Source organism: Tachypleus tridentatus, chromosome 12 (genome assembly GCF_004210375.1).
Source record: "Tachypleus tridentatus isolate NWPU-2018 chromosome 12, ASM421037v1, whole genome shotgun sequence".
NCBI lineage: Eukaryota > Metazoa > Arthropoda > Merostomata > Xiphosura > Limulidae > Tachypleus > Tachypleus tridentatus.
In genome coordinates this window covers 117,859,874-117,997,931 of record NC_134836.1, presented here as the reverse complement: position 1 = coordinate 117,997,931, position 138,058 = coordinate 117,859,874, and the positions used below count along the sequence as shown (strand labels likewise).

Genomic DNA, 138,058 nt, shown 5'->3' with positions numbered 1-138,058 from the left:
GCAGGTTAGCTGATGCATAACAATTGAAAATCTGATTGGAATAATTATTGACGTTGTTGTATATGTACATAAAACTCTATTATCGTAACGAAAAGCCTAGATTATTCTATGGAATTCGACTTTATTCTATAAGTTTTCTTGGTGATAACATATCTCCTTATCCAGGTACGTATGTAAGTGAACGTAACCATGATAAATATTTATTCTTGCGTTACGTTTTTTTTTGTTTTTTTTTATAATTCCCGGAGTAAAAATAAGATAAAAAACTTACTTTATTACATTAGTTCACTGTTCATTTAGATAAATAACACAAATGGGTGGGTAACGCGAAGAGGTCCGCGTTCCGCTGTGAACGTAACCAATCATGTGTGAATGCTCTGTGTGAAATTTCAGCAGTTAAAATCGAGGTAACTTCAATTTTCAGCGCTTAAATTTTAAAACCCCAAAGAACGCCTCGGTTTAGCTGCTTGGAATGTGTTTCTTGATTTGTTCATTTCAGAGCTTTCGCCCAAACCTACGTAAGAGAATAACTGTGCATCGTACTTCTTAATTTTGGGCTAATAGATTAGACAGACGGCAGGTTGTCAACAGCACCCATCGTCAACCCTTTGGCTGTCATAACCTAATCAACTAGTGACACCTGACGGTATCGCGTAGAACTTTGTTTTGTTTTTGAATTTCGCGCAAAGCTACACGAGGGCTATGTACGCTAGCCGTCCCTAATTTAGCAGTGTAAGATTAGAAGGAAGGCAGCTAGTCATCACAACCCACCGCCAACTCTTGGGCTACTCTTTTACCAACGAATAGTGGGATTGACTGTGACTTTATAACGCCCCCACGGCTGAAAGAGCGACTATGTTTGATGCGACCTGGATTCGAACTCGTGACCCTCAGATTACGAGTAGAACACATTAGCCCACCTGGCCAGGCCGGGGCCCGTAGAACTTTACTGTAGGAACGAGAATAATAACCATAAGATTTGACACGCCCTTTAGTTGGTCATGCTTGGCCCACTATGTATTTGTAAATAATCTGCCACACAACAATGACGTGATAAGTGTTTGAAACAGAAATGGACACAGATATGTACAAATAGATATTAGTTTTTAAACAAGAACAGTCGCTTTGTCGTTATGAGAATATACAGATAATATAGGCTTCTAGGCGGAAGCATTTTGTTCGATTTAGATGACCTTTCCTTTACTGACCACTACGTCTAATCCCAATAGGTTTCATTACTGTTATGCAATGTATAATGCTGAATATGTATATAAAAAAAACCCGAATGGTTTGAAGGTCACACAAAATATGCTGTAACTGTTTTATCCTTGAGAGAGGGAAATACTCAGTCAGTGATGCAACTAAACAGAAAAAACAGTTCTACATCGATACAGTTCATTCACGTTTGTTTTTTCTGAGAAAATCATGGATATGTGTTGAGTTTCTTAAGACGAAAATTAAATGTTAATATTAAATTATGTCAGCTTCAAGCGGTTGATTCAATCATTTTTCACGTGACCAGTTGTTTGTTTTATAATTCCACTATTGTTCGTTTCTAACTTTGTTTTAGAACCCTACTTATGAACCTTGTTGCCTCGTACAGTCAGACTCTAATCAGTTTCTGTTAACACAGAATTTGAACAATACTTTATGGAATCGAGTTTCCTGGAAACAAAAACTGCGAAAACAATTAAACGTGGATTTTCTCATTATATCAATTTCTAAGTTGACCAACGTTTAAAGAATAACTAGTAATAACATAATTCGAAGTTTTTGAAAGAGGTATACGCCCTAAAATGAGTAGTTTATGAAAACTAGAATAGTTGAAAAAGTGGTGAAAATCAAGAGACAAAATAAACGACTCTCAAAAACTCTTTAAGGTATAACTATATTTTATCTATTATTTTCGGTTTCAAAATTAAGCTTCGGGTACTAGAGACATTTTCAAATCTTGAAGTGATACATTACAAATTATAAGGAATAAATATTTGGTCCGTTTGTTTTATCGCCCCCTCTGGGACAGTGATAAGTTTGCGGATTTACAACGCTAAAATCAGAAGTTCGATTACCCTCGGTGGACAGAGCAGATAGTCCGATGTGGCTTTGCTATAAGAAAAACACAAACACACACATGTTGGACACATTGGACTATTTACTTGTTTGTTTTTGAATTGCGCGTAAAGCTACACGAAGGCTGTTTTCGCTAACCGTCCCTAATTTAGCAGTGTAATTAAAGAGGAAACGCACCAAGTCATCATCACCCACCGCCAACTCTTTGACTATTCTTTTACCAACGAATAGTGGGACTGACCGTCACTATATAACGCCCTTTCAGGGTACACTGAACTATCTACAGAGAATCTAACTCTGATTTTAGCGTTGTAAGTCTACAGACTTACCGTTGTCCCACCAAGAGGAGTATTTGCTTCAGTTAAACTAAGTAAACATCCACTAACTGTACACTCCCAAAATATACTCCAGCAACAACTTATATACTGGTTAAAACATCCAGAGTCTAGCTGGGTAGTAACAACGTGTACTTCAACTACATCTTATATCAGGTAATACATCGAGTGTATGTTTAACTGGACACTAATAAAACAAGAACAACTTATATACTGGTTAAAACATCCAGAGTCTAGCTGGGTAGTAACAACGTGTACTTTAACTACATCTTATATCAGGTAATACATCGAGTGTATGTTTAACTGGACACTAATAAAACAACAACAACTTATACCAGTTAAAACATCCAGTAACTGGACACAAACTGTTGTGTACATTAACTACACTTTATACTATGTAAAGAATATATGTGAAACACTTGAATCACTACAGCTTAGAGTAACCGATCAACATAGTTAGTTGAAATAACTTAATAAAAGCTAATCAGATAACCGAACTTTAGACACGAGTTTATTGAGTGGTTATTTGATACTAAACACAAAGCTATATACACATTGGACTATCTGTATTGTGCCCACCACGAATATGTAAGTCTAGTTTTTAGGGTAGTAAGCCTTCAGACTTACTTCTGAGCCACACGAGCAGGGATTAAAATAATTAAATTATCCGTGAGTTCACTGTAGATAAATAAGCCCCATATGAAGCATGGGTAATGTCAGGTGAATTCCAAATATTTATTTTGTTATACACGACTCGGCATGTCCAGGTAGTTAAGGTACTCGACACGTAATCTGAGGGTTGCGGGTTCGAATCCCCGTCGCATCAAACATGCCCGCTCTTTCAACCATGGGAGCGTTATAATGTGACTATCAATCCCACTATTCGTTGGTAAAAGAATAGCCCAAGAGTTGGCGGTGGGTGGTGATGACTAGCTGCCTTCTCTTTTGTCTTCCACTGCTAAATTAGGGACGGCTAGCGCAAATAGCCGTCGTGTAGCTTTTCACGAAATTCAAAACAAACCAAACGCAGATAGCCGTCATGTAGCTTTGTGCGAAATAAAAACAAACAAACAAACAAACACATTTTGTGATACTTTATCTTATTACTTGTTTGACTCAAGATATTGAATATAATATAATAATATAATGCATGGTTTTTGAAACTGCGCTCTGCGGAAGCCCTTGAGCTCCGCCATAGTTATCTGGGGCTCCGCTAGGAAATTTTAAAATGTTAACATTTTTTTCTTAATACTATAAAATTAAGTCAGAACACGCTGTACAAAAAAAAAAGTAAAATATATCTTTAATATAAAACGTTTATCACGAACTGGACCTTTTAATTTCTTATTCTGCCTCACGCCAGACGATTTTATTTAGGTCAGTGGAAGTTCTCGCGGTGAAAGTGTTAATACAATCTCAATTAACTTCGACTGGTTGCTTCCAGATATGGGACCATCTCAAAATCGCATGCGTCATTGGAGATGCAAGATAGCCTTGTAATTTTCGTATAAAACATCGGTAGTGATGCCAATTGTCTTTTAAAAGCCAGATCTAGATTAGCGACTAAATCTCGAACGAAATGAAACATGACGTCATAGCTGAAATTTGTTCCAATTTCAAAGTATATTTATATGAACTATAATTAAATTTATGACAATTATAATTGGTAATTGTTAGGTTAGGTTAGATTCGTTGTAGTTTAGTCAGACAAACTTGGTACCAATGAGCTATATGACGTCATGTCTCATTTTGTTTCATTTCGTTGGAGATTTAGACGCACGTCAGATCTGGCTTAATATTATGTTATTTGGCTTAAAAATTTCTGTTAAAGAATTTAAAAATAATAGTTTACCCTTTTCCTTTAGAAAGTATGTTATTCTAGTGGCCTAGCCTTTTTTACACAAATCTTTATTTCTGGCTTTGTTACGACAAACACTGAACTTAAGTCAGCATGTCGTTGTATGATGATAAAACTCTACTGCTTAAACGAGTTTTCATTAAGAAGCTATTTTGTGTTTGTAAAAATCCTTTTGAATTGTCAAAGGTATAAGAATACGTTTTTAGACAAATTAATAATTAGTTGTCACCCTTATAATGGATAACACTGGAGAACACTTTTTCAGTAATTTTGAGTTGCATTGGATATTTTAACTGATTCTGAAGGAGTTTTAGGCGCTGATTTCAAATCTGAAATTAGTTTTTCTCTACAAGCTCTAGTTTGTATGCAATTTGAGGTTAATGAAATTGTACAAATGTGAACTTGCGTAAACCATGTATAAGCATTTTCACGTCCATATATATAGATAGCTTCTAATATTTTGATCATTCTTCTTTTGTTCCAGATCAAACATGGCTACCAAAAATATATATCATTGCAGAAACAAGCCTGATGCCTTCTGCTACATATGTGGATGCTACACACTCGATCGTCAGAGACGTAACATATCCTCGTTCGTCAAGCGTGCCTACAAGGCATATTTTGAAGTTCATCTTGGTGATCAAGACAAGCAATGGGCTCCTCATGTTGTGTGCCACAATTGTGAGGAAATGCTTCGAGACTGGACCAAAGGAAAACGCAATGGTCTGCCTTTTGGTGTTCCAATGATTTGGCGCGAACCCACCAACCATGCAACTGACTGTTATTTCTGCATGGTAAACACAACGGGTATTGGGAAGAAAAACCGACATAAGATTACGTATCCGAACATTCCCTCAGCTATTCGGCCTGCTCCGCACTCTGAAGAAGTTCCTGTTCCAGTTTTCAAAGGCTTGCCTTCATTGGACGATAAAGACATTGGACATGATACAAGCGAACAAGACAGTTGTGACAGTGAATTGTCAGAAAAGTGTACACAATCGGAGAACTGTTCTTCAGACACTGAACCTTTCCCCGTCCCCAAGCCTCTTCCCCAGGCTGAACTGAATGATTTAGTGCGGGATTTAGGTCTTTCAAAGAAAGCAGCAGAGCTTTTGACATCAAGATTACAAGGCAGAAATCTTGTTGATCACTCTGTTAAAGTATCATATTTCAGAAAGCGTGACCAGCTTTTTGTGACCTTCTTTCAGAAGACAGACAGTTTGTTTACTGCCATGACATCCAAGGGCTTCTCAAAGAACTGGGTGTACCTTACTATAGTCCTGCTGAATGGAGACTCTTTTAGACAGTTCAAAACGCAGTCTAAAGTGTGTTCTTTTACATAATGGGAATGTTTATTGAGCAGTACCTGTCGGTCACTCAGTGCATTTGCGGGAAGACTATGATGATATGAGAATGGTCATGGACTTATTAAAATATCATGAGCACAATTGGATCATTTGTGTAGACTTAAAGATGGTCAACTTTCTTCTTGGACAACAGAAAGGTTTCACCAAGTTTCCATGTTTCCTCTGTATGTGGGACAGCCGAGCACGAGACACACATTGGGTCCAGAAGGACTGGCCTATTCGTGACACCCTTGAAGCAGGCATGCCAAATATCATGCAAGACCCAATTGTAAGCAGAGATAAGATCATCTTTCCTCCTCTTCACATCAAATTAGGTTTGATGAAGCAATTTGTCAAGGCACTGAAAACCGAAGGTGAATGTTTCCAACACATCATCACAGCTTTACCAGGGTTATCATTTGAGAAGATCAAAGCAGGCGTGTTTGATGGCCCACAGATTCGAACCCTAATTCGTAATGATCAGTTTGTTGCTAAGATGACCGCTTTAGAAAAGGCAGCATGGTTATCCTTTGTGGCAGTCGTTCAGAACTTCCTTGGAAACAATAAGGCGGAGAACTACAGTGAACTTGTGAACAGAATGCTCCTCGCTTTTCGTGATCTCGGGTGCAACATGAGCATCAAGCTTCATTTTTTGAACAGCCACCTTGATAAGTTCCCTGACAACCTGGGAGCTGTGAGTGACGAACAAGGAGAACGATTCCACCAAGACCTAAAGGTCATGGAAAAACGCTACCAAGGGCGCTGGGACAAAAGTATGATGGCTGACTACTGCTGGAGCATTAAACGAGATTGTCCAGATGAAGTGTACAAACGCAAAAGTTACAAACGCAAATTCCTACCTGAATAAAATACGCAAACAAATTGATAAGCTATTCCTATAATTTCCTATAATAACGAAAAATTAAAAAATAAATAAAAATGTCAAATTGCATAAAATCTGTAGCTTGCAGACAAAAACCGACTTCAGATTTGAAATCAACACACTCAAATTGACTATAGAAAGGTCTTTTTTTAAATGCAACAACATGAGTGTTCCCCAGTGTAAGTTGCTGAATATCAGTAATAAATCTGATACGAGTTAAAAACTTCCTAGGCCTAATACGAATTCATCAGCGTTACCGTCGTGTGCTAGCACTTCAACACAGGATGATGCAAGAAGTATCGAAACAAGATATAAAACAAAGTTTGATTGAAGTTTTATTGTTTACATGGACAGATAATGAAGATGGACCTAGTGGGTTGTGGGTTGAATGTGGAACAGTGTTGAGTAGCAGTAGTTTGCATCCAGCAAAGCTAAACCTACATCTAGAAACCAAACACTTCCAATTAAAAATCCAACTTCCGAGTATTTCAAAAGAAAGTGTTCACAATTAAATATAAGTAAAGCTACATTTCGTTCGTTTGTCCATCAGGACAACAAAGGTGCTCTTATGGCTTCAAATCGTGTTAGTTACCGTATTACAAAAGCAGGTGGAGGTCATACAGTCGCAGAAAATTAGATAAAATCATGCGCACAATAATTGGTAGAGTGCACGATTGACGAGAAATTCCTTAAAAACATTAACTCTGTACCTCTTTCTAACAACTCGGATTCTCGAAGAATCAAGTACATGTCAGCAAATTGCTTAACGGAGTTAATAAGGCGAGTAAAAGCGAAATTTAATTTTTTCGCATCAAATGGATGAATCAACAGATGTCGCAGGTTATGCGATGTTGCTTGTGTTTGTTCGCTATATTCACGAAGTTAGTTTTAAAGAAGATATGCTAATTTCCAAACCTTTGCCTACTCAAACAACAGACGAAGAAATATTTAAACTGATCGATTTTCTTATGGAAGAACATAAGGTCCAGTGGCAGCTTTGTTCAAGTATTTGCACTGATGTGGCTGCAGCTATGACTGAAAAATCTTCAGGCACAGTGGCATAAAAAAGAAAAACCCGGACATTGAGAGTATCCACTGCTGTCTTCATCGTCATGCACTTGTAATGAAACGAATTCTAGAAGACTTAAAAGAGATATTGAATGATGTCATAAAAATAGTTAATTTTATAAAATCAAGACCACTTCATGCGAGAATCTTCAGTTACTCTGTGAGGATATGGAAAGTTTGCATAGAAATTTTCTGCTTCATACTGAAGTCCGATGACTTTCTCGGGGAAACGTGTTTGCTCGGTTTTACCAACTGCGTGAGGAGATAGGTTTCTTTTTATCTAAATGCTATTTTAAACTTACATACGAATTAAGGTAGAAATGCTGGATACAGAAAATGGCTTACTTTTCGGACGTATCTACCTATCTAAATAAAGTGAATGCTACAATGCAGGGTAACGTATTTCCAAGCTCAGAGTAAAATGGAAGTTCTTCAACGTAAACTAAAACTTTGGGGTGAATGTATACTTGTGGAAGAACTTGACTATTTTAAAAATCGCAGTGGTTCTTTACTTATGAATGAAATTTCCTTAAGTGAAGATACCAAAGTTTCAGTCTTGCAGCACATATACTGATTTGTGTACAACTACTGGGAAGTACTTCCCTCCTCATTTAGAAAAACTACTGTGGATTTAAAATCCCTTTGTTGACTCTACAAATACCAACGATTTGCCTTTGAAATAGATACAACAGCTTACAGAAATTTCAACTGCTTACACCGTAAAAGCAAAATTCCAGCAGAAAGAAATTACACAAATTTGGATTCAAATGGCCATGAAATATCCTGAAATAAATAACAGAACTTTTAAAATTTTGATGTGTTTTTCAACAACATATCTTTGTGAGCAAACACTTTCACTGTATAGAGTTACAACAATCAAATTTAGAAACAGGCTAAATATTGAAAATGATTTGCGTTTACAGGTAACAACCATAACTCCAAATATTGAACTACTTTGTGAACAAAAGCAAGTTCATTCGAGCCACTAATAAATAAATAAGTACACTGTACTTTTACTGATATAAACTTTTCAAGGAGAAATGTTTGAACCAGCAACTAGAAGTAAATATTTTTCTTTAAATATTGTTAATAAATTTATATTCTAAAAGCTTGAAGTAAACTTCATCTGGTGCTAGTGATCGATTGTTTTAATTTTTAATGTTTTTTTTTTTCAATAAGGCTCCGGAATTTTTTTTTTTTTTTTATGTTAAGCTCCGCAGGTCTAATGCATCACGTCACCAAAACATGCTACTATTTACTACACGTTGCAACACTAACCCAGATATACACCGTTATGTGCTGCCCTCTAGTGTTACGTTTGTGAGAATTATTTTGTTCTCTTTGCTATACTCAGCTATAGCCCAATAGGCTATAATTTATACCTACCGGAAGGATCGAATCCTAATTATTATTGCCACAATCTTCAAACTTATCCGTCAACGTTTTGTTTTGGGTTTTGAAAAGGAGAAACAAAGAGAGACAGAGAGATAAACATATAATAACGTGTTTGGTTTGGAAAATAAAATAGTTCTACATTAGAAGAGAAACGTCTCATTTGTTTATTTCACTTCTGGTACATAGTTTCCTTTTCACTTATAAATACACATTTAGTATTAATTTTCAAGCCCTTTACTGCGTTGTGGTTTGGTTTGAATTTCTCGCAAACCTACACGAAGGCTATCTGCGTTAGCCGTCCCTAATTTAACAGTGTAAGACTAGAAGGAAGGCAGCTAGTCATCACCAACGACCGCCAACTCTTGAGCTACTCTCTTACTAACGAATAGTGGGATTGACCGTCACACTATAACGCTCCCACGGCTTAAAGGGCGAGCATGTTTGGTGTGACAGGAATTCATATCCGAGACTTTCGGATTACGAGTCATGCGCCTTAACCACCCGGCCATGCTGGGCCTGTTGCGTCGTGAGATTCCTTTGCACTAAATTAAAGCGTAACTTGTTCTCAGAAATTGGTACATTGACTTGCTGGGAGAAATGGCTGCCCGGAGAGCTGTTCGAAAGATTTGATGTTACAAAGTAACGAGGGATTTTCCCTCACAGTGGTAATGACATCTGAGTAGGAATCTCGTGCTACTAACAAGAGTATAACAACACGCGCTCCATAATGATAAATGTGCGTTACTCTATGTTAACACGTGTCTCGTATTGAAAGACTCAGTCTAATATTTATATATAAAACTAGATTATATAAAGCATTCATATTAGTATGCATATAGTGAAAGTTGTAAAAACTCATGCGTGACGTTTCGTATGAAACGGAATAGTGTTGTTCTTCCCTTTTACATTGGTAAACGTTTAAAACGTTACTTCCTTTGGAATGTTCCCAGGAGGCTAAGCGCTAAGTCTGACCAATTGCAACGCCAGAACCCAAGTTTAGGTTTCTTTCGGTAAACATAATACCGACAATATATTACGGTGTGTCGCCCTAAGACAACACCACTAAGAGCAGGTCCTTTTGAAGTAGTAGGTATGGTGCCTTGGATCAATACGTAATAATAATGCGTACAGATATTTAACACAATAGAACATAGAAGGTGAAACTCTTTTTTTTGACAAATAAAGTAAAAAAGAAAATCAAAACCGATATATCCAGCCATATATGAGATATCCTCGTCGTACGCAAACATATTTAAAGAGCACATTTTGTTTGGGATATTTAGGCCCAACTGGCAACTTTCGTAACAACAGTGATAATAATACGTGCGTAAAGATTTATCTCGAATACTTCCATAAAAACTACGTAAAGCCGTCGCTAATGTTAAACTGGTAGGTCAGAGAGAAGACATCAACCGAACCCAGCTAACCAAATCATTAGGACATGACTGTTACTCTTATGGTACCCGGCCTCATTGTTTAGCGCGCTTTTTCAGGAACGGACCACAAACCTTGAACTCTTGTATTTACACTGTGAGCATACCAGCCACAATGTTAATAATATTGATAAAAGTAATGAGGTTTGGTTTGGTTTTGAATTTCGCGCAAAGCTACACAAGGGCTATCTGCACTAGCCGTCCCTAATTTAGCATTGTAAGACCAGAGGGAAGGCAGCTAGTCATCACCACCCACTGCCAATTCTTGGGCTACTCTTTTACCGACGAATAGTGGGATTGACAGTCACGTTATAACGCCCCCACGGCTGAAAGGGCGAGCGTATTTGATGTGACGGAAGTAATTAGGGGAACAACAACAGCAACAATAGGAAGATAAACAACAGTATCAGTGTTAACAATTGTAACACAAATATTAACAACTAAAATCGTAAAGACATTAGTAACATGGTAACAACAATTGTAAGACCCATGGTAAAAACAATGACATTTATATTTAATCCAATCATAAGTTTCAAATCATAATAAAATAAAATATACTAATTTAATTACAAAATAATAACCTATAATACATGTAGGTTCTAACCAAGTTACAAAATTTCAAAAATATTTTTTATATATGCTAGGAACCACGAAAACACAATACATCCATAAGCCTAAACTTCGTCAAAACGAACATTTCCATTCGCTACCATTAATATCATGACCAGCGTATAGAAACTTGCGTCGACTTGTCCCAGTAACAAGTGCTTTCTACAGTCTAACCTTAGCACGGTTTTCCCTCATGATTGATATATATATATATCTTTAAAAAACAACTAAATATATAACTTGAAGAACCTTAGTTTCAGACACCCCGATAAAAGTTCCAACTGGTTTGTACAGGAATTTAACTATCACAAAAGTTCCCCTTATCACAGCGGTACGTTTGAAGACTTCTTTGATATCATAATGCACACAGCAGCTTACCACAAACACAATATGTCACGATAAGTATCATTCATAAAAACAACTTGCCTTTGAAGTACAGGACCTAGTAAAATGTCCAGCTTAAGCAGGTTTTTCTGGCTTAATCAGGTGAACATGCATTTCCTATACTTTTGAGCGGAACGTTACACTTCCTTGACTCCAGGGAAGTAAGACGTTTGTGAATGAAGCTATACTGTTTCTGCTATATTTATTAGAATAAGAACAAAAACAGACATTCAAAATATACATAAGTACATAAACTCTTAATCAAGTTTATTTTAAAAAAGTGTCCAGTTTCAACTGTTTCATTTTTTAATGGACTTTCTCATGTGGTTAAAAGAGAACATCAATTCTACGGCCTTTTCATGAAGTTCATTTTCCACTTCATTTTTGCATACAATTTGATAGTATTAATATAACTTAATACTGGTGATGAAGTAGGAATTTCTATTTCCTCACTATCTTTTCCATTTTGTTCATCTTCTGAATCTCTCACACTGTTACCATCTTGAGATTCTATTATAGATTTTAAATCAGTTTGATCAGTTTCTGTTAAAACATTCTTGTCAACGTTCACAGAACATCTGCATCAATCTTCTCAGTCAGAGTTTGGATTTCACTAGAATCGTCATAACAAACAACTTATCCACAATCTCCGCCATTATCAAGAATAAATCCACAGTTTTGAAAGCACTTTATTATGTATTTAATTAAATAACTTAAAAATGCAATTGTATCTAACACGTCAATTTTCATGGTCATTTCAGATGCTCTCTTACAGTCGTCCATGTTTACAATAATATACTGAAGCATCAGTTTTCTTTATTTCAATTCTATACATTGTATAATTCCATTATCTAGTGGCTGTAGAACTGATGTTGTACATGGAGGTAGAAATACTAAACGAACATTTGAAAGTTAAACTTTTGGGTGACAAGTTACATTATCTGGAAAAAGTAGAATATTCCTATTTTCTTATTCCATTCTTTTGTTTAATTTATTCAAAAATTCCTCGAATATAACACTTGTCATCCACGCTTTATTATTCGCTTTCCATTCCACAGGAAGTTGATTCTTAAATTTATGAAACAGCGTAGATTTTCACTTTTATCCATAACTCATGGTTTCTCTAGTATTCCATCAGCAAATGCGACCACAAGTACAGTAAATAGATCTTTCAAACAGCGACCTCTGGAATAATGACGGCAGAAAAAATAATAGAATATATTTAGCCAATAGTTACCGTAACAAAATGTCTGAGAATTTATTAATATTTAAACAAATTATTAATTAAATAAGAAATTAATATTTAATCAAAAACATTTCCTCAGCCTTACTCAGGTTCTAATCCTACTTGTTGATAGATGAGGCAGGTGAAAGATAGTTTTCCGTCCGCGTTACGCAGCTTCCGCCATATAGAGGGCGTTTCATAAGAGAAATCTTAAGATAATGCTATATAATTTTGATATTTCCAGCTTGTACAGGTTTCCGCGCTGTACAGTTTCCGGCTTAGACAGGTTTCACTGTATTTAATAAAATGAATTCATTAGTCCTTACTTCTACATCGTTAACTTTGGATTGTAGATTTTGTAATTTATTTACAATTCCTAACTTTGAAATAGATGATCCACTAAATAACGTTGGAGTTTAATGAGTTGTTGTGGACCATACAGAACTCTGAGGTTTGAGGTACGTGTACCATGGATTTAATCAGCAGTCCCAGACCATCTAGGCCATCGGATTTTATAGTACATGTAACAACGATTCAATGAGTTGTCCCCTATAATATTGATCATTAACATTTGTAAAATGTAAAACACAAATTTAATATGTTTTTGGAAATCCTCTTTTGAAGGAAATTTGATTTTCCTTCTCTATTTTATTAATGTTTTTAACATGAACTGGTTTTTGGTATGTACTGTTTTTTAACATGAACTGGTTTTTGATATGTACTGTTTCTTAACATGAACTGGCTTTTGGTATTACTGTTTTTTAACATGAACTGGTTTTTGGTATGTACTGTTTTTTAACATGACTGGTTTTTGGTATTACTGTTTTTTAACATGAACTGGTTTTTGATATGTACTGTTTTTTAACATGAGCTGGTTTTTGGTATTACTGTTTTTTAACATGAACTGGTTTTTGGTATGTACTGTTTTTTAACATGAACTGGTTTTTGGTATTACTGTTTTTTAACATGAACTGGTTTTTGATATGTACTGTTTTTTAACATGAGCTGGTTTTTGGTATGTACTGTTTTTTAACATGAACTGGTTTTTGATATGTACTGTTTTTTAACATGAGCTGGTTTTTGGTATGTACTGTTTTTTAACATGAGCTGGTTTTTGGTATTACTGTTTTTAACATGAACTGGTTTTTGGTATGTACCGTTTTTTAACATGAACTGGTTTTTGGTATTACTGTTTCTTAACATGAACTGGTTTTTGATATGTACTGTTTTTTAACATGAACTGGTTTTTGATATGTACTTTTGTAACGATATTTACTAGACAGAGATCGTGTAATATGTGTATTCACATCTTCATTAAGGAATATGAACTGTTTTGTTTTTGCTGGTCAAATTTTGCACTAATCGTCAGTAATTTCGAAGACAAAACCGATGGTCAACACCAATCACCGCCAACTTTGGATTTGTCTTTTATCAACGAAACGAGTTTGTTATGAATTTCGCGCAAAGCTGCACGAGGACTATCTATGCTAGTTGTTCCCAGTTTAGCAGTTAAAGACTAGAAGGAAGGCAGCTATTCATCACCACCTACCGTTAACTCTTGAGCTGCTCTTTTACCAACGAATAGTGGGATTGACGGAATCGTTATAGCGTGCCCACGGCTGAGGGGGGCGAGAAAGTTTGGTGTGACGGGGATTCGAACCCGCGACCCTCAGAATACGATTCGAGCGCCTTACCCATCTGGCCATGCCAGGTTCCAGGACTGACCAAAGAAAGCATGTTTGATGACAGGATTCGAACCTACGATCTACAAATTGCAAGTATGGGCCTAACCAGTAGATCATTCCAGCCCTTAAAGGTCACATGATATAACAATGTTAAAATACGATACATTCATAAGCTTAAGAATCGTCGTTTACCCAAGATGAACATTTCATCTCTCATCAGTTATACCTTGCTCTTACTTCTATTAGCTAAAATAATTCTCTCTGTGTCACTGTTGTCTCTTCCGGCCCCAAATACCTTCCACTTCCCTCTAGGTAAAAAATAAATCCATTTTACTGTCGTGTTCTGAACATTTATTCTGAATCTAGTTTAGCTCCCAAATCGCCCTGTAGTGGCACAACGGGATGCCTGTGGACTTAAGATGCTAGAAACCGGGTTTCGATACCCGTGGTAGGCAGAGCACGAATAGCCCATTGTGAAGCTTTGTGCTTGACTACAAACAAACAAAACAAGTTCCTAGATCTTGTATGTTGATTTTCACGCTAAGCTACGGAAGGGTTATCTGCACTAGCTGTCCCTAAATTTGAAATGATAGACTAGAGGGAAGGTAGCTTGTCATTACCACCCTCCGCCAACTCTTGGGCTACTCTTTACTAGCTAGTAGTGACCACAGTATAACGTTTTTATGAGTGAAAGGGTGAACGTAACTGGTGACCAGATTCGAACCCTAGCTTATGGATTACGATTCAAGCGCCCTCTAACCATTAGGCCATGTCAGATCTAACACAACCATTGTTGGATTGGCTTCTTACAAAAATGAGTCTATTCGTGTTAAAATAAGGTCGGACTACCACGTAGGCGTGGCCCAAAACATTAACTATTGAACAGTTACATTTAACCTGATTATGTAAGATAACCAAGTTAATCCAAGCGGCTTGTGTTAGAAACTAAACTGTTATCCGAGACGAACACAATGATGTTCTAATTTGAACAACTACATCTACACATTATAGTAGACCAAACAAGAAGAAACACAATATTAGGACAGACAGTTTGTTCTGTTCGTTTTTGAATTTTTGTGCAAAGCTACACAAGGACTATCTGCACTAGCCGTCCCTAATTTAGCAGTGTAGGACTAGAGGGAAAGCAGCTAGTCATCACCACCCACCGCCAACTCTTAGGCTACTATTTTACCAACGAATAGTGGGATTGACAGTCACGTTATAACGCCTTCACGGCTGAAAGAGCGAGCATGTTTAGCGTGACGAGGATTCGAACCCCCGACCGTCGAATTACGAGTCGTGTGTTCTAACCACGTGGCCATGTCGGGCCAAAGGAAAAACGGATTAGTTACTTCTAGTGCAAATGATCCAAACAGAAACTTTGATGCAGACGGGTAAACTGCACGAGAACAAAAACAACTCTCCGACGACTAGATTAACTAGACATTCGTCGTTGGAGCTAAAGAAAATAAACTAAAATCTGGACATAACATACTAACTGATATAAAAAAGTATAACAGGTGTTAATTGTCAGCACAACTGTTTAGCAAAAGGTTTTCAAATGTTTTATATCCTACACACGTTGTAAAGTACACTTTTCGTGACTTGCATTACGCTAAACGTGGTCGATTCATTTCAAAATGGTGTCAATGACAGTTTTACATTAAGGGGTGTTAAAATTTAAAATTTATTACATTACTCTTCTGTTAACTTTAAAACCCATAATCCCCCTCGTCTTGAACTTTCTAAGCCTAGCTTGATTGACAGATATATATATAATATATAGGTACACAAGGAAAACCGTTACTGCCAAGAAGAAAGATGTAAAATAACATGCTCAATGCCCTCGTTCCACTTTATCAAGTTCGACTACTTATGTGACAACTAGATATTCATGATTTTCTCTGAGATTATGTAGTTTAAGATAAGAATAAATACTTTTGAAATTCAATAAACGATCCCAAAATTTATGTCACAAAAATCTCGAGATTCTTTGAAAATTACAGAGTACATCATATCTTTAACAGTAACATTTTATTACAGAGTACATCATATCTTTAACAGTAACATTTTATTACAGAATACATCTTATCTTTAACAGTAACATTTTATTACAGAGTACATCTTATTTTAACAGTAACATTTTATTACAGAGTACATCATATCTTTAACAGTAACATTCTATTACAGAGTACATCTTATTTTAACAGTAACATTTTATTACAGAGTACATCATATCTTTAACAGTAACATTCTATTACAGAGTACATCTTATTTTAACAGTAACATTTTATTACAGAGTACATCTTATTTTAACAGTAACATTTTATTACAGAATACATCTTATTTTAACAATAACATTTTATTACAGAGTACATCTTATCTTTAACAGTAACATTCTATTACAGAGTACATCTTATTTTAACAGTAACAATTTATTACAGAGTACATCTTATTTTAACAGTAACATTTTATTACAGAGTACATCTTATTTCAACAGTAACATTTTATTACAGAGTACATCATATCTTTAACAGTAACATTCTATTACAGAGTACATCTTATTTTAACAGTAACATTTTATTACAGAGTACATCTTATTTTAACAGTAACATTTTATTACAGAATACATCTTATCTTTAACAGTAACATTTTATTACAGAGTACATCATATCTTTAACAGTAACATTTTATTACAGAGTACATCATATCTTTAACAGTAACATTTTATTACAGAATACATCTTATTTTAACAATAACATTTTATTACAGAGTACATCTTATCTTTAACAGTAACATTTTATTACAGAGTACATCATATCTTTAACAGTAACATTCTATTACAGAGTACATCTTATTTTAATAGTAACATTTTATTACAGAGTACATCTTATTTTAACAGTAACATTTTATTACAGAATACATCTTATCTTTAACAGTAACATTTTATTACAGAGTACATCATATCTTTAACAGTAACATTTTATTACAGAGTACATCATATCTTTAACCATAACATTTTATTACAGAGTACGTCATATCTTTAACAGTAACATTTTATTACAGAGTACATCATATCTTTAACAGTAACATTTTATTACAGAGTACATCTTATCTTTAAGAGTAACATTTTATTACAGAGTACATCTTATCTTTAACAGTAACATTTTATTACAGAGTACATCATATCTTTAACAGTAACATTTTATTACAGAGTACATCATATCTTTAACCATAACATTTTATTACAGAGTACGTCATATCTTTAACAGTAACATTTTATTAGAGTACATCATATCTTTAACAGTAACATTTTATTACAGAGTACATCTTATCTTTAAGAGTAACATTTTATTACAGAGTACATCTTATCTTTAACAGTAACATTTTATTACAGAGTACATCATATCTTTAACAGTAACATTTTATTACAGAGTACATCATATCTTTAACAGTAACATTTTATTTGTGATCTTGATTTATATTATTAAAACTACGGAGGAACACAGTTGTAATTTTATGGACTAGGATTTATTCTGGAAAGACACCTGAGTAACTGAAATATATGTATGTATGTGCCTCCCAGTGGTATAGCAGTAAGTCTGAAGGTTTATAATGCCAGAAACCACATTTCAATACTCGTGGTAGACATTGCGCATGTCGTACATAGCGTAACTTTAGGCTTAACAGCAAACAAAACGTATTACATTCATAAAAACAAACTGTCTATGAAGTAGGGCCCGGCATGGCCAGGTGGGTTAAGGCGTTCGACTCATAATCCGAGGGTCGCGGTTTCGAATCCCGGTCGCACCAAACATGCTTGCTCTTTCAGCCGTGGGGGTGTTATATTGTCACGGTCAATCCCACTATTAGTTGGTAAAAGAGTAGCCCAAGAGTTGGCGGTGTGTGGTGATGACTGGCTTCCTTCCCTCTAGTTTTACACTGCAAAATTAGGGACGGCTAGCGCAGATAGCCCTCGTGTAGCTTTGTGTGAAATTCAGAACAAACAAACAAGTCTGTGAAGTAAACGTATTTTTTTATAATATTTAATAAGATGAATTCATCACTTCTTCCTCTCATTGCTTTCGAATTGTAGATTTTGTAATTTATCTACGAGTCCTAACTTTGAAATTGCCTAAGCTTAACTACAAACAAACAAAGCGCATTTTTCTTCTTCAAACGTCACAATTAATAGTTCCTCTTCAAGTTAACCTATTAGAAAATCTAATTTCATTCACATAATTCTGCTATGCATACTAAGAATAAGATTAACCAAAACCAGAACCACAACTTAAGCCTAATCTATATCGTCAGCTGGTAAGTCAAGACGTAAGTTTCGAATTTATTCCATCAGCCATTTCTAGAATACACTGCAGCTCTTATAATTATATAATAAAGATGTATTTATAACAGTTGAAACTGTTTCTTTATTTAGGTCAGTCTCCTCCCATCACATTTTAGGTCTTACTGCTGCTACTTACAAGCCAACAATCCACAAAACCTCTACTACAAATATCACCTGCTATCCTTCAAACTCCTGTATAACAAGACTGTGTGATTTTGGTATATGTTGTAAGCATTCCCAGCTGTGATGAAGCACGGTGATATGGGTTATTTCGTTCATAAAACAAACGATGACGAAATACGGTTTGATTTCGAGCAAGGTCAAAGGTCAGTTCTCTGTAATTTCCACCGTGGTCACAATTTAAGAAACACTTTGATTAATCTTTCCTCATTTACATATTAATAACATTAAGGGTGTCAGAAACGCCGAAACGTTTCGTAAAATGTGTGGAATATCTTAACAAATTTAAGCCTCTTAGTTTCATTCTAGGTTTAAGTATTGTGTTTAAAATTTCAGGAAGTCTTTGTAAGACATATCAACTCCATCTTGTGTAATATTCGGAAAACTCTGGTTTCACATTCGTGTACCCTAAACTTCAAAAAGTCTAAGCCTAACGTTTCGTACGTATATTAGTTTGTGATACGTGCGGAAAAGTAAAAGAAATACGGATAAAACGTTCATGATCCATTTTGATTTAACTTAACAAAACGAACTTATAATAAACTATATATATAACTAAATAAACTATAAACTTATTTATAGTAAATAATGAAAAGATTTGTTTCTCGTTTATTACTAAAAACTGCACGTACAGACAGTAATAGTTCTGAACAGAAAACACCTAGCACACGTATCAGATAATACGTGGTTACTAACAGTTCTGAACAGAAGACACGTAGCACACGTATCAGATAATATGTGGTTACTAACAGTTCTGAACAGAAAACACCTAGCACACGTATCAGATAATATGTGGTTACTAACAGTTCTGAACAGAAGACACGTAGCACACGTATCAGATAATATGTGGTTACTAACAGTTCTGAACAGAAGACACGTAGCACACGTATCAGATAATATGTGGTTACTAACAGTTCTGAACAGAAAACACCTGGCACACGTTTCAGATAAAACGTGATTACTAACAGTTCTGAGCAGAAGACACCTAGCACACTTCTCAGATAATACGTGGTTACTAATAGTTCTAAGCAGAAGACACCTAGCACACGTCTCCGATAAAATGAGGTTAATAACAGTTCTGAACAGAAGACACCTGGCACACATTTCAGATAAAACGTGATTACTATCAGTTCTGAGCAGAAGACACCTAGCACACTTCTCAGATAATACGTGGTTACTAACAGTTCTGAGCAGAATACACCTAGCACACGTCTCCGATAACACGAGGTTAATAACAGTTCTGAACAGAAGACACCTGGCACACGTTTCAGATAAAACGTGATTACTATCAGTTCTGAACAGAGGACACCTGGCACACGTATCAGATAATACGTGGTTACTAACAGTTCTGAGCAGAAGACACCTGGCACACGTCTCCGATAACACGAGGTTAATAACAGTTCTAAACAGAAGACACCTGGCACACGTTTCAGTTAATACGTGGTTACTAACAGTTCTGAACAGAAGACACCTGGCACACGTTTCAGATAAAACGTGATTACTAACAGTTCTGAACAGAGGACACCTGGCACACGTTTCAGATAAAACGTGATTACTAACAGTTCTGAGCAGAAGACACCTGGCACACGTCTCCGATAACACGAGGTTAATAACAGTTCTAAACAGAAGACACCTGGCACACGTTTCAGGTAATACGTGGTTACTAACAGTTCTGAACAGAAGACACCTGGCACACGTTTCAGATAAAACGAGGTTAATAACAGTTCTAAACAGAAGACACCTGGCACACGTTTCAGGGAATACGTGGTTACTAACAGTTCTGAGCAGAAGACACCTGGCACACGTTTCAGGTAATACGTGGTTACTAACAGTTCTGAACAGAAGACACCTGGCACACGTTTCAGGTAATACGTGGTTACTAACAGTTCTGAGCAGAAGACACCTAGCACATTGGTAGTGTCTGAGGTAGTAGTAAATAGCATAAGTAAAGATCAGAGGCTCCGAGTGTCGTCTGACAGGACTCAGACATCAGAGAACTGACACAGAGAACCATGGCGTTGAAAATGGAGAATACATACAAGAAATAATAAAGATAATTTAAAACTTGACAACCAGACGTGATTGAAATTAAGTTTATTTCGGCCTTAGCTTATCTACGTATAAACACAACGTACAAGTGATATTTTTGTTTCTACATACCAGCTCTAAAAAACAAAACAGTAAAACCTATTCATAAAATTCATAATTTATACCTTAGTATGATACGGATGTCGCCAAGTCATTCACTATTTAAATTAGATGAAACTTTCAAACCCATGTGACTGTACTAATCAGATTCTTGTTGAACTGATACAAGATACCAAACGGTGTCACTCTGAACCGTGTTGGATTTTAAATAAGAAGAAAAACCGAAACCTGAAAAGGCGTTGCATGTGCTATCAGTGCTTTATTGTTTAGTTAAGAAGTTACTGATGTGTGCAAATGAAATTCACTACATGTGTAATGTTGATAATACCCCATCAACGAACCATCTCGCCATTTCAGCCTTGGAAACGTTATAATGATACGGTCTATCCCACTATTCATTTGTTAAGAGCAGCCCAAGAGTTGGTCGTAACCTTTGAACAGCGAGTTCAGATGCGCGTTTAGGAGCTAGTAACATAGGGGTTTCCGTATATTGACATTTTGTCAAACTCTAGAACGGCCTAGTATGTCCTAGTATTTAGGACGCTCGACTCACAATCGGCGGGTCGCAAGTTCGAGTCCCTTTCAATCGTGGGGGCGTTACAATGTGACGATGAATCCTCCAATTCGTTAATAAACATTAGTCCAAGTGTGGCGATAAGTTTTGGTGACTAGCTGCCTTCCCTCTTGTCTATGACTTCTGAATGAGAAACAGCTAGCGCAAACATTCTACCAACAGGTTTGCAGGAAATTCAACAAACTACCACATTCAGAGGTATTCACTACCATAACTAGTAATATTAATATTCACTTGCCTCTCACTGGCCAGAAAAAAAAATCGAAAAAACTTATAAAAACGTGCGTCACCTGAAGTTAATTAGACTGTTTCCAGTAACAAGTTTCCTAGAACCTAACCTTGGCACAGTTTTCCCTTAGGACAGATATATATATCTTTAAAAAAATGTTAATAAAATAATAAATACAGCAGGACGCCTGAAGACTTGTTTTATTTTTACCTATGGTGCACACAGCGGATATAGCCCATTGTGTAGCTTTAGGCTTAACAAAAAAAAAAATGTATCACAGAAAGTACCATTCATAAAAACAAACTATCTCTGAAGTAAACATATTTTTTATAATATTTAATAAGATGAATTCATTACTGTTGTTTCCACATCATTATCTTCGAATTGTGGATTTTTGTAATTTATCTACAAGTCCTAGCTCTAAAATAAATAATCCAGCAAATAATGTTGTCCCGACCCAAACCAACGAATAGTGGGACTGATCGTAACACCGTAAGAGCTAGGTCATTGCAGGCATCAAAGGTCACATGATAAAAAACATTTCTTCAACTGATTAAAATATTTAATGCGTGCAGGAATGTTTCAGATTATCTTCGGTGGGAAATTTCAGAACCTCTTTAGACATGTTCTCAAAATACCTGTGCCCCCCGCTAGTACAGCGGAAAGCCTACGGATTTACAACGCTAAAATCAGTGGTTCGATTCCCCTCAGTGGGCACAGCAGATATCCCGACTTAGCTTTGCTTAACAAAACACACACACAATTCCTGTAGTTTTATAAGACGCACATTCCCCTGTAGCAGTGGTTTTTTTGTTTGTCTGCTTTTGAATTTCGCGCAAAGCTACATGAGGGCTATCTGCACTAGCCGTCCCTAATTTAGCAGTGTTAAATTACGCGGAAACCAGTTAATCAGCACCACTCACCACCAACTCTTGGGCTACTCTTTTTGCCAACAAATAGTGGGATTGACTGACATATTATAACGCTCCCACGGCTGAAAGGGCGAGCATGTTTGGTGTGACGGGGATTCCAACCCGTGACCCTCAGATTACGAGTCAAGTGCCCTAATCACTTGGTCATGCAAGTAATGACCTTATGTAGCAATGTTCGTGGCGCCACCTCACAATGTTCTGAGGTATTTAAATAAAAACAACTGTAATGACGTGTTTCGATACTTATCAAGACACACCTAGCTAGGACAAACAAGGTCTTCACCAAACAAACACTGCAGTAACACCTTAGCCAGCACAAACAACAAACGCGGCCTTCACCACAAAAACACTGTAATAACACATGTAGCCGGGACAAACGTGGCCTTCACCAAACAAACACTGGAATAACACATCTAGCTGGGACAAACATGACCTTCACCAAACAAACATTGTAATGACACATCTAGCCGGGACAAACACGGCCTTCACCAAACAAACACTGTAATAACATCTAGCCGGGACAAACATGACCTTCACCAAACAAACACTGTAATAACATCTTAGCCAGGACAAACATGACCTTCACCAAACAAACACTGTAATAACATATCTAGCCAGGACAAACATGACCTTCACCAAACAAACACCGGAATAACATCTTAGCCAGGACAAACGCGACCTTCACCAAACAAACACTGTAATAACATATCTAGCCAGGACAAACATGACCTTCACCATACAAACACCGGAATAACACCCTCGCCAGGACAAACATGGCCTTCACCAAACAAACATTAGAATAACACAGCTAGCCTGGACAATTGAAGCAAAACTTGTAAATAGAAATTATCGACAAGTAAACTAAATCAGGCATTAGATATCCTATTACACTCAACAAAACTGTTGAGGCATCTGACACCTCTGCAGAGACCATAATCAATGTCTTACATTTCAACTTTCGGTACCTCACTGAAAACCACGTGTTTCATACTGTTGTTGCTTTTACTTCTAAAATAGACTAAATTAAGGTTAATTAACCCCTGCTCAACTGTTTCTAATCTAACATTCGCGTCAGCAAACAAGTGAAAACCTGTTTCTTTGAACGCAGTATGTTCCCATGTTCATTTTACCCCTGTCAGCTACGGCTGGGGGTCGTTGCCCTATATCGAGATACTGAAATTATATGTCCATCTCCTCGCTTTACGCCTACTTGAAGTGATGGTTATATCAGGGTAAAAAAACACTATGTTCACTGTGTGGAAAACTTGGCAGACGTAACTGCTACGGTTGTTATTCAGATAAGTGCTATTTATTGTTTCTATTTGAACTTCTGCCAGAAGATGCTGTCATATTGTTTAAAGTATTTTTACTGGTGTCAAGTGTGTCACTGGTACTTCTTCCCCGATCTAAAACGTTATCTTTTTAGTTATGTCAATAATAAAGTGAAAAATTAACTTGAATAAAATTTATACTAAGTTCACTTTACTTATATAACATACAATCGATTGTGACTCCTAATGGTATCAAACGAAAGGCTTCTTCGGTAGTCACTAAATGATTTCAAAACGAATATATACGGAGACTAAAATTCGTATAAAGCTGACTTGTTTATGTCTGTTTCGTTTTGTTTGTTGTAAAACATAAAGCTATGAAACGCACTGTCATTGTTCTGCCAACCGCTGGTATCGAAACCTAATTTTTATCATTATAAATCCTGACACTTTCCACTGCGCCACCTCTGGGGAAATAGATTTGTACTCGCAGCACGTAATTTATTGCAAAGGATCTGTAACAAAATGCTTATGCTGACAAAGACAAGAGCATTTACTCAAGACGTCAGTTAGGTTTATTGTTACACTAAAGTTTTAACTTATCTAATTAAGTATTCAAAGCTAGGTGGTTAAGACGCTCGAATCCTAATATGAGGGTCGCTGGTTCGAGTCCCCGTCACACCAAACATGCTCGCCCTTTCAGTTGTGGGGCGTTACAATGTGACAGTCAATCCCACTATCCGTTGGTAACAAGAATTGGACGTGGGTGGTGAAGACTAGCTGCCTTCCATCTAGTCTTACACTGCTAAATTAGGAACGGCAGATAGCCCTCGTGTAGCTTCTTACGAAATTAAAAAACAAACAAACAAACAGTTAGATGTGTTGTTATCTTAACATTTTAAATTTATTTAACAAAGTCGTCGGATAGATTTATTACTAACAGAAAATTTTTAATTGATTCAACAAATTCGACAGCTTCTAGTAACAGAAATCTCTCACATATTTACTCATTTCTTTGGATAAAAATTAATTAAATATTTTGTTTTCTTTTGTTTTTGAATTTCGCACAAAGCTACTCGAGGGCTATCTGTGCTAGCCGTCCCTAATTTAGCAGTGTAAGACTAGAGGGAAGGCAGCTTGTCATCACCACCCACCGCCAACTCTTGGGCTACTCTTTTAGCAACGAATGGTGGGACTGATCGTCACATTACAACGCCCCCATGACTGAAAGGGTGAGCATGTTTGGTGTAACGGGGATTCAAACCCGTGACCCTCGGATTACGAGTTGAGTGCCTTAACCACCTGGCCATGCCGGGCCTCAACATTTTTAAAAGATACTTCATGATCTTGTGTTTACTTTAAAATAACTAGTTAACATCTAGTTTATCAATGTAAAACAACAGATGTAGCTTGATGTTATCATGATAACGGAACAAATGAGTTCGATGGTTGTGTCTAACAGGACCAACAGATGCACATAACCTGAACCTCATGGTTTTTGGTGTCATCAAAGCACTACTTAATGTCCTGGTGTTTTAGTCTGTTAACATGTTTAAACGGTAGGTAGACACAATTGAAGTTTTACACAAATCAAATGAGGAATCTTTATAGATATACAACTAATGTGTGCTAATAACTGAAATAATTTGATTATTACACATTCACTTTATATCTAACAGCACAACTTTCTGGACATAGACTTCAGAACGTCTGGAACCTCTGTGTTGAATCAGATATCTCTATGTCAAATTAAGAATCCAATCAGAAATCTCTATCTTAATATATATATATACATATGAGACGATAAACAGATAGAGAGATTTAATGTTTCTCTTCAAAATTTGGGCCAAAGTACATAATGTATATAAAAAATGTAATTATATATAATTTGTTTCTTGTTTTCATTTCAACTTTAGTGTCATGTCAAAGTGAGCTATGAAACATTTAGAAAGATCACATATTAAAACAATTACGGGCGCGTGATAACTGGGTTTTTAAATGACAACACTAACGGTGATTAGTTTTTTATATCCCTTATCGGGACATACAGTTCAGAGAAACAATCAAAGATATAATAACCTGTTAATTGTATTGCCAGTGTGCTTAAAATGATATCCCATATTTAGGACTGTACATGTTATCAGTGAAACCTGATGTACACAAGTCTGTGAACCGGGACACTGTGGTTTATTTATTGTTTCGTAAATAGTACAGTGGAACAAATAAAACATTTTACGAGTAACTTGATGTATAAACGAGATTACTGTTGTAGAACATTAACTTTTTCAAGCCTTTGTCGTATATTAGAACATCAGTAATTTCATAAAAAAAACTACTGTTAAACAGTTGTAATATGATTTGTTTTCGATTTTGCGTAAAGCTACACGAGGGCTATCTGCGCTAGCCGTCCCTAATTTAGCATCATCGCCACTCACCGCTAACTCTTGGACTACACTTTTGCCAACAGAAAGTGGGATTGACCATCACTTATAACACCCCTTACGGCTGAAAGGGCGAGCATGTTTGGTGCAACGAGGATTCGAATCTGTGACACTCAGATTACGATTCAAACGCCTTAACCCACCTAGCTATGCCGGGCCGTAACAGAAGTTACGGATAAATCCCACCTAGAGTAGACGGTGGTCACTGTTCATTAGCGAAAATTATAAAGACAAACAAACCAACTTATTAACATATAACACTTATTCTGCGATGGCATTATTTCAAGACATCAACTTCATTAGTTGGCGAACAACCACCTATCTAATATTGATAGATATTTAGGGTTAATAACCCAGGGGTTGACAGAAATTAAAACTACTTATCTTCGTCCGTATCCAGATTTGTTGATAATTTTAGTATTGATATGATAACAACCATAGTCCTCGTAAAATTTTAATTATGCTTAGATGATTGCCAAGAGTAGAAGATGACACAACACTTACCATAGGAACTATTATATTTAAAGGATAATCTGAGGGTCGCAGGTTCGCATCCCGGTCGCGCTAAACATGCTCGCCCTTTGAGCCGTGGGGGCGTTATAATATAACGGTTAATCCTATCATTCGTTGGTAAAAGAGTAGCCCAAGAGTTGGCGGTGGGTGGTGATGACAAGCTGCCTTCCCTCTAGTCATACACTGCTAAATTAGGGACGGCTAGCACATATAGCCCTCGAGTAGCTTTGTGCGAAATTCAAAACCAAAAAAAAAACAATATTTAAAAGTTTTCAGTGATGTTGAGAAAACCCACTAGTAGAGAAATATGTATGCAAAAATGTAGAACCTACGTAAAATATTTTCTCAACCCAAACGAGCCGTTTTTGCATACATATATTCAAAAGTTTTGTTTTTCATTCTTCGAAACTCCTGAGTATACAAATCTAAAAACGCAACCGTTTTTTATACTATTATTCGGGCTTAAAGAGTTCAAAATATTCTAAAAAGGAAAATTACCTTGTTTCAAACCTTTGAATTTAGAATGGAACCTCTGTCGTCAACATACGTAATAACAAGCTACTAGGCTGATTTGTTACGTCATCAGATACGAACAACTCGTTTTACACAAGGACATTTATTGCGTCAAACGATATTCCAAGCAAGTCGTTTCAGGTCGCTGTACTTGTTTTAACCACCTGAAATTAAAGAGGAAAAATCCTTAAAAATAGAGTCACGTAAAATTAAGGAAAGTGTTTGGCATTAAGTTTCGATACCCGTGATGAGCACAGCACGGACGTTTCGTCGTGTAGCTTTGTGTTTACCTGCAAACAAACAAACGTTTCATTTCGTTCATGCAACGCATAGAAGTGGGCGAAAATTCTTATTTTCGATATATCGAGATAATAGCTTATGTTAATTTACCCACGTAGCGTGTGTGTTTGTGTGTTTTCTTATAGCAAAGCCACATCTGCTCAGCCCACCGAGGGGAATCGAACCCGTGATTTTAGCGTTGTAAATACGGAGATATACCGCTGTACTAGCGGAGGGCGCCAACGTAGCGAAGAAAGAAAATATACAAATATAGCATCGTTAATGTAGAAAGTAAACGTAAAAAAAAACAACACTCAAAGTGTTAATGTAAAATCGTAACCATAAAACATTTAAGTGTAAAAAATACGATGCAGAAAAACATTCAATGTTATAAAAACACGAAGATAATACTTAACTTATAACGCTAAAATATAAACCAGTAGTTTAAAGATTTAGTTGGAAATGTTAAACCTATAGAATGAAAACTTAACCCTCAGATAAGTTTGTCATTATCGTCATAAAAATATGTTTTTCCATAAGTACAATGTAAACCTCACTGATGTAGCATTAGGCCTTATTTGCGTAACAATGTAATTCAGATGTATAACAACAAAAGAGAGATATAGCTGGTGTTTTCAGTAGCACTGTGATAATTTAAGTAATACTGAAAATGACCAAACAGTGAAAAACAAGTTAGCTAATTAAAGTAAAATAATAATTACTACAAGCTGATCAGAAAGAGTCCTCAAAGAAACCAGCAGTTCATTTGGATTAAATATATTCAGGCACGTGCGTTAAAAATAAATCCTAATAATGTTGTATTACATCATTTTCCTAATATGACCAGTACAACTTAGTTTTCGTTTGTAAATGTTTGACTTCTCATGAAAAAATTAAGTTATCTTCCACGAGCTGATGAAAAATGTTTCCATATTTAGTAATTACACTCTGAAGCTGGAGACAGCCAGAAAGTTTATTTTGATTGGCCAAACATCTTTACGTGAAGTTTTTTGATTGGACAAAATAAAACGAAGACGTTTGGTAATATTTCGTGCTATATATAAGAGACATAAGTTAATGTGAAGTAAAACGATGTAGCGTAGACATATTTGGAATGTTCTAGACGTGGTCGTGAATATGATAGCTTAAGTGTGGCGATTAAAGTGTTCCACGTGTCTAGGTCGGATGATGAAACAACTTATTCGAAGATATCCTAATTAATTTGACATATCAACTAAATCGGAGATTCGTCAATCTATTATTGCTTTGACAGAAAAAATAAAAACACACAAAAAATTGGCACAATAGAAATAGATGTGGGACTGGAACCACATATAGAAAATTATTATTATTATTGTTTTTTACATTAACGACATAACAAAACCCAAAAAATGTAGTGTTGAAGTAGCTGCACAGTGCTTTACAAGATGTTTACCGCAGCGATTGTCAAATTTAAAATACCATTTCTCGATTGAAGAGAGAGTACAAGAAAGATGGTATAATATCCTGTATGGTACCACCATAGTATAATCCATGTGCATTTTATTGCATCATATTTACATTAATGCTCAGTGATGTTTTACAAGTTGTGCCTAATGTATCTCAAAACAGCTGGTAAGGGTATTAATACTTTTATTGATAAGGAGAGAACAACGTTTCGACCTTCCTAGGTCATCTTCAGGTTAAGAAAGAGAGAGTTTGAATATGACCGTTAACCGACACATGTCTTAGGTACGAGAGTATAAACGGGCACGGGATTGTAGGGGGGCGTTGCAGGTGGATGTAGGTTATTAATTAGTATAGATATAAAGGTGTTCCTTTATATTGATTTAATTTTGGTTTTAGTTGTTGTATAAGTAGGGCTTCTTTGATTTTCTGCTTGTTTATATTTGTTTCCCTACTTAGTATCTGATTGTTTTCTATGGTTATGTTATGTTTATTTGATTTGCAGGGTTCAAAAACGTGTGAAGGTGTTTTTGTGTAATTTCCCTCTTCACAGAAGTCCCAACAACTGAAGCTTACAAGATAGTTTAGAACTTTATATCCAAGACCCCAACCCATTGATACACATCCACAGCAACCAATTAGCAATCCTTATAGAATTTACCACGATGAAGGCAAACTTCATGTTCAACAATCACAACTATATACAAACAAATGGCCTAAGTATGGGAAATCCCATGTCATCTGTTGTAACCAACATTTGTATGACGCAGATTAAATCACAAGCGATTAAGTCAGCTTCACACCCACCACTATACTGGTACAGGTATGTTGATGATACAACTGCCTGATTCACATCTACAGAACACACACTTAGTTTATTCAATCACGTTAGCTTGATACACCCCAACATCAAGTTTACCTGTGTACAGGAAAAAAAACTAACCAAGCAGCATTTCTTAACCTCAAGATCATTAGAACTGATACACAATTCAAAACAGAAAAATCACCCATATCGGACTGTACATTCCCTGGGACTCAGCACGTGAAACAAAACAAAAACTCAACATATTAAGAAACCAAATAAACACAACCACAAAACTATGTTCACCTGATAAAGTTAACAATGAAATCAACAAAATAAAACAACACTTCATCAAGATTAACAAATTTCCTCAAAAACGCGTGGAAAAAATTATACACACACACCTAGACAAACAACAATAAATCCCAAGATACAACAAACTACAAAACTTTATACTGCTGTATACCGTATGTTCCCGACATCAGCGAGAAAAAACCAACATTTGGAAAAAAACTTATAACAAAACACAACATTCCAGTAAACACCTAATTTATTCAAAAACCAGGTACAAAACTAAAGTCCACACTATGTAAAAACTACAGTGACAAACACAACACCAACATAATTTATAAAATACAATGTGATAACTGTCACAACTTCTATATTGAAGAAACAAGCAGAAAAATGGAAACTAGATTCAAAGAAAAAAACACCTTCACATGTTTTTTAACACTGCAAATCAAATAAACACAAAATAACCATAGAAAACACCTAGATGACCTAGGAAGGTCAAAACGTTGTTCACTCCTTATCAATAAAAGTGATAATATCCATGCCAGCCGTTCTGAGATACATTTTTACTTCGATGGGGTTTCTCGTCATCAAGAAGTTGTGCCTAGCTTCATTCATCTACATCAATCGAAATAACCCGAAATCACCGGTTTTCAGAATGACCCCCTGTTGACCATTCTAGGGCCAGTATTAAACTGTGCTGGACTGGCTCGTGTGCCAAGTGTTAATATTTCTTAGTTTGCCGATAACTACGTCACTTGATGGCGTCACAACTAGCCTTCTTGCTTGCGTTTCCTAAATTTCGAGGTGTAATCCAGGCTTAACAGGAGGAAGTTATATAATAAGGTCAAATAAAAAAACAGTTGACAGTTCCACGAACAGCTGTTAATTGTTGAAGGTAAACAATAAAGTGAACGCGGTCGTCTAAGAACAATAGAAGATTAAAATCACTTGACGAAACTGTTTGAAGGTAATCATTTGATTTTTGCAATCCGAGTCTAAGAGTCAAGCTGACCAGACATGTCCTTTGATACCTGCTACTATGTCTCCCGAAACAACCATTTCTTCGCCAAAAAGCTCACTGTTCCACCAGTAACCCTTGAATGATTAACGCTGGCCTTTAAACCAGAAGTCTTCAGTAATCCAACCAAGAATAGACTCCTCCGACGAGGCGGAGTTTTTCTACAATCTTCCAGACTCGCCGGCTTAACCTTTTTATGAAACCTTGAAACATCAACATTAACGTCCAGTGTTCCGCCACCAAAAGCTCAACTAATCGATTTTATGTCTTTTTAGGAACGTCCATCATTCTATCTCTTCAGCAGAAATCTATCATTCACTTGAAGCAGCCACTAAATCTTCACTTCACGCCGCCCACAGCTACAGGCCTGGATACCAATTACCTCACGATGTAACTACCTCAAAAACGGTAAAAGACATATCTAATGGTTGGTCCTTCCATTTCAGAGCCGAACGTCCCTGCCGACGAACTAGGTAGGATCCAGTTTACCAAGACAAACAAGCCACAACCACAGAGACCCATGGCTCCTCTCATACCCTCACAGAGACCCATGGCTCCTCTCATACCCTCACAGGTCTAGAATATTTCCACTCAGACAAACACACATTATGACCAACAAATGAAAACAGCAATCACGTGCACCAAGTTTACGCAGACACCACAAAACGACCAATAACCACAGCCCAAACTGAAACCACATGTACCACTACAGCCACTTCTCCATCTTCTACTGAAAACCAGCAGACCCAAACCCGGATCCAGTTGCTCCACCCTTCAGGACCGTTCCAGAAAACTTTGGCTCAGCATGGCTAGCTGGTTAGGGTGCTCGGATCATCATCTGTGAGTCGTGGGTTTGAATCCCCGTCCTACGAAACATGCTCACCCTTTCAGCTGTGAGGGCGTTATCATTTTCGATCAATCCCACTATGCGTTGTTAAAAGAGTATCCCAAAAGTTGGCAGTAGGTGGTGATGACTAGCTGTCTTCCCTCTAGTCTTACACTGCTAAACTAGGAACAGCTAGCGCAGATAGCCCTCGTGTAACTTTGCAAAATTAACAAAACACAACACGCTTGAGAACCCAACGACGGCTGCAATGTTTTCTTCTTGGCCATGTAGTCACTCCTGTCGTCTTTTAGTTCCATAAGCGTTTCTCATGTTTTATTGTACAATATCTGTTTTCTCTCCTTTCAGCTACCCTCAGTGTCATGTTTTATTGTACAATATCTCTGTTTTCCCTCCTTTCAGCTACCCTCAGTGTCATGTTTTATTTACAACATCTCTGTTTTCCCTCCTTTCAGCTACCCTCAGTGTCATGTTTTATTGTACAACATCTCTGTTTTCCCTCCTTTCAGCTACCCTCAGTGGACACAGCAGATAGTCTGATGTGGGTCTGCTATAAAAAACACACACACACACACACACCCTATCAACTACAGCCGGGCAAGATAAGGGTATTTTATTCAGTGACCTGGCCGTCAAAGTGGGTTTTCTCGGGGTACCCCCTCCCTCATAGCAAACGTATTAGCCTTGAACTGCTGGATCCTGTGACCCCTGCCATTAAAAGGTGCCATGTCATGTAAAGTTAAATATATATATATAGCGTAAAGTTAGAACTAATGTTTAAGTCAATAGTTTAATCTACAGTCATGCTATAGTTGATCACTACATACTGCAGTTTAACACCTCTAAACCTGTAATCTCATAACCCTGGAACTCACTACTTTAACACAGTCTGTCACCAGCCAGTACCCAAGCTGCCACCATCATCTGCCTTTTTCTCCTACTTACAGCCTTTAAACTATTGTAAAGGATCCGGTATGTACCACATCTGTCAAATAGAACTCAGTACTCATCCTCAATAGAACTAACCCCCGATTTCGCGAGCGGGGCTGTTTTTGAGCGCCCCTGTTTGTCACCCAATAAACTGCCAAGTTTTTTTTATCGTACTTAGCCTTCTACAACACAAATTTTCTTGACGTTTGTAATATGATATTCTAGTCCGAATACCACGACCACTTCTTGTACAGACCTATCACACCGTTAAGGTGAAGCACTAACCTTAACTCCTATAAGACCTAATCTGAATTCCGAGAGCTGGACTGACGGGAAACGAAAGTTTTCCTGGTTGTCTCTCAAGACTTGAAAGGGTTGCGAAATATAAAAACAAAACCAAAGTTGATACGACATTAGCAAAATCTCGTTATTGAGTTGCCCTTGCCCTCGGCTATTGGTGGCGACAGGTAAAACTGGTTGTAGCCACAGACGGATGAGCGAACCAAAGAACATATTTCGACTCGCGTTTCTTTTCTTTACAAATCTAGAATTTGGTGATAAAAAATAAACGAATATTTCTTTAAGCCCTAGACTTTTCATGAGATTGAAAAATAACTTGTTACTATATTAACATACCGAAACGTTTTTGTATTAACAATATAACAGAATTCTCGTTGTAACAAAATAGTTCATCAAAATGTTATTTATTAACAACATAAAAGAGCGAAACGTTCTTGTGTTAATAACGTACTTCCTCGAAACATTATTGATTTAACAATATTAAAACATTGAAGCGTTATGGTATTTACAAAACGTTTCACCGAAACGTTTTTCTATTGACAATATAAAATAGTCGAACGTTCTTCTATTAACAGGCCCGGCATGACCAGGTGGTTAAGACACTTGACTCATAATCTGAGGGTCGCGGGTTCGAATCCCCGTCACACTAAGCATGCTCGCCCCTTACGCTGTAGGGACGTTATAATGTAACGATCAATCCTAATGTTCGTTGGTAAAAGAGTAGCCCAAGAATTAGCGGTGGGTGGTGATAACTAGCTGTCGTCCCTCTGGTCTTACACTGCTAAATTAGGGGCGGCTAGCACAGAGAACCCTCGTGTAGTTTTGCGCGAAATTCAAAAAGAAACAAACAGGTCTTCTATCAACAATATGACACATATAACACTGGCCTTGATGTCCTTATATAAGAATATAATACTATTAACATAAGAAAACTCCGTACTTCACGCAGCTGAATAAATCTGTTGAATATTTTAAAGTAACACGTGGATAACAAGTAACATTTATGATCGTACAATAATAAACCGAAACCATTTCGTCTTTAATATAACATCAATACTGGCGTGTAACACGGACGTTGTCTGTGTTTTGTTTCGGTCAATGTAAGAAAATCACAGAAGTTTATAAGTCATCAGTTATTTTAATAAAAGATAAAGTAAAACGGACGTCACGTTGTTTGTCTTCTAGCTAGACAAAAATAATTTTTCTTATCTGCTTTTTTGGTATTTTAACCATCATGGAAGTTCGCTTCGACGACTGTTACGCACCGCTGGTTTGTTCGTTCTAAGCTTTCCTTCCTTTGTTGAGGATATTGTATAGTTCGAAATCATCTTCCACTGGAGTTTATCTAGTCCCTAGAGTAAATGAGGTGAAGAGAAAGTGGTTTTTCCAGACATGTAAGCTTAACATGGAAAATGGTTTAAAAAAACGGAGACCACAACTAGTCTTCCATTATATCTCAGAAGGGTTAGTATGGATATTAACACTTTTATTGATAAGCAGAGAACAACGTTTCGACCTTCTTAGGTCATCTTCAGGTTAAGAAAGAGAAAGTTTGAATGGTACCTTTGACGGACATGTGTCTTAGGGACGAGAGTATAGACGGGTACGGGAGTGTAGGGGCGATGCAGGTGAAGGTTAGGTTATTAAAGAGCCCTATTTATACATCATCTAAACCCAAAATTAAACCAATATGAAGGAACATCTCTATACCTATACTAATTAATAACTTAACATATAACTGCAACGTTCCCTATAATCCCGCAACGGTTTATACTCTCGTCCCCAAGACGAAAATTATACTTGTCTAGCATGGTAATTATTGTTACGTGATCTCTATTGTCAGAAAAAAAACCCGTAAAAGTTACCAAATTTAATCATGTAACTGTCGCTCCTGTGTGCTTGTTAAAAATTAAATGTTTGCAATGTTTTTATTTGTTAAACCCGTACTGCTCACTATCGGTATTTCTTTTAAGTTAGTAAACTAAAAACAACACTAATTGACGCATTAAGAAATGTGATCCTCTAACATGATAGTAAGTTAATATACTAGAGCCCTCTGACGGAAAGCTAGTTAAGATGAACGCTGTATCAGCGCCATTTGACAGAAAACCAGTTATAGTAAACCAGGGTATTAGAGCCATCTCACATAAAGCCAGTTAAAGCAAATCGGAGTATTGATGCCCTCTCACGGGTAAACAGTTAAGTAAAGAATACTCTAGCGCCATCTGATGGAAATCCATTTAAAGTACAACAAGATATTAGAAACATCTGACAGAAAGTCACTTAAAGTAAATCAAGGTATTAGAGCCGTCTCACAAAGAAATAATTAACGTAAACACTATACTTGCGCCATCTAACGAAAGTCTTTTTTAAAGCAAACGACGATACTAAAGCCCTCTGATTAAAACCTAGATAAAGTAAACTAGAAAACTTGAGCCATCTGACCGAAAGCTAGTTAAGGTTATAATGTCTACGAGAGCCATCTGACGGAAAACACATGAAACCCAAACATGAATCTTACCGGTCCAAATTCACATAGAAACAAAAATGTGTTGTTTGCTGTGTCAGGTTCGTGCACGGAAACATAAAGGTGTAGCTTATGAACCTAGGTCTATATAAGAACAAATGCATAGGTCTAATGCTTCGCGGCTTGAGATAATGATTCACGAATAAACATTTTATCGGCCCAAACGTAAGATAAAACGTGAACAAACGTGCATTATATAAACAGCTTGTTGCATATTAATGTAGTTACAATAAAAGTTCCTCATCCTCGTTCAACACAAGCACCTTTAACACTTTTCCCACGTAACGTTTAGTAAAGTATCTTCAGTTGTGAACATAACGACAGTAAAAATTGTAATTGCTTGATACGCAACTGACCAGAAAGTTAACAACGAGAGCACTAAATAAATTTTATCTCTTTTATGTTAAACACAAAGTTACGGGCTACCTATGCCCACATTAACTATCGAGATTTTAATATTATAAGCTCGAAGACTTAACGTTGAGCCACTGGGGAGGCCGAATATCACGAAAAATAAGAGTACACAGCTTTATGACACGTTATTTAGTTTACAGCTTTATGACACGTTATTTAGTACACAGCTTTATGACACGTTATTTAGTTCACAGCTTTATGACACGTTATTTAGTACAAAGCTTTATGACACGTTATTTAGTTCACAGCTTTATGACACGTTATTTAGTACACAGCTTTATGACACGTTATTTAGTTTACAGCTTTATGACACTTTATTTAGTTTACAGCTTTATGACACGTTATTTAGTACACAGCTTTATGACACGTTATTTAGTACACAGCTTTATGACACGTTATTTAGTACAAAGCTTTATGACACGTTATTTAGTTCACAGCTTTATGACACGTTATTTAGTACACAGCTTTATGACACGTTATTTAGTTTACAGCTTTATGACACTTTATTTAGTTTACAGCTTTATGACACGTTATTTAGTACACAGCTTTATGACACGTTATTTAGTACACAGCTTTATGACACTTTATTTAGTTTACAGCTTTATGACACTTTATTTAGTTCACAGCTTTATGACACGTTATTTAGTACACAGCTTTATGACACGTTATTTAGTACACAGCTTTATGACACTTTATTTAGTTTACAGCTTTATGACACGTTACTTAGTACACAGCTTTATGACACGTTATTTAGTTTACAGCTTTATGACACTTTATTTAGTTTACAGCTTTATGACACGTTATTTAGTTTACAGCTTTGTGACATGTTATTTAGTACACAGCTTTATGACACGTTATTTAGCTCACAGCTTTATGACACGTTATTTAGTTTACAGCTTTATGACACGTTATTTAGTTTACAGCTGTATGACACGTTATTTAGTTTACAGCTTTATGACACTTTATTTAGTTTACAGCTTTATGACACGTTATTTAGTACACAGCTTTATGACACGTTATTTAGTTTACAGCTTTATGACACTTTATTTAGTTTACAGCTTTATGACACGTTATTTAGTTTACAGCTTTATGACACGTTATTTAGTTTACAGCTGTATGACACGTTATTTAGTACACAGCTTTATGACACGTTATTTAGCTCATGACTCTTATCACTAAGAACACATTTTACAAAGAAGGGTTTAAGCGTTAAAAAAAGATAAAATAGCTAATGCTTTATATAATACGATCTGGAGTTTTCTAATAACTAAAACCAAAACAATTAAATCGTTTCAAGATGTTTTAAAATTAACATAAATTAGACTTGAAACGATCTTGGCACCTGTTCTGAAACCTCACCATGGATCTTTTAACAATTTAAGAACCCAATCACGCACATTCAAACTGCACGAGGAAAGTTATGCGCAACTTTCTCGTGTGAATAAAAAAATGTTACACAGATAAACCATTTTCAAAATAAGTCGTCGTTCTGTTTCATTTTTTATTTTGTGTGTTTTTTTTTAGTCATACAAACATGCTAACCTTGTGAAAACCGGTTCCAATCCGTAAAGGGTTGGGAGAGACGTGACTTTAATATACACGTCAAGAAAAGGCTAGAAGGTTTTTACTGGGATCGTGTAGGAAACGTTGTATATGGAATGATGATGCCGTGGAAGGAAGAAGAGAGATACTTACTTGTCTTGATGACATTGTAAATGTACTGAAGATGATGAACTTATACCAACATCTTCACTTCAAACAGCGAAGAATAGAAAATAATAGAGAACCGTATTCGTCGATTTTTAAAAATGGGGAGGAAGCCCATGATTGATTGATAGCCTAAATTGTATTTGTTTGTTGCTATGCAGAAAACGGGCTGTCCGCAGGGATCGAACCTTCATTTGTTGTGGTATTAACAAGCCCTAAGGCTTACTGCTGAGCTACCCGGGTGACAGTTGCTCCTAGATTAAGATTTTATTCACTTTTACACTATCAACTGTCATTAACAGGATGTTAAATTATTTGTATTAATTTAAAATTTAGAATTGTGTGTGTTTTCTTATAGCAAAGCCACGTCTGGCTATCTGCTGAGCCCACCGAAGGGAATTGAACCCCTGATTTTGCGTTGTAAGTCCGAAGATATACCGCTGTACTAGCGGGGGGCCTAGAACGTTTGGAGGGACCGGGATTCGATCTCGTGACCCTCAGATTACGAGTCGAACGTCTTAACTATCTGGCCATGCCGGGCCTAAATTTAGAATTAATTCAAAATTTCCGTGTATACTCACTCATATAGCCTAGACTAAACTTATAATTTTATAACAACATTTCACTTCATCTCTGTCACAACAGCAAAATATTTCACCTTATCTCTATCGTAACATTAAGAAACATTTCACTTCATCTCTATCACAACAACAAAACATTTCACCTTATCTCTATCGTAACATTAAGAAACATTTCACTTCATCTCTATCACAACAGCAAAATATTTCACCTTATCTCTATCGTAACATTAAGAAACATTTCACTTCATCTCTATCACAACAGCAAAATATTTCACCTTATCTCTATCGTAACATTAAGAAACATTTCGCTTCATCTCTATCTCAACAGCAAAATATTTCACCTCATCTCTATCGTAACATTAAGAAACATTTCGCTTCATCTCTATCACAACAGCAAAATATTTCACCTTATCTCTATCGTAACGTTAAGAAACATTTCACTTCATCTCTATCACAACAGCAAAACATTTCACCTTATCTCTATCGTAACGTTAAGAAACATTTCGCTTCATCTCTATCTCAACAGCAGAAATATTTCACTTCATCTCTATCGTAACATTAAGAAACATTTCACCTTATCTCTATCGTAACATTAAGAAACATTTCGCTTCATCTCTATCGTAACGTTAAGAAACATTTCACTACATCTCTATCGTAACATTAAGAAACATTTCACTTCATCTCTATCACAACAGCAAAATATTTCACCTTATCTCTATCGTAACATTAAGAAACATTTCACTTCATCTCTATCACAACAGCAAAACATTTCACTTCATCTCTATCGTAACATTAAGAAACATTTCACTTCATCTCTATCGTAACAAAAACATTTCACCTTATCTCTATCGTAACGTTAAGAAACATTTCACTTCATCTCTATCTCAACAGCAAAATATTTCACCTTATCTCTATCGTAACATTAAGAAACATTTCACTTCATCTCTATCACAACAGCAAAACATTTCACCTTATCTCTATCGTAACGTTAAGAAACATTTCACTTCATCTCTATCTCAACAGCAAAATATTTCACCTTATCTCTATCGTAACATTAAGAAACATTTCACTTCATCTCTATCACAACAGCAAAATATTTCACCTTATCTCTATCGTAACGTTAAGAAACATTTCACTTCATCTCTATCTCAACAGCAAAATATTTCACCTTATCTCTATCGTAACATTAAGAAACATTTCATTTCATCTCTATCTCAACAGCAAAACATTTCACCTTATCTCTATCGTAACGTTAAGAAACATTTCATTTCATCTCTATCTCAACAGCAAAACATTTCACCTTATCTCTATCGTAACATTAAGAAACATTTCATTTCATCTCTATCTCAACAGCAAAATATTTCACCTTATCTCTATCGTAACGTTAAGAAACATTTCACTACATCTCTATCGTAACATTAAGAAACATTTCACTTCATCTCTATCACAACAGCAAAACATTTCACCTTATCTCTATCGTAACGTTAAGAAACATTTCACTACATCTCTATCGTAACATTAAGAAACATTTCACTTCATCTCTATCTCAACAGCAAAATATTTCACCTTATCTCTATCGTAACATTAAGAAACATTTCACTTCATCTCTATCACAACAGCAAAATATTTCACCTTATCTCTATCGTAACGTTAAGAAACATTTCACTTCATCTCTATCTCAACAGCAAAACATTTCACCTTATCTCTATCGTAACATTAAGAAACATTTCACTTCATCTCTATCACAACAGCAAAATATTTCACCTTATCTCTATCGTAACGTTAAGAAACATTTCGCTTCATCTCTATCTCAACAGCAAAACATTTCACCTTATCTCTATCGTAACATTAAGAAACATTTCATTTCATCTCTATCTCAACAGCAAAACATTTCACCTTATCTCTATCGTAACATTAAGAAACATTTCATTTCATCTCTATCTCAACAGCAAAATATTTCACCTTATCTCTATCGTAACGTTAAGAAACATTTCACTACATCTCTATCTCAACAGCAAAATATTTCACCTTATCTCTATCGTAACGTTAAGAAACATTTCACTACATCTCTATCGTAACATTAAGAAACATTTCACTTCATCTCTATCACAACAGCAAAACATTTCACCTTATCTCTATCGTAACGTTAAGAAACATTTCACTACATCTCTATCGTAACATTAAGAAACATTTCACTTCATCTCTATCACAACAGCAAAACATTTCACCTTATCTCTATCGTAACGTTAAGAAACATTTCACTACATCTCTATCGTAACATTAAGAAACATTTCACTTCATCTCTATCTCAACAGCAAAATATTTCACCTTATCTCTATCGTAACATTAAGAAACATTTCACTTCATCTCTATCGTAACATTAAGAAACATTTCACTTCATCTCTATCACAACAGCAAAACATTTCACCTTATCTCTATCGTAACATTAAGAAACATTTCGCTTCATCTCTATCACAACAGCAAAACATTTCACCTTATCTCTATCGTAACATTAAGAAACATTTCACTTCATCTCTATCACAACAGCAAAATATTTCACCTTATCTCTATCGTAACATTAAGAAACATTTCACTTCATCTCTATCGTAACATTAAGAAACATTTCACTACATCTCTATCGTAACATTAAGAAACATTTCACTTCATCTCTATCACAACAGCAAAACATTTCACCTTATCTCTATCGTAACATTAAGAAACATTTCGCTTCATCTCTATCACAACAGCAAAACATTTCACCTTATCTCTATCGTAACATTAAGAAACATTTCACTTCATCTCTATCACAACAGCAAAATATTTCACCTTATCTCTATCGTAACATTAAGAAACATTTCACTTCATCTCTATCACAACAGCAAAATATTTCACCTTATCTCTATCGTAACATTAAGAAACATTTCACTTCATCTCTATCACAACAGCAAAATATTTCACCTTATCTCTATCGTAACATTAAGAAACATTTCGCTTCATCTCTATCACAACAACAAAATATTTCACCTTATCTCTATCGTAACATTAAGAAACATTTCACTTCATCTCTATCACAACAGCAAAACATTTCACCTTATCTCTATCGTAACATTAAGAAACATTTCGCTTCATCTCTATCGTAACGTTAAGAAACATTTCACTTCATCTTAATAATGAAAAGCTTTCATCTAATTTTCGTCTCAGTTTCTCCTGCATATTGTTTGAAGAGTCTCCACTTTACCCTAAATAGATAGATTACGTTCCCTCCTAATATTTGCCCATCCCTCAGTGATTCAACAGGTCATCACACTTGCGACGCCTTTCCCCAAACTAAAATACATTCACTGCCTTGCGACGTTCAGCTAATGTCTTATTACTTTTACTTCATACATTATTACAATATTTAACTTGTATTTTATTTAACATCATTTATTCATTTGTCCTCAACCATAACAAACGGACATCTTTATTTTATAAGCCTAAATTTTATTTTCGTAAAACTGTGCGCATGTTAAAAAAACGAAACTGCTGCTCTTGCTTAACCTAGTAATATATTCGCATGTAGAGAGTGGATTTTAAAATTTCCATCGTCAAATCTCTGAACTGGGATGTCCTAATTTCTAGATCAAACTATCAGATGTCTGTCTGTGAACAACAAACAAACATTACACAGGCTTGTGATGATTTAATTGTCTGGATCCGAAAATGATGTTCATTATTCTCCACTAGGTTTTTCATACAACGTCATGTGTGCTTTCTTCATAAATAAATCATTTTTATTGAAATCGGGTGACGTTATGCTTAAGATTTTGACAACTACTGGCTATCGATTTCTTTAGACCAATCGCGACGTAAGAATCTTAATGATCATTCTAGAACGCACGAGATACACATCGCTGGTAAATAAACAATTAACAGATCGCATGACGCGTCAAAAATCCGGTTGTACAAAGTATTCATTTTTGTTTGTGTGAATGGGACAACAGAACATGAGATCATCACTGGGTACGCTTGGAATCACTCTGATATCATGATCGATAAAAAGTTTGATTGACACAAAGAATATTCTATTACCGCCACTGGACTTGAGGAAGCAGTTCGTAAAGGTCTTAGACAAAGTTTCGAGTATCTATGGGGTCAATTCCTCGCTCTTTCAGAAGTGAAACTTAAAACAGATATTTTTGTTGGACCATGGATTAAAAAAACTGACTTCGAATGAATTGTTCGAAAGGACAAAAAGAGGCATCGATTGCCTTTAAATACGTCATGAAAAAAATTTTAGGAAAGAACAAGGACCCAAATTATGAAAACATTGTCATAACGTGCTCAGCAAATTCAAAGAGTTGGGTTTTAATATGAACTTCAAAGTTCATTTCTTACACTCACATATTGTCTATTTCCCTGAAAATATCGAAGCTGTCAGCAAAGAACAAGGAGAAAGGTTTCATCAACTTATCAGAGAAATTGTGAGGAGATATCAGAGAAGGTGAAACATCAGCATGATTACTGTTGGTCATTGAGACGAGGTGTTACAGATGCAATACTTAAAATAAAGATGATAATACGTAGTTTTGAGACTAAAATACTAGATTTCATAAAAACATCAGGATGAATGGTGATATATATTTGTTTTATATCAAAGTTCTTCCATTTTCTTCAGTCTGTTTGTATTTTTGTTTATAAATATAATAACAAAAATGTTCATTGTGGTAAACGAAATAATAATTTGATCTGAGTGCGAGTTTTCCTTCTTGATTTGTAAAAGATTCTTATGTAACAGGTAGGAGGGAAGAGACTGGTTTGTTTTGAATTTCGAGCAAAGCTACACGAGGGCTACCTGTGTTAGCCGTCTCTAATTTAGCAGTGTAAGACCAGAGGGAAGGCAGCTGGTCATTACCACCCACTGCCAATTCTTGGGCTACTCTTTTACCAAAGAATAATGGAATTGACCGTAACATTATAACGCTCCAACGGCGGAAATGGTGAGCATGTTTGGTGCGACGGGAATTCGAACCCGCGGCCCTCAGATTAGGAGTCCAGTGCCTTAACCATCCAGCCATACCAGGCCTGCATTGTTTCTGTTTCTTAGCTTAATTAATTTTCTTTGAAACAATAATCTAAAAAATCCGTAAGCGATAGTAGAAACTAATTTCATTCACTACGTGAATAATGTAAACTGTAGACTTCTTTTTTCACAGGTTATTCTTGATTTGTGAATTTTAAAATACGTCTGTTGCTTTCACTGCTTCACCATTTCAATGTATTTAAAATAATTATAGACAATTGACTGTTTCACGAAAGTTTCAATGTTTTAAATCTTTGTCCATCTCGGATGTAAGAGTTTGTACTGAATAATCTGTCAGATTAGATGACACATAAAAACTATACGAAACCAGAATATGGATTAGATAACCTCTAAGATTGACTGATACAGTATTAGACTGTGAAATGGATAACCTGTCCGATTAACTGTCATTTATAAACAACGCTGAATCACAGTTTGGATTGGATAACTTCCCAGATTAATTCACTAACACTATAACCATTATTAATAGAACAATTAATAATATATATGTAAAAACGGCTCGTTTGGGTTGAGATTTTTTTTTTTAAAGTAGAGGAGCGAACAACGTTTCTACATTCTTCGGTCATCATCAGGTTCACAAAGAAAGGAAGAACTAACTGACCCGAAGCTGACCAGTTACCTCTTTCTTTCTTTACATATATATTTTTCTCTACAAGTGGGTTCTCTCGACATCACTGTGAATTAATAATATAACATCCGTCACTAACGCTATAACCATTATTAATACAACAATCAATAATATTACATCCGTCACTAACACTATAACCATTATTAATACAACAATCAATAATATTACATCCGTCACTAACACTATAACCATTATTAATACAACAATCAATAATATTACATCCGTCACTAACACTATAACCATTATTAATACAACAATCAATAATATTACATCCGTCACTAACACTATAACCATTATTAATACAACAATTAATAATATTACATCCGTCACTAACACTATAACCATTATTAATACAACAATCAATAATATTACATCCTTCACTAACACTATAACCATTATTAATACAACAATCAATAATATTACATCCGTCACTAACACTATAACCATTATTAATACAACAATCAATAATATTACATCCGTCACTAACACTATAACCATTATTAATACAACAATCAATAATATTACATCCTTCACTAACACTATAACCATTATTAATACAACAATCAATAATATTACATCCGTCACTAACACTATAACCATTACTAATACAACAATCAATAATATTACATCCGTCACTAACACTATAACCATTATTAATACAACAATCAATAATATTACATCCGTCACTAACACTATAACCATTATTAATACAACAATCAATAATATTAGATCCATTACTAACACTATAACCATTATTAATACAACAATCAATAATATTACATCCTTCACTAAAACTATAACCATTACTAATACAACAATCAATAATATTACATCCGTCACTAACACTATAACCATTATTAATACAACAATCAGTAATATTACATCCGTCATTAACACAATAACCATTATTAATACAACAATCAATAATATTACATCCGTCACTAACACTATAACCATTACTAATACAACAATCAATAATATTACATCCGTCACTAACACTATAACCATTATTAATACAACAATCAATAATATTACATCCGTCACTAACATTATAACCATTATTAATACAACAATCAATAATATTACATCCGTCACTAACACTATAACCATTATTAATACAACAATCAATAATATTACATCCGTCACTAACACTATAACCATTATTAATACAACAATCAATAATATTACATCCGTCACTAACACTATAACCATTATTAATACAACAATCAATAATATTACATCCGTCACTAACACTATAACCATTATTAATACAACAATCAATAATATTACATCCGTCACTAACATTATAACCATTATTAATACAACAATTAATAATATTACATCCGTCACTAACATTATAACCATTATTAATACAACAGTCAATAATATTACATCCTTCACTAACGCTATAACCATTATTAATACAACAATCAATAATATTACATCCGTCACTAACACTATAACCATTATTAATACAACAATCAATAATATTACATCCGTCACTAACACTATAACCATTATTAATACAACAATCAATAATATTACATCCATCACTAACACTATAACCATTATTAATACAACAATCAATAATATTACATCCGTCACTAACACTATAAACCATTATATAATACAACAATCAATAATATTACATCCGTCACTAACACTATAACCATTATTAATACAACAATCAATAATATTACATCCGTCACTAACACTATAACCATTATTAATACAACAATGAATAATATTAGATCCATTACTAACACTGTAACCATTATAAATACAACAATCAATAATATTACATCCTTCACTAACACTATAACCATTATTAATACAACAATCAATAATATTACATCCGTCACTAACACTATAACCATTATTAATACAACAATCAATAATATTACATCCGTCACTAACACTATAACCATTACTAATACAACAATCAATAATATTACATCCATCACTAACACTATAACCATTATTAATACAACAATCAATAATATTACATCCTTCACTAACACTATAACCATTACTAATACAACAATCAATAATATTACATCCGTCACTAACACTATAACCATTATTAATACAACAATCAATAATATTACATCCGTCACTAACACTATAACCATTATTAATACAACAATCAATAATATTACATCCGTCACTAACACTATAACCATTATTAATACAACAATCAATAATATTACATCCGTCACTAACACTATAACCATTATTAATACAACAATCAATAATATTACATCCGTCACTAACATTATAACCATTATTAATACAACAATCAATAATATTACATCCGTCACTAACATTATAACCATTATTAATACAACAATCAATAATATTACATCCGTCACTAACACTATAACCATTATTAATACAACAATCAATAATATTACATCCGTCACTAACACTATAACCATTATTAATACAACAATGAATAATATTAGATCCATTACTAACACTGTAACCATTATAAATACAACAATCAATAATATTACATCCTTCACTAACACTATAACCATTATTAATACAACAATCAATAATATTACATCCGTCACTAACACTATAACCATTATTAATACAACAATCAATAATATTACATCCGTCACTAACATTATAACCATTATTATTAATACAACAATCAATAATATTACATCCGTCACTAACATTATAACCATTATTAATACAACAATTAATAATATTACATCCGTCACTAACACTATAACCATTATTAATACAACAATCAATAATATTACATCCGTCACTAACACTATAACCATTATTAATACAACAATCAATAATATTACATCCGTCACTAACACTATAACCATTATACAACAATCAATAATACAACAATCAATAATATTACATCCAATCAATAATATTACATCCGTCACTAACACTATAACCATTATTAATACAACAAACAATAATATTACATCCTTCACTAACACTATAACCATTATTAATACAACAATCAATAATATTACATCCGTCACTAACACTATAACCATTATTAATACAACAATCAATAATATTACATCCGTCACTAACACTATAACCATTATTAATACAACAATCAATAATATTACATCCGTCACTAACACTATATAACCATTATTAATACAACAATCAATAATATTACATCCCATTATTACAACCACTTAAACCATTATAATACAACAATCAATAATATTACATCCTTCACTAACACTATAACCATTATTAATACAACAATCAATAATATTACATCCGTCACTAACACTATAACCATTATTAATACAACAATCAATAATATTACATCCGTCACTAACACTATAACCATTATTAATACAACAATCAATAATATTACATCCGTCACTAACACTATAAACCATTATTAATACAACAATCAATAATATTACATCCGTCACTAACACTATAACCATTATTAATACAACAATCAATAATATTACATCCTTCACTAACACTATAACATTACTATACAACAACAATAATATTACATTATATAATATTAATACAATCAATAATATTACATCCGTCACTAACACTATAACCATTATTAATACAACAATCAATAATATTACATCCGTCACTAACACTATAACCATTATTAATACAACAATCAATAATATTACATCCGTCACTAACACTATAACCATTATTAATACAACAATCAATAATATTACATCCGTCACTAACACTATAACCATTATTAATACAACAATCAATAATATTACATCCGTCACTAACACTATAACCATTATTAATACAACAATCAATAATATTACATCCGTCACTAACACTATAACCATTATTAATACAACAATCAATAATATTACATCCGTCACTAACACTATAACCATTATTAATACAACAATCAATAATATTACATCCGTCACTAACACTATAACCATTATTAATACAACAATCAATAATATTACATCCTTCACTAACACTATAACCATTATTAATACAACAATCAATAATATTACATCCGTCACTAACACTATAACCATTATTAATACAACAATCAATAATATTACATCCGTCACTAACACTATAACCATTATAATACAACAATCAATATTTCACTAACACTACATTATTAATACAACAATCAATAATATTACATCCGTCACTAACACTATAACCATTATTAATACAACAATCAATAATATTACATCCGTCACTAACACTATAACCATTACTAATACAACAATCAATAATATTACATCCGTCACTAACACTATAACCATTATTAATACAACAATCAATAATATTACATCCGTCACTAACACTATAACCATTATTAATACAACAATCAATAATATTACATCCGTCACTAACACTATAACCATTATTAATACAACAATCAATAATATTACATCCGTCACTAACACTATAAACCATTATAATACAACAATCAATAATATTACATCCTTCACTAACACTATAACCATTATTAATACAACAATCAATAATATTACATCCGTCACTAACACTATAACCATTATTAATACAACAATCAATAATATTACATCCGTCACTCTATATAACCTACAACAATCAATAATATTACATCCTTATAACCTATAATTAACCATTTAATACAACAATCAATAATATTACATCCGTCACTAACACTATAACCATTATTAATACAACAATCAATAATATTACATCCGTCACTAACACTATAACCATTATTAATACAACAATCAATAATATTACATCCTTCACTAACACTATAACCATTACTAATACAACAATCAATAATATTACATCCGTCACTAACACTATAACCATTATTAATACAACAATCAATAATATTACATCCTTCACTAACACTATAACCATTACTAATACAACAATCAATAATATTACATCCGTCACTAACACTATAAACCATTATTAATACAACAATCAATAATATTACATCCGTCACTAACACTATAAACCATTATTAATACAACAGTCAATAATATTACATCCTTCACTAACGCTATAACCATTATTAATACAACAATCAATAATATTACATCCGTCACTAACACTATAACCATTATTAATACAACAATCAATAATATTACATCCGTCACTAACACTATAACCATTATTAATACAACAATCAATAATATTACATCCGTCACTAACACTATAACCATTATTAATACAACAATCAATAATATTACATCCGTAACTAACACTATAACCATTATTAATACAACAATCAATAATATTACATCCTTCACTAACACTATAACCATTATTAATACAACAATCAATAATATTACATCCGTCACTAACACTATAACCATTACTAATACAACAATCAATAATATTACATCCATCACTAACACTATAACCATAATTAATACAACAATCAATAATATTACATCCTTCACTAACACTATAACCATTACTAATACAACAATCAATAATATTACATCCTTCACTAACGCTATAACCATTACTAATACAACAATCAATAATATTACATCCGTCACTAACACTATAACCATTATTAATACAACAATCAATAATATTACATCCTTCACTAACACTATAACGCTATAACCATTACTAATACAACAATCAATAATATTACATCCGTCACTAACACTATAACCATTATTAATACAACAATCAATAATATTACATCCTTCACTAACACTATAACGCTATAACCATTACTAATACATACAACAATCAATAATATTACATCCGTCACTAACACTATAACCATTATTAATACAACAATCAATAATATTACATCCGTCAAAACACTATAATCATTATTAATACAACAATCAATAATATTACATCCTTCACTAACGCTATAACCATTACTAATACAACAATCAATAATATTACATCCGTCACTAACACTATAAACAACAATTATTAATACAACAATCAATAATATTACACATCCTATTCACTAATAACACTATAACATCCTATAACCATTACTAATACAACAATCAATAATATTACATCCGTCACTAACACTATAACCATTATTAATACAACAATCAATGATATTACATCCGTCACTAACACTATAACCATTATTAATACAACAATCAATAATATTACATCCTTCACTAACGCTATAACCATTACTAATACAACAATCAATAATATTACATCCGTCACTAACACTATAACCATTATTAATACAACAATCAATAATATTACATCCTTCACTAACACTATAACGCTATAACCATTACTAATACAACAATCAATAATATTACATCCGTCACTAACACTATAACCATTATTAATACAACAATCAATGATATTACATCCGTCACTAACACTATAACCATTATTAATACAACAATTAATAATATTACATCCTTCACTAACGCTATAACCATTACTAATACAACAATCAATAATATTACATCCGTCACTAACACTATAACCATTATTAATACAACAATCAATAATATTACATCCGTCACTAACACTATAACGCTATAACCATTACTAATACAACAATCAATAATATTACATCCGTCACTAACACTATAACCATTATTAATACAACAATCAATAATATTACATCCTTCACTAACACTATAACGCTATAACCATTACTAATACAACAATCAATAATATTACATCCGTCACTAACACTATAACCATTATTAATACAACAATCAATAATATTACATCCTTCACTAACACTATAACGCTATAACCATTACCAATACAACAATCAATAATATTACATCCGTCACTAACACTATAACCATTACTAATACAACAATCAATAATATTACATCCGTCACTAACACTATAACCATTACTAATACAACAATCAATAATATTACATCCGTCACTAACACTACAACCATTATTAATACAACAATCAATAATATTACATCCTTCACTAACACTATAACCATTACTAATACAACAATCAATAATATTACATCCGTCACTAACATTATAACCATTATTAATACAACAATTAATAATATTACATCCGTCACTAACACTATAACCATTATTAATACAACAATTAATAATATTAGATCCATTACTAGCACTGTAACCATTATAAACACAACAATCAATAATATTACATCCTTCACTAACGCTATAACCATTATTAATACAACAATCAATAATATTACATCCGTCACTAACACTATAACCATTATTAATACAACAATCAATAATATTACATCCGTCACTAACATTATAACCATTATTAATACAACAATTAATAATATTACATCCGTCACTAACATTATAATCATTATTAATACAACAATTAATAATATTACATCCGTCACTAACACTATAACCATTATTAATACAACAATCAATAATATTACATCCTTCACTAACACTATAACCATTACTAATACAACAATCAATAATTTTACATCCGTCACTAACACTATAACCATTATTAATACAACAATCAATAATATTACATCCTTCACTAACACTATAACCTTTACTAATACAACAATCAATAATATTACATCCGTCACTAACACTATAACCATTACTAATACAACAATCAATAATATTACATCCTTCACTAACACTATAACCATTATTAATACAACAATCAATAATATTACATCCTTCACTAACGCTATAACCATTATTAATACAACAATCAATAATATTACATCCGTCACTAACACTATAACCATTATTAATACAACAATCAATAACATTACATCCGTCACTAACACTATAACCATTATTAATACAACAAACAATAATATTACATCCGTCACTAACACTATAACCATTATTAATACAACAATCAATAATATTACATCCTTCACTAACACTATAACCATTATTATTACAACAATCAATAATATTACATCCGTCACTAACACTATAACCATTACTAATACAACAATCAATAATATTACATCCATCACTAACACTATAACCATTATTAATACAACAATCAATAATATTACATCCTTCACTAACACTATAACCATTACTAATACAACAATCAATAATATTACATCCTTCACTAACGCTATAACCATTACTAATACAACAATCAATAATATTACATCCGTCACTAACACTATAACCATTATTAATACAACAATCAATAATATTACATCCTTCACTAACACTATAACGCTATAACCATTACTAATACAACAATCAATAATATTACATCCGTCACTAACACTATAATTATTATTAATACAACAATCAATAATATTACATCCTTCACTAACACTATAACGCTATAACCATTACTAATACAACAATCAATAATATTACATCCGTCACTAACACTATAACCATTATTAATACAACAATCAATAATATTACATCCGTCACTAACACTATAATCATTATTAATACAACAATCAATAATATTACATCCTTCACTAACGCTATAACCATTACTAATACAACAATCAATAATATTACATACGTCACTAACACTATAACCATTATTAATACAACAATCAATAATATTACATCCTTCACTAACACTATAACTCTATAACCATTACTAATACAACAATCAATAATATTACATCCGTCACTAACACTATAACCATTATTAATACAACAATCAATGATATTACATCCGTCACTAACACTATAACCATTATTAATACAACAATCAATAATATTACATCCTTCACTAACGCTATAACCATTACTAATACAACAATCAATAATATTACATCCGTCACTAACACTATAACCATTATTAATACAACAATCAATAATATTACATCCTTCACTAACACTATAACGCTATAACCATTACTAATACAACAATCAATAATATTACATCCGTCACTAACACTATAACCATTATTAATACAACAATCAATGATATTACATCCGTCACTAACACTATAACCATTATTAATACAACAATTAATAATATTACATCCTTCACTAACGCTATAACCATTACTAATACAACAATCAATAATATTACATCCGTCACTAACACTATAACCATTATTAATACAACAATCAATAATATTACATCCGTCACTAACACTATAACGCTATAAATTATTACTAATACAACAATCAATAATATTACATCCGTCACTAACACTATAACCATTATTAATACAACAATCAATAATATTACATCCTTCACTAACACTATAACGCTATAACCACTATTAATACAACAATCAATAATATTACATCCTTCACTAACACTATAACGCTATAAACAGTACCAATACAACAATCAATAATATTACATCCGTCACTAACACTATAACCATTACTAATACAACAATCAATAATATTACATCCGTCACTAACACTATAACCATTACTAATACAACAATCAATAATATTACATCCGTCACTAACACTATAACCATTATTAATACAACAATCAATAATATTACATTTTTCACTAACACTATAACCATTATTAATACAACAATCAATAATATTACATCCGTCACTAACACTATAACCATTATTAATACAACAATCAATAATATTACATCCGTCACTAACACTATAACCATTATTAATACAACAATCAATAATATTACATCCGTCACTAACACTATAACCATTATTAATACAACAATCAATAATATTACATCCGTCACTAACACTATAACCATTATTAATACAACAATCAATAATATTACATCCGTCACTAACACTGTAACCATTATTAATACAACAATCAATAATATTACATCCGTCACTAACACTATAACCATTATTAATACAACAATCAATAATATTACATCCGTCACTAACACTATAACCATTATTAATACAACAATCAATAATATTACATCCATCACTAACACTATTACCATTATTAATACAACAATCAATAATATTACATCCTTCACTAACACTATAACCATTACTAATACAACAATCAATAATATTACGTCCTTCACTAACGCTATAACCATTACTAATACAACAATCAATAATATTACATCCGTCACTAACACTATAAACATTATTAATACAACAATCAATAATATTACATCCGTCACTAACACTATAACCATTATTAATACAACAATCAATAATATTACATCCTTCACTAACACTATAACCATTACTAATACAACAATGAATAATATTACATCCGTCACTAACACTATAACCATTATTAATACAACAATCAATAATATTACATCCGTCACTAACACTATAACCATTATTAATACAACAGTCAATAATATTACATCCGTCACTAACACTATAACCATTATTATTACAACAATCAATAATATTACATCCTTCACTAACACTATAACCATTACTAATACAACAATCAATAATATTACGTCCTTCACTAACGCTATAACCATTACTAATACAACAATCACTAATATTACATCCGTCACTAACACTATAACCATTATTAATACAACAATCAATAATATTACATCCTTCACTAACACTATAACCATTACTAATACAACAATCAATAATATTACATCCGTCACTAACACTATAACCATTACTAATACAACAATCAATAATATTACATCCGTCACTAACACTATAACCATTATTAATACAACAATCAATAATATTACATCCGTCACTAACACTATAACCATTATTAATACAACAGTCAATAATATTACATCCGTCACTAACACTATAACCATTATTAATACAACAATCAATAATATTACATCCGTCACTAACACTGTAACCATTATTAATACAACAATCAATAATATTACATCCGTCACTAACACTATAACCATTATTATTACAACAATCAATAATATTTCATCCGTCACTAACATTATAACCATTATTAATAATCCAATTAATAATATTAGATCCATTACTAACACTATATCCATTATTATTCCAAGAATCAATGGTATTAGATCCATTACTAACACTAGATACATAATTTATATAACAATCAATAATATTAGATTAATCATTAACACTATATCCATTACTGATACAACAATCAATAATATTAAATCCATTAGTAACACTATATCCATTACTGATACAACAATTAATAATATTTGATCCATTACTAACACTATATCCATTATTAATAGAACAATCAATAACTCTAAATCCGTGAAAATTCCCTATTTATCTTCATTAAAGCATCTTTCATCTTAGGTCCACTGTAAACTTCATATTTTTGAAGGTAACTTTTACCCTAGGTCACCTGAAATTATAGTTGTTTTTTTATAAAGGCCTACATAGAGTGTGAGGATCCCGGAAGCGAAAGTAAAAACAATAACAAGGTTTTATTTTCGTTCCTTGTCCTCACATACTGGAGAAACGACAAGTTTTTCTGCTGAGAAAGCTTCCAAACCGGATTTAGGACATTTCATAGGTGACCTAAATTTAACCAAATATCTACACCATTGTTCCCGTAGGCTATGGTTTATAGGCTAAAGGCCATTTTCTGATTACAGTCACTTTGTTTAGTAGGCGATCTCACAGGATGTTACATTTTGCATAAATACCTCATAATATAATGAAAAGGATTTTTTGTTTAGAAAAATACGTTTTGATTTTTACCTTTTTTACTAAAATTACGATTAAATTTTTTTCTCAGAAAGTCTGGGTTTTCTAAACCTAGTTTGAATGTATTATTATTGCTGATGGGCGCAAACTAAGTTGAGGTTTGAGTTTTTTGATCGTCAAAGTTTCTTGTTGAACATCTTGTTCCCTGCTAGAACTACACATCACCAACTCTTCTATCTTCTTGATCCAAATATCTGAAGATGTTTGAAGAACTGCCATCGTTAGGCCTCAAATGTTCTTTTGCACATTACTCTAAATGACGTATGGTTGATCTCACGCAATCTCGTCTACATCGAGAATACACAAAGGATACCAGTAAACAACGTAGGAGCAATGATTAAAGTACAATTTGTTTCAGGACAAAGCTACACGTTGGACTATCTGGAAAGAATCGAACCCCGGACTCAAGAGTTGTAAGTCTATAGACTCACCGTTGACACACTCTTTATCTTGATATGTGTTTTAAATTTTCTTTACTGATGTTAAGGCTTCACATACTGAAATTTGTGACAAAGTATCTTTTACTTTATTTGAGACTAAACAGCTGTCTTTATCAATAAATGAAAGTCTGAGATAAAATAACATTATATGTATATAGAGGGCAAGAAATAACAACAGATATAATACATTCCGTCATTACACGTTTCAATGCCAGTTCAGTTCTTGTAATTAGGTTATTGTAATTGGACTGTGGTTAGTTGGTAATCAAAGCAAACTTTAATCCACGAATCAACCAATCAGCTTGCTATAAAATAAATTATAAATAAAGTATTAAAAACTGGCAAAACTGGCCAAAGTATTATAAAATGTTATCTTGAACTTTTGAGCTACTTTGAAGCAGTTTCATTGTATCAAACAGGATTTGTGTTAATTTGCTTTTAGTTTCACTTTTTCTGATTATTCCTAACTAGTTTTACAGATTGATAAAAACCATTTCCTTTAATGTTTTCGAGGAAATTGTCATGAAAATCAGAAAGATAAATGTGAATTAATCATTCTCTAAAATACATCACTTTCTGTCTTGGTGTTAGAGGGCGCTTGAGTCGCAATTTGCGAATCGAGTGTTCGTAACCCGTTACCGAGTTTACAGCCTTACAGCCGTGAGGTTGTTATAATGTGACGACAATCACTGTAACTATTTCTTGGTAAAGTGTAGTTCAAGAGCTGGCGATAGGTGGCGTTGACTAGCTAAGTGCTGTGTCTTTGTGTGTTTTCTTATAGCAAAGCCACATCGGGCTATCTGCTGAGCCCGCCGAGGGGAATCGAACCCCGATTTTAGCATTGTAAATCTGGAAACATACCGCTGTACTAGCGGGGGCAGCTAAGTGCTATTCCTCTAGTTTATCACTTCAAAATTAGGGTTAACCCTTTGGTAACTTGGAGAGATTTTAAACTTTAAAATAGACCTTCCAAGGTCTATTTACTCTATTGTGATATTGGTTGGGGAAAATTTGATTTTAAGTGAAATAAATTGCATATATCCAAGAAGTAAGAAAACATTAACTGCTTAAGTTAAACAGACTCACATTTTAACTTGTTTTTTCTTCTATTTTCTCCATTTTATCTCGGTGGTAAGTTTTGGGATTATGACGCTAAAACTCGTCTTTCGATATTCACTACGAGTAGAGCAAATATAGCCCACTGTGCAGCTTCCCCAGACCAAAACTTTACCTGATTCAGGACTTAGAGAAAACGTTTTCCTATAAATGTTACAACACACACTGAAGAGTCTAAATATATTATAGCAGATAAACAGAATTAAGTTGATATAGTTTCTAACAAAATTCTGTATGATGCTCCTATAGCAAAAGAAAATATGACTGTGGTGTGGGACCTACATGGCCAGGTGGTTAGGGCGTTCAACTCACTCGTTATCTGAGGGTCGCGGGTTCGAATCCCCGTTACACCAAACATCTTGCCGTTCAGCCGTGAGGACGTTATAATGTGACGGTTAATCACACTAACCATTGTTAAAAGAGTAGCCCAAGAGTTAGCGGATGGTAGTGATGACTAGCTGCCTTCTTTCTAGCCTTACACTGCTAGATTAGGGACGGCTAGCACAGATAGCCCTCGTGCAGCTTTGTGCGCAATTTAAAGACAAATAAAACAAATCTATGGTCTATAATACAAGACCACAAATATTTCTGTTGCGTCCCCCGCTGGTACAGTGGTAAGTCAAGGGATTTACGACGCTAAAATCAGCGGTTCGATTCCTCTCGGTGGACTCAGCAGATAGCTCGATGTGGCTTTGTAATAAGTGAACACACACACATTTCTGTTGCGTGCACTTATTACTAATTTGACAAATTTCCAAAACCAAATTACATTTTCAAACACATGATAACAAGAATGAAAGAAATGTTTAATTAAGGATCATTTGAAACGGTCGTTGAACCCGATGTCTTTATGTGATACCAAATGACCGGTAAAATGGAGTGCCACTGTATTACATGCAACACACATGCGCAATCGTTGTTCGATGTTACTTGAAGTACAACCGTTAGGAATAAACAACTAAATGATTGAACTTAAAATACGTTTTGGTCTGATGATCTTCAAAATTTATAATTTCCTTGTTACTATCTCAAAGCAAGGTTAAAATATGTAATAACGTTTATGTTTCAGAGTTTCACGAAGTTACACAAAGAACTATTACACAGGCCTGCGAATTTAAACTTCATAAAAGTTATTTTGGTTTTAACAACGGATTTTACGTAATTCAGCTAGACAGATTTCGAAAGTAATATTCTGTTGTTTTTTTTCTATCACATAAGGTTTGTTTTGCAATTTCGCACAAAGCTACTCGAGGGCTATCTGTGCTAGCCGTCCCTAATTTAGCAGTGTAAGACTAGAGGGAAGGCAGCTAGTCATCACCACCCACCGCCAACTCTTGAGCTACTCGTTTAAGAAAGAATAGTGAAATTGACTGTCACATTATAATGCACCCACGGCGGAAAGGGCGAGCATGTTTGGTGTGACGGGGACTCAAACTCGCAGCCCTAAGATTACGAGTCGAGTCCCCTAACCACCTGACCATGCCGGGCCCAATGTATTTGTCTCTCTTTAAGTGAAAATATATTAAACTTATGTGTCTTTTTTTTTTTTCTTTTTTGAGGCGTGAAAGTAGTAAAGTTATTTGTCACAAGAAGCTGACTAATAAAAGGTCATCTTAACGTTTGGCACTATCACAAAACACTGACCGAATGGTGTCATAGAATTTCAAATGAAGTGACAGCAGGACTTTCTGGCAACCCTTTACAGACCCAAAACCAGCACCACCCTCTAATACATAAAGAAACAAACATCTTTACACTGTTGTAGACTCAACACCAGTACTACCCTCTCCTATATCAAGAAACAAGCATCCTTACACTGTTACAGACCCACCAATCACCTTATCCTATTACAAGAAACAAACATCCTTACACTGTTACAGATCCAACACCATGCAAGCGGGACGTAGCCGATCGAAATGTATGCTCTGATTATGAACCCACGGACGGGTTCGTGCTTAGAGGCTTGTTTCCTCAAAAACACGAACCACACCTTGATACTGAGGGTATGACTCAACAGTGACGGTCAAACACCATTAATCAATCAGACAAGAGTAGCATAGAAACTGGCAATGGTTTCGATTAGTTAGCTCTTTTCGATCCAGTCAATCATTTCATAGGAAAGCAACGAAACAAACCAACATCATGCGACAACTCTTGTTTACTAATGCATGGTCAGCTTCTCTTAGACACGTCTTAGAACAGAAGTTTCTTTTTGAATTTCGCGCAGAGCTACAGGAGGGCTATCTGCCTTAATCGTCCCTAAATTAGTAGTGTAAGACTAGAGGGAAGGCAGCTAGTCATCATTATCCACCGCCAACTCTTCGGCTATTCCATTACGAACGAATAGTGGGATTAACCGTCACTTTATAATGCCCCCACGGCTGAAAGGACGAGCATGTTTGGTGTGATGAGGTTTCGAAATTCAGTTTTTAAAGTTGTTAGTCTTCAGTTTTATCGCTGAAAGAAAGTCATCAGAATACTGTTAACACTAGAATGAAAGATCTCAAAATTGACGGGATCATTGTTGAATGATTAACGAACATTATAGAATTTTACTAAATCAACGTTCAGGCCCGGCATGGCCAAGCGCGTTAAGGCGTTCGACTCGTAATCCGAGGGTCGCGGGTTCGAACCCCGGTCTCGCCAAACGTGCTCGCCCTTTCAGCGGTGAGGGCGTTATACTATTCGTTGGTAAAAGAGTAGCCCAAGAGTTGGCGGTGGGTGGTGATAATTAGCTGCCTTCCCCCTAGTCTTACACTGCTAAATTAGGGACGGCTAGCGCAGATAGCCCTCGAGTAGCTTTGCGCGAAATTCAAAACAAACAAATAAATCAACGTGAATATTGATCATTTAACATAAACACCATGGTTAGCTTAAGGACAATAAGATGGTACCTTTGTTGCTAAGTGACGATGTATATTGTCGAGCATTACCAAATAATAATAAAAAGATCGTGAAAGCGTTCTCGACAGAGTGTCAACAAGAATAAACCTTTTATAGTTAGTGACTAGTATAAAAATCCGTCTGAAATGAATTTGTCTAAGCCTCCTCATTTCATTAGCCTTGACGTAATTCTTCAATCACCATATTTTTAGTAATAGATAAGCAAAAAATGAAATTCTGTCATGAATCAAAAGCACGTGTTAACTCTGAAAGAGACGTAAGTAACATTCTTGAACATTTTTGCAGCATTCTCGCTCAGGAAACAGAAAACATAGTGTGGATATTCTGACACAAATTTTCAGCTCTTTCGATTATACAAAAGGTAAAAGATATTTCGTAGTAGTAAAAATTTAATTTTATCTGCTTTTTAAAGTCAAGTAGATAATGTATGTGTTAAAATACCAAAAGAATTTTTATAATTAACATGTATTCACCACTTATAACCTTTTTAACAGTGATTCTTTAACGTTAGTAACAGTAGGCCTAATTATAGTCTAATTTAAGCATTAGGCCTAATATAGAAATGTAATGTGAGGATTGGCTGAAACACTACTTGGTAAATTTTACTTTGTTTTCAGCTACAACTAGTTGTCAAAATTTTCTGAAATAAGCTATTATACTGCTATATCACCGAAGATATAAAAAAGTAAAAATAATGTTTTAAAGAAATCAACATGAATACTGAACATTCAACATAAACACCATAGTTTACCTAAGAACAATCAGGTGATAGTTTTGTTGCTAAGCGACAATCTACAATGTTGAACATTACCTAAGAATTACTCAAAACGAAGAGTGAAAGCGTTCTTCGCATAGTGACAAAGGAAATAAGCCTTTTATAATTAGTAATATTAACAATGGCATGATTCCAAATTACCATTAACACGGTCGTGATTTATATTACTAAAAATCATCATGAGAAACACGAAATGACTCTTTATAAAGTATGACGTAATAGAGTAATGGCGGATGAAGGAATTGAATTAAACATTATAAATGTTGTTACAGTATGTTTAAATAAGCACAAATAACAAACTACAACTGAAAAATTGATAAAGTATTAAATTCACTATTGCGCAACTCTTATATGTTTTACTTATGGCGTGGATTAACACTGTAGAATAATGTTTATATATATATATCGAGGCTGTAGTTTTATCTGTGTTTACATCAAAGATACTCTCCAAATTTTAGGATGAAGTCTGGGTCACTTCACAGTTCTACTCCGGTGTAAATTGATGCTATTTTTACCATTTGTTTCTTTGTTTGAGCTGTATGCTGTGTCTACCGCGGGGAATCGAACCCCGGATTTTAACGTTGTACGTTTATAGACCTACTGCTTGTTTTACGGTTCGTTGAGAAAGGTTATTTTATACAGAATTGAACTAAATGGTTATTTTCAATCAAGAATCGGGCGTTGTTTAGTGGAAATCGTGTGAGATTGTAGATCTAAGAGTCCATGGTTTGAAACCCTTTCCCACCAAAAGATCGTGTTTCTCAATTTGAGGCCGTGAATGAGTTATAAGAGTAGTGGTCACCTCTTACTTTTCGTTTAGAGTACCTCTTAATGGTTTACAAGTTTACTTCCCTTTTGTCTCTCAATTCAAAACTAGATAGGCTTAGCACAGATAACTTTTATTTTCGCGAGAGTGTCTAGAAGAAAAGAACAGACAAATTGAGGTTGACGCAGCTATCAATAAAACCAGTTATTAAACAAGCTGAAAAACCACACATAAAACAACTTAAACAAACGACAAAATGAAATAAGGCGTTGTTTAGAACCTTACCAACTGGTGATGACTCTCTGTGCAATATGTGAATTATACACTCTTCAAATAAATCTAATCTATCTTTGCTTTCAAAGGTGCAAACTGCACCCTTCCCCTACGGGTTGGTGGTTTGTGTGGGTTCACCCTCGCATGACTCTTGGGCACGGTCCTGAGTAGAAAAATCATTTAAAGTTTTGTTTGTTGAATTTTGCGCAAGATGGACTAACTGCGCTCTGCCCACCACGAGTAAGTCCGCAGACATACCTAAATTTGAAGTAATAAACTAGTGAGAAATCAGCCAGTGAACACCACCCACCGCCAATTCTTAGACTACTCTTTAACGACTAATAACGCCCCCACTGCTCCAAGGGTGTTCCGTGAGGGGCCCAAATCTGAATTCCAGAGGTTGATAGTGGAATGTCATAACTACCAGGCCAGGACAGGACACACTGCATAGAACTTCAAAGTAAAATATCATTAGAACAAAACTCACACATTAATCTAATATTTCTAAATTTGAAACTGACCAAATTTATTGAGGTTAACAACAAAACACGTGTTTACTTGTTATTAAGTAATCATTATTTATAATTACTCCCACACATTAAGGACATGTTGGCTATTTCACTACATAATCTAAGGAATTATTGCAATTTCCAAGGATAGATTTAATTTAATAAACGACATTTATTATTATTATTAAGTATTTTTCATGGTGCCTTGTAATTTAAAGTCGATTGAGGATATTTCATTGTTTTTATTTCATTTGTTTTCTTTATCGAATTATTTCTTCTTTTAACAAAGTATCATGTCAGTTTCTGGAACTCTCACAAGAGGGCGAGTTACATAATCCGATGCGTCACAAGATAACAAAAATCGCTTAAGGCAGTGTGCTCGAGACTTGAAAGAAACGAGGTAAAATGTTTCGTCCCTCTCGGTTCAGGCAGTTAGTTTCGTCGTAGTCGTTGCGGGTGCTAGTCAGGTGTTAACGTACAGGGAACAGTCTCCCAAGTGGCATAATATTCAATCAATATTCGTATTTGTGTTTGCGAGCTTACTGACTTGCTGTAACGTGTAGATAGTACTTTCAACTCGGTGAGCGGAGTGGCACATAACCTTGTTTTATAGATTTTACAGTGTACGTCCGATCAGTGAGAGAACAGCCAGCCATACTGGAACACCTGCAACTTTACGGTTGGTGTGACTGTCTTGTTCAATTTTTCGAGAAGTATTTAAACAACAGTAATTGTAGTTGGTGTTTCACGAACTATGCCTAAACTGTAATTCATTAACAAGACATTTTGGAAACTGTTTTCTTGATTCGCCCCCCACAATTGTGCGTTTTTATTAAAAATTCTGAACAGGTGTTTCTTTTTTTATTTAGACATTACTAGTGAAGTTACTTCAAACCCAGCAAGCTCTAAGAAGATAACGTTTTCATCATATTATACATAATTCTGTCCCAACAGAATCTTCACCCATGAAGTTCGACTGTGTGGACCGCCTAGTCTCGTGGTTGTTCAGTCGACTGGGCTATCACGTTGGGCTCCGTGCGGGCTATTTCGTAATCGTTCCTCTGCTAGTATCTGTCATTTTAGCCACGGGGTTTCAGAGAGTGGTGTACGTGGACAATCCGGAGTACCTGTTCAGCCCCGTGAATGGACGGTCTCGTTCTGAAAGAAGGATCGTTGAATCCCTGTTCCCCATGAACACGACTCAAAGTTTTGATTTCGGTAGAGCGACTCGTATGGGCCGACTTGCCCGAGTTCTCCTCGACGCCAAGGATGGCGGAACGGTGTTACGCGAGCATGTTTACAATCAGATGGTGTACATTGATGCCATCATTCAAAACATTACCATCACCTGGAATGAAAACACCTATCGGTATAAGGATCTGTGCGCCAAAGATGGCGGATCCTGTTACAGCAACGACATGTTGGATTTTAAACAAAGGATAAAAGATATTGAAAACCGGACTTATCTGCTAAAGTATCCTATTATGCTTAACCGAGTCATCCTGAAAAGGTACAACTTGTTGGCGTCTCTCGGAGGAGTCACGGTGGACGAATCGGGCTTTGTTGAGAAAGCCAAAGCCTTCAGCCTCTTTTATCCGTTGGACATAGACGTGAGACACGGCGAGGAAAGAGCAAAACTGTGGGAAAAGAAATTTCTGGTGGTCATGGAGAACATGGAGCTGGAATATGTGAACATCGGATATTTTGTCTCCGACTCCTTGGAGTCAGAATTAGAAAAGAACACACAAGCTGTGACTCCATATTTTAGCGTTACCTTAATTGTGATGTTAAGTTTCTCCGTCATGACGTGCATGATGTCCGACTGGGTAAGAAGTAAACCCTGGCTTGGCATCCTCGGATGTATATCATCCGTGATCGCAGTTGCTGCTGCTTTCGGCTTAATCATCTACTGTGGCTTTTTCTTCATTGGCATCAATTTTGCAGCACCTTTCCTAATGCTTGGTAAGTCAGAGCCTCTGTATTATAGTTTAACATATGTACACACAAGATATTAATCTTGCATCTGTATGTCTGCTTACCTTTCTTCTTACTAAATTCCCACGAGTGAGTCAAGTGAAAGAAGTTTGTCTTGAAACAAATGGTCAATAGATGATACGTCAGTAGATCGTTCTAAGAGTCGTGTTCCAGTTATAACATAACACAAGGTTTTGGGACAACATGGGACTTACTGGTCCATTTCGGCTATTCCATCCTCTAAACGAAATTAAAATAATTTTATAAAATATAATCTCAAACCCAGTCCTTATCATTCATATAATTATCAAGCGTTTTCGTAAACTCACATAAATTTACTGCCTCTACAACATCTGAAGGCAACCCATTCCAAAGACCAACCATTCTGGTAGAAAAATGGCAATACGTTTTTGTCTTTAGTTAAGAAAATAATAACCAATTAATTTTCTTTACCTCAGTTTTGTTATTATTGTCGTTTATAGTTGCCCTTAGTAACGCTTCATTATTTTCAGTTTACATAAAAAGAGGATTAGATCGCCTGTGCATTACTAATCGGTGATTAATGGACTAAACGAGGTTAAGGGTTAACCATTCGTCATTTAAAACTTCTGACCAGAAAGTGGAGAACCAGTAAGCCTCCCCCCCCCCACACACACACATACATACACTACTGCTTTAAGGGAATAACTAAGTTAACGATTACGGTCGTAACCTTTCACAGACAAAAAATGCGCAACTTGATTTGAGATTTATTGCGGCTCGAACCTTGGGACTTCTAATTCGAAGCCCAGCCGAAATGTTAAATCGATGCCTTAATTTTAAACTAACAGTAATCTGCAGTACTTGGAAGACTGTCTCACCACACACACACACATACACGGTCCAAGTAACTAATTATCTTTCATTGTTTGTGTGTAAGAAACAATTCTAATACTAAAACTGATACCAAGCCTCTATACAGAACACAATCAAACATGATAACTGACAGCGGTTTACATAATGATAAACAAGTGAGTAAATTCGATCTTACGTTGAAAAATGTTACCTTAGAGGTCCAATATTAATGCAAAAGTGTAACAGTCATAATTGTCTAGCTTAGATAACTCCTCTATACTTCTGCACAAAACAATCTCTCAAACGCTATACACTTTATATATATCTTGTTTATTGATAGCTAAATGATATTATATATTATGTACTATTGGCTGAATGCCTATAAAAACATCTTGTACGCTGTTGGTCAAACGTTAAATTGTGAGGAAGACTAAAGTGTTTGTGGTTGTTATACATGCACCAGATTCGCTGATATGGTGATTTTTCTAAGATGAAAATACATTAAAGATATTTTGTAATGTGGTTCCTTTCGTTAGAACTCTGAACTGAATTATAAGCAAAACAATAGGAAACAGTTTAAGGGTCCGCTGGTTTCTCTCAGTGAGGCTGTTAAAACTGATAAGTTGTTTAATATGGATTACAGCTCCAACATAAATTACTCATTTTACAGTTCAAGTAATTACTGTTAAGGGCACCGTTTTGGTAGGGCGTATATCCCCCTATATTTAATTCGTTCATTGTGCGAACGATAAAGTTATTAGCTTGCACTGTATCAGTGATATGATAACAGTACCACCTCCTCCATACAAATGTATGTAATATAATAACAGTACCACCTCCTCCATACAAATGTATGTAATATAATAACAGTACCACCTCCTCCATACAAACGTATGTAATATAATAACAGTACCACCTCCTCCATACAAATGTATGTAATATAATAACAGTACTACCTCCTCCATACAAACGTATGTAATATAATAACAGTACCACCTCCTCCATTCAAATGTATGTAATATAATAACAGTACCACCTCCTCCATACAAACGTATGTAATATAATAACAGTACCACCTCCTCCATACAAATGTATATAATATAATAACAGTACCAACTCCTCCATACAAACGTATGTAATATAATAACAGTACCAACTCCTCCATACAAACGTATGTATATAATAACAGTACCAACTCCTCCATACACATGTATGTAATATAATAACAGTACCACCTCCTCCATACAAATGTATGTAATATAATAACAGTACCACCTCCTCCATAAAAACGTATATAATATAATAACAGTACCACCTCCTCCATACAAATATATGTAATATAATAACAGTACCACCGCCTCCATACAAACGTATGTAATATAATAACAGTACCACCTCCTTCATACAAATGTATCTAATATAATAAGAGTACCACATCCTCCATACAAATGTATGTAATATAATAACAGTACCACCTCCTTCATACAAATGTATATAATATAATAACAGTACCAACTCCTCCATACAAACGTATGTAATATAATAACAGTACCAACTCCTCCATACAAACGTATGTAATATAATAACAGTACCAACTCCTCCATACAAACGTATGTAATATAATACACTTATTTTACACTAAACAGGGTAATTCATAGATAGTTACTTTACATCTAACAGGTTATTCATAGAGAGTTACTTTACACTGAACAGGTTATTCATAGAGAGTTACTTTACACTGAACAGGTTATTCATAGAGAGTTACTTTACACTGAACAGGTTATTCGTAGAGAGTTACTTTACATCTAACAGGTTATTCATAGAGAGTTACTTTACACTGAACAGGTTTATTCATAGAGAGTTACTTTACACTGAACAGGTTATTCATAAATAGTTACTTTACACTGAACAGGTTTATTCATAGATAGTTACTTAACACTGAACAGGTTATTCATTAAGAGTTACTTTACACTGAACAGGTTATTCATAGAGAGTTACTTTACACTGAACAGGTTAATTCATAGAGAGTTACTTTACACTGAACAGGTTATTCATAGAGAGTTACTTTACATCTAACAGGTTTATTCATTGAGAGTTACTTTACATCTAACAGGTTAATTCATAGAGAGTTACTTTACACTGAACAGGGTAATTCATAGACAGTTACTTTACACTAAACAGGGTAATTCATAGAGAGTTACTTTACACTGAACAGGGTAAATCATAGAGAGTTACTTTACACTGAACAGGTTAATTCATAGATAGTTACATTAGACTGAACAGGTTATTCTTAGAGAGTTACTTTACACTGAACAGGGTAAATCATAGAGTGTTATTTTACACTGAACAGGTTATTCATAGAGAGTTACTTTACACTGTACAGGTTTATTCATTGAGAGTTACTTTACATCTAACAGGTTTATTCATAGAGAGTTACTTTATACTGAACAGGGTAATTCATAGACAGTTACTTTACACTAAACAGGGTAATTCATAGACAGTTACTTTACACTGAACAGGGTAAATCATAGAGTGTTACTTTACACTGAACAGGTTTATTCATAGAGAGTTACTTTACATCTAACAGGTTTATTCATAGAGAGTTACTTTACATCTAACAGGTTTATTCATAGAGTGTTACTTTACATCTAACAGGTTTATTCATAGAGAGTTACTTTACACTGAACAGGTTATTCATAGAGAGTTACTTTACATCTAACAGGTTTATTCATAGAGAGTTACTTTACACTGAACAGGGTAATTCATAGACAGTTACTTTACACTAAACAGGGTAATTCATAGATAGTTACTTTACACTGAACAGGTTATTCATAGATAGTTAATTTACACTGAACAGGTTATTCATAGATAGTTAATTTACTCTGAACAGGTTATTCATAGAGAGTTATTTTACACTGAACAGGTTATTCATAGGTAGTTTTTTACACTGAACAGGTTATTCATAGAGAGTTACTTTACACTGAACAGGTTATTCATAGAGAGTTACTTTACACTGAACAGGTTAATTCATAGAGAGTTACTTTATATCTAACAGGTTTATTCATTGAGAGTTACTTTACACTGAACAGGGTAATTCATAGGCAGTTACTTTACACTAAACAGGGTAATTCATAGAGAGTTACTTTACACTGAACAGGGTAAATCATAGAGTGTTACTTTACACTGAACAGGTTATTCATAGAGAGTTACTTTACACTGTACAGGTTTATTTATTGAGAGTTACTTTACATCTAACAGGTTTATTCATAGAGAGTTACTTTACACTGAACAGGGTAATTCATAGACAGTTACTTTACACTAAACAGGGTAATTCATAGAGAGTTACTTTACACTGAACAGGGTAAATCATAGAGTGTTACTTTACACTGAACAGGTTATTCATGGAGAGTTACTTTACACTGTACAGGTTTATTCATTGAGAGTTACTTTACATCTAACAGGTTTATTCATAGAGTGTTACTTTACACTGAACAGGGTAATTCATAGACAGTTACTTTACACTAAACAGGGTAATTCATAGAGAGTTACTTTACACTGAACAGGGTAAATCATAGAGTGTTACTTTACACTGAACTGGTTATTCATAGAGAGTTACTTTACATCTAACAGGTTTATTCATAGAGAGTTACTTTACAACTAACAGGTTTATTAATTGAGAGTTACTTTACACTGAACAGGTTATTCATAGAGAGTTACTTTACATCTAACAGGTTTATTCATAGAGAGTTACTTTACACTGAACAGGGTAATTCATAGACAGTTACTTTACACTAAACAGGGTAATTCATAGAGAGTTACTTTACACTAAACAGGGTAATTCATAGAGAGTTACTTTACACTGAACAGGGTAAACCATAGAGTGTTAATTTACACTGTACAGGTTTATTCATTGAGAGTTACTTTACATCTAACAGGTTTATTCATAGAGAGTTACTTTACACTGAACAGGTTATTCATAGAGAGTTACTTTACACCCAACAGGTTTATTCATTGAGAGTTACTTTACACCCAACAGGTTTATTCATTGAGAGTTACTTTACACCCAACAGGTTTATTCATTGAGAGTTACTTTACACTGAACAGGTTATTCATAGATAGTTACTTTACATCTAACAGGTTTATTCATAGAGTGTTACTTTACATCTAACAGGTTTATTCATAGAGAGTTACTTTACATCTAACAGGTTTATTCATAGAGAGTTACTTTACATCTAACAGGTTTATTCATTGAGAGTTACTTTACACTGAACAGGGTAATTCATAGACAGTTACTTTACACTAAACAGGGTAATTCGTAGAGAGTTACTTTACACTGAACAGGGTAAATCATAGAGTGTTACTTTACACTGAACAGGTTATTCATAGAGAGTTACTTTACACTGTACAGGTTTATTCATTGAGAGTTACTTTACATCTAACAGGTTTATTCATTGAGAGTTACTTTACACCCAAGAGGTTTATTCATTGAGAGTTACTTTACATCTAACAGGTTTATTCATAGAGAGTTACTTTACATCTAACAGGTTTATTCATAGAGTGTTACTTTACATCTAACAGGTTTATTCATAGAGAGTTACTTTACATCTATCAGGTTTATTCATAGAGAGTTACTTTACATCTAACAGGTTTATTCATTAAGAGTTACTTTACACCCAACAGGTTTATTCATTAATAAGTTACTTTGTAGTGGAGAAATTTATCCGAATGTTTCGACTTACGTTATGACGTCATGTGTATCACATCTTTATTATTCTCTTGACTGTCCAGACGTTTAAATAATATAAATATACGTTACAAGTTTGGTTTGTTTATAATTTCGCGCAAAGCTACACGAGGGTTATCTGTGTTATACGTAACAGATAAATTAAGAAAAAGCCCTTTTCCCAAAAAGGTATTGTGGAAAAACATGCTGTGTTTATACGCACAAGTTGACGTTGTAATATTTTTGCGTAAGTTTTGTAAGTCTCTTAAAAATAAAAATAATAAAAGGAAGAAATACGTCAAAGTTCTCCAGTGGCTCTGGTTTAAGCTTCAGGGTTTAAAACTGTACAATTAAGATTTAATCCCTGCGATGATCCATTACTCATCAATAAACAAATTAATGGTTTGATTCTCATTCTGTGTAGTTATTTACACGCCTTCTGTAACTCTATAACGTTAAGAGTTATACAAAACTGCTGTACTGAAATATTCGTGTTGTCGTCCAAGGTTAGCATAGTTACGTAATCGTATATCAAGCAATATAGAATCACCTGACGATAAGTCGTATACTGTTGATACGGCTAATAAACGTACATTATTCGTGTAATAAAACGTTAAGTCGAAACTTTAACTCAACTTTCCCCTACCCCTCGTGAGGAGGAAAGCAAGCTTTACAAACTATCAATCTTCTTACTTGTTCCGGCAATTTTACGGACTTATTAAAATCCGACGCCCGATTCCCTGAGTGAACACAGCTGATAACCCAGTGCAGTTTTGCTTTTAAAACAAACCATGTTCAATCATAAAATAAATTTGGTCGTATTTTTTGCACTTTACGTTGGAGTTAAAGCTATATAAACCAATGGGAAAGAGTTTTCGTACCTCGATAAAACCAAACTGTTATTTAGGGCACTTAGTTACAGTGGTTTTTCCTTGTGATCTTCTAATCACTTTCATGACTTGATATATTTCAACCCTTCCAGTGTAGGTAGGGCTAGTCAGAATAATATTATACCAAGTTCTTCTGATTGGATAAGGTTCGGCATGGCCAGGTGGTTAGGGCGGTCGACTCGCAATCAGAAATCGCGGGTTCGAATTCCCCGTCACACCAAACATGATCGCTCTTTTCCGTTGTGACGGTCAATCCCACTGTTCATTGGTAAAATAACCTTCATGTAGGTTTATGTGAAATTCAGAACAAAAGCGAGCTGACTTGATAAGTCATAGAAAAGCAGCAGCAAGTAGGCTTAGCTGAGTGTTCTTGGCATGTATAAAAGTTTCCATGACTTACTTAGCTGAGTGTGCTTGGCACGTATAAAAGATTCCATGACTTACTTAGCTGAGTGTTCTTGGCACGTATAAAAGATTCCATGACTTACTTAGCTGAGTGTTCTTGGCACGTATAAAAGATTCCATGACTTACTTAGCTTAGTGTGCTTTGCACGTATAAGAGATTCCATGACTTACTAAGCTGAGTGTTCTTGGCACGTATAAGAGATTCCATGACTTACTTAGCTGAGTGTTCTTGGCACGTATAAGAGATTCCATGACTTACTTAACTGAGTGTTCTTGGCACGTATAAGAGATTCCATGATTTACTTCTCAGGATTTCTTACTAAACGGGATCACAAATGAGTTAACAGTCAGCAGGTTCGAACCGCGAATCCGATCGTCCATGGTTCGCAGTCCGTTTTCGGAAATAAAAATAAATAAATAAAGACGTGTAACCGTGAGTACGTTATACGAATGACGATCAAACCCACCATTCGACCAGATAAGAGTTGGCGGCGGGTGCTGATTTCCCTTTTGTATACCATTTAATTCTAAGACGATAGTACGCGAGATTATAAAGCAAATTAATACGTAAAATCAGTGATTTTTTAAGGTTAAAAGTTAATAATGACGTGTGTCATTATTTATATCATAGTAACTCAGGTTTTTGTGTCCGAACTTGGAAAGGCCAGTAAGGCTTTCAAAGAGTTGGCGGACGTTGTTGATTAGTTACCTTTCTGCTAGTCTGTCAGTTCAGATTTCAAGACAGCTAACACCTTTGTAGCTTTGCGCGAATTCTGGAAATCAACAAATTGATTATAAGCAATCACATACAGTACTAAGCCACCCTTTACTCTTTGTAGTTCCCTCGGTGGACTCAGCAGATAGCCCGATGTGGCTTTGCTATAAGAAAAAAAAACACACAATTCCTTGTAGAGTACACTTGGCATAATTTTTTATGCCAAAACTGTTCACTACTGTCTGGTATCGAGATTTCCTTTGTTAATGAACAATTCTGAAAATAGCATTCTTAGTTTTTCTGGACTGGTTTAAGTCCAAAGATATTTGATTATTCGATCGTGTAAAGTCAGCCTATATAAAGTACTACATTTGTCTCACACAGAAGAAAAGAAAAAAAAAAGATAAAAGATAAAACTACAACATTGGGGAGTAACTCGGGCTATCCCGTACAATCGAATCGAATGTTTTGTATGTTACCATTAACCAGCCTGAGTAGTGATTTCTTCCTAGAAGTAAAAAAAACAAACAAACGAGATAAACGCTTCAGAAAACAAACACATGGAAAATGACGAACTTTTATTTTTATCAGAACGGAAGCTGTTTGGTTAACTGTTGCCTGCGTTCGAGACTATCTTCAAAATTCGAAATCATGGCGGCATTCAAAACTTGACGTTATTATCTGTCAAACACGATATTCTTTAATAACAACGAAATCACCAAAATTTCCGTAAAACAAATAAAAAGGTTCTCAGGCTGTGGCCGGTTTCCTTGTGTCAGTTGTTATTTCGTCATTTCAACAAGAATGGCATCACTTCCGTTATTGTAAAATACGTTTTTAGGTCTTCGGAATTATCTTCTTAGTAAGTTAAATACGTCATATCCTGGTTACCTGGAAACGCGTTCATGGGTTTAGGGACAATTTCATAATATTAAGCCTAATCATACTTAGTTACGCACACATAATGTACCTGTTTACCCATGAACAGTGGAAAATATGTCTTTGTGTAATGATAAGCACGAACAAGGGGATATCTTTGTTGTGCTCACCACGAGTATCGAAACTAGGATTTTAGCATTACTGTTCATCATATTTATCGAGTACACGAAAACCACCATTTCGCTTACATAAGAACACTAACTACCAGACTATGTTTAAATTATGTCATTCAATTAAAAAAAATTATTTGTTTTGATGGTAGTTGGACAACATTTTGTACCACTATTATGTGGTAACTGTTGGAACAGTGAGGTGTTTTTTTCTCTTTAACGAACAGCCATTAAAATGCTTACTTGATCGGCTGTAGAATTCGTTGTCACGCATCACTTAAGGTTGCCGTGTCGTTAATTAAAATATACACTTAATTCATCGAATATATCGTATGTGAGACCAATTAAGAACAGCCTTTAGGTAATTGCAAGTTTCCAACTTTTACTTTGGTAAACGTTCCAAAGAGCTGTGTAAGCTAAAAAGAAATTTGGCACTGATCTAAGATTGAGGCTCTGCCGATGTACCCCCTCGGGCTATAACTATGTTACAAAAGTGTAAACTTCTCGTTGCTATGGGTGTCAGTTATCCAGTTCATATGTTTTAGCTATAGCTTACATTGCTTAAGTTATAGCTTTCGAATTTATAACAGATTAATTAGAGAAACATTATAATTTCTGTTTACTTGGCCATGTGATGCTGTACACGTTCCCAAAACGTTGTTGTTTCTTAGCGTTTGGATTGTAATGTCGTTTCATGAGTACTGTAACATATAGGAAATAATCATTTCAATGTAACTGAAAAACTAATGGTTTTAAAATAATCTATCTGTTTAATGTTTAAAATTTTAAACTGATAGCAACCTGGGTATTTGTGTTATATTGGAATAAACGTTGGCCTGTAAATTTTAAAACTTACAATGCATTATTCAAAGTAACACTGATCATTAAAATAACTTCACAAAATAGCACTGATTATTGAACAAACAGTTTACAAAGTGACACTGATTATTGAACAAACAGTTTACAAAGTGACACTGATTATTGAACGATCAGTTCACAAAGTGACACTGATTATTGAACGATCAGTTCACAAAGTGACACTGATTATTGAACGATCAGTTCACAAAGTGACACTGATTATTGAACGATCAGTTCACAAAGTGACACTGATTATTGAACAAACAGTTCACAAAGTGACACTGATTATTGAACGATCAGTTCACAAAGTGACACTGATTATTGAACAAACAGTTTACAAAGTGACACTGATTAAAGAACAGTTTCATAAAGTAGTTGCACCATGTCGACTCTCGTCAGTTCAGCTAAGTTAACGGTTAACGTACTCGAGGAATTTCGTACCTCAAAATATTGCAGTAAATAATAAAAGGATTTCCCTCTTGTAACTAATCCCCAAATATAGACTCAGCTATTGCTAGAAAATAATATAAATACAACAAAAAATGTTTAATGGGACATCATCGACGCTTACACGAATTAAAAAATATCGAAGAAAAGTATAAATTAGAAGGAACTATAGACAAAACTACGCTATTCCACACCCCTCATTCTAATTATTGTTAAGTTAGAAGGAACTATAGACAAAACTACGCTATTCCACACCCCTCATTCTAATTATTGTTAAGTTAGAAGGAACTATAGACAAAACTACGCTATTCCACACCCCTCATTCTAATTATTGTTAAGTTAGAAGGAACTATAGACAAAACTACGCTATTCCACACCCCTCATTCTAATTATTGTTAAGTTAGAAGGAACTATAGACAAAACTACGCTATTCCACACCCCTCATTCTAATTATTGTTAAGTTAGAAGGAACTATAGACAAAACTACGCTATTCCACACACCCTCATTCTAATTATTGTTAAGTTAGAAGGAACTATAGACAAAACTACGCTATTCCACACCCCTCATTCTAATTATTGTTAAGTTAGAAGGAACTATAGACAAAACTACGCTATTCCACACCCCTCATTCTAATTATTGTTAAGTTAGAAGGAACTATAGACAAAACTACGCTATTCCACACCCCTCATTCTAATTATTGTTAAGTTAGAAGGAACTATAGACAAAACTACGCTATTCCACACCCCTTATTCTAATTATTGTTAAGTTAGAAGGAACTATAGACAAAACTACGCTATTCCACACCCCTCATTCTAATTATTGTTAAGTTAGAAGGAACTATAGACAAAACTACGCTATTCCACTCCCCTCATTCTAATTATTGTCAAACAGGTAACAATATTCACTTTCGAGTCACATGACCACCCCGTACTTTTGAGAATAAAAAAAGCCTTGCAGTCTTCAGGTCTGACGTCATACGCATTTCATAGGATGACGTCACATTACAAGTATATGTGATCAAATGTAATAAGGTGAATATGTATGTTAGGTACTGACGGCTGAGACCAAAGAGTTTTTCAGATTTAATGTTTATAAACCTTAGCTTAAGTCCTGGACATTACCAAATATCGACTCGGGCTCCTGTATACAATTAACTTAGTTTCTAATGTGACCTCCTCTCGTCTGGCCCTAGGGCTCTTCAATCTTCATGGTTGTTCACTGTAATAACTTTAGCCACCTCCAGCAGCTAACAGCATTTCTCGTGAAAAACATGTAACACTCTAGTCAGTGGACGGACATGGCCATGTGGTTAAGACACTCGACTCGTAATCTCAGGATCGCGAGTTCGAATCCCCGTCACACCAACTATGCTCGCCCTTTCAGCCGTGGGGTGTTATAATATCACGGTCAATCTCACTATTCATTGGTAATAAAGTAGTCCAAGAGTTGGCGGTGGGTGGTGATGACTAGCTGCCTTCCCTCTAGTCTTACACTGCTAAATTATGGACAGCTAGCACAGATACTCCTGGTGTAGCTTTGTGACTGTCTGTGACAAGATCTGACTACTCTAAAGTCTGGTCAGATCTCTCACCACCTGATCCAGTGACCGTTTACTTGCAACAATAACAAGCTCTGTATCGATCAGACTTCTTCACCAACTTACTCCAGTGATCTTGAGCAGGTTGTTCTTCCGTCCAGAATCACCTAGGCTTAATTCATATTTGTTCCACTTCAAAATCGCAACGTACTTTCACACCTATCGGGAAACGAGCAAGTTAACAAAGCGTCATGATACTTCAAAATGGCTCAGTGAAAAGTCTGCCCGTTTAACTACATCGCGTTTTAGACACCGGCGGTAGGCATAGCGTTTTAGCTCTTTGTATAGTCTCGCGTGTAACGCCAAACAAGTGCCCCAAGTGGCACAGTGGTATCTCTGCAGACTTGTAAATATCAGGTTTCAGTACCCGTGGTGGGCAGAGCAGAGACAGCTCTTTCTGTAAGAAACCTACATTTGTATAAATTTACTAAAAACAACTTAAACTGCTCGGAGAACTACTTAAGTGGAACTTACACATGTTGAAATAAACAACATTGCTTAACGTGTTTCTAAATTTGACTGGGCCTGGTGGAATAAAAAAAAAAGTTAGGAAGCAGGTATAGTTCCTCCAGTGGACTGAAAATTAAAAATTAAATATAGTCTCCCTGGTGCAATAAAATCTAAGAAACGAATTAAGATCCCTGGTGGAGTGAAAGCTAAATAAAGTTCCTCTAGTGGACTGAAAATTAAAAATTAAATATAGTCTCCCTGGTGCAATAAAATCTAAGAAACGAGTTAAGATCCCTGGTGGAGTGAAAGCTAAATAAAGTTCCTCTAGTGGACTGAAAATTAAAAATTAAATATAGTCTCCCTGGTGCAATAAAATCTAAGAAACGAGTTAAGATCCCTGGTGTAGTGAAAGCTAAATAAAGTTCCTCTAATGGACTTCAAGCTGAGAAAAGAATATAGTTCCGCTGATGGAAATGGAATTGGTCCAGCCATGACAGAAACATAAAATGTTTTGTGTAATTACTTTTTAAAAATGTCAAAATACTTTTTACACAAAATAATGAACATGAAACACATGGTGCAGGATTTAGTTTATTCACTGTTTATTCACGTAAGTGGAGAAGACGTTTAATTTTGATCACGAATTTTCTTGGTATATAGTTATATTGATATATAGTTTGTTAGAATGTTGTACTGATGTTTTAAATGTTAGCGCGCTCTATAAACATGTAAGCTAAATAACTGGTTTTCCAACTGTTCATTTGTTCACAACTGTTTTAGGCTTCACGTGTTAGAAACAATGGCAAAACCAAAGGGGGGGGGAGTGTACGACGACAACTGGACAAATAAGTAAAACTTGGATTAATATGAAACGGATTACCATGACTAGAAGATGGACTGCTTGTCATACTTTTTTATGGTTTCATTTCTTTATAGTGGAAGAGTATGTTCACTACCTGGAAGCTTTGCTTCAAACAACTTATTTATTAGTTCAAATTCAGTAAGGGTTGGCACATTCTTTTGGTGTAACAGGAGCAATGAATATTGATGTAATGACTTCACTGAATAGCGTGGTTTGACTGAGGTGTCAACCATGCCTCTACTGAATAGCGTGGTTTGACTGAGGTGACAGTCATGACTTCACTGAATAGCGTGGTTTGACTGAGGTGACAGCCATGACTTCACTGAATGTTATGGTTTGACTGAGGTGACAGCCATTACTTCACTGAATGTTATGGTTTGACTGAGGTGACAGCCATGACTTCACTGAATGTTATGGTTTAACTGAGGTGACAGCCATGACTTCACTGAATGTTATGGTTTGACTGAGGTGACAGCCATGACTTCACTGAATAGCGTGGTTTGACTGAGGTGACAGCCATGACTTCACTGAATAGCGTGGTTTGACTGAGGTGACAGCCATGACTTCACTGAATGTTATGGTTTGACTGAGGTGACAGCCATGACTTTACTGAATGTTATGGTTTGACTGAGGTGACAGCCATGACTTCACTGAATGTTATGGTTTGACTGAGGTGACAGCCATGACTTCACTAAATAACGTGGTTTGATTCAGTTGACAACCTTGCTTTAAATTGATAACGTTATTTATTCCTCATAACGTAGAAGCATGACTATTAGAACTTAAGAAACCAAAGAAAGACCTACTTAGCTAAAATAACGAGACAAATATAAATTAACAATTAAAGAGCTCAACTGGTAACTATGAAACTCGGACCGAAGTTTGGTGTTTAACATAACTAAAGTATGGTCGACGTATTTATGTTCTAAGCATTTCTTCATTACATTTGTTTCAACAATAACGTGTAACAATGTAAAGTCAAGTTTAATGAATATAATCATTAATCAGTGTTATAGCATGTTTTTGCCCCTAAACTAACCAATAAGAAAAAGTTTACACAGCTGGTAATAACCTGAAATAATAACAAGTGTAGTGCTTTAAAAATACTCTAAACTGTTTCATGTATGGGATGGTATGGAAAGCGAAACTACACTGGTCGCCAAAATCGTAAGGTCAATAAACATAAAGAAAAATATGCATTTTGCATTGTTAGACTCAACCACTTATTTGAGTAGAGCTTCGAAAGATGAAAATAAGAAAAGGGAAAAAAAAAAAAAAACTCTTTTAGCATTTAATAGGAAAAATGTGAACAATATGAAATTTGCCTAAATACTAGCTGGTCAAAAGTTTAAGACCATACTGAAACGAAGCGTTGATCGGTAAACACGAAACGAAATTTAGTCGTTTGTGTTCAAGCATTAACGTTGTCAACATCTCCCACTGACATCTCCTGTGTTACATTGGGTAAAAACATGGCAAAGGCTAAAATGTTGACAGAGTTTGAACATGGCAGAATTGTCGAGCTGCAAAAGCAAGGTCTCTCTCAACGTGCCATCGCTGGTGAGATTAGGCTTAGTAAAACTGCTGTTGCAAATTTCTTAAAAGACCCTGAGGGATACGGAACGAGAATTTCAAGTGGTCAGCCCAAGAAAACTTCGCCGGTGTTGAGCAGGAGGATTCGATGAGTTGTCCGGCAAGACACCAGCCGATCGTCGAACCAGATTAAGGCCCTTACGGACGCAGAATGCAGCTCAAGAACAATAAGGCGGCATCTACGAGAGAAAGGCTTTAAAAACCGTAAACGTCTTCAAAGGCCACGCCTCCTTCCACACCACGAAACAGCTCGGTTAAACTTTGCTGAGAAGCACCAAACATGGGACGTAGAAAAGTGGACGAAGGTTTTGTTCTCTGATGAGAAAAAAATTAACCTGGATGGTCCAGATGGCTTGCAACGTTACTGGCACGATAAGGATATCCCACCTGAGACATTTTCTACACGACAGGGTGGAGAAGGTTCCATCATGATCTGGAGTTTTTTCTCCTTCCATGGAGCAATGGAGATTCAGGTTATACAGGGGCGTCAAACAGCAGCTGGTTACATTGGCATGTTGGAGAGAGCATCCTTATTGACTAAAGGCCCTCGCTTATGTGGAAATGACTGGATCTTTCAGCAGGACAACGCTGCAATCCACAATGCCCGCAGGAGAAAGGACTTTTGCATAGAGAATAACGTGATTCTTTTGGACCATCCAGCGTGTTCGCCCAAACTGTATCCCATTGAAAATGTTTGGGGGTGGATGGCAAGAGAAGTCTTTAGAAATGGACGTCAATTCCAAACAGTACATGATCTTCGTGAAACCATCTTCACCACTTGGAATAACATTCCAGCCAGCCTTCTGCAAACGCTTATATCGACCATGCCAAAGCGAATGTTTGAAGTTATTCGCAATGACGGCCGTGCAACTCACTACTGAGACCTCTTGTTGTATATTTCATACCCTGTTTAGGACTTCTTTCTGGTATAACCTTAAACTTTTGACCAGCTAATATTTAGGCTAATTTCATAGTCTTCACATTTTCGCTATTAAATACTAAAAAAGGTTTTTATTTTCCCGTTTCTTATTTTCATCTTTCGAAGCTAAACTCAAATAAGTGGTTGAGTCTAACAACGCAAAATGCATATTTTTTCTTTATGTTCATTGGCCTTAAGATTTTAGCCAGCGGTATGTAATATCGTAAAGAAACTGTAAGTGGCGCTCTACCATTGAGTACATGGGACGTAGTGAAGTTCGATATGCAGATGAAAGTGTTGCTATTGCAAAACTATCCAATGAGTTGTCTGTACTCTGAAAAATTATGACTGAAATACAAGTTATAAAGTTCTGAATAATATAATACAGCTCTCCAGGAGTTTAAATATATACAAGACGTACAAACATTCTTCCTAAGACACCCCAACACACAGGCAGAAGGGGCACGTGCCTCCACCTTTACAGTAAGTGTTCATATGCTATTATTAATGTTTCTGCAGAAAATTAAGAGGAAAGGTCACAGATGGTTTCTTGACGAGAAATTTGGCAAAGAGAACAAGATTACATAAGCAGGCCGGACTGTCGCCTATTCAAGTGCGTTTTCCCGCAATCATTTGGTATTCATTGGTTTCACTTTACTCTGTAGCAAAACGAGCCAGTGAGGAAACAGCAATTACACAACATACATAAATAATGAGGAGACATCACCTGACAATAAGCATCAGGCAGGTAATTCTGAGTATTGTGGTTAAGTGTAGGTGTGGACTTTTTAAAGTGGTCCTAAATATGGTAATTTGACTAGTCGAACTAAAGTAAAATATATATATATATATGAAATTTTGCTTAGAGATACAACTGTGGCAAAAAACGTGATAACCGACAGACAAAAATCTGCCGTTTGTGTTTCACAGAAACATAAAGAGAAAAAAGGCTTAATGTAATACTCACGTTAAATTTAGCTGTTGCTAGTTAATATATAGTAAACATATCATCACGGATGAAACACATTTCCTATAAAGGCACTGGATTTGATTGTGTAGTAAGTTATGAAAATAAACAAAGAAATTGTTCCTGTGTAGAAGTAGTGGTACTATGAATACGTTCGAGATTGGTGGAATATATTTATTACTTTCTAAACAGAGGAAGAAAAAGAAAGTCAGTGGAAACTGATAACGTTCTCGTTTACCTCGAAGGCACGTGAAATATAGGACAGCCAATAGAAAACCGTGTAGGCCCTCCACAGTTAACATGACGCAGGACACTGACATCCTGCTGAGCGAAATCCACGTATGGAACAATGTACCATCGTAAAGTGTTCAGTTTCTGTTCATTTTAAAAACCACGCAACATTTTAACTTGGAACTACCCTCGACCTAGCCTAAATACAGACCAGTGGAAAGGGTAATGATTATTTTAATGGAACCCTGACCAGTGAGGTTCATTACGATGAAAAACAAACGTACTTTTGGTGGGAAATCTTCAAAACTTATTACTTGGCGATACTGTGTTCCCGATAAAGCTTCCAAAGACCCAGATACTCTGTTCGACTCATGAAAGTTGATTCAGGTCATTGCACGCGCCACTCTCGAGACACGCTCGCTACGCAGCTAACGATAGGTCGGAGACTTACGGTACAGGTAACGTTAAAAAAAAAAAAAAAATTGAAACCTTATAATTTATAAAATAGGAGTGGTTTTCATGTTTCTATATTTGGATATTATTAGGTCAACACAAAATGGAGAAACTTAAACAAAAAAAAATCTCAGGCTACAATAAGAATAGAATAATTATATCAATTTCTTATAAAATAAAAGCGGAGAAAGAGAAAATGACGTTATAGCTTAATGACATTTTCTAAAACAAGAAAGCCATTACTGAAATTATGAAACTCTTAAAAATACTCGTCAGCTAGCATTATCTTGGTAAACAACCTGACTGGGCATACAAGGTTATGATAAACAGTAAACTTTGAGGCAGCAAGTATCAAAACGTAAGCTTAACTTTGGTTGATTCTCTACAGTAAAATTCGAAAAATTTCGTACAAAGCTACAAGAGGACCATCCGCGCTAGCTGTTCCTAATTTGGCAGCGGAAAACTAAATGGAAGGCAGCTAACAAGAAGCCAGAAAGAGGAACGGGTGACCCCCGGGCTTTGTTATAAAATGTAAATTGGAAGAGGTTGCTCACATAATTGTTCCTATTCGCTTACATTGGCAACTGCTTCGGCCTTTCATAGGTTGAATTCAGTTTATTAGATGTCGCTTGTCATGAGTTTCGCGCAAAGCTATACAAGGGCTATATGCGCTAGCCGTCCCTAATTTAGCAGTGTAAGACTAGAGGGAAGGCAGCTAGTCATCACCACCCACCGCCAACGTTTGGGTTACTCTTTACTAACGAATAGTGGGATTGACTGTAACATTATAACACCTCTATGGGTGAAGGAACGAAAATTCAGTCATCAACTAAAACATGAAAAACGTGTTTTTGTTATCTTTACTGTTGGTTAAACAGATTTTAGTTTCGCTTTAAGAACATAGTAGGACCGGCAAAGCCAAGCGGGTTAAGGCGTTCAACAGATTTGAACAGATACGTGATGTATATTTACAAAAAATATAAAGATACGAACAAAACAAAATGAATCAGAGTTTTGTAGTCTTTTTTTTATTATACCTACATATTTTAGTGTAGTATCGATTAGCCGAGAACAAGACGTGTATTATAACAATTGTTGTGGTATGATTGCTTATTATGAGCTGGTGAGCCACAATTGTAATTATGTATGTCTGTCATAAAGACATTAGTGTTTATTCTATGTTATGTTATAACCCTCAAATAGCTTTGAGCGAGGCCCAGCATGGCCAGGTGGTTAAGGCACTCGACTCGTAATCCGAAGGTCACGGGTTCGAATCCCTGTTGCAGCAAATATGGTCGCCCTTTCAGCCAGGGGGACGTTATAATGTTACAGTCAATCCCACTATTCGTCGGTAAAAGAGTAGCCCAAGAGTTGGCTGTGAGTGGTGATGACCAGCTGCCTTTCTTCTAGTCTTACACTGCAAAATTAGGGAACGGGTAGCGCAGATAGCTCTTGTGTAGCTCTGCGCGAAATTCTAAACAAACAAACAAGTACATAGTTTGCTATGATTGGAAGTTATTATTGTTAACTACACATATTTTTGAGAAAAATAAATGCTCTCTGTCTAAGAAAAGTAAGAACATAAACCTAAGAGTCATTTTACGAGTGTGTGTGTTTTCATTTAGCAAGGGCACCTCGGGCTATCTACTGAGTTCAGGGAGAGGAATTGAATCCCTCATTTTAGCATTGTAAATCCGTAGATTTACCGCCGTACTAACGGGGACGTCATTTTATGAAGACTTAAATTAGGTTTTAATAATAGGTGTTCAATTTAAGAATACCCCATCACACGCACACACAATATTCAAGTAGTAATGGGGCTGTTTCTTCATGTACTCATAAAGAAAAACTTTTAAATATTTCAACCAATCAGAACTGAAAATGATATTAAACAAGGGAGAAACGTAAGTTTTTCAAGAAAAACAACAAAACTTTAGATAAATGATTTTTATTCTATCCGACGTTTTGGTTCACATTTTTTTTTCGAGAGTTACTCAGCGTCACAGTTTACAGAACTAATTATAAAATGTTTTCATCCTTCAGTTAGCTTTAAAAAATAGTATTAAAAGCATGAGTTGTTACTGTGATGGCATAGCTTGTTTTGTTTTCAATTTCACACAAAGCTACTCAAGGGCTATCTGCGCTAGCCGTCCCTAATGTAGCAGTGTGAGTCAAGATGGAAGGCAGCTAGTCATCACCACCAACTGCCATGTCTTGGGCTACTCTTTGACCAACGGATAGTGGGATTGACCGTCACATTATAACGCACCCACGACTAAAAGAACGAGTATGTTTGGTGTGACGGGGATTCGAACGCGTGACCCTGGGAATACGAGTCGAACGCCTTAGCCCACCTGGCCATGCCGGGCCGATGGCATAGCTCAAGTACCTACGTTCATGTTCTGAGAAAAACACGAACGTTTAAGAAGTAATATAGGATTAATGTTCGTTTACCGGAGTAACAATTATATCGCGAGACTTACCAATTAGTACCCACACTTGGATAAATTACAGTCCAAGACCTTTTCACACAAACAAGAGTTGAAAACATTTCGTTTCGCCCTATAATCAACTAGATAAACAAATTTATTTCAACTTTTGTTCCAAACCATCTGCTTCCCTAACAGAAGGGAAGCAACAAGTATATACCATCTACTGCTAACTCTTGAGCTACTGGGATTGGACGACTCTTTACAATGTTCCAGCGGGTGAAAGGGCGAGCATGTTCGATGAATGGTTTCAAATTCGCAGTTCCGCAGATTGCGAGTCGAGTGCCTCCTCACCAAAAGGCCATGCGAGGTCCTAGAATAGAATAGCAGTTCACAAAAATATATATTCATCCTTAAATACTTATAATACTTTACTGTACAAAAAGCAACCAACTTTGCGTTACTTACCAACCAACTGCTGGTGTGAGATACTGTGGTCCAGTAAACAAGAGATTAAAACCACGTGGCCATGATAACATGACCAATAAATAAATATTACTTCCTTGAAAACAAACTACACTAGCCTAACAAAGAAGAGTGAAACTGTCACAGATGAAGAAACTTAAGTAAAAGTATGGAGTAATTTTGTCACTGTCGCTGATAAGGTTATTAACCTTATATACTTCTGTAAGATATGCTGTTATCTATCATGTATATTTCATTTCTGTCACTATTAAGGTTATTTATCAGGTATATTTTCTTTCTGTCAGTGTTAAGGTTATGTATCATGTATATTTTACTTCTGTCACAATTAAGGTTATTTATCATGTATATATTTTATTTCTGTCAGTGTTAGGGTTATTTATCATGTATATTTTATTTTTGTCACTGTCAAGGTTATGTATCATGCATATTTTATTTCTGTCACTGTTAAGGTTATGTATCATGTATATTTTACTTCTGTCACAATTAAGGTTATTTATCATGTATATTTTATTTCTGTCAGTGTTAAGGTTATTTATCATGCATATTTTCTTTCTGTCACTGTTAAGGTTATTTATCAGGTATATTTTATTTCTGTCACTGTTAAGGTTATTTATCAGGTATATTTTATTTCTGTCAGTGTTAAGGTTATGTATCATGTATATTTTATTTCTGTCACTATTAAGGTTATTTATCAGGTATATTTTCTTTCTGTCAGTGTTAAGGTTATGTATCATGTATATTTTCTGTCACTGTTAAGGTTATGTATCATGTATATTTTATTTCTGTCACTGTTAAGGTTATGTATCATGTATATTTTACTTCTGTCACAATTAAGGTTATTTATCATGTATATTTTATTTCTGTCACTGTTAAGGTTATTTATCATGTATATATTTTATTTCTGTCAGTGTTAGGGTTATTTATCATGTATATTTTATTTCTGTCAGTGTTAAGGTTATGTATCATGTATATTTTATTTCTGTCAGTGTTAAGGTTATTTATCATGTATATTTTATTTCTGTCACTGTTAAGGTTATGTATCATGTATATTTTATTTCTGTCAGTGTTAAGGTTATTTATCATGTATATTTTATTTCTGTCAGTGTTAAGGTTATTTATCATGTATATTTTATTTCTGTCAGTGTTAAGGTTATTTATCATGTATATTTTATTTCTGTCAGTGTTAAGGTTATGTATTATGTATATTTTACTTCTGTCAGTGTTAAGGTTATTTATCATGTATATTTTATTTCTGTCAGTGTTAAGGTTATTTATCATGTATATTTTATTTCTGTCACTGTTAAGGTTAATTATCATGTATATTTTATTTCTGTCACTGTTAAGGTTATGTATCATGTACATTTTACTTCTGTCACTGTTAAGGTTATTTATCATGTATATTTTATTTCTGTCACTGTTAAGGTTATGTATCATGTATATTTTATTTCTGTCACGGTTAAGGTTATGTATCATGTATATTTTATTTCTGTCACTGTTAAGGTTATTTATCATGTATATTTTATTTCTGTCACTGTTAAGGTTATGTTTCATGTATATTTTATTTCTGTCAGTGTTAAGGTTATGTATCATGTATATTTTATTTCTGTCAGTGTTAAGGTTTTTATCATGTATATTTTATTTCTGTCAGTGTTAAGGTTTTTATCATGTATATTTTATTTCTGTCACTGTTAAGGTTATGTATCATGTATATTTTATTTCTGTCAGTGTTAAGGTTATTTATCATGTATATTTTATTTCTGTCAGTGTTAAGGTTATTTATCATGTATATTTTCTTTCTGTCACTGTTAAGGTTATTTATCAGGTATATTTTATTTCTGTCACTGTTAAGGTTATTTATCAGGTATATTTTATTTCTGTCAGTGTTAAGGTTATGTATCATGTATATTTTATTTCTGTCAGTGTTAAGGTTATGTATCATGTATATTTTATTTCTGTCAGTGTTAAGGTTATGTATCATGTATATTTTATTTCTGTCAGTGTTAAGGTTATGTATCATGTATATTTTATTTCTGTCAGTGTTAAGGTTATTTATCAGGTATATTTTATTTCTGTCAGTGTTAAGGTTATTTATCAGGTATATTTTATTTCTGTCACTGTTAAGGTTATGTATATTTTATTTCTGTCAGTGTTAAGGTTATGTATCATGTATATTTTATTTCTGTCAGTGTTAAGGTTATTTATCATGTATATTTTATTTCTGTCAGTGTTAAGGTTATTTATCAGGTATATTTTATTTCTGTCAGTGTTAAGGTTATGTATCATGTATATTTTATTTCTGTCAGTGTTAAGGTTATGTATCATGTATATTTTATTTCTGTCAGTGTTAAGGTTATGTATCATGTATATTTTATTTCTGTCAGTGTTAAGGTTATGTATCATGTATATTTTATTTCTGTCAGTGTTAAGGTTATGTATCATGTATATTTTATTTCTGTCAGTGTTAAGGTTATTTATCAGGTATATTTTATTTCTGTCAGTGTTAAGGTTATATATCAGGTATATTTTATTTCTGTCACTGTTAAGGTTATGTATATTTTATTTCTGTCAGTGTTAAGGTTATTTATCATGTATATTTTATTTCTGTCACTGTTAAGGTTATGTATATTTCATTTCTGTCAGTGTTAAGGTTATGTATCATGTATATTTTATTTCTGTCAGTGTTAAGGTTATTTATCATGTATATTTTATTTCTGTCACTGTTAAGGTTATGTATCATGTATATTTTATTTCTGTCAGTGTTAAGGTTATTTATCAGGTGTATTTTATTTCTGTCACAGTTAAGGTTATGTATATTTTATTTCTGTCAGTGTTAAGGTTATGTATCATGTATATTTTATTTCTGTCAGTGTTAATGTTATTTATCATGTATATTTTATTTCTGTCACTGTTAAGGTTATGTATATTTCATTTCTGTCAGTGTTAAGGTTATGTATCATGTATATTTTATTTCTGTCAGTGTTAATGTTATTTATCATGTATATTTTATTTCTGTCACTGTTAAGGTTATGTATCATGTATATTTTATTTCTGTCACTGTTAAGGTTATTTATCATGTATATTTTATTTCTGTCAGTGTTAAGGTTATTTATCATGTATATTTTATTTCTGTCAGTGTTAAGGTTATGTATCATGTATATTTTATTTCTGTCAGTGTTAAGGTTATGTATCATGTATATTTTATTTCTGTCAGTGTTAAGGTTATTTATCATGTATATTTTATTTCTGTCACTGTTAAGGTTATGTATCATGTATATTTTATTTCTGTCAGTGTTAAGGTTATTTATCATGTATATTTTATTTCTGTCAGTGTTAAGGTTATTTATCATGTATATTTTATTTCTGTCAGTGTTAAGGTTATTTATCATGTATATTTTATTTCTGTCAGTGTTAAGGTTATGTATCATGTATATTTTATTTCTGTCAGTGTTAAGGTTATTTATCATGTATATTTTATTTCTGTCAGTGTTAAGGTTATTTATCATGTATATTTTATTTCTGTCAGTGTTAAGGTTATTTATCATGTATATTTTATTTCTGTCAGTGTTAAGGTTATGTATTATGTATATTTTATTTCTCTCAGTGTTAAGGTTATTTATCATGTATATTTTATTTCTGTCAGTGTTAAGGTTATGTACCAGGTGTATTTCACTTTTGTCACTGATACTGTTATGTACCGGGTGTATTTCACTTCTGTCACTGATACTGTTATGTACCGGGTGTATTTCACTTCTGTCACGGATACTGTTATGTACCGGGTGTATTTCACTTCTGACACTGATACTGTTATGTACCAGGTGTATTTCACTTCTGTCACTGATGCTGTTATGTACCGGGTATATTTTCTATCACTGATACTGTTATGTACCGGGTATATTTTCTATCACTGATACTGTTATGTACCGGGTATATTTTCTATCACTGATACTGTTATGTACCGGGTATATTTCTGTCACTGATACTGTTATGTACTGGGTATATTTCTGTCACTGATACTGTTATGTACTGGGTATATTTCTGTCACTGATACTGTTATGTACTGGGTATATTTTCTATCACTGATACTGTTATGTACTGGGTATATTTCTGTCACTGACACTGTTATGTACTGGGTATATTTCTGTCACTGATACTGTTATGTACTGGGTATATTTCTGTCACTGATACTGTTATGTACTGGGTATATTTCTGTCACTGATACTGTTATGTACTGGGTATATTTCTGTCACTGATACTGTTATGTACTGGGTATATTTCTGTCACTGATGCTGTTATGTACCGGGTATATTTTCTATCACTGATACTGTTATGTACTGGGTATATTTCTGTCACTGATACTGTTATGTACTGGGTATATTTCTGTCACTGATACTGTTATGTACTGGGTATATTTCTGTCACTGATACTGTTATGTACCGGATATATTTCTGTCACTGATACTGTTATGTACCGGGTATATTTCTGTCACTGATACTGTTAATTTCCGGGTATATTTCTCTGTGTGATACTGTTATTCACCAGATATATGTTTGTCATTTATGCTGTTATTTACTGGACATATTTCTGTCACTATTATTCTTATTGGTGGAGAATAGGGTTGTTTGAAAAGGGTTAGTTTACCCCTTCTACTTGGTATTGTCCATTTTTTGTCCCGTGATCCGAGTCCATCAGAAGTAAAATGTTTTTCACACAAGTAAATATGTACACAGTTTGTCAAATTTCTGTACCGTCGTAACTAGTTGTTAGAACAATCTGGCCCTGTACTTGACTGTGTTATTTATTAAACGTGTGAACTGTTAATAACTTACACAGTTGTGATTCAGTTGGAAAGACGCATCTCTTGGTTTGTTTTGAATTTAACCCAAGGCTACACGAGGTTCATCTGTGCTAGCCGACCCTAATTTAGCAGTATAATACTCGAGGGAAGGCAGCTAGTCATCATCACCCACCGCCAACTCTTGGGCTACTCTTTTCCAACGAATAATGGGATTGACCGTCATATTATGACGTCCCCACGGCTGAAAGGGCAAGCATGTTTGGTGCGACGGAGATTCGAGAATGATTGAATGTGGCTACAATTCATAACTTTCATTTAGGTTTACGGTGGACCGAGTAGATAGCCCGACGTGGCTTTGCTGTAAGAAAACACACATTTAGGTTTACGGTGGACCGAGTAGATAGCCCGACGTGGCTTTGCTATAAAAAAAACACACATTTAGGTTTAATGACGTAACCGAATCTTGTCAAAATCTGTTAAAAAGCGGAAAAATCAGAAAAAAAAGAAAAAGAAAAATGGAAAACCTCAGCTAGATTATATACCTAGTTATCTGACATTTATAAAGAGGTATGTCCACTGTCATTTAAAGTAGACATTTATAAAGAGGTATGTCCACTGTCATTTAAAGTAGACATTTATAAAGAGGTATGTCCACTGTCATTTAAAGTAGACATTTATAAAGAGGTATGTCCACTGTCATTTAAAGTAGACATTTATAAAGAGGTATGTCCACTGTCATTTAAAGTAGACATTTATAAAGAGGTATGTCCACTGTCATTTAAAGTAGACATTCATAAAGAGGTATGTCCACTGTCATTTAAAGTAGACATTCATAAAGAGGTATGTCCACTGTCATTTAAAGTAGACATTTGTAAAGAGGTATGTCCACTGTCATTTAAAGTAGACATTCATAAAGAGGTATGTCCACTGTCATTTAAAGTAGACATTCATAAAGAGGTATGTCCACTGTCATTTAAAGTAGACATTTGTGAAGAGGTATGTCCACTGTCATTTAAAGTAGACATTTATAAAGAGGTATGTCCACTGTCATTTAAAGTAGACATTTGTAAAGAGGTATGTCCACTGTCATTTAAAGTAGACATTTATAAAGAGGTATGTCCACTGTCATTTAAAGTAGACATTTATAAAGAGGTATGTCCACTGTCATTTAAAGTAGACATTTATAAAGAGGTATGTCCACTGTCATTGATTTTCTTTTTTTTCCAAATAAAACTTCCTCCACGAATATGTTACAATACAGTCAGAGCGAACTAAACGGGATGTTAAATAATTGAACTAGAATCTGGGAATAACAACTGTTTCTTGAGACAGACATGAAGAGACAAAGAAAACAATTAATTAATGAGTTTACTACAGTAAAGGTGTTAGTGACGTGTGTGTAATTAGCTCAGAGAAAATGAGAAATGTTCCCTTGGAAAGTTATTTGTTTTTAGTCAAGAACAAGGCTTCACAATGACTTATCTAAGGGGCGATCTGAACACGGTTTTTAGCTCGACAAGTCTGTAAACTTACTGCTGTGCCACTAGGGGGCGTGAGAGAAGGTGCACCAAACAGTACGAGAATAAAACACGTGTTTAATTTATAATTACAAGTTTATTTTTATCATAAAAAACACGTGCTTTAAGTGATACGTATATTATTAATTAGGCATATTATTTATTCCAGAAGTATTTCTAAAGTGTGAGTAGAGTGCATTTCAGTAATTATGTTTTCACTTCACCAGCAAAGTGTTTGATACGTTATCTTAAAAGTGCTTCAACTATAGCTTATTTGATATCTACTTCACATTCACTCTTATGATAAACTATTATTACTGCAAACGTAAAGACAAAACACACTCCGCTAAATCACTTCCCCTAGTACCAGCGTCACCTGTTTTCTAAATGTCTATATATACATAATGCGTGATTAAACATACATACACACACATATATTCCCTGTTAATACTATGAAATAACGTTTAGTTTACCAGTTGATAATACAGTGAAACAACGTGCAGGTGAAACAAAGTGCAGATTATTCTCCTGATAATACTCTGAAATAACATGTGGGTTACTCCTTCATTAGAGACCGTGTTTTGATGTGCGTGGTGAGCAGAGCCCAGATAGCCCAGTTGGAAGCTTTGTGCTTAACTTCAAACAAACAAACAACACTCCCTCACTGTCTTGAAACAACGTCTGGTTTGTCCTCCAAGTTGTACTCTGAAACAATATGTGGGTTATTCTCGTAAGCTCAGTTAACTCTGTCGCTTCTCGAGTCTTTATATGTGATTTTAAATTAGGAATTTTCACGAACTTCGGGCCTTGTGAAGTGTCTGGTGGCAGAGAACTGAAGACATAGTAACCCCATTTCCAGCATACTCAATGAAATAATCCAACAACCCTAGAGCCACAAACTCTGATTTTGTTAACAGTTTTCTTATGTGGGAAAATCCCCGCGAGTCTGCGGCGGTTCACAAAAAAACGTTTCCGTGTGTAACCTACATATTCTAGTAACACATTTAAAGAAAGTCCAGGAAAAATAGCTTGTTGCACTGTAACACATTGCTTAATTTAGTGGTCGCAGACCATTTTTTATGTCGCGTGCCCCTAACTGGTATAATTGGAAAACAATTCGAGTGGTTTATATTAATAAAAAAATAAGGTAAAACAAATAATTCAAGGTTGAATCCAACATCAGGTTAATGGGACGCTTTGAAAGTATGGGATATATCTACTCTTTTAATATTTTGCAGTGGCCCGGCATGGCCAAGCGTGTTAAGACGTGCGACTCGTGGTCGCGGGTTCGCATCCCCGTCGCGCCAAACATGCTCGCCCTTTCAGCCGTGGGGGCGTTATAATTTGACGGTCATTCCCACTATTCGTTGGTCAAAGAGTAGCCCAAGAGTTGGCGGTGGGTGATGATGACTAGCTGCCTTCCCTCTAGTTTGACACTGCTAAATTAGGGACGGCTAGCACAGATAGCCCTCGAATAGCTTTGTGCGAAATTTAAAAAAAAATATATATATATTTCGCAAAGGTTCTCTGATACCTACTCCAATATCCCGCGCATGAGAACGTCACGTTGAGAGACACTGGCTGAACCTAAGAATGTTGTATTTTACAGAATTCCCGAGAAACAATTCATTAATATTTACAACAGAAACATAAATAACGACCTTTTAAGTTTGTGTTGATTAGAAACATTATTCCGGACATTGGTTTAAGTAAATACAATAAAATATACGTCATTGATTTTTGGAAATCACAGATTTTTCGATTCAGATTTTAAACACGTTTACCTTCGTGCTTGTAACTGATAATGGAATAATTCAGAGTGAAAACATAATTTGGGGAACTAAAGTTAAAATATTCAAGCCTGAAAAATATAAAGTAGAAGACTGAAACTAAAACATAGACATAACGGTTAAAACTAAAACACGGAATAAAAGACTTAAACTAAAACGAAGAAAAAAAGATTCAAAATAAAATCACAGACGTAAAAAACTAAAACATAGGTCAGAATATAAAAAGGTTGATACTAAAAATTAAAGACTTAACGGTTACACCTGAAATTCAGATTAGAATATTTAAACTAAAATGTTGTTTAAAAAGTTCAAAATGTATAGAAAAATAGCAGTTAAAATCAAAACATATGTTATAAGATTTAAACTAAAACACAGGTAGGAAGATTAAAACAAAATCATAGGTTAGAATACTCACACTAAAACATAGATAGAAAGATTCCAACTCAATCATAGATAACAAGATTCTAACTCAAACATAGGTCAGAATATTTAAAACATAGGTTAGAATATTCACACTAAACCATGGGTTAGAATATTTAAACTAAAACATGGGTTAGAATATTTAAACTAAAACACAGGTAGGAGTATTCACACTAAAACGTAGATAGGAAGATTCTAAATAAATCACAGATAATAAAATTCCAATCAATCATAGATAGCAAGATTCTAACTCAAACATAGGTCAGAATATTCACACTAAAAAAGAGATAGGAAGATTCAAAATAAATTATAGATAGGAAGATTCCAAGTCAAACATAGTCAGAATATTTAAACTTAAACATAGGTTAGAATATTCACATTAAAACATAGATAGGGCGATTCCAACTCAAACATAGGTCAGAATATTCACACTAAAAAAGAGATAGGAAGATTCAAAATAAATTATAGATAGGAAGATTCCAAGTCAAACATACGTCAGAATATTTAAACTTAAACATAGGTTAGAATATTCACATTAAAACATAGATAGGGCGATTCCAACTCAAACATAGGTTAGAATATTCACACTAAAACATAGATAGGGCGATTCCAATTCAAACATAGGTCAGAATATTTAAACTCAAACATAGGTTAGAATATTCACACTAAAACATAGATAGGGCGATTCCAACTCAAACATAGGTCAGAATATTTAAATTCAAACATAGGTTAGAATATTCACACTAAAATATGGGTTAGAATATTTAAACTAAAATACAGGTAGGAGTATTCACACTAAAAGAGAGATCGGAAGATTCAAAATAAATTATAGATAGAAAGATTCCAACTCAAACATAGGTCAGAATATTTAAACTCAAACATAGGTTAGAATCTTCCCACTAAAACATAGATAGGAAGATTCCAACTCAAACATAGGTCAGAATATTAGCACTAAAACATAAATAGGAAGATTTCAAATAAATCATAGATAGGAAAATTCCAACTCAATCATAGGTCAGAATATTTAAACTAAAACATATATAGGAAGATTCCAACTAAAACGTACAGTAGAATATTCGAACTAAATAATTAAAGTATTCCAATTAAAACATAGATTGGAAGATACGAATTAAACGAAGATAGAACTCTTCAAAACTTAAAACATACATATGATCAATATAGGTAGTTATTGAACAATTAACTTTAGTAAAGTTTTAACTTTGGAATTTAAAAAAAAAAAACAGCATCGTCTTACAGTATACCTCAAACTGCACCTACTTCTGTAATCAAGAATCGTAAAAACGTGTAAATTACTTAGTAATTAGGACAATGTTTTAAGTTTCCCTGAAATGCATAACAGAAGTTATCAACAACTCCTTTAACTAACTTTAATATCAAATACTTAAAAAAAACTTTATTTGTGCATGAATAAAAGTTGTTTTGTAACAATTATAAGTCCGCTAAACGTTGTGTCTTTCGAAGTAAATTTCGGAAAGCTACAATTGTTGAGAAAGTTTGGTCTTACGCTTCGGTGACTCAAATATCTTCAAACAGGGTCAAGAATACTTCGTATAAGGAAATTCACACTTTGTTAATAGGTCTTCCCTTTCACTGAATTTAAAGATGAAGGTCACTAAAACACCAACAGACTAATAACCACCTACTGGGTTTAACTCGATAAGCGTCTTTTTATTCAAACCCGCATCTTTTCTTGGATCATATAACATACACGAATCTTTCTACAGCTCACCTCTGAACTCTTTGCATATATGTGAGATTATATAGTGATACTAACGATTTAAAATGGTGTCCTTAAATCTTACAAGAGTAATAATTTATCCGAAAGGGAGCCGAAGATCGTCTGGTGGTATTACCTGCTTTAACCACTCGCACCACAATACAGTAGTGTTTTGTCTGTTAGTCAGTGAATAGACACTAAAATGTTGTTAGATAAGAAACACTTGACATTCAGTCTGTACTGTCGTGACGTCAGTAGTCCCCCACTGGTACAGCGGTCACGGATTTACAATGCTGAAATAAGGGGTTCGATTTCCCTCAGTGTATACAGCAGATAGCCCGATGTGGCTTTGCGATAAGAGTGTATGTTTTTCTTATAGCAAAGCCACATCAGGCTATCTACTAAGCCCACCGAGGGGAATCGAACTCCTGATTTTAGCGTTATAAATCCGTGGACATACCGCTGTACTGGCGGTGGCCATTGCGATAAGAAAAACACACATACTCATAACGTCAGTAAAACGTGCACATACCATGAAGCATTGAAAGAATTAGGCACTCTGCAGGTTACAATAGAGTATGACATAAAAGAACTAGGCACTCTGCAGGTTACAATAGGGTATGACATAATTACTTAGAAAGTAAGAAATACAAATATCTGTTTCTCTTAGTTTTGGTTTTATTTACTTTTGAAACAAAACAGACTCAGGGACCTTGCGGAAGTACATCTAGCATATTTGAATCTAAGAATAGTGTCCTTGAATCTGGCGAAAGAGGTTCCCACTCTAGGCCCTCATGCAGCATATCATTTAGCAGATATGGATACCATTTAGAAATACCATGTATATATTAATTACCGGAAGATATATCGTATTAAACTATTCTTTAAGTGTTTATCAAGGCCGATTTATCAAATAACCCTTTAGTTCATCACTTGTATGATATACCCCCAGTTAAGATTTTGCTGTGATAATTTTTACTGTTGTTAAAACTCCATATGTTTCAAAAACCAAAAATCACTCTCTTCCGAGTTATTCATGATGGCAAACCTCCTATGCATTTTTTTTTTTTTTTGTATTTCCTCAAAATAGAAAACGAGATTGAGCCACATTCGAACCGGAGATCCTACTCACAAACAAATACTGTATACCCCTACGAGTAAACTGAATTCAAAACTTATAGAGTTGCTTTACGATTAAGAACTTCTGATTGTTTGTTTGTTTTGGAATTTCGCACAAAGCTACTCGAGGGCTATCTGCGCTAGCCGTCCCTAATTTAGCAGTGTAAGACTAGAGGGAAGGCAGCTAGTCATCACCACCCACCGCCAACTCTTGGGCTACTCTTTTACCAACGAAAAGTGGGATTGACCGTCACATTATAACGCCCCCACGGCTGGGAGGGCGAGCATGTTTGGCGCGAACCCGCGACCCTCAGATTACGAAGCGCACGCCTTAACGCGCTAGGCCATGCCAGGCCCAAGAACTTCTGAAATGAAAGTGAATATGTAGTAATATAATGTATGAACAACGCTCTATCTACTATATTCAATGTTAACGAGGCCTTTCGCACAGTACAATTACTTTTCAGGCCGGATTGGATATGGCAGACTAAGTAATGGTTAAAATTCAATTTATATTAACAAATTACTTGACAACTGGTACGATATATAAACTAGATTAAGTTGGTGTGTATTTTTGTTTATAAATTTTATTTATGTCACAACCCTCTAGGATTGTGGGAAGGATAACTGATTTTAACACCATGTACTACTAAGTTATTTTATTTAATTAACTTGGTGTTTATCCAGAAGACCTTTCGAGCCAGAGGACAGGTTCGAACACTAAATTTTCTTTTAGTAAATAATAAAAAAATAGTATTTCGCAATGTTGTTTTCGTGAATAAATCTATTAAATTTTATACTGCAGTTAATATAATTTTATTTGTTGTTCATAGGAATTGGCATGGACGATACGTTTGTACTTCTTGCCGCTTGGCGTCGCACCGATCTGAAGAAGCCAATACCAGAAAGGATGGCCGAGACATATTCAGAAGCCGCTGTCTCTATTACCATAACATCTCTAACCAACTTCCTATCGTTTTTGATTGGAGTTCTCACGCCGTTTCCCGCAGTCCAGATCTTCTGTATTTATACAGCTGTGGCAGTGTTGTTCACCTACGTGTGGCATATATCTTTCTTCGGAGGTTGCATGGCGATCTGTGGGTATGCTGAACGACGCAATTTGCACAGCGTTTTTTGCGTTCCTGCAACACCCAAATCTGTTGCCAGTAAGTATTTTTAACATGTTATTTTTTTAAAGTCATAATGTAAGTAAATGAATATGTAATATTTTACACGGACTTTACGTTAAAATAATTTTATCTGCGAATTTTCGGTCATCTTATCGGATCCTTCATCTCGCGACAATGCACTTTGTTGTAGAGCATATAGTAATACAGATTTCTTAGTGTGTTGTTAAGCGCAGAAATATCTGTTTTTGATGTGACCATGTTTAAAAGTCCAATGAGTCATGTAAAGTTTGGAAATGAGTAAAACATAAGGACAGTTTTTGTGTTTATTGTTGAGCAATACGCTGCACAGGTATTGAAACCCGGTTTTTAGCCCTCATCCGTCCTGCTGAGCCAGAGAAGGGGGTTGATAGAAAGACAGCAACATAAAAGTCCAGATAAACGTAACAGCTAAAGATAGAAGAATTTAATTGTATCCGACCGTCTCAGGAAATTATTAGGTTATTTTTGTCAGCATATAAGAGAAGACCTGGGTTATTTATCAAATAAATGTAAACATCTCCTTTACCAAGAGTAACTTTAAAACTTTATGTCAAAAAGTAAATATTTACTAATTATCTTTGTGGCTTGTGTCAGTACAAAGTCCAACCTGATGCTTCCATCTGATGGTCGCGGATTAGAATTTCCTTTACCGAATATGCTCAACCCTTTCAGTTGACCGTGCGGGCGTTATAATGAGATGGTCACTTTGTTGGTAAAAGAATAGCCCAAGAAGCTGCAGAAGATTGTATTCATTAGCTGCCTTCCTTCTAGTCTATCATATTTACATTAAAGACTTGTAGCTAGCTAGCTGTGCGCAAGATTCGGAAAAACACATCTTCTGAATGGCACTTCAATAAAATCACGACACTGAAGTTACTTAACCAGTCAGGGGTCAAATGTGAAAATTTACAAAATTTAATAAAAACGTTCATTTAGTCTAGTTAATAAAAACGTGCATAAATGTATTTAATAAAAACGCTCATTTAGTCTAGTTAATAAAAACGTTCATTAATCTATTCAATATAAAAAGTCAACTTAAATGCGAACAATGCTATAAGATGTGCAGAGGTTATCCTGTTATTTTAATTTAACATTTACCAACTAAAACTAACAACACAAAAAGATGTTAAAAACTGGGATCAGTGTGCCAATTTGTCAGAATGTCTCACCAATTTAATTAATAGATCAACTTAAAAGACATCACTGAAAGGGACGGGTGTGACCCGGTAGCTAGCATCCTCAAACGATGATTCCGAGAAATACAACGTGTTCTAAGTTCAACAGTCAAATCTATTTGACGAAGTATGATTAGCCCAAGGGTTGGCAGTGGATGCTTCGACTAGCTAGCTGCCTTTCCTTTAGTCTCTTAGCTTAAAAATGAAAAGCGACAGATGAAGCTTTTCGTGAAAACTTTGAAGTAATAATAATGACTATATTAGTTAGGAGAGAGATTACTGTTAGAGGACCTAGCGCGTGTTGCTTTCAGAAAGTAAAGAACGAGAAATAAATTTTAAAACTAAAAAACCTCTAACAGCCAACAATCATAACTTGTTTTAAAACGGTTTGATCAGTACAAAGTTTGAAATAGGCTTAGCTCAATATGTTATTACCATAGTTCATTTCTCTGTATGTGTTCTTATAGCAAAATCACATCAAGCTATCTGATGAGTCCACCGAGAGAAATCGAACCCCTGATTTCCGCGTTGTAAATCTTTAGACTTACCGTTGTGCCAACGGGTTACTACTTCGTTTCTGTTAAAACATATAAATTCCCATCCAATTCTTTGAAAATTGTTTTCAGGGATAAAGACACGATTTCTATTTTATGTTGTCCTTTGTCATATTAAGCAAAAAAATTCAAACTAAAGGACCCTTGGTGGATGACAATAAGCGTGAGAACTTATAAAATGCAGTATTCAATCCTTACAGTTGGCATAGCATGGATAACCCGCTTTCAAGGATCGTGCACAGCAATAAACAAATCTTAAAATCTATTAACAAATATAGTTGTATAAGAAATTAAACGTTCGTACTTTGGATAAGGCAGCCATGTTGAAAACTAGTAAGCTAAAGGCAGATTCTTACTATGTGCTATTCAGCATTAGCGTAGAAATATTCTGATGGTACCTTTTCAAAATGAATCGTCACAAGCAAGGTTTAATACATTAATCTCTTCGTGTCTTCTACGATGCAAGTTATGTTAGTGAAAAATAACTACATTACATGATGTTTAAGGATGTATTCGTTAACAAAAAAATTGTTAAATTGTGTTCATTTACTAAGAGTTAATAAACTCTCAGAAATGCTATATAGCTTATCACACCGTTTTATTATTCATTTTCATCCAGTTTCAGGAAACAAGAGCTTCCTGTTCCGACTCTTGTGTACTGGTGGAATTAACAAAGATGATCCAGACAATTTGGTGGACAACAAGGAACACGCTTTGATGGTCTTCTTCCGAGATTCGTTTGGCAAAGCACTAAGCTACGTGCCCATAAAAATACTGATAATAGTGTGTTTTCTCGTCTACCTAATTATTGGAATTTGGGGTTGCACGCAGGTTAAAGAAGGCCTCGAGAGACATAAGCTTTCCAAGTACGACTCGTACTCTATCATTTACTACAGGATGGACGACACGTACTTCCGGAAGTATCCTTTCCGGATTCAAATTGTGATAACTGATGAGCTAAATTATGAAGATCCCAAAATACAAGAAGCTATAGAGAATATGCTCCAAAAGTTCGAAAACGAGGAATTTAGCGCTGGTCCGTTGCTGACCGAGTCTTGGCTCAGGGCTTATTTACAGTTTCAAAAAGATGACCTGTCCTTCTTTTTATTGGATGGTTTCAACCTCACTAAGAAGGAAGATTTCATAGAAGCACTTCGGAGTGTGTTTTTCAGGTTACCACAAACAGACAAATTCAATTATGATCTCCTACTGAACGAGGATGGAACATCGATTATAGCTTCCAGATTTCTGGTCCAAACTCAAGACGTCAGAGATTCAAACCAAGAGAAAGCAATGGTGATTAAACTGCGTGAAATTGCTGACAATTCGCCTTTCAATGTGACAGTGTTCCAACAATTTTTCATCTTCTGGGATCAGTTTATTCTTGTTCGAGAAACATCTATTCAGGCCATCTCGGTGGCTGCAGCCGTTATGATGGTCATATCACTTATTTTCATCCCAAAGCCGATTTGTGCGCTCTGGGTGGCTTTCTCCATTATTTCTATTGAAATTGGAGTTGTTGGGTACATGTCCCTTTGGAACGTTAACTTAGACTCCATTTCTATGATCAACTTGATCATGTGCATTGGATTCTCTGTCGACTATTCAGCCCATATTTCATATGCTTTCATATCCTCAGAGAAGAAGACGGCGGATGATCGGATACGGTCAGCTCTTCATTCTCTTGGAATGCCAATTCTACAAGGGAGTTTGTCGACCATCTTAGGTATAATTTCTCTCTCTTTCGCCCCTTCTTATATATTTTTAGCCTTCTTTAAAACCATATTTCTAGTTATTTTATTTGGGGCTCTCCACGGCCTTTTGCTTCTTCCCATTTTACTTTCTATTTCGGATCACTGCTGCTCAAGTAAGAAAGGTGACTTTTCACACACGTTGTACCATTCACACAAACCCAGTAGCTCAACTGCTCCAGTACCAGATAATGGTAATATAATTATCCCTCGTCCATCTCACCCTAACATAACCGTATTAGGTATAACGAACATGAAAGCCTCACAGCAAACAGAAAAAGGGAAGTCAGCAAAAATGGATTATGGGAAAATATTTCTAGAGACATCTAGTTCTAACAGTAGTGCCGACAAGGATCTCGGAATTGGAACCAGTGGTGAAGAAAGCAGTGAAGGCAGCTGGAAGGAGAGGCCCCTGGATCCCAACTCTCGAGCTCACGAGGACACACAGCTTATAAGATACCCTTACTTTCCATCTGCTGGCCATGAGGAACACTCCAATCCGGCCTTTCAAGAGGATGAAACTGTACAGCTGGAGCGGACCCCTTCGGCGCCAACTTCTCGCAATTCCTCCAGAATGTCTCTGTACCACGTAGACAATAACACTGGGCTGTTTAATGTGCGACATAGCGAGGAACAACCTATACGGAGCTCTGGAGAGAGGCTATCCTCCGTATCCAGGACAAGAAACACTTCAGTGTCATTAGAAATTGACCAGCCAAAACGTGCTCATGAGCAACAAAGCCAACATCCACTTTGACGCACAGAAAACACGTGCTTAGACAAAGAGAAAAAAAATTAGTGACTTGTAGTAACGAAATAATAACTTAAACCACATATTTAGACGCAAAGAAATACTCGATGACATTTGTAATAACCAAATAACACATGTTGGCAGTCTGAGTGACGAGGAATGACCAATGATAGTGAAGCATTGGAGACATTTTTCCTAGTCAGGCATATATATCCAACATTAAAGCCACTTTTGAAAATTGTGACGATCCTTGATCATTTTCAAGCATCCAATCATCTGCAAGAACGTATAACCACTTTTAACTTATTTTGTTAAAAACGTGACGTCAAAATGTGTTTTGTGAAAGTTCATCACTTCTCACTGATCTTACTATAATGTCTTTTTATTTCATTGTTCCTCGATATTCATTCGAAATTATAGAATATTTGTATTAATGTTTTTAATTAAGATATTGTGATACGGCATTTAGCTGTGCCAAATTCATGAACAAATTAACGTCAATTACAACATTTCGTTAAGAAATGGGAAAAAAATGTTTCGAAATTTTGTATAACAGTTCTTTAAAATAGAAAACAATCGTTAAAATGTGAAAAATCGTTTAAAATTCAGTTTTATAATTTTAAGCATAACGAATGTTAATCACTGATTACCTGTTACAAATCGGATTAATTCCTTTAGCCTAATTTTTCTATTTTTATACCGAAATTTAACAATATTTGCCTAATTCATTTGGGGTGGGCAGTTGTAATTCATCAACAAAATGATAGCATTTGTAAAGTCTGAGGTAGCAAATTTTACATTTGGTTTACCCTTTTTGACATGTTAAAAATTCAAATCACATTTGTGATTTAGCATTAGGAATAGGCGAAGGAATCGGAGGGCAGAGAAAAAGTCAGCCCCCTTCCCCCAAATCTACATTTTAGTAATGTTCAGGCTACTGTACATTGCATGTCTGTGTTTTACCTGTGTGTGTTAAAAGAATTACTCAATTTTAAATATTTAAATCGATAAATGCCAGATTTTCTGGAGAGAGGAAACATCTTTTGATCCCTAATAAACTGATCAGTTTCAGATTTCAAATATTGAATACAAATTAGTCCCCTTCCCTCAAGTAACTTTGGCTTCTTTTGTTTGTATTATCGAAACTCTTACAAGAATAGCAACAACAACGTTGTTACTTCGTAAAATGACTATAGTTTGATAAATACCTGATCGCCTGTATTTGTTTTTATATGTTGTACTTAAAACTCCAAGTTGGATTCCTCCCGACAGGTGTCGTTGTAGTTGTTTTTTTCTGAAATAAATACAACTCAGGCAAAACTGTATCACGTCTTGTCTTTCTTTAACTTAAACGATAAGGTTGGTTATATTCAAACACTTCTGCAGTGGTATCCCTTTGAATAACTCAAACGTTTATCGATAAACACTTTAACGTTAAACACTATATGTTAAAAGAAATATATACAATTCAAAACAAGTGAACATTGGTACAGAACTTTTATCAACATTATTATTTGATCATTTACGCAAGTTTTGATGTAAGTTCATAGTACGTACATAAAATATGTATATTCACACGCGCTAAAGAATCAGCTGATATTTTAAAACGTTTGTTTCTATATATGGTAAACGTGGCGCAGAGTTACCCGTGGACTATCTACAGTAGCTGTTCCTAGATTATAAGCCAAACTAGAGGTTAGGCAACTAACTAATCAACCACCCACCAACACAACTGTTGATTTACTCGTTACGAACAAATAGTGTGATTGGTCATACTATAACGTCCTCACGACTGAAAACGAGGGCACGTTCGATGTTGGAATTCAAATTTGAGTGTTCTAAATACCAAGTTCATACCAGACATATTAAAACTATATTCAAAGGTGTTTGTGTACTTCCTCCGTTAAGTTCCATGGAAGTGATTGGTTCTTTGTTAATAAGATGGAACTGTACAGGGATGTGTATTAGACAGCCCAAGGTTCGATCCGCAATATGCCACTGAACATATTACAAAGACATAATAACTACAACAATCAGTCAAACCTGCTGTTTAGCTACAAGTAGTAGGTAAGTGATTAAAAGTCCTAATGAACTTTTATTACTTTGATTTATGAGTCCATGTTAAGCCTGTTTCATTGGTCGGATAAAGAGCCAATCAGGTTGAAAATATCTCACGCCCGATCATATTTTACACTGTCCGAAGTTAGTGAAATATAATACCCTGAACATAAAAACACATTTAAGGCATTTCGTTTTATATAATTGTCTTGAGGAATCTATTAATGTGTGTTATTTCCTCGTTTTATGTATGCTTAGTAGCACAATTAAGGTTTACAAGACCGTAAAATTGTATTATTTGACAAGAAATATATCCTGATTTCCTAAATAAACATTATTACTATAAAATACTTAAAACTTCTGCGATATTTATAATACTGCACAACATTCTCCAGTCCATGGGTTGGGCGTGGTCAGCGGTTTAGTCTCCAGACTGTGAAACCGAATGATTCATGGTTCGCGACTCCATTGCTCTTAGTCAGTGAATGCTCTATGAAAGTGACGATCAAATTTTGCCAGTCAATTAGACAAAATATAAATTATGTTACTTCCAAAATCAGGAACAGTTACGAACACTTCAACGAAAATTCTGAACAACCAATCTATTAAACATTCGAAGTCAGCGAAAAGCATATATTAATATACAGCGTGACTTGTTTCTTTCATGTGATATGCTAATACACAGCAATTTCTTTTTTTCATATACAATATACGGAGTGACTTGTTTCTTTCAAAATGATAATCGCCCATTACTAGATGTACCAGAAATTAATTTATTTTTCTTACTTATACTACACATAAACTGGTGTTTGCGACTAGAATGATTTGATGTACGATCTGTTTGATATTTTATAGTGTTTTATTTAATTACCAGAGAATTTATAAATAAAGCTACCAAGTGTTTGTGATTCCGTTATTACAACTAACAAAGATTATTGTTAAACTACGTCTAATATTCATATCTTTGTTACTAGCACTGCAGACATTAATGCTAAGTTACATATAAATTGGTAGAAGCAAGAAAGGTTTAAAACTTGTTATTAAAATAATGAAATACAAAAACTAGGGCTACGAAAAAACAAATACTACCTTTGTAACTATCTTTTTACTGTTGTTTGTTCAGTCTTATCGACTTAGGCCTAATTGGAGATTAATGAGTATCGTGTTGGAAGAGAGAAAAAACATTAAAAATGAAATGAAATCTGATCTTAACAGAAGTATTTCAAACTTTCTTACACATAATTCATATGTCCACAAAATTCTCAATCTTTAAAAATCATCCATGTAGAAAATTGCATCGAAGGTTGTTCACGCAACCATAACCTTTTACGACTCCAGAAGACGTCATGCAGTAGTTACAAAAGGTATACTGCGCAAGCGCGATGCAGCTCAGAAACCTATATTACCATACCTTAAAGTTTACTTGTATATAAAAATAACCATTGAATATATTCAAATTAATACTGATTACACTATTGTTATCCTATTTTTTATTCATTGTTGTTTCTGTTCCTGCTTTTAAATGACAGGCCTATAATTTACAAATTAAATTGTATTTTAAATTTTCCTTCGTCCTGAAACACCGCAAAAATCTCACTGTCAGACCCTTTTGCACGCTATCTTTCGCATGATAAAAATAATTACGTGTAATGCCTAATAAAAGTTTCATAAGAGTCTATATTTAACCTGACATTCATGTTGGGTCTTGACATTTCTAGAGACTTGATAAAAACAAATATTGTATAAAAACACAGTATCGTTGTTGTTAACAGTTTATCCAAGCTGCGAGAAATTTAATTACTGAATTAATTAGTAAATCAGTTCAAAGCTATAGTTTTTTTCTTTAGTTTATGCTGTAAATACGAGTTGAAATTTCATGTTTTATTTGCGAGTTAGGCCTACTAACAAACGTAATATATAAAATTATTCTCGAAGAAATAATTGATTCCTTGCAAATAAGTGAACTGGTCTTTATACTATTTTTACCGAATAATTATATGAATACAACAAATGGTTATAATTCATACAAATAGAAACTAATTAATCTCGTGCCTTATTTATAGCAGCACGTTCTTCGACTAACTGACGCTTAGTGGATGTCACAGCTTTCAACCTATACTCTTATAAAAAACAAGAACTTAAGAAATACCTACAGTCAAAGCTATATTTTCATATCAAATATTGCTCTATTAAAAATATCCGTCAGCGTGTTCAGTCGTTAGGCAAATTTGTTTGGATTATTTATTAGAAATAATGCTAAGTCCAGTCGATAATGAATTTATTCTTATTTAACATAACAATGTTTTGAGACAACAGAGGAAGACGTATTGGTCAATCTCGGCTCTCTCATCATCTAAGTCTGAACTAAACTAAAAAATTATTGAATATATAAATAAAACAGTAAAGCTAGCCCTTATTATTCACATAATTATTAAGATTTATCTTAAACTTAAATTTTCTGTCACCACACATTTGAATGCTACCCAAAGTCCAACCATTCTGTTAAAAAACGAAAAATGCCTTACTTCAAGACTACTTCCCTGTCAAATTTTATATTTGTGTTCCCTAGTCCTACTGTTAAGTATGAAAAAAGATGATACATCAACACCATCAGTTCCATTTACAATCTTAAACACCTCAATCAGATCCACTGTAAATATTATTTTAAGAAAAAACAGTTTTAAAGATTTCAGTCTTTCCATCCCAGCACTCAAGCAGTCTCTGAAACTTTTTCAACAATTCAAAGTATTTCCTGAGGTAATGAACCAAAAACAAACACAGTACTTCAAATGTGGCCAAACCAATGACCTATAGAATCAAATTATAATCTCTTTAGACTCGTATGAAGTATTTCAGCAAGTACAATCTAAAACTCTGTCTTACCACTAGCAGCAGGACATTGCTTGGATGGCATTAGAGACTAATCGACTATCGCACCAAGATCCATTTCTTTCAGTCCCCTGCTGGTACAGTGGTAAGTCTACGGATTTACAACGCTAAAATCAGGGGCCCGAAACCCCTCGGTGAACTCAGCAGATAGCCTGATGTGGCTTTGCTATACGAAAACACGCATACCCTTTCTTTCATGACACTGTTAAGTGGCCCGGCCTGGCCAGGTGGGTTAAGGGGTTCGACTCATAATCTGAGGGTTGCGAGTTCGAATCCCCGTTGCACCAAACAGCCGTGGGGGAGCTATAATGTGATAGTAAATCCCACTATTCGTTGGTAAAAGAGTAGCCCAAGAGTTGGCGGTGGGTGGTGATGACTAGCTGCCTTTCCTCTAGTCTCACACTGCTAAATTAGGGACGGCTAGCGCAGATAACCCTTGCGTAGCTTTGCGCTAAATTCAAAACAAGCAAACCTTTTATGCAAAACCTTGTCAATTTGTCATTGTTGTTTGATATTAATCACAAAGGGGCTACCCATGCTATGTCCACCACTGGTATCAAAACTCGGTTTCTAGTGGTATGAGTCTGCAGACATACCACTGTGTCACTGGGGGCGGCTTCTTGTTAAATGCCTTAAGAAAACCCAGATGTACCAAATGAACCCGATTTCAGTCTTCCAAACAAGCAGTAACCTTTTCTAATAATGTCAAAAGATTTTCATGGCAAGATTTTCCCTCAGTAAAACCATGTTGAGTATCTATAAAGCTTTCAAACTTGTTAATGATTTTACAAAGCATCTTTTATCAGACTTTCCAAAACTTTACACACAACTTATGTATGACTAATATACATATAATTACTGTGATAATTTTTATCACCTCTCTCAAAAATAAAAGTTGCATTAATTAAATCCAATTCTATGATACCTGCTTACTGTTCAAGGATTTACAAAAAATAGTAGCAAGTGACTCACGTATCCAATCCTTAACCTCCTTCAAAATCCTTGGGGAAATATTATCTGGGACAGGTGGCTTATCATTTTTTAAAAACTTTAACTGAATTAATGCAGTCATCTTGTTTCCATCTATCAACTGTTTAATAATAACACACTGCTCAACTCTTCGTTAGTAATAACTGAAGAAGGTTTCGAGTTTACTAATTCACCCATCGCAAAGCACCTTTAGGATATATCTGAATTTCATTATAAAAACATAGTTTTCGGAATGCTTTACATGTGGACGCTTGATACATTAAGAATGGTTTGCCGAGAATATTTGCCCCAGGGTTCGTGGTTGCTCTCGAAGCTCTTGTATTCAAGCCTTCCTTTATAACCCTCGTTCTAACATTGTTTACCCTAACGTATTCGAATAAGTCCTTCCCGTTAATATTTACATTTTCAGCCAACCTTTTCTCATACACCTTTTTCGATGTTCTAGTTTCCTGTTTGACCAACTTTACTTATCTTTTATAATCTTCTATTTCTCCCGTCATACCAGTCAATTTTTTTTTTTCCGGGTTACCTTCATTTATAGGCCTTACTTCCTAAATAGACTAGTCACTAATGGTACGTACGCCTAATTTCCTTATGAACTAATTTAACAGATTTCTTTGATAACAAACATGTTCACTGACGAACAGATGGACTGACTTTCATTGTTTAACTCATTAACTGACAGTGGACTGGATCAATTACTGATTCACTCACTTTTATATTTATAAAAGTTTTATACTGACTGCACGAAATTTCTATGTCAACTTGTCAACAACATGATTAACTCCTTCTAATAGAGAACCATCTTAACTGAAATATTAAAAATATAGCTTACAGCGATATATTTAAGTTTCAAAACGAGTACAGTAAATCTGTAAAATTACCCTAACGGACTAGAATGTATCCAATATCTGAAGTTCCTTTTCAACTTTAACTCATTGACTTCGGCTGCTCTAAACGCGCGCAGAACTTTTACTCATCCTTGTTCAGCTGCCGAAGGCGAATCGTACGTAACCTACACGTCGATTTGTTTGTAGTTAACTGCACCACTGTGCCACTGGGGGGCCTTATCGAACGAATTAGCAGTCAATTGGTTAAATGAGTTAACAGAATAAATTAAACAGTTAATAATTATTTTTAATAGCAGGAACACTGTTGGAATTATGTATATTTTGCAACGAATATTTTCTATATACTAACTGGTCCAATGTCTCTTTTTCTTTTTAAAGAAAATAAGTAGAAATGTTGTACAAATTAAAACATTATTTAAAATCATTATCTGACTCAGTGATGACGAGAAACCCGAGCCGTTTTTGCATATAAATTTCATTATCTGACTCGTTTTCCAGTATAGAGGTGTCACTGTGCATTAAATAAAATTCATAAACTGGAAAAAAATATATTATCAAAACTTATGTACCACATTACTTCATTAACAAGTGACACGACTGTTGGGTGTTTTCTTCAAGGCTAAGATATGCATTTATTTCATCAAGAAAGTTGGTAGATTTCTGAAATAAAATTAGTTTTTCATGGTATTATGCGTTGATATCTCGCTCACGACAATTAACGAGTGACTAACAAACTCAGACGCAGTGTGATAAGTCTGAAGAGTGAACTTTTTTTTTCGCTACAGAAAAAAAGTTAAACAGCCACAAGTACGGTAAATATACAGACGATTCAATGAACCGTATATTGAACAAAATGAATCATTGTGAAATAAAAAAATAAAAAAACAGTAAATAACATTCGACTCTGTAACTGTGAGTTTGACTGCAGTATCCACGACAAAATAAACGTACCTGTATCAGGCCAAGGCCATCAAGCTCTGAGGTAAACCTTGGTTGATGCAAACGACCTTGGAAATAATATTATTGTAGGAAAGTTTTGAAAATCATTGTGGTACTCACGTCATAATCACATTTTAATTATTTAAAAAAATGTTCCTATTTAGCATTTTATCAGATAACATACGAGTTAGAATCCATCCTTTGTAAAAAAAAGGGTGAAAAAAGAAAAAATTAACATGCTACACAGGTCGAAATAAAAGTTTATCCCAAAATTATTTTTTGCAAGAAACAAACAGGTGTAAAAAAAAAAATTAACACACTTGAAATTTCGGCAAGATAATTAAATGTGTGTGTGGATAACCAATAGGTTAGCTCGCTTGTGTCCCATTCGCTGGACATTTATAATAATTTTTGTAGTGGGGGTGCTGAAAAACCATCGAAAGCCTGAATCTGATTAGAACCATGCATGCGCAGCATCCACATGCTTCAAACCAGGAGGCGCTACTGCGCCCTTCTATTTGTATTCGATTACTTAAAATCGCGTTGTTGAACTTTATTTTGAAGAAGGAACTCAAAACATGAGGCCTAGTTTAAATGAATATATATTTTTGTAACATCTAGTTATTCATGGTGTTAGTTCAGTTACGGTAAAATTAGAGATCTCTTTAATACTGTAAGTGATACGGTAGCATTTGTCACTAAAGAACGAAAAAAAATGTTGTTTTTTTTCTTAAAGAATAACTTTACACATGATACTCAACAGAAAACAACTATATATATACACTAGATTGGTTAGATATGTAGTACAATTAACTTCCAGGTTGCTTAATATGTTTTATGCCCAATAGATAACGCCATAGTAAGTTATCATATTATTGATGTTTCTCAACTTCGGCAAAAAAAAAAGGTAAATTTAGGCAAAAATATATAAACCAAAAAACACCTATGGGTTTCCGACCTCTCTTTAGCGACCTCTTTTCGGAAAAATAAATTTTCTACCTCATTTCTTGCACCCCACTACTACAGTGGTATGTCTATAGATTTACAACACTAAAATTAGGGGTTCAATTCCCCTCGGTGGGCTCAGCAAATATCCCAATGTGGTTTTGTCATTTAAAAAAAAAAACGCACACACTTCATTTCTTTATATAGATATAAATATTTTTCCTATAACTGATTATATTTTGATAGCGTTTTGTTGTTACACTATAATATATCGTTCAGAAAAAAAGCCCACAGTTACAATAAATATGCAAATCTTCCTTTGTGTTTCCCTCTGATTAATGACTCATTACTTTATTGGCACACCAAATATTTCAATAACTTCCTTTATAACCTGAGATTTATAAATTTTAAAAAATTGGCTCTTATATCTATATCAGAGCTCTCTTTTTTTTTGGTAGTAGTAAGCATTTTGATGTAATAAGAAACAGAGGCCTCAGTAATCTTACCCCATCGAAATTGGTCGCAGAAATTGTTGAAGTAGACCAGATTTTTCTATTTCATGAAGTTGTCTCACTTTAGTGGCTCTGTGGTAGGTGGAAGATTTCGCAAATTCGTGGATATTTCACACGTACCACGTCACTACGTCATATAACCTAAAAATTATGGTTTTAACGAACCATTACCATTGTATTCCATGGCCCATACATTACGTTTCGATTTCATATTGAACTAACGCCACTGCGTTCTACAAACCAAACATTATGTTTCAGTTTCATATCGATACACAAATAAAACATTGATTCTAACATTATGTGAACCTGTAATTATATTTATGTTTCATATGATTGTTTAACAAAGATTTGTTTAATGTTTCTGATTCGCTAATACTTTCGTTGTTGTTTTTTATTATAGTTTTAATTTTCACTATTTTCACAAAATAGGCCTATCTCAGCATAACGAAGGAAAAGCAGGCTAACGTGAGCTTTAATTAATCTTTGACGATTTTCTTATGCGTCTCACTTATATATAGGCTCGGCATGACCAGGTGGTTAAGGCACTCGATTCGTAATCTGAGGGTTGCGCGTTCGAATCCCCGTCACACCAAACGTGCTTGCCCTTTCAGCCGTGGGGACGTTATAATGTAACGGTCAATCTCACTATTCGTTGAAAAAAGAGTAGCCCAAGAGTTGGGGGTGATGATTAGCTGCCTTCCCTCTAGTCTTACACTGCTAAATTAGAGACGGCTAGCGCAGATAGTCCTCGTGGAGTTTTGCGCAAAATTCAAAGACAGAACACTTATTTATTGTTTTATGTTCAGTTTTGAAACAGTTTGTTTGTTTGTTTTTTTAATTTCGCACAAAACTACTCGAAGGCTATCTGTGTTAGCTGTCCCTAATTTAGCAGTATAAGACTAAAGGGAAGGCAGCTAGTCATCACCACCCACCGCCAACTCTTGGGCTACTCTTTTACCAACGAATAGTGGGATTGACCGTAACATTATAACGTCCCCACGGCTGGGAGGGCGAGCATGTTTGGCGCGACGGGGATGCGAACTCGCGACCCTCAGATTACGAGTCGCACGCCTTAAACACGCTTGGCCATGCCGGGCCCATTTTGAAACACACATCACCAATATATAACAATGGTTCAAATAAATTCCTAAATAATCAATTTTCTTAATGTTTAGTGCAGTTCATTAAATCGCTTCAAATAAACAATTATATAAGTACTCTAATCAGACAAGACTAATAATTCGAAAACGGTATTTATTGAAAATAATTCTAGTACAGAGTTTAAAACTACGATTCGTCATCAAACCAGTCTATAATCTCAATAATATTGGTTTAAAATAATATTTAATGAGTAGCTTTCACTGAAAATATAACTGTAACGTATTATTTTGTGTCATTTGATTAAAATTAGCGATTAGCGCTAAGTTCGGTCCAAATAATGATATCTAATTACTATATTTCTTATGTAGTGTTTGTTTTAGATTACATTCACTGGTAGGCCTAACTTTAATAACGTTTCAACATAAATTTAAAAAACTAATGTAAGCCTGTCGAGAGCCTTCACTACCTGGCCATGCCGAACCGCAACATTTTCATCGGAATGAATGCTGGTTAACAAATCAACTCGATCTAGCATTTTTATGTTATTCATGTTTTATACTTACTACAGAGAACTTCAGGTAATACAGACACCTCAGTTTTCGTGAAATGTTAGAATTCACAAGTAATTATTCAATAAACAGAAAAAAATATTAATATAATAAAAAGTAGCATACAGAAATATCATATCGTATGGCATTTCTAAAATAAATCGATAATTGTCGTCAAAACAGAAACGTATTAATATTTTTAGAGCATTTAGACCCTCTCGATACAAATGTTAAAATCATATATAGTGTGAACTTGTTGAATAAATTTGATAAAATCGAGAATAATTACTGAAAAACATTATAAATTTGTCCAACAGATGCCGCTACAGTGAAATAAACATGAAAATACGTACTGATTTATGCCTGTAAAATATAATAATAGTTTTTAACAATTGAAATTAGTAAAACATTAATTCCTGCTCACTTTTAAGCAAATTATATAGAGTTTAAAATCTCACAGTGGAAAAAAACATTACGTTTTGCTCTGTAATTTGGGAAAAATACATTTGGTGAATTCTCGTAAAAGTTTATCCTGACGATCGCTCTTGCTATGAGTTGTAACATTTTAACACAATATTCTTTATCCTGTCTTGAAAAAAGTTTTGTAACTAGAATACAAAATCCCATTTCAACCACACTCTGTCATTCACATCCATTGCAAACGACGCGTTTTATTCGATACAGAGCAGAGATGCCAACCATTATGATTTTGGTGTGTACGTTACGACTATACGCTCATACAGACAAATATTACGACTTGTTGCAACTCCCAAATTATTATATATTATATAGACCTATACAATAAAATGATAAATTGTTCCCCCAGGGCTTGAAAGGGGTGAAAAGAAAATTTCAAGTGAGATACAAATAAATTTTGATAATAAATAAAAGACATAGTTTAAATGGCTACTTGAGATAATCATGTTTGTGCTTAAAATAGTAAAAAATATTTGTATCTTCGACGTCTACCAATAGTTTGAGTGCGGTGCTTCTCCATACTGGGTACGTGGGGGGAATTCATAGTTACGTCATCAGTGCTTCTCAGCCAATCAGCGCTCGCGTAGATGAGTATTTCTCGTTTTCTAATCGGCATAGAAATACCAATGCGATCGTTTACAAGATGAAAAAAAAGAGACCTCGTTCACCAGATTGTCATGTTTCTGGCAAATCTAAAAGGACTAAAACTGTGAATCAAAAATTTAGGAAAGAGTATAGTGCAAAATATCCGGTCATTGCATCAAAAGTCAGTGACAGTCATGCGTTTTGTATAGTTTGTCACATCGCATGGCGGGATAAATGATTGTTTCAGACATACAAAATTGGCATCTCACCAACAAAAGGCTGAGGCGAAGACAAAAACAATGCAGATAACGACATTCATGAGTAAGAATTCAGAATATGAAAAATAATTTTTTTAAATTTATTTATTAAATACACAAAACACAGTCATAAATGAGCAATCTATAACAGTAATAAATAATAATAGTTATAATAATAATATAATAATAAACAGCTTAGAGACATTGGTCAGGCCTAGTAGCCGCAAATGATAAAGGACTCTGTCTACAACCATTACGCTCAGTCAGTTGAAATAGTTGGCATATCTTACAGAGCTCATGAAGCTGGCTGGGATATAATAAACACAGCAGTGGTTATTGTTAATTTTTGTTGTTTTGAATTAAGCACAAAGCAACACAATGGGCTATCTGGGTATCGAGGCCCGGTTTTTAACATTGTAAGTCCGCAGACATACCGCTGAGTCACTGGGGGGCCGCAGTGGTGGGAATACTATTGGCGTAAACAGTTTGGTACAATCGTGACTGTTTTGGTGTGAAAGACCTTGATGTGTTTGCAAAGAATGATCATAATGAATTATATTTGTGTTATATTTATAATGATACGGCTGACATAGTGCAACTAAAACACTATAACTAATCACTCTTCTTGAAAAATCCTAAACGATTGGTTTGTGATAAATTTCACTCAAACCTTCTTTGTTTGTTTTGAATTTCGCGCAAAGCTAAACGAGGGCTATCTGCGTTAGTCGTCCCTAATTTAGCAGTTTAAGAATAGAGGGATGGCAGCTAGTCATCACCACTCACCGCCAACTCATGGGCTACTTTTTTACAACGAATAGTGGAATCGACCATCTCGTTATAACGTCCCCACGGCTGAAAAGGCGAGCATGTTTGTTATGACGGTGTTTCGAACCCGCGACCTTCGGATTACGAGTCGAGTGCCTTAACCACCTGGCCATGCTGGGCCTCGCTCAAAGCTATCTGAGGGTTATAACATAACATAGAATAAACACTAATGTCTTTATGACAGACATACATAATTACAATTGTGGCTCACCAGCTCATAATAAGCAATCATACCACAACAATTGTTATAATACACGTCTTGTTCTCGGCTAATCGATACTACACTAAAATATGTAGGTATAATAAAAAAAAGACTACAAAACTCTGATTCATTTTGTTTTGTTTGTATCTTTATGATTTTGTAAATATACATCACGTATCTGTTCAAATCTGTTCAAAAACTTCCTTGTTCGTAAGTTTCATTGAATAATTAGGATATGTCTTGCAGAGAGCCTGTATGGCACTGTCTTCATCTATACTGTATCTACAGCTCAAGATAAGTTAACACCTCCTTCTGATTAACACATAGTTACTTCTCTTCATAGCTTATTATGATAAGCCTGGTGTGTTTATGTGTTGCAGGAGAGAATAAATTTAAGTGTTATAATGAATATCTCTTCTCACAAACACAGGATGTTCTGTCAGGCCTCGGCATGGCCAGATGGTTAAGCCATTCGACTCGTTATCTGAGGGTCGCGGGTTTGAATCTCCCGTCACACTAAACATGCTCGTCCTTTCATGTTAGTCAAGGTAGGTGTAGGTGAGTAAAACGTGTTTTAATTAATGCGATTGATGCAAGAGAAAGGAAGTTTAGGCTTATAAGAGACTCGTAAACAGATGCAACGCCTAGGTGAACTCGATGTCTTTACATCAAAATTTAGACTAATGCTAAGAAGAGAAGCCGAGACAACGTTTGTTTGGGTTTTTTTTTTCTTAATTTCCCGCAAAGCTACACGAAGATTATCTGCACTAGGCGTCCCTAATTTAATAGTGTAAGACGAGGAAAGGCAACTAGTCATCACCGCCCGCCGCCAACTCTTGGGCTAATCTTTCACCAGCAAATAGCGTGATTGACCGACACATTATAACGCCCCCACGACTGAAAGGGCGAGCATGTTTGGTGGCTGGATTTGAACCCTCGACCTGCAATTTGCGAGTCGAGTCCCCCCTAACCATGTCAGTGTATGTTCAATGGATGATTCTAAATCTAATGGGTGTTCTTCAGTTATTACAGATTTCCAGAGTTTGAATGAACATTTATTGGTCGTTGTACTGTGACCCCGGTGCATTTTCTGTATCAGAGGTTACCCAAGGCTCCAGCTTTCCTACCTTATCTTGATTTTGTAATTTATAAATTTCTGAGGAAACGTTTCCAAATAAATCTCGCTAATGAAAATAAATTGAGTTTCCATATGATATCTTACCATATATAGTACGTTGTATGTTAATACTAAAATAAGTCATCAATATATAAATAAGCGTTTCCTTAGAAAGTACAAATCGAATAAAAAGGTTTCATTCTCAGAAACTCTTCAGTTACATTGTAAAAACTTGTTAACTGACATTTCTAATCTTTAGTGACGTAAGTTGACTCACTTTAGGGACGACAACAACATTAACAACTTAGTCACCCAGCATGGCCAAGCGTGTTAAGGCGTGCGACTCCTAATCTGAGGGTCGCGGGTTCGCATCCCCGTCGCACCAAACATGCTCGTCCTTTTAGCCGTGGGAGCGTTATAATGTGACGGTCAATCCCACTATTCGTTGGTAAAAGAGTAGCCCAAGAGTTGGCGCTGGGTGGTGATGACTAGCTGCCTACCCTCTAGTCTTGCACTGCTAAATTAGGGACGGCTAGCGCAGATAGCCCTCGAGTAGCTTTGTGCGAAATTCAAAAAACAAACAACTTAGTTTCAGTTTCTCAAACAACAATGTATTAGGCTGCAATTTTAACATCACTTTTACATACATAATATCGAGCAATAATCAATCATTCACGTGAAACGTAAAATAAAAACCGTATGTATACACACAAAACGTGGAATCTAATTTATATCAACACGTAAGTCTCCTACATGAAACTGTAAGGTATATCACGTAAACCTCGTATAATTCACTTCCTACACAATGTCGCTTATGTACAATAATGTGACCACACGAATACCACACTAAATGATAAATATTTAGGTTTACAAGTGAATAAATATACCATACGCTAAGCCTTCAATTCGACCTCAAGAAATAAAAACTTGAGTCGGAACAAAAGAAAAACAAACCATTTATATCGGATGGTTTTAGTTTTAGTTTAGTCTTATTTAATTTAAGTCGAGTTTTTATAGTCAGAAGTGTTAATCCTGCGACTTCAGTGATCGTACAGCCATACACGTAACGTAAAAACAACAACAAATAACTATGCGAGTCAATAAAACAACTTTCATTAGGGCGTAAGAAACAATCAGTCGTTTTTACGGTTCTGGTGTAAAACACTGCTTGAAGAAACTGCCTTTTAAATATCTTAGTTTGTGTTCTTATGTTTTTTTAAATGTTCAATCGAAATGTAATGAAACGTCTTTCGTTTGAATAGCAGCCATTAAACGGTTAGCTTTTGTGAATGCATTAGTTTTATTATATGCTTTCTGAATATAAAACAGTAGGATATTCCCTGCTCCGGCCCTGTGGGAAATATGTATAAATAGGAAAACTGTATTTGGACCAGAAAGTTGTATATTTTTTTCTTGCTGGGAAGAGACGTCGAATGAACTAAAAGAAACCCCTGTCGGAAACTGCTCTGAACATTTCTTAATGTTAATAGGGGCATGAGATTGTTGGGTTAGAAACATCTCGAAGCCAACAGCCATTAGCTGCTAACAACGTTGTTTTCTTGTATTTTTTAGTAAGCTACCAGACGTTTCGAGATATTTCTTATTTGCTTGTTGTCGCTAAATTACCCGACATTGAATGCCTGGTTTTATTTCTTGCGTATAAATAGAAATAATTACATCTGTACTCAGTAGATTCATAACCTACCACCTACTACGCTTATTCTATGGAGGCATTATACTGTTCAGATCAATCAAATACTTCGATAGATGGGGTTCTCTCACTGCCTTCCCTCTAGTCTATAACTTCTACGCCCGCGTCGCGCTAAACATGCTCGCCCTCCCAGCCGTGGGGGTGTATAATGTGACGGTCAATCCCACTATTCGTTGGTAAAAGAGTAGCCCAAGAGTTGGCGGTGGGTGGTGATGACTAGCTGCCTTCCCTCTAGTCTTACACTGCTAAATTAGGGACGGCTAGCACAGATAACCCTCGAGTAGCTTTGTGCGAAATTCCCAAACAAATAAACAAACTATAACTTCTATATTAAGGAGAGCAACAGATATCCTCGATTAAAGATAGTCCTAATAGCTTTACTGTAAACAAACTGAATTACGTCAAAAACTAAAATGTTTGGTGAATAATTTATATATGTCTGCTTTTACAAACAAAGACTTTGTTTTTATTGTAAGGATTTTTAAAAACAAAGAGTCGGGAAATAATGACTCTCATGTGTCTGGAGAATTTCATGTTTATACTAATAAAATTTCAGACTGTCTAGAGTTTAATGTTTATACTGATGACACTTCAGACTGTCTAGAGTTTAATGTTTATACTAATGACACTTCAGACAGTCTAGAGTTTAATGTTTATACTGATGACACTTCAGACTGTCTAGATCTTAATTTTTATACTAATGACACTTCAGGTTGTCTGGAGCTTAATGTTTATACTAATGACACTTCAGGTTGTCTAGAATTTAATGTTTATACTGATGACACTTCAGGGTGTCTATAGTTTAATGTTTATACTGATGACACTTCAGACTGTCTAGAGTTTAATGTTTATACTGATGACACTTCAGACTGTCTAGATCTTAATGTTTATACTAATGACACTTCAGGTTGTCTAGAGCTTAATGTTTATACTAATGACACTTCAGACTGTCTAGATGTTAATGTTTATACTGATGACACTTCAGACTGTCTAGAGTTTAATGTTTATACTGATGACACTTCAGACTGTCTAGAGTTTAATGTTTATACTGATGACACTTCAGACTGTCTAGAGTTTAATGTTTATACTGATGACACTTCAGACTGTCTAGATCTTAATGTTTATACTAATGACACTTCAGGTTGTCAAGAATTTAATGTTTATACTGATGACACTTCAGGGTGTCTAGAGTTTAATGTTTATACTGATGAAACTTCAGACTGTCTAGAGCTTAATGTTTATATTGATGAAACTTCAGACTGTCTAGAGTTTAATGTTTATACTGATGACACTTCAGGTTGTCTAGAGTTTAATGTTTATACTGATGACACTTCAGGTTGTCTAGAGCTTAATGTTTATACTAATGACACTTCAGGTTGTCTAGAATTTAATGTTTATACTGATGACACTTCAGGGTGACTAGAGTTTAATGTTTATACTAATGACACTTCAGACTGTCTAGAATTTAATGTTTATACTTATGACATTTCAGACTGTCTAGAGCTAATGTTTTTACTGATGACACTTCAGATTGTCTACAGTTAAATGTTTATACTGATAACACTTCAAGTTGTCTAGAGTTTAATGTTTATACTGATGACACTTCAGGTTGTCTAGAGTTTAATGTTTATAATGATGACACTTCAGGTTGTCTAGAGTTTAATGTTTATACTGATGACACTTCAGGTTGTCTAGAGCTTAATGTTTATACTGATGACACTTCAGACTGTCTAGAGTTTAATGTTTATACTGATGACACTTCAGACTGTCTAGAGTTTAATGTTTATACTGATGACACTTCAGGTTGTCTAGAGTTTAATGTTTATAATGATGACACTTCAGGTTGTCTAGAGCTTAATGTTTATACTGACGACACTTCAGACTGTCTCGAGTTTAATGTTTATACTGATGACACTTCAGACTGTCTTGAGTTTAATGTGTATACTGATGACACTTCAGACTGTCTATAGTTTAATGTTTATACTGAGGACACTTCAGACTGTCTAGAGTTTAATGTTTATACTGATGACACTTCAGACTGTCTCGAGTTTAATGTTTATACTGATGACACTTGAGGGTGTGTAGAGTTTAATGTTTATACTGATGACACTTCAGACTGTCTAGAGTTTAATGCTTATACTGATGACACTTCAGACTGTCTCGAGTTTAATGTTTATACTGATGACACTTCAGGTTGTCTAGAGTTTAATGTTTATACTGATGACACTTCAGACTGTCATGAGTTTAATGTGTATACTGATGACACTTCAGATTGTCTAGAGTTTAATGTTTATACTAATGACACTTAAGACTGTCTATAGTTTAATGTTTATACTGATGACACTTCAGGTTGTCTAGAGCTTAATGTTTATACTGATGACACTTCATATTGTCTAGAGTTTAATGTTTATACTGATGATTTTTCAAACTGTCTAGAGTTTAATGTTTATACTGATGACACTTCAGACTGTCTAGAGTTTAATGTTTATACTGATGACACTTCAGGTTGTCTAGAGTTTAATGTTTATACTGATGACACTTCAGACTGTCTTGAGTTTAATGTGTATACTGATGACACTTCAGACTGTCTATAGTTTAATGTTTATACTGAGGACACTTCTGACTGTCTAGAGTTTAATGTTTATACTGATGACACTTCAGACTGTCTACAGTTTCGTGTTTATACTGATGACACTTCAGACTGTCTACAGTTTCATGTTTATTCTGATAAAAGAAGTCTTCTGTTTTCACAAACAACTGTCATTGGTCTTAAAGAACTAGATTTATTTCCTAAGTTGCAAAGGAAAAATCTTGTAGGTAATGTGAGTAAAAATCTACTTGTTTGATGGGCTTGTCGCATGTTTCTCTGGAAAGGGACAGCTAAAGTTGAAATGGTATTTTTAAACACCGAGTTATTCACTTTTATGAGATTTCTGACCACAGACTTCAGTTGTATGGAGTAGAGAACAGGTAGATGTTTTTGTAAACTACATCTGTATGGAGTAGAAGACTGGTAGATGTTTTGGTCTATGTTATTGTAAACTACATCTGTATGGAGTAGACGGCTGGTTGGCGTTTTGGTCTATGTTATTGTAAACTACATCTGTATGGAGTAGAGGAGTGGTAGACATTTTGGTCTATGTTATTGTAAACTACATCTGTATGGAGTAGAAAACTGGTAGACATTTTGGTCTATGTTATTGTAAACTACATCTGTATGGAGTAGACGACTGGTAGATGATTTGATGTATGTTATTGTAAACTACATTTGTATGGAGTGGAGGACTGGTAGATGTTTTGGTCTATGTTATTGTAAACTACCTCTTTATGGTGTAGGGAACTGGTAGATGTTTCGGGCAATGTTATTGTAATCTACATCTGTATGGAGTAGACGACTGGTAGATGATTTGATGTATGTTATTGTAAACTACATCTGTATGGAGTAGAGGACTGGTAGATGTTTTGGTCTATGTTATTGTAAACTACATCTGTATGGAGTAGAGGACTGGTAGATGTTTTGGTCTATGTTATTGTAAACTACATTTGTATGGAGTAGAGGAGTGGTAGACATTTTGGTCTATGTTATTGTAAACTACATCTTTATGGAGTAGAGGACTGGTAGATGTTTTGGTCTATGTTATTGTAAACTACATCTGTATGGAGTAGAGGACTGGTAGACATTTTGGTCTATGTTATTGTAAACTACATCTGTATGGAGTAGAGGACTGGTAGATGTTTTGGTCTATGTTATTGTAAACTACATCTGTATGGAGTAGACGACTGGTAGGCGTTTTGGTCTATGTTATTGTAAACTACATCTGTATGGAGTAGAGGACTGGTAGACATTTTGGTCTATGTTATTGTAAACTACATCTGTATGGTGTAGGGAACTGGTAGATGTTTCGGGCAATGTTATTGTAATCTACATCTGTATGGAGTAGACGACTGGTAGATGATTTGATGTATGTTATTGTAATCTACATCTGTATGGAGTAGACGACTGGTAGATGATTTGATGTATGTTATTGTAAACTACATTTGTATGGAGTGGAGGACTGGTAGATGTTTTGGTCTATGTTATTGTAAACTACATCTGTATGGTGTAGGGAACTTGTAGATGTTTTGGTCTATGTTATTGTAAACTACCTCTTTATGGAGTAGACGACTGGTAGGCGTTTTGGTCTATGTTATTGTAAACTTCATCTGTATGGAATAGAGGACTGGTAGATGTTTGGTCTATGTTATTGTAAACTACATCTGTATGGAATAGAGGACTGGTAGATGTTTGATCGTTATGCTTCTATTGTTCATCTGCTCAGGGTTTAAGAGTAGTCGATGTTTTGGTTTCTACATTTTTCGACTGTATCTTCCACAAGTATAGAAATGTCCGACGTTTCGGTCTTTGTACTTATGGACTACATCTGTTTCGAGTATAGGAGTGACTTTTCTGTATCTGGACTAATTGGCTGGTGACTTTAACACAGAAAGCGAAACATAGTCCACTGTTATAGTTCAGTCAGATCAAATGACCTTTAACTGATGAATTATTAAAATTAATCAAATAACAGAAGATTAATAAATTCTGAGAATTATTGAATAGCATTGATGATATTGGTAACATTAATTATATTGGATAGTACTGATCGTATTTCTCTCTCTTTGCTCTGTTTTGTTTTACAAGAAATAGCCTTACAATACTGTTTTTCTCGTTACTTATGTTATTTCCCTTACAACTTAAAAAGCGAGACTTTCCCCACAGTTTGATTCAACTACTGGTTTATTTTTAAAATAAAATTTATTTATCTGAATCGTGTTAAGATTGTAATTCATCTGTATCGAGTTTCTTTGTAGTTAAGTACAAAGCTACACAAAGGGCTATCTGTGCTCTGCCCACCACGGGTTTTAAAACCCAGTTTCTAGGGCTGAAAATCCGCAGACACGACGCTGTGCCATTGAGGGGCCATCTATGGTGAAATTGTCTAGTTTGTACCGTTCCTTTTTTATTTTCCATAGGCAGTTGGTGTATCGTAGCTTATATTCTTATTTCAGTAGATCGAGAATGTATTGTTTTGTTTTCCATAGGTCATTAGTGTTTTGTAGTTTATTTATCTGTATTTTCCACAGATTGAAATACTTTCTGATATGTACTGGTTTTTTTCACGTTCCAAAACGTAGTTTATTTATCATAATTTTAAAAATACAACTCGAAACTTACTGATATTTACGTTAACGTTTCTTGCATATTTTTCCAAATAGTGAATGACGTTCAATACGGCTTGTACCTATTCTTTAGGCCCTTCTTTTATTTATTTCATTTTACATTTTTAGAAGTACCGGCGGTGGATATAAGAGACCTAAGGAGTCTTAGCCGATCCAAATAAACCATCCCTGTGTTTATATATCTATATATATATGTCCCTTGCTGGGACAGTGGTAAGTATTCGAATTTACAACGCTAAAATCAAAGGTTCGATTCCTATCGGTGAACAGCAGATACACCGATGTGGCTTTGCTATAAGAAAAACCACTGACACGTACACACACACATACACCTATATGCATATGGTATTTACGGAGAGACAAATGGAAAGAAGGGGTGTTATGTGAATCACTAAAGATAGTTTATTTATTTAGGGGTACCCACTCCCAATATGTGACAGAATAACCCAGACTAAACTTACTCATCTTCTCTGCTCAGTAACGACATTTGGAATTCAAAATGTTTCTTGCAGTTCAATACAATAATATCAATTTATTTTTATTATTTTCTGTTTTGAAACATAAGTACATCCACTGAACGTTATTCTTCATTGGTTGACATTCATATTCAAACGTGTCTTATTTTAGGATACTTTAGTACTTCGAATAAGCACTCTAGTGGCCACATTTATGACATGCGCATTTAGACGGTTCTTGAAGTCGTATGGTCATCATTCCTTCGTCATCAAAAATACGTTTACCGTCACTATCGAAACATTCTTTCAACACAACGGTCTTAGTTTCCATTACCGTTTCTCGACAGCATTGGCAGTCCTACAGATAGTAAACAATCATTCGTTTTGTTTAAAATGGAGTTGAGTGAATTTGCAAATATGACTTTTAAAATATAACTTTAGATGTCATTATTTATACAGTCTTACTATCTACAATGTAATTGAAGCATGGTACTACGTATTTTTTTTTAAAAAGTGTGATATAATAAATACCTGTTTCGTTTTGGATATTCGCACAAAGCTATACAAGAGCTATCTATGATAACCATCCCAAATGGGCCCGGAAATGGCCAGGTGGTGAGTGCGCTCGACTCGCAGTCAGTGGGTCGCTGCTTCGAATTCTCATCACACCAAGTATGCTATCCCTTTCAGCTGTGGGGGTGTTATAATGTAACAGCCAATCCCACTATTCGTTGGTAAAAGAGTAGCCCAAGAGTTGGCGGTGGGTGGTGATGACTGGCTGACTTCCTTTTAGTCTTACACTGCTAAATTAGGGGAAGGCTAGCGCATATAGCCCTCGTGTAGCTTTGCACGAAATACAAAACAAACCGAACAAAACCATCCCTAATTTTGAACTGAGAGATAAATTATTAAAAACACTCATCGCAAACTCTTAAGTTAGTTTTGGCTAAACGAATTTCGATTACAAATTCACTCGTTAAGATAATTCTAAAAACAAGAACAACTGACAATCATGATTAAATTATACAGCTTTTCTGTTTGTTTGTTTATTTATTTATTTAAAAACTCTGAACTAACTTTAAAAAATCCGCTAGGAGTCTTCACACTTGGCTGGATCTGTGAAACACAAGTTCCTTCGCATTTAGTTACAGTTACGGTTCCTTCGCACATGCGCACTACGTTTCCTACTTCGTCTTGTTCTTCCTTACTGATGTGAATTTCAGAGCGGTGAGTTGTACAAGTTGTTCGGTCCATAGTCGACATAGAATTCTTTAGGTCCGAAATATCCAGCGCGTTAGAATGGAAAAGAACATTTGACGTCAGGGTCAAACAAAAGGTTACAAGAGAAGCAGGTGTCCTCATCTGTTAATTAAAAAAAAAAAGTTTCACGGTTGCAGATGTAAAATAATTATTTGTTACCTGTGTATAAGACCTCCGTTATGGTTACCTAAGTTCTAATGTTCAGAGTTTAATACTATATCAACATAAAACAAACATTTAACAATACTTTTTTCGATACCGGCAACATAACTTAAATATTTTTTTTTATAAATACACGGTACAAGATAATTTATAGAATTAACTTATTTGTATTCACTTACTTTTCAATTTTAAAAGAAGTTCAATATTTTTTAATCAGTTTTGTCGCTTTCACTTCTAACAGAAAAATTAGTGATTCAAAAATGAAGCAAAGATTTGGATAGATATATTGTTATTTAAACAACAAAGGACTTATTTAAATATAATTTGTAAAACTCAAAGATTTGGTAAGCCTACCTTGTCAGTGTTACTCAGACTAGCCCTGTATCCGTTCCAGTTTCTTTATCTACTGTTCTGAAGATAGGAAGTAATTGGCTTTTAAAGTTATGCAGAATACATTATTGTGTTTAATCCGGTATTCGCTATTTTATCTTTTCCTAAAAAGGCCAACCTGGGAGTCCGCGTAATGGACGCATGCTGTACACGGCACGTGCACGAGTCCAACCCAGTCTCTGAAATCAAAGCGGACCACCCTTGAACTCTGAATTTAGTCTCCACAATTTTCGAGTAAATGCACTTTAAACGAAAGTATTTCTGCATGTACTACCAAACTAATCGAATGGCCTTTCCCGCCTTTTGTTCCCGGAAGTACTTCAGTCCCTGAAGAATCTGCTGGTAAATGGTTAATGTTCTTAATGTTAACCCTTCCTGAGGCCTTTATAAAGAACCCTAATTTTATACAAGTCTCCAACAGTGGTTAGCCGTGGAAAGCTGACTACAATTAGAATATCAATAACATTTTACGTTTTATCAAAAATTTCCGTAGAGCAGCAGTTTTATCTCAAATTTTATTGTATTTTTAGCCAGTTTAAAAAGTAATTAATGCTCCAAATTAACAAAATGGAACATTTAAAAAGTATCAATTACAAAATCAAAAATGTATCTTTTGACCAGTTCAGTATAAGGTAACAAGGATAACTAAACCTAACTACACCATCTTATCGGCAGCAGACTAACTCTAACTACACCAGCTCAGCTGTAGCAGATTAAACTGAGCCACATAAGCATAACTTATCGTTATAATGATGAAGGTAGTGACTATTCAACCACTTTAAGTATAAATTAATTGTTTCTCTGTATATTAAGATATGCTAATTGGGGCTTGGAATGTTCTGGTGGTTAGGGCACTTCACTTACAATCACCGTCGCCAAACTTTCTCGTTCTATAAGTTTATTGCCTGAGTCAGCCACTAGGTTGTAAACATCTTGGTTTACAAAAGTACCGGTAGGTCCAAAGTCAGTTGGGATTATGGAAATAAAATGGAAAGAAATTAATATTTTATATTCTAAGTTTCATCTTCTAATCTGCTGTTATTTGTAGTGATGTTGGCCGGAAATTGAACCTGTATGGTTTTGATAGAGAGGTTAGAGTGATTTCCACTCGTCTTCTCCGTTATGACTTGAATCAATTAACTTATTAGAACATTTTCAAGGAGACTATTCAGTATTTCCCGTCTTCTTTGCTAAGTCAACTGAAGGTGCTATCAGCGATAATATGTTCACTATAGATGGAGAGACTAGTAAATTTTGAAAATGGTAACTTAAATCAGTTAATTTGTATTAAATATACTTGGACATCATTTTACAGTAGTTAATAAATCATATGACAGCGCAATGTTATGAAACGTCTTCGTGAACGAAGCTTTTATGGGTGCTATATTATTGATATTATTTATTAAGAACTTCATTTCAGTTTTGATTTGTTGTTGTTATTGACTTTTATAAAAAATATCTAATTCGAAATTGGACAAGGTAAATCCCTTTCCGCGTCATTGTGTGAATATAATGTATAACGCTTCTTTTTACGACCATCAACCCACCTCAAAACATGATTATAATTAATTATGTTTCTCATAAGATATTAGTACTGGGCCTATCGTGTTTTTTAGCCCTGCATTTTTATCTAATCCCTTAGAGATTTTGAAGAAGCTAAAAAGTTTATGATATAATATCGCACATATCCATTTCTGAACACGAGTTCATTCATTCTAGAGCTTATTGGGCTGCCTGGAACTCAACAGTGACAAAAACTAACTTCCAAGTTGTCGATTTTTTGTTGTTTATTTGTTTGTAGTTAAGCTTTTTTCTTTTTTTTAATTTCGCGGAAAGCCATACGAGGGGCTAGTTATTCTTAATTTAGCAGTGTAAGGCTAGAGGGAAGGCAGCTAGTCATCACCACCCACCGCTAACTCTTGGGCTACTCTTTTACCAACTAATAGTGTGATTGATCACATTATAATGCTTCTACGGCTGAAAGAACGAGCATGTTTGTTGTGACGGGGGATTCGAACCCGTAATCCTCAGATTACGAGTCAAGTACCTAACCACCTGGCCATGCCGGCCCATTGTAGTTAAGCACAAAACTACACAATGGACTGTCTGTGCTCTATCCAGTGTGGATATCGAAATCCAGTTTCTAGTATTTTAAGTCCGCAAACAAACTGCTGTGCCCCAGGGAGGATACAACTCTGAGTAGCATTATTGTAATTAATTAATCTTCTCATATGACGTTATAGTATGTTATATTATCTAACACTGCATTCGTTATAACGTCCCCTAGAGATTTTCAGCAGTGAGAAGACTTAAATGTGGCCACAAAAATATTAGTACAAGTATGGGTAATACCTTACGCAAACGCAAACTAACGTGGCAGGGGTTTAGCTTAGAGAGAGAGATATCGTAAGAATTTTCTCTCCAACTGGGGTGTTCAGGAACGTTGTGGTTCTTCTTCGTCCCCTTTCGTGAAAGGTTATTAGGTTTAGTTGTTTTTTTTAGTAAATAATTTTTGACTCTTTTTTTGGGTGAAGGAGGTCACCCTAGACCTAGTATCCTAGACCGAGGCAAAGGCAGCATGGGAGAGAACGACCAGGTTCCGTCCCGAAAGGCAGAAGTCAAAGTAAATATGAACATGAAATCAAACGACCCGACTCAGGGTCTGGCAATAAAGTTGCCTGTGCTGGGATCTAAAAATCCAATGCCTAAGTTTTTGCTGTGGGGGGAAACGGGAGTACCCCGAGAAAACCCACTTTCACAGGACAGGCGCCGAAAGTTTTGCTTGTCCTGTGCCCGATATCTGAAAAAGAGAATACATATTATTAACATGAGTTTAATTCTTTAGATACTTTGTTGTGTAATTTGTGATTCTTGAAATATGTTGTAAGGTGAAATGTATTTTGTTGGTGCACTCGTTAATTTGTATAGTGATGCCGTTAGTTTGTTTCTGTTTTTTGCTTTTAGATAATATTTAAGTGATATTTCCGTTAGTCTATTTCTTAGTGTTGGTAAGTTACTAATTTGATGTATATAATTTACTGTTGTGAATGATGGTAGACTGAATGCAGATCTTAGTATTCTGTTCTGTTGAACTTGGATTTTCTGGAGTGTGTTATTTGACATATTGCATGTTACTTGACATCCGTACTCTATTAGTGGACGGATGTAAGCCTTGTATATTTGGATAATGGTGTTTGGTGAACATTTCGATTGTCTACTGGTTAGAGTCATTAGGTGTGAAATCCGTTTTCTAATTGATGAGTGTATATTGTTAACATGTTTTTTCCATGTTAGTTTTGTGTCGAAAGTGATGCCAAGGAATGTGATATTTTTACTCATGTTAATGGTCGTATTTCCGATTGATAATTTTATTTTTTCTAGATTTTTTCTTTGTTTTTTTAATTTCCTGTAGAAGGTGATTGCTTGTGTTTTAATTGGATTTAACACTACTCCCCACTTGTTACTCCATGTTGAGACGTTGTTTAGTGATTCTTGTACGCGAGACATGGCCATCACTGGGTTTCTGGAAGTGCTCCAGATAGCGATGTCGTCTGCGTATTGTGAATTATGCGTGTATGTTAGATTTGGGAAAGGTATATCACTGACGAAAATAATATATAAAAGTGGTGAGAGGAAATACATTGATGGTGTCTAGTCTTTATATTGTGCAAGTCTTAGAGCTTTGGCACTATTAGCTGCAACATAATCACTATATGGCTCAGCGTTGTGTCGATACACCTTTCTACACTTGAGACAAATCACTGTTATTTAGTCAATCAAGCTCTCACAAATACATCATCATATCTAACCAGCAATTCAATAAGTTGTTTTTGTTCCATTGGGTTTAGTTGGTTTTACAATCCCAAATCATTGAGGTGAAACGTATTAGTAGCTGTAGACTTCCTTTTTGATGCGGCACTAACGTTACCGCTAGTCTTAGCTGCTTCCACTTGACATGCTGTACTTATAAAATTGCTCATGATTATAAAACAAAACTGGAACCTCGTCGTTCATTAGACAGTCTCCAAGCTAATGCTTCTTGCCTTTTAGAATAGAAAACAGATCATTTGATATTCAGCTTATACGATCACATTTCATGGTACTGATGCACTACCTGCATCTTTAATAAACCATCGAACACTAAACAGATGTATAAAGAGATACTGTTTTCCATCCTACTATATTACTATGATATCCCAGTCCCATTGACTCGATTTAGGTGACATTAGATTATTATATATGTAAAAACAGCTGGTTTGGGTTGAGAAAATTGTTATGTAGAGGAGCTAACAACGTTTCGACTTTCTTCGGTCTTCTTCTTCGTCAGGTTCACAACGATGACCGAAGAAGGTCGAAGCATTGTTCGCTCCTCTACATAAAAATTTTCTCAACCCAAACCAGTTGTTTTTACACGTATATTTTTCTCTACGAGTGGGTTTTCTCGTCATCACTGACATTAGATTATTATTCTGTGGAACACAATTTACTAGTTGTTCAAGCACAACTAACTGGTAGTTTCTCCAATACCTTCAACGTCAAAAATTCAACATTATTACCTTCATTCCTAAGCAACATTTTCTCGACAGTTTAGTCAATCGTCAGTTGCCAGAACGAAGTCAATATCTATTGAACACAATGATGATGTCACTTGGAGGGGTTGGTATATTGCGAGATCTTGTAATCTTACATCTGCTTCTGTATCAACCAGAAGCTTGAACTCTAGCTCCACCCAACCTTAAAAGAATTAAACTTATGGACTTACCATCAAACTGCTCAATGAATGTTGTATGCCATGCTCCTCCAAGTCAATGAGTCCAACTTGGCTCATACTGGTTTCCCATGCAGTTCTAGAAAACTAAATCCTGTTGGTTTTTCCCTGACTTGTTGAGTCATTAGTCAAACCAATAGCTTAATTTACTCTACTTGTTGAGTCATTAGTCAAACCAAGAGCTTACTTAATTTACTCTACTTGTTGAGTCATTAGTCAAATCAATAGCTTGCTTAATTTACTCTACTTGTTGAGTCATTAGTCAAACCAAGAGCTTACTTAATTTACTCTACTTGTTGAGTCATTAGTCAAACCAAGAGCTTACTTAATTTACTCTACTTGTTGAGTCATTAGTCAAACCAAGAGCTTACTTAATTTACTCTACTTGTTGAGTCATTAGTCAAACCAACAGCTTACTTAATTTACTCTACTTGTTGAGTCATTAGTCAAACCAATAGCTTGCTTAATTTACTCTACTTGTTGAGTCATTAGTCAAACCAATAGCTTACTTAATTTACTCTACTTGTTGAGTCATTAGTCAAACCAAGAGCTTACTTAATTTACTCTACTTGTTGAGTCATTAGTCAAACCAATAGCTTGCTTAATTTACTCTACTTGTTGAGTCATTAGTCAAACCAAGAGCTTACTTAATTTACTCTACTTGTTGAGTCATTAGTCAAACCAATAGCTTGCTTAATTTACTCTACTTGTTGAGTCATTAGTCAAACCAAGAGCTTACTTAATTTACTCTACTTGTTGAGTCATTAGTCAAACCAAGAGCTTACTTAATTTACTCTACTTGTTGAGTCATTAGTCAAACCAAGAGCTTACTTAATTTACTCTACTTGTTGAGTCATTAGTCAAACCAAGAGCTTACTTAATTTACTCTACTTGTTGAGTCATTAGTCAAACCAATAGCTTGCTTAATTTACTCTACTTGTTGAGTCATTAGTCAAACCAAGAGCTTACTTAATTTACTCTACTTGTTGAGTCATTAGTCAAACCAAGAGCTTACTTAATTTACTCTACTTGTTGAGTCATTAGTCAAACCAAGAGCTTACTTAATTTACTCTACTTGTTGAGTCATTAGTCAAACCAATAGCTTGCTTAATTTACTCTACTTGTTGAGTCATTAGTCAAACCAAAAGCTTACTTAATTTACTCTACTTGTTGAGTCATTAGTCAAACCAAGAGCTTACTTAATTTACTCTACTTGTTGAGTCATTAGTCAAACCAATAGCTTGCTTAATTTACTCTACTTGTTGAGTCATTAGTCAAACCAAGAGCTTACTTAATTTACTCTACTTGTTGAGTCATTAGTCAAACCAAGAGCTTACTTAATTTACTCTACTTGTTGAGTCATTAGTCAAACCAAGAGCTTGCTTAATTTACTCTACTTGTTGAGTCATTAGTCAAACCAATAGCTTGCTTAATTAACTCTACTTGTTGAATCATTAGTCAAACCAATAGCTTGCTTAATTTACTCTACTTGTTGAGTCATTAGTCAAACCAATAGCTTAATTTACTCTACTTGTTGAGTCATTAGTCAAACCAAGAGCTTACTTAATTTACTCTACTTGTTGAGTCATTAGTCAAACCAATAGCTTAATTTACTCTACTTGTTGAGTCATTAGTCAAACCAAGCTAGCTTAATTTACTCTACTTGTTGAGTCATTAGTCAAACCAAAGCTAGCTTAATTTACTCTACTTGTTGAGTCATTAGTCAAACCAAGAGCTTACTTAATTTACTCTACTTGTTGAGTCATTAGTCAAACCAATAGCTTGCTTAATTTACTCTACTTGTTGAGTCATTAGTCAAACCAAGAGCTTACTTAATTTACTCTACTTGTTGAGTCATTAGTCAAACCAAGAGCTTACTTAATTTACTCTACTTGTTGAGTCATTAGTCAAACCAAGAGCTTACTTAATTTACTCTACTTGTTGAGTCATTAGTCAAACCAATAGCTTACTTAATTTACTCTACTTGTTGAGTCATTAGTCAAACCAATAGCTTGCTTAATTTACTCTACTTGTTGAGTCATTAGTCAAACCAATAGCTTACTTAATTTACTCTACTTGTTGAGTCATTAGTCAAACCAAGAGCTTACTTAATTTACTCTACTTGTTGAGTCATTAGTCAAACCAATAGCTTGCTTAATTTACTCTACTTGTTGAGTCATTAGTCAAACCAAGAGCTTACTTAATTTACTCTACTTGTTGAGTCATTAGTCAAACCAATAGCTTGCTTAATTTACTCTACTTGTTGAGTCATTAGTCAAACCAAGAGCTTACTTAATTTACTCTACTTGTTGAGTCATTAGTCAAACCAAGAGCTTACTTAATTTACTCTACTTGTTGAGTCATTAGTCAAACCAAGAGCTTACTTAATTTACTCTACTTGTTGAGTCATTAGTCAAACCAAGAGCTTACTTAATTTACTCTACTTGTTGAGTCATTAGTCAAACCAATAGCTTGCTTAATTTACTCTACTTGTTGAGTCATTAGTCAAACCAAGAGCTTACTTAATTTACTCTACTTGTTGAGTCATTAGTCAAACCAAGAGCTTACTTAATTTACTCTACTTGTTGAGTCATTAGTCAAACCAAGAGCTTGCTTAATTTACTCTACTTGTTGAGTCATTAGTCAAACCAAGAGCTTACTTAATTTACTCTACTTGTTGAGTCATTAGTCAAACCAAGAGCTTACTTAATTTACTCTACTTGTTGAGTCATTAGTCAAACCAATAGCTTGCTTAATTTACTCTACTTGTTGAGTCATTAGTCAAACCAAGAGCTTACTTAATTTACTCTACTTGTTGAGTCATTAGTCAAACCAAGAGCTTACTTAATTTACTCTACTTGTTGAGTCATTAGTCAAACCAATAGCTTAGCTTAATTTACTCTACTTGTTGAGTCATTAGTCAAACCAATAGCTTAATTTACTCTACTTGTTGAGTCATTAGTCAAACCAAGAGCTTACTTAATTTACTCTACTTGTTGAGTCATTAGTCAAACCAAGAGCTTACTTAATTTACTCTACTTGTTGAGTCATTAGTCAAACCAATAGCTTGCTTAATTTACTCTACTTGTTGAGTCATTAGTCAAACCAAGAGCTTACTTAATTTACTCTACTTGTTGAGTCATTAGTCAAACCAAGAGCTTGCTTAATTTACTCTACTTGTTGAGTCATTAGTCAAACCAAGAGCTTACTTAATTTACTCTACTTGTTGAGTCATTAGTCAAACCAATAGCTTACTTAATTTACTCTACTTGTTGAGTCATTAGTCAAACCAAGAGCTTACTTAATTTACTCTACTTGTTGAGTCATTAGTCAAACCAAGAGCTTAATTTACTCTACTTGTTGAGTCATTAGTCAAACCAAGAGCTTACTTAATTTACTCTACTTGTTGAGTCATTAGTCAAACCAATAGCTTACTTAATTTACTCTACTTGTTGAGTCATTAGTCAAACCAATAGCTTAATTTACTCTACTTGTTGAGTCATTAGTCAAACCAAGAGCTTAATTTACTCTACTTGTTGAGTCATTAGTCAAACCAAGAGCTTACTTAATTTACTCTACTTGTTGAGTCATTAGTCAAACCAAGAGCTTACTTAATTTACTCTACTTGTTGAGTCATTAGTCAAACCAATAGCTTAATTTACTCTACTTGTTGAGTCATTAGTCAAACCAAGAGCTTAATTTACTCTACTTGTTGAGTCATTAGTCAAACCAAGAGCTTACTTAATTTACTCTACTTGTTGAGTCATTAGTCAAACCAATAGCTTACTTAATTTACTCTACTTGTTGAGTCATTAGTCAAACCAATAGCTTACTTAATTTACTCTACTTGTTGAGTCATTAGTCAAACCAATAGCTTACTTAATTTACTCTACTTGTTGAGTCATTAGTCAAACCAATAGCTTACTTAATTTACTCTACTTGTTGAGTCATTAGTCAAACCAAGAGCTTACTTAATTTACTCTACTTGTTGAGTCATTAGTCAAACCAATAGCTTACTTAATTTACTCTACTTGTTGAGTCATTAGTCAAACCAAGCTAGCTTAATTTACTCTACTTGTTGAGTCATTAGTCAAACCAACTTGTTGAGTCATTAGCTTAATTTACTCTACTTGTTGAGTCATTAGTCAAACCAAGAGCTTACTTAATTTACTCTACTTGTTGAGTCATTAGTCAAACCAAGAGCTTACTTAATTTACTCTACTTGTTGAGTCATTAGTCAAACCAATAGCTTACTTAATTTACTCTACTTGTTGAGTCATTAGTCAAACCAAGAGCTTACTTAATTTACTCTACTTGTTGAGTCATTAGTCAAACCAAGAGCTTACTTAATTTACTCTACTTGTTGAGTCATTAGTCAAACCAATAGCTTACTTAATTTACTCTACTTGTTGAGTCATTAGTCAAACCAAGAGCTTACTTAATTTACTCTACTTGTTGAGTCATTAGTCAAACCAATAGCTTACTTAATTTACTCTACTTGTTGAGTCATTAGTCAAACCAAGAGCTTACTTAATTTACTCTACTTGTTGAGTCATTAGTCAAACCAAGAGCTTACTTAATTTACTCTACTTGTTGAGTCATTAGTCAAACCAAAGAGCTTAATTTACTCTACTTGTTGAGTCATTAGTAGCTTACTTAATTTACTCTACTTGTTGAGTCATTAGTCAAACCAATAGCTTACTTAATTTACTCTACTTGTTGAGTCATTAGTCAAACCAATAGCTTACTTAATTTACTCTACTTGTTGAGTCATTAGTCAAACCAAGAGCTTAATTTACTCTACTTGTTGAGTCATTAGTCAAACCAAGAGCTTACTTAATTTACTCTACTTGTTGAGTCATTAGTCAAACCAAGAGCTTACTTAATTTACTCTACTTGTTGAGTCATTAGTCAAACCAAGAGCTTACTTAATTTACTCTACTTGTTGAGTCATTAGTCAAACCAAGAGCTTACTTAATTTACTCTACTTGTTGAGTCATTAGTCAAACCAAGAGCTTACTTAATTTACTCTACTTGTTGAGTCATTAGTCAAACCAAGAGCTTACTTAATTTACTCTACTTGTTGAGTCATTAGTCAAACCAATAGCTTACTTAATTTACTCTACTTGTTGAGTCATTAGTCAAACCAAGAGCTTACTTAATTTACTCTACTTGTTGAGTCATTAGTCAAACCAATAGCTTACTTAATTTACTCTACTTGTTGAGTCATTAGTCAAACCAATAGCTTACTTAATTTACTCTACTTGTTGAGTCATTAGTCAAACCAATAGCTTACTTAATTTACTCTACTTGTTGAGTCATTAGTCAAACCAATAGCTTACTTAATTTACTCTACTTGTTGAGTCATTAGTCAAACCAATAGCTTACTTAATTTACTCTACTTGTTGAGTCATTAGTCAAACCAAGAGCTTACTTAATTTACTCTACTTGTTGAGTCATTAGTCAAACCAATAGCTTACTTAATTTACTCTACTTGTTGAGTCATTAGTCAAACCAATAGCTTACTTAATTTACTCTACTTGTTGAGTCATTAGTCAAACCAATAGCTTACTTAATTTACTCTACTTGTTGAGTCATTAGTCAAACCAAGAGCTTACTTAATTTACTCTACTTGTTGAGTCATTAGTCAAACCAATAGCTTACTTAATTTACTCTACTTGTTGAGTCATTAGTCAAACCAATAGCTTACTTAATTTACTCTACTTGTTGAGTCATTAGTCAAACCAATAGCTTACTTAATTTACTCTACTTGTTGAGTCATTAGTCAAACCAACCAATAGCTTACTTAATTTACTCTACTTGTTGAGTCATTAGTCAAACCAAGAGCTTACTTAATTTACTCTACTTGTTGAGTCATTAGTCAAACCAAGAGCTTAATTTACTCTACTTGTTGAGTCATTAGTCAAACCAAGAGCTTAATTTACTCTACTTGTTGAGTCATTAGTCAAACCAAGAGCTTACTTAATTTACTCTACTTGTTGAGTCATTAGTCAAACCAATAGCTTACTTAATTTACTCTACTTGTTGAGTCATTAGTCAAACCAAGAGCTTACTTAATTTACTCTACTTGTTGAGTCATTAGTCAAACCAAGAGCTTACTTAATTTACTCTACTTGTTGAGTCATTAGTCAAACCAAGAGCTTACTTAATTTACTCTACTTGTTGAGTCATTAGTCAAACCAATAGCTTACTTAATTTACTCTACTTGTTGAGTCATTAGTCAAACCAATAGCTTACTTAATTTACTCTACTTGTTGAGTCATTAGTCAAACCAAGAGCTTACTTAATTTACTCTACTTGTTGAGTCATTAGTCAAACCAAGAGCTTACTTAATTTACTCTACTTGTTGAGTCATTAGTCAAACCAATAGCTTAATTTACTCTACTTGTTGAGTCATTAGTCAAACCAAGAGCTTGCTTAATTTACTCTACTTGTTGAGTCATTAGTCAAACCAAGAGCTTACTTAATTTACTCTACTTGTTGAGTCATTAGTCAAACCAAGAGCTTAATTTACTCTACTTGTTGAGTCATTAGTCAAACCAACAGCTTACTTAATTTACTCTACTTGTTGAGTCATTAGTCAAACCAACAGCTTGCTTAATTTACTCTACTTGTTGAGTCATTAGTCAAACCAAGAGCTTACTTAATTTACTCTACTTGTTGAGTCATTAGTCAAACCAACAGCTTACTTAATTTACTCTACTTGTTGAGTCATTAGTCAAACCAAGAGCTTAATTTACTCTACTTGTTGAGTCATTAGTCAAACCAACAGCTTACTTAATTTACTCTACTTGTTGAGTCATTAGTCAAACCAACAGCTTACTTAATTTACTCTACTTGTTGAGTCATTAGTCAAACCAACAGCTTACTTAATTTACTCTACTTGTTGAGTCATTAGTCAAACCAACAGCTTACTTAATTTACTCTACTTGTTGAGTCATTAGTCAAACCAAGAGCTTACTTAATTTACTCTACTTGTTGAGTCATTAGTCAAACCAAGAGCTTACTTAATTTACTCTACTTGTTGAGTCATTAGTCAAACCAAGAGCTTAATTTACTCTACTTGTTGAGTCATTAGTCAAACCAATAGCTTACTTAATTTACTCTACTTGTTGAGTCATTAGTCAAACCAATAGCTTACTTAATTTACTCTACTTGTTGAGTCATTAGTCAAACCAACAGCTTACTTAATTTACTCTACTTGTTGAGTCATTAGTCAAACCAACAGCTTACTTAATTTACTCTACTTGTTGAGTCATTAGTCAAACCAAGAGCTTGCTTAATTTACTCTACTTGTTGAGTCATTAGTCAAACCAACAGCTTACTTAATTTACTCTACTTGTTGAGTCATTAGTCAAACCAAGAGCTTAATTTACTCTTTAGAATAAGTTTTACTTCTTCTCAAATACGTGTTCAACCATCGTTTGAAACCAATACATTCAACCATCGTTTGAAACCAATACATTCAATATCTTTACTGCTTGGAAAAACACAAGCAGTTCACTCGACGATGACGCAATAAAACACAAATACAGTAAATACTTTGTTCCTTCCATCCTAGATAATGTCTATATGGAGTCTTCGTCAGCGAATGCAGGAGCATCTAAACCATGAGATCAATGGGTTACATTCCCCATTTATTTAAAACTAAAGTCGTTGCATTACAGCGCTAGAGTCTGACTGATTAACCTCCCATTTGACTTGAGCTCGATGTCGCAGAGGTGCCTGATTTTGATTGTCTTTGTGATATTTAGTCACAGCATCTGTCCCTGCATCTTCCTTCTTCTCTAGATATCAGCTTGAAGTCATTGCTATAGAAACTGCCTCAGTTGGAGTGAAAATATCCTCCTGAACCATATGGTGTTTCTTGATCTCCCAAATAGTCCCTGACAAATTTAACCTATATAGTGTTTCTTGGTTTCCCAAATATGTCTTGACAAACTAAACCTATGCGATGTTCCTTGGACTCCCAAGTAGTAACCTGATGAGCTTAATAAAGGGAGTGTTTCTTGGTTTTCCTGGTAGTCCATTGACAAACTTATCCACTTCATTATATGCTAAAACCATTACAAGGTGAGATTTACAGATTGTCTTGGAAAGCAGATAGACTAAGCGCTGCTCCTCTTTCAAGACGAAATATTTAAAACAGAATATAAAAGATCTTTATTCAATCAAACACAGTGTACCTGCTGACACTCATACACTGTACAGTCGTCTTCTATTGGATTCGTGAATTAACGAACATATTTTCTTTCCCAGGATGACTTCCCTTCAACGAACACACTTTAAATATAATGTCTTTTTTACTTAACAGGATTTATTAATGCAACTAGCGCTTGCCACATGACTGCTCATTCTTATTGAAGATAGAGAAGGCCATAATATCGTTATATTTTTTGACCTGACAGTTAAGGACACTGGTGTCGTTTACATTCTGGTACAATATACATCATTACAAGAGTAACTTCCGTG

At 34.6% G+C, this 138,058-nt stretch overlaps 2 protein-coding genes and 1 long non-coding RNA gene across 4 annotated transcripts; 1 reads left to right on the top strand and 2 right to left on the bottom strand.

The window, feature by feature from the left end:
- Positions 1 to 25,595: 25,595 nt before the first annotated feature.
- LOC143234483 (uncharacterized) lies at positions 25,596 to 33,654 on the bottom strand. The gene is made up of 3 exons (XR_013018683.1): positions 33,336 to 33,654; positions 27,423 to 27,601; positions 25,596 to 25,709 (listed from the first exon to the last, which is right to left on the bottom strand). It is a non-coding gene; the product is annotated as an uncharacterized LOC143234483 (long non-coding RNA).
- A 29,210-nt stretch (positions 33,655 to 62,864) lies between these two features.
- Positions 62,865 to 102,623, top strand: LOC143234480 (patched domain-containing protein 3-like). Its single transcript, XM_076471873.1, has 3 exons — positions 62,865 to 64,603; positions 96,737 to 97,069; positions 99,421 to 102,623. The coding sequence occupies exons 1-3, from the start codon at positions 63,607 to 63,609 to the stop codon at positions 101,307 to 101,309; spliced, it is 3,219 nt and encodes a 1,072-aa protein (XP_076327988.1). The 5' UTR covers positions 62,865 to 63,606; the 3' UTR covers positions 101,310 to 102,623.
- Positions 102,624 to 123,042: 20,419 nt separating this feature from the next.
- Positions 123,043 to 125,663, bottom strand: LOC143234479 (partner of bursicon-like). Of its 2 annotated transcripts, none has more exons than XM_076471871.1 (3): positions 124,762 to 125,663; positions 124,063 to 124,347; positions 123,043 to 123,343 (listed from the first exon to the last, which is right to left on the bottom strand). In XM_076471871.1, the coding sequence occupies exons 2-3, from the start codon at positions 124,345 to 124,347 to the stop codon at positions 123,185 to 123,187; spliced, it is 444 nt and encodes a 147-aa protein (XP_076327986.1). In that variant the 5' UTR covers positions 124,762 to 125,663; the 3' UTR covers positions 123,043 to 123,184. The 2 variants fall into 2 exon arrangements, with proteins under 2 accessions (XP_076327986.1, XP_076327987.1); XM_076471872.1 differs by lacking the exon at positions 124,762 to 125,663 and adding an exon at positions 124,587 to 124,688.
- Positions 125,664 to 138,058: the final 12,395 nt, after the last annotated feature.

Coding starts and splice junctions, on each gene's coding strand:
- LOC143234480 (XM_076471873.1), top strand. CDS start 63,607: ATGAAGTTCGACTGTGTGGACCGCCTAGTCTCGTGGTTGTTCAGTCGA. Junction 64,604..96,736: donor AGCACCTTTCCTAATGCTTG/GTAAGTCAGAGC, acceptor TGTTGTTCATAG/GAATTGGCATGGACGATACG. Junction 97,070..99,420: donor AACACCCAAATCTGTTGCCA/GTAAGTATTTTT, acceptor ATTTTCATCCAG/TTTCAGGAAACAAGAGCTTC.
- LOC143234479 (XM_076471871.1), bottom strand. CDS start 124,347: ATGAGGACACCTGCTTCTCTTGTAACCTTTTGTTTGACCCTGACGTCA. Junction 123,344..124,062: donor CTCCTAGCGGATTTTTTAAA/GTTAGTTCAGAG, acceptor TACTATCTGTAG/GACTGCCAATGCTGTCGAGA.